Source organism: Aricia agestis, chromosome 17 (assembly GCF_905147365.1).
Source record: "Aricia agestis chromosome 17, ilAriAges1.1, whole genome shotgun sequence".
Classification (NCBI taxonomy): Eukaryota; Metazoa; Arthropoda; class Insecta; order Lepidoptera; family Lycaenidae; genus Aricia; species Aricia agestis.
This window is the reverse complement of record NC_056422.1, coordinates 3,030,586-3,146,490: the sequence shown is the minus strand read 5'-3', so window position 1 is coordinate 3,146,490 and position 115,905 is coordinate 3,030,586. Positions and strand designations below refer to the sequence as shown.

Below are 115,905 nucleotides of genomic sequence, written 5' to 3'. Positions count from 1 at the left end.
AACTTTTTAAACGTAAGAAAAAGTACCGTATTGATTTTATTTTACTTTTTTTGCGATATTTCTTAAAATAAATATTATTATCTAATCTTGGATTCGAATATGTTTCCTAGATTTTTTTTGTAAGCTATATTCCATTTATATACGATTCCAAGTACGTGCGATTTCACCAAAGAAATTGAACGCGTACACTAAACCGGTGTAAGCAATGCAATAATTGTGTGTTACAAACTTATAAACACTTTTTTACACCCAATTGCATTTCATCAACATAACCTAAACTCGTTCACAGCAAATCCGATTTTTATCTTCTGAACGCCCAATATTTGAGTTTTATTAAACACATTTAACTCCTGTCAGTGTAGTGTCATGACAGATAAAAAAACATAGACCAAAAACTTGTTAAGATGACAGTTTTCACAGATGCCTTTAAGGTAACTTGTTTATCTTGAACCAGCCCATGAATAATAATAATAATAAATAATAATTATATCAATACACCTGAGTCACTACTCAAGACATTTTCTTTATCGCTTCTTTATAGAATCGCCGATCAAAATGTACGGAATTGACAAAAGCGTTCGATAATATATCATAGAGAATTAATCATACATACATTATAATATTTGATATCTAAAATAAAGCAATATAATTAGGTTAAAAGATTAAATATATTAAGTACATATTAATTTACAAATAGAATAAGAAACTTAATAAAAAATAACTTAATAAATCATAAAAACTTTCTAATCTACATCAGTCTTCAGTCGTTTGGAATCATTCCTGTCTTGACCCTCTTCAGTCACATTGTTCCAAGGTTGTTGTTCTCCCGAACCGTATAGAGTATAAACCACTATCTCTATAATATACAGTCCAATTGTCACGAAGAAGATTACTCTCCATGCGCTTATTGTTTGCTGCAACAAAAAAGATATAGTGAAATAAAAGAAATGTGCTATCAACCTATTTTGATAACGTAATAGTGTAAGTTCACAATAACAATAATATTCTTTCTGATAAGTATTGTCACAAATTGGAGTGTGTCTCTTTTATCTTACTATCATCTAACACATAAGTATCAGGAGATAATATTATGAAACTAGTATTTAGTTAAAAAAAACTCTTATAGCGCCTGCTATTAAAATCAGAACTACGTTAAAATTAATATAGACCATAGAAACTGGCTAATAATGTCATCAATACAGTGCTGATCAAACAAAATGATCAAAAGAAATCGAAAAAAATACAACGCTTGGATCAAATAACAGGTTCCCACTTCAGTATCAATATAATTAAACATCGAAACATATCCTACATTTCCATCAGTGATGTGTCCAACGAAGATCGGCACAATGATGCCGGGGATTGTTGCCACAGTGTTCGTTATAGCCATGAGAGTACCTGTAACGAAAAATAACCTACAACTATCTTAGACGAAATGAGGTGCCGAAGGGCATGCTAAAGGTAAGCGTCCACTTATAAATAACGGACGCATCGGACGCACGCAACAGAGCCTCATACTAAAACCCGTTGCGTGCGGTGCTGTTTAGTGGACATTCCCACCAATGTTTGATACTATGATCTCAGAGATATCAGAGACACGCTAAAACTGTCTTGAAGTTGAGACCCACAACAAATTAATCAGCAAAAAGGTAGGAGAAGAGTTTTTTTTATTAAATAAGGGGTCAAACGAGCAAACGGGTCGCCTGATGGAAAGCAACTACCGTCGCCCATGGACACTCGCAACATCAGAAGAGCTGCAGGTACGTTTCCGGCCTTTTAAGAGGGAATACGCTCGTTTCTTGAAGGTTTGCAGGTCGTGTAGGTCCGGAAATACTGCTGGTGACAGTTTGTTCCAGAGTTTTACAGTGCGCGGCAGAATTTTTCGCATGGCAATTCAACAAACAACAAACAATTCCTCAGAGCACTCCCCGTGAGGTAAAACACGAAATCTATTCTGTCTAGACAATTAATTTTTAACCCCCGACAAAAAAGAGGGGTGTTATAAGTTTGACGTGTCTGCCTGTCTGTCTGTCTGTTTGTCTGTGTGTGTATCTGTCCGTGGCATCGTAGCATCCAAACTAGGGTAGACTGATAAGATAAAAGTAAAAAAGTAAGTAAATAACGTGAGCACTTTACTGTGAACGGAAACTTTACTGTGCAATCATTGGTCAATGCCTAGCGCGGCGAGCGTTTATTGGACGTCACGCAATGAAGTTTCCGAATCCGAGTGAAACTAAGCATCGTGAATCAGTGCCTAGATCTTCCTATTAAAGAACAGGAAGAAAATAAGAGAAGGATAATAAAGTACCACTTACCAGCGAAATTAGGTGCGATGTCGATATGGTTGGAGAGGAACCCGCAGAACATCCCGCCGATGCTGGTCACCGCGATCGCCATCAGCGCCACCGCCGCGGCACGCGAACATCCCACGAAGCACAGCGCCAGCATACACACCGCTGGCACCGCGGACGCTATTCACAGAAAGCTCTTGTTAGGCTCAAAGAGACGATTATAGAGAATTAGATGATGTTGTTTTTTTAACTAAAAAAAATAGAAGCGACGAAGACAAGAGAAAAATTCGACGCTCGGCGACTGCCATGGGCGCCGGATAAAAAGGGTCATATTTTTCAGTTTATCGATAATCGATAAACTGAAAAATATGACTCTTCCTGACATCTATTGGCAAATAATAATACTATTTTGTTAGCAACTAATTGTTTTAACGACCAGCAGATGGCGTTATCAAGTAACACGAAGTCAATGAGTGTTTATTATACCGAGCAAAGCTCGGTCATCCAGGTACTTTTAATAAGTTGATCAAGAATACGAATTTGTGAGAAACCTCAAATCTTACCAAACAATGTGCCGACTTTCCTGGCAACGGTGGTGCTGATTTTTCCCTTCTCCCGCAGGGTGTCCAGCGTCTTGCTGAGTATCATGCTGAACAGCCACAGTGACAAGAACGGCATGGCTGTCGTTACTGTGTTCTGTAAAAATATCCACAGCCGAACATAATATAACCTCCTCGTTTTTTGGAAGTCGGTTAAAAAAACACCATTACTGACTGCCTTAGTTTAAACAACTTCCAATAATTTTGACAGAAAAGATGAAAAACCAAAATGTATAGGATTTAGTTTAAGGCATCACAGTGGCAAAAAATAATTAAATGTTAACTTGTTACATTTTTGTTTTCGAACTTAAGAGGAGTCCACAACACCGATTTTCCATACAAACGCTGTCCCCTGTTTCCTCCCTGGATAATGCCGCTAGAACTATGATTTTTTCCTGAATATCTATGGCCACTATTAGCATGTCCTTATGTTTTCTTTTTTTTCATAATTTTATTATTAAAAAAGATAAGAACGTCCAAAAACCCAAAAAAATGGCCAGATATTCCTCTGTGTTCAAACACCCAGAAAACAAAACTGGCTAAAATATACAAAAAAAATAAAACATAGGAACACAGATCAAGCCTTGCTTTAATTCTTAATGAAAAAAGTACTTAAATCGGTTAAAAGGAATCAGCGGACAACGAATCGAAGATTTTCTGTTCTTTTATTAGAACTTTTGTCGTGTTGTCTCTATCGCGCTCTGAGGTGGGAGACTTGAGATAGTAGTGACTAGTGAGTGACCCCCCCCCCCCCCCCCCCAAAATTTCAGGCTGCGACCGCGCCTGTCTGTAATATGTTATGTACTATCAAGAAGTTGATTCCTAGGCAGATGGCGGACCTAAGTAATTTGGACGTGTTAAGTCAAACCCATCTGACCGATCACAGCTAACCATTGACTTTTATAAGTGGACGCGGCATAATGGTCTCTACCAAATCAAAATACTGTGGCCGGTCCGCCATTTTATGTTCGGTTCTCCGAGGTACATAAACTGTCAAAGTGTCGTATTATAGGGATGTCGAAATTGACTCCCCCAGCTCCCCCTGCCCCCCCCCCCCCCCCCCCTCGGTACGCCCATGCTCACTTATAACATCTTACTTATCGATATCCTCGACAAATATCAACCGAGTGTCCCATCACTATAGACCGCCATGTTTAGTTCTTGGCAATATGGCGCCGGCCACACTTTTTTGTAGTTATGTCGCTTTCATGTGTTTCCTTATTCATTGCAGCTAACATTGAATTGACATAAGCCGACCACATGACGTACGTCCGTCAACTGCCTATTCAGAATCAACTTCCTCGATATTACCTGTGCCATATTAAACTTGAGCACTTGCTTCATGTAGAAGGGCAGCTCTATGAGCAGCATGTACCAGCCCCAGTTGGAGCACGTGTGCGCCACCAGGATCGCCAGGAACGGCGCCGATGTGAACACCGACTTCCACGGCACTGGCTGCTTCTGTAACATTAACCTTATTATTTTAATCTTCTGCCTTACAGAATCAGAATCAAATCAGCTCGATCTTTTTTTTTATGAAATAAGGGGCAAACGAGCAAACGGGTCACCTGATGGAAAGCAACTTCCGTCGCCCATAGACACTCGCAGCATCAGAAGAGCTGCAGGTACGTTGCCGGCCTTTTAAGAGGGAATAGGATAATTGGGAAGGGTAGGGATGGGAAGGGAAGGGAATAGGGGAGGGGATTGGGCCTCCGGTAAACTCACTCACTCGGCGAAACACAGCGCAAGCGCTGTTTCACGCCGGTTTTCTGTGAGAACGTGGTATTTCTCCGGTCAAGCCGGCCCATTCGTGCCGAGGCATGGCTCTCCCACGTCAAAACTTTTGCTACTTCCGACATTTATACAGCATGTAACAATTTAACTAAGTGATAATACTTTAGGGTGTGTATGTGTTCCCCGTAGACTTCACTGTGAAAGTAGCAGCGCTGAAAGACCAGATTTTTCTTTTCACTTTTGTATGGGGAAACTCGTGATGGGGCACTTGCCCATGCAAAATTTAAAAAAAAATTGGTATTTCGGCGCTGCTACTTTCACAGTGAACTCTTTATAAGGGGCACATACACACCCTAAAGTATTATCACTTAATTCACCTTGTATACTAGCGCATCGTGCTGCGGCTCAATTTGAGAAAAAATCAGACTCGTAAAATATCAAAATCATATCAGTTTTAGGGGTAAGAGTTTCATTGACATTAGCATTTTTATCGTCCTATTTGTAATATCAGTTGTCAATTGTCACCCTCTGTTGTGCTGTAATACTATAATTTTTTCAAAAATAAAATATGGGATCAACCAGTTGGTTAGATTGGAATTATTCCTTTACCGAGTTCCATTCTGCACAACCAGTTGGTTAGTTTAGTTGGTCAAAGTGGAAAGACTGATTACAAAGTCATACATAATCAGAATTTTTAAAATCATTAATACGAATAACGATTATATTAACGTATGACGATTTACGATCGATTTTAATTTTCGTATACTCTTACCATTTTCTCTCCGTTTTATCTTCTTACACTTTTACGCTTATTTTATCGCCTTTTAGCACAAGCTTAGGCTAACAAACAACACTTTTCATAAGCACCAATGCAGTAACAAATTTCTTTTTTTAACTAAACCAGTCGTGAATACCAAAATTAGTCTAGGAGCTATGGCAACCTAAATAACCTTTTTCGAAGTTTCCTCAGTATTGCCGAGTGATTCAACGATCATATCCCTCTCCTCCTGCGTGATGATCCTCTGCTGCTGCGGCGAGTCCTGCACCAGAAACACCCACAGCACACACCAGATGCAAGATAAGCCTCCCATCACGTAGAACACACTCGCCCAACCTGCAAAAAGCAATAAAAATCTTAGAGGATACGCACTACGCAGAGAGGTTAACTACGACAAACCTTTTTATATGGACTCAGAGATGTTTCTCGAAAACTTTGACATTACAAAACGACGTGCAGGCCAGCTTACATAGCCGAATCATCTCATATTATTAAACAGTCTCAGGTGGGCTTGAAAGCGGGTTGTCAATTAAGGATAGACTGATAGTCTATTCTTATCATCTACGACTATGTATCTAGACTAATTGAATATAATTGAAGTCAAATTCAACAAAATTATGACAGTTGATAAATGCGCCACACCGAATGTTTTTACCAATAACCGTACGCAAGTTGCAACTTTGAATCATTCGCTATTGGTATCACTGACCTGCAGCAACAGTCAAACCACCAGCCATCAGCATAGATATGACGGTGCCGAGCGACGTGCCCGCGTACACCAACGCCGCCATCACACTTCGCTCGGCTGGCGGAGCCCACTTCGACAGCAGCACGTGCATCGCCGGGAACGTCACACCCTAGAGAAATAGAAGATCAGTATAAGATCAGTATAAGAGAATTCTGGCTTTTGAAGTATTATTGAAGGATATTTTAATGATTCTCTCTGTCCTGCTACTCGGATATGGACAATCACGTTATAGATCCGTATCTAAAGGTTGAAAACGGGAACCTTTCACAAAGACTTCACAGTCTGTCCGTCTATCCCCAGGCTGTATCCTGGTTCAGGTCTAACTGTGCTAGCTAGCTCGAAATGAAAGGAGAAAGTAAATGGACAATATTTAGAAAACAAGCTATTATAATTATTGAGGACGAGCTTTTGCCCGCGGTTTCGCTCGCGTTAAGAAGTATTATTATATAAAAACTTTGATCCCCTATTTTAACCCCTTGGAGGTAGAATTGATCAAAATCCTTTCTTAGCGGATGCCTACGTCATAACATCTACCTGCATGCCAAATTTCAGCCCGATCGGTCGAGTGGTTTGGACTGTGCGTTGATAGATCACCATGTCAGTCAGTCACCTTTGAGTTTTATATTAATGAGGATGTTGGTTGGCTTACTCAACACATCAGTCAATACTTACTCCTCCAATGCCCTCGCCAATCCTCATGACGATAACACCAGCGTAGTGTAACTCCGCCATGGGGGGAGTGAGCAGCGTGCAGACCACATTGATCGTCACGCTGAAGAACATCACCCATTTCGCCGAAAACAGTTCCGCGACACGACCTCCTGAAATTGACCATTGTAATGTCAATGGCAGTATGGGGTCCAGGCCCGTCCAGCAGAATTCTTATGGAGAAGGCTTGATATTTTAAATACCCCTTTTAATAAATGGTTAGCAACAACAGAAATTTGCGCAAGTGAGTTGGTTAAATTGAATGCCTAGAAAAATATAATATTTGATGAACAATGAACATTGTCTAGGCTCAGTCGAGTACACCTTTTGAAAACTACGGAATCCTAATAAAATTAGGAAGACAAAAGTCCCAAAAATTCATCACATAATATATTCCTATAGTATCTAGGCTTCTTGGTCTGAACCATGAACTCCTGCAACGTCTTCCAAAAATAATTTACCTGGTATTTGTGACACGAAATATCCCCAAAAGTAACAACTCAAGATAAGTCCTTGCACGTCACCACCCCAACCAAACGGCCCATCAGATTCCTGAAGAAAATAAGCATTTATAATTTAAAGTTATTACGCATTTCCGATTTTAATACACTTTCGAATTATTCTGCCTACTATTTTTTTTTAATGAAATAAGGGGGCAAACGAGCAAACGGGTCACCTGATGGAAAGCAATTACCGTCGCCCATGGCCACACGCAGCATTAGAAGAGCTGCAGGTGCGTTGTCGGCCTTTTAACAGAGAATAGGATAATAGGGGAGGGTTGGGATGGGAAGGGAAGGTAATAGGGGAGGGTACGGAAGAGAATAAAGTAGGGGATTGGGCCTCCGGTAAACTCACTCACTCGGCGAAACACAGCGCAAGCGCTATTTCACGCCGGTTTTCTGTGAGAACGTGGTATTTTTCCGGTCGAGCCGGCCCGTTCGAACCGAAGCATGACTCTCCCACATATAGAGACTACAAGTAAAATGGGATCAATTATGCTGCCATGAGGTACACCTTTCGACTTATTTACTCTCTCCAAAGCAAATATTTGCTTTGGAGCTTCCGATAACTTCGTGGGGTTATTGTAGGGCATGAGATATATCCATTGGTGCAAGAAATTTTCATGTAATCGCCAGTTTTTAAAATAGTCAAAATTTTCAACACGCAATGTATAATGCGTGCAGTTAATGCGCGATAATATCGCCCGCCGCCGATGAATGAAACCCCGGGCCGAGCCGGCCCCCCCGCGCCGAATACCGCGCGCGCGGCTCTGCGCTAGTCATGAGTTAAGACAAAACAGCTGATCGTGGTGTGCCCTATACCCTAGCCCGTAGGTAGTGAATAAACCACCAATATTGTAATGATTATTAAATTACAATAGTTTTCACGATTTAACAAAATGTTACAATTTATTAATTACCGTTTCTCAGGTTTTTACTCAAAAATACTCAGTTTTTACTTCCGGCCAAAAAGGAAAAGAAATCATAATTCACATCCGATCATCATCCGATTTACACATCTGTAAAAATACATACAAAGTTACCTACTGCACCTATCAATACCTATCAATGGAAAACATACGTGATAACATGTTCACTGACCTGTCATCAGCTGTCTGCTTTTATGAAATGCAGTTCTAACTGTGCTCCATGATCCATCTAACTCGATGTAGATTGCAGAGTTATTCAACACTTAACAAAAGTAATTACAGGAGACATTCCAATTCTTTAAACACTTTTTATTGCACTGTTTAAACCGCACTATCGTCTATCGACGACGATGTTCACCTGTTCCTTAAAGCATCGCACATTCATCGGACGTATCTTGTCACGGCCCGTTATTAATTACAAACATAAAAAAATAGTTAACAATACACAAAACAAGCAATATGACAACATCTAAACGTAAAATTACAAAACTTAAACAAAAACGTCACAGTACCTACACCAGCACGGCGCGTGTTAGGCAGCCGACTGAACAAAATTGAAGAAAAAACTTTGTAAAATAATAGGGATGTATCCCTGTGCAATGTGAATATTTTGAGTAATCGATAATTTTTTTATCGATAAATCGTATTAATTGTTTTACATACGAGTACGTATTGATTACTGTCAAACTAAAAATAAACAAATACCTACTCAATATTAAGAAAAGCGACAATAATTAAAAGTTATTTAATTAATTAGGTAAGTATTATTAAAGTATTTTCATTGGTACGTAGACGCTTATACGCGCATACGTAGACGCGCATAACGCGTACCACGGTATAACAATCACTTTATCACGGTAATGTAGGTATCGAATTTAAAAAATGAGATGAGATCTACTAAATAATTTTTATTTTTTAATGGTAATTTAAATATCGACAAAATAGTATTGAATTTATAGGGTACAACAATTAGATTGTCCTTGAAATGGATTAGCGACACGTGCGTCGTGCACAACTGCAGAGCGGCGCGCTTTGTCGGCGCCGCGATCAAAGCAAGCCGCCGCCGCCGTTCGGTGTCTTTTGACTACTTCCGAAAGTCGATACACGACGAACATTATTTCAAAAATTAAAATAGATTTTTTAATTTAGTAGCCATTTGAGCATTGAGGTAATAGGTTGTTATAGTTGTTAGGACATAAGTTTGATTTTTTAACAATTACTTCAAGTAAGTATTGTGTAAAGTGTTAATAATTGATTATTATTTCAGTTGTAATAAAATACTTTGTGGTGTGTGTTTTTGACGTTCTTGGTGGTGACTGGTCTTATTGCTTGGTGTTAAGGACTATTTTCAAAATGCATAAAGAAGTAAGAACACTTGAACTCAACATTTTTCACGTAAGTTAATTGCCAGTTTTATGTATGAGGTTTTTTCGTGTATCATCTGTTATTTCGATTGATAAGTGACGATTGCGGATAAACAGTTCATCCGCATAGGTTTCGTTACTTACGATGAACTTTTTAACTAGTCTAATAATCTTAGAAGTTTGCCATACTGTCGTAAGTTGTTACACATGCACAGACAGTTACTTACAGTTTTCTACATGAGCTACCATTAAACTCTTAACACTGCAAATAGCTTAGATGAGAGGTCAGAGGTCAGAGTTCTAAGTTCCACGTCATGGTGACCTTCATGGGTTTGAAATTGAAAAGACACCACATACATTAGGGTTTCTGTGTGTTGTCGTAACTCGTAGTGTATCGTCATTCGTCGCATACGACCTTTCGACTTAGCGTGCGTAGGCCGGAGCTAACAGCTGATTAACGCGGTCAACGTTCTCGGGTTTGTACTCGGGTCACGAGAACAATGACCGCGCGCTTGCAAATGCTTATTGGGGTAAAAATAATAAAATTAAAAAAAATATTTCAAAATATTTTTCTATGTGGTTTATTATCATGTTTAAAGGGTTTTAATTATAAAAAAATAAAGAATAAAAAATTAAAAAAATTAAAAAAAAAATTAAAAAAAAATACATATTCGTAATCAGAAAATGTAGTATAATCATACCCTAAAGTTATCGGAAGTGGTCTTATTACACCCTGTATATTAAGATGCGCCGACAATGTGACATTGAGATCATGATGATACAATAACAAACAGAGATAATGCGAATTTATATAGGCCAGCCGCGTCTGTAACCTAAATTCTTTGAATCGGAAATCAGTACTTCTTATTACAGATACGATTCATCTGATCCATAAAATATTTCGGCTTTTATTGTCAAGTTCCTCCGTAACGACTAGGCTGATTTAGATAAAATTTTGCTTGCTCAGACCGAGTAGGTAACTCGGTGAATCGCTCAATCAACCAACGTTTGCCATTAAATTATATTATATTCACTAGATTTTCCCACATAGAAGTGAGAGCTTAATTTTTTTTTAAACTCCTCATTCGGTCATTACCTAATATATTGACGCGTTACTGGCATCAAGCTAATGTAATATTGCGCAATTGAAAAAACTACAATATATCTAATTATTATAACATGGTACACATCTTTGATTGATGCAAGCAGTAAGGAAAATTGCGCTCCATCGTATTTCTGGAAATGCTCTCATCGTTAGTACGGTATTTTCATAAATAATATAAACCAAAATTCATAATTAATATTTAACAACTTTATTATGGCTTAAAGTTTTATGTCACTCATCTTCAAAATAATTTTCCTCAGAGCTCTTAACATTACCTTCATCTATTTTAATTAGAGCTTTCTCGGCGTACACTTTTAGCAATTTTGCTTTGATAAATGCAATGACCTATATTATATTGTTATTATCATGATTTATGTATTACTAGCTGTTTCACCGAGCTTTGCTCGGTATTCGATAAAATACGAATAAAATTATTCGTGTCTTATCAAATACCGAGCAAAGCTCGGTCAAACAGCTAGTATCTTATATGTTTAAACGAGCAATTCTTGTATATATATATACAGTGTTTAACAAAAATAAGTGATAATACTTTAGGGTGTGTACGTGTTCCTTGTAGAGAGTTCACTGTAAAAGTAGCAGCTCTGAAAGGCGAAACATTTTTTTCACTTATTAGGCGAAACATTTTTTTCACTTTTATATATATATACCAAGTTCTCACAGAAAACCGGCGTGAAACAGCGCTTGCGCTGTGTTTCGCCGAGGGAGTGAGTTTACCGGAGGCCCAATCCCCTACCCTATTGCCTTCCCTACCCTCTCCTATTCCCTTCCCTTCCCTTCCCTACCCTCCCCTATTACCCTATTCCCTCTTAAAAGGCCGGTAACGCACCGGCAGCTCTTCTGATGCTGCGAGTGTCCATGGGCGACGGAAGTTGCTTTCCATCAGGTGACCCGTTTGCTCGTTTGACCCCTTATTTCATAAAAAAAAAGTTTGTAAGTAAGTACTGTTTATTTACATTTTGCTGTCCTTCGGGCATTTATACTAAAAATTGCTTATGATTACGACTGTCTATACTTCACAGATGTGATAATAATTTATCTTGTGTTTGGACGCATCGGAATTAAGCTGCGCGTCCACTGGATCGGAATCGGAGCGTACGGAGCGTCGTCATTTACGAAATGCCGATGGGGTGCGTCCACTGCCTTCGCATTCAGCATCGACAATTTACGGCAATTTACGACTAGTCCGTCATAGTCTGTTAACGTGCATTTGCAATATGGAGGATGGCGACCAGGATATTGTTGTAATTAGGTGTATTTTATCAGAAGAGGAAAAGAGAAACAAGAGGAAACGAAATATATTATGGGTTCATAATATAAACTCAAAAAGATTAATTTTCGGAGAATTTCATACATTATAATATTCTGATTTATTAGAAGATGAAAATAGATGTTCATCATTATTTGCCCAATTTCATCCCAAATATTGTATCTCCTCAGTTGGTTATAATAATGTTTTAGATTGTAAAGTTCTTCAAATTTTTCCACTAAAGTAATTAAAATATCGTCATTCATCGTGAAGTCGTCGCAAACACATCAAAACTTGAAACCTTCGGAATCCGAATGACACGTTCACTGCGGATGACGTCATCGGCATAAATACCGGTCTCAGGCGCAGAAATGTCGATCCAGTGGACGCAGTACTATAGAAATCAATACAAAGCAATACAAAGAAACAAAAGTCACTTATACGTGGGAGAGCCATGCTTCGGCACGAATGGTCCGGTTCGACCGGATAAATACCACGTTCTCACAGAAAACCGGCGTGAAACAGCGCTTGCGCTGTGTTTCGCCGAGTGAGTGAGTTTACCGGAGGCCCAATCCCCTAACCCCTACCCTATTCCCTTCCCTACCCTCAACTATTCCCTTCCCTTCCCTTCCCTTCCCTACCCTCCCCTATTACCCTATTCCCTCTTAAAAGGCCGGCAACGCACTTGCAGCTCTTCTGATGCTGCGAGTGTCCATGGGCGACGCAAGTTGCTTTCCATCAGGTGCCCGTTTGCTCGTTTGCTCCCTTATTTCATAAAAAAAAAGATCGAGCTGATTTGATTCTGATTCTGTAAGGCAGCAGATTAAAATAATAAGGTTACGTTCCGTACGCTCCGATTCTGATCCAGTGGACGCGCAGATTTAGTGGGACATGACGCTCAGAATTTGCATTATACCTATGTGCACACTGCACATCTACAATATGTACAACTCTCCTAAAATATCACAGTAACATCTAGTCTGCACGCACATTTCTCAGTCTACTTCTTTATCATTCATACTTACTACTCCACTTTCTTGAGCATCGAAATCGGCACATTCTGGTTCTCCTGTTAATTTATCAGGGGTGGCCTTCTTGAGAGCTGTGTGGTTCAACATCCCCACCATTGCCACCGACAGATTAACCTTCAGGCCATAGACAATGGCCATCCCGATAGAACCCAGGATGGCCAGAATGTAGCGCGCTGGAATGACATCTGGAACAACAGATTTTACATTATTAACATCATCAATGTCTTCATCATTATTATGATTGCCATTTTCAATATCACCCTGATCTCTCTGTTCATTGTTACCATCGAAATTATCACATTTATTTTCTTTTCTACTTATATTTTTCTTAATTATTTATTTAGAGCCCTATTGCTCTATTTCTTAACTTAACTAATACGTAATAAGTAAATAATATTGTTTCTGGAGTTACAGTAATTCGAAATGACTAGTCATGAAACAAATTGTTTATATAATATCATAAAATAATGAATATTTTTTCTCACTTGATATTGAACATTTATTTTCTCTGTTCATGTTATCACCACAATCTCATCATGTGAAAGGCAGGATTATCCATATTCAAGAGGACAACATTTTTAAGGTTTTTATACTGTAGATTTATAGATTTAGGTTAGCTTTATTTAGGTCTTCTGTGAGTTGCGACCTCAGTTGTGACTCACACTGACATGTCTTGTCAATGTTCATAGATATCACTGACCTCCAATAAAATAGATAAGTATAGAAAAAAAATAGATACATTTTAAATTTTTTATTAATATCATAATAATACAAATAATACATTAAGGTGGCCATACACGGGACAATTATCGTAACGATTTATCTCCTCGATGTTAAAATCGAACGACAAATTGTACGTGTGTAGTAATATCGCAAACGATTTTACGTTCAAAAGATCGATTGGACGATTTTCTTGACGATCGATCGAAACGACAAATTGTCCCGTGTATGGGCACCTTTACTCCACTGTCGATTGCAATAGTGTCATCATTGCATCCATCCTTATTTTTTTTTACGGGCTTTGGCCCACCACACATTCCCACCACTGTATCTCCTGTGTCGCCAGGATCGACAGCGGTATCCAACCTCGAAAACCCTTTGATATGATCTCAGGGAGCCCGATGGACATGCTAAAGCTGTCTTGGGACCCGCAACGAAATTAATCAGAAGAAGATAGGAGGAGTAGGAAGTATACAGTTTTCCCTCCCCATAAAAAGCGGGAGACAGCACAAAATTGCAATGACCGAAAGTCAAAGAACTAAAGGGAAAGCACCACGGGAATAATTAATGTTGATTATGACTACTAAGCTAGATCTAAGTTAATGTTGGAATTTGTTGTGTTACACTGTTTCCAGTAATAATTGTGACAAAAACGCTTAAAGGCACGGAAGTTCCTTGCGCTGTCTACGAGACCATCGTAATATGGGACTCCAGATTTGCAAAGTATGTTATTAATAATAATAAGAATAATAATAATAATCATTTTATTTTCAGATTAACATCCATAGTATTTTTTTAAGTCATTACGTTACCAAACATTATCAGAACATTATACAAATCATCACTAAGCATTATAGATCTTTTACAAATCATCACTAAGCATTATAGATCTATTAAGCATTATAGATCTTTCGTTATGCCAGAGGTTACACTCCCAGAGAACATGATGGGCGGTTTGTTCAAACATGTTGCCTTCGGTCGAGCACTCGCACATGGGTGATTCTACTAATTTAAATCCATAGAGTTTCGCTTTAAAATTACCATGACCGGTCAGGAATTGAGATACGCAATGATCAATATCCATCCAGTGTTTGGATAGCCGTTGACTATCCTTATTCCAACCTTATAATATAAGGTTGGAATAATATTATTATTCTCGTGTCTCTACCATGGAATTATTATCTGAACCTCCTCTACTCACAACGACGCCTTAGTTCTGCTACTTAAACTAACCTGCGGCCCACCAGGGCTTCATCAGTTACCCGCGTGAATCGATAATTTCGAAAAACGGTATTTTTAACCCCAAAATAATTTTGGTTGCAGTCCGCGACACCTGCAGGACTGAAACAATAATATTATGTTTGTGGCCCGTATAAAAAAAGTTTGAGTACCACTGCTTTAGACATAGTAAACCGAACCGGTCGAACACAAAGAATTCTATTTAAACTGAGGGTCGGACATCATAGTCACTTGCAAATTGCAATGAATCACTGCTTACGTAGTAGCTATTTAGCGATCACTGTGTCATTACTACGTTACTACGTGACGTACCCGTCGTAGGCGCCGGCGCGGGCGGTAGAGTTCAATGACCCCATTAACTAAAGAATGTGGAAAACTTTGATAAGCTTCAAGTTCTGGTGCCGTGCTACTTAGATCAAAAAAATCGAGAGAGTCAATTAACAAATATATAATATTATCTACGAGTACTTTATGTGTTGGATAGCCAGAGGAAGGCTTCAGGCTATTTAATTTTATTCCCTGACTAAGGAGCTGTTTCACCACTGCCTGATAAGTGCCGGATAGGTTATCCACAACTTATTTGACAGAGTATGGAGTATCTGTTAGATAAGTTGTGGCATATCCGGCACCTATCAGGATTCAGGAAGTAGTGAAGCAGGCCCTTAAGGGGGCGACTAACCCTAAAGTGTCGATTTTATAATTCATTTTTATACTTGAAAATAAACCCCGAATTGTTTCATTTTCTAAACTTAGATACTACATTATATATCCGAGAATTCGATCTGAGCAAAACACGATATCTTAAAATTTTCTCGGTAGAAAAAAATCACAAAAATGCATCTAATTTTCACGAATTTTTCATATATTGTGTTAGCGGATGTCAATGGACAAGCTACATGATATTATATTTATTTATTTTAATCGGTATATTATGTTAGTCACTTTATATAATTTTAATAAGTGATTATTATATTTTAAATATTAATAAGTAAGGTACTTGATTTTGACAATTAGTTAATTATAAATGGGCGGGAGGATTATTTACTTCCGTTATAACTTCCTCTTCTCATATTATCTAAAATATGAGAAGTACATTAATTAATATTTAGAATTATGTACTTAACTTATTCTTAGCCATTCTTAATTTTAATGTATTTCTGATTTCGCTATATTTGAATTGTCAACGGAAGTTCGTTTCTTTTGTGTAAAATGGTATAAAAGCCAGCCATATTGCATTGATTGATTCATTCTCTAATTAACTTTGAGACATGGAAGGTGAAACTCTGCTCGAATAAATATCGCTCAATGTATTATGCAAGACTTTTATTATTCTCTAACAATTGCCTTATCCGTGCATTAAACTAAGTTAATATTTTTTCCCGTTTTTTTTTTCCACATTTTCCTCTATTTCTCCGCTCCTATTAGTGTTATCGTAATAAAATATAGGCTATAGCCTTCCTCGATAAATGGGCTATCTAACACTGAAAGAATCTTTCAAATTGGACCAGTAGTTCCTGAGATTAGCGTGTTCAAACAAACAAACAAACAAACAAACTCTTACCAATCATAATATTAGTATAGATAAAGTATAGATTATAGTATAGAATATGTGTCCCGACACCGGTGTCCGATCCTTTAATGTCGTGATCTATGGCATATTTTATCGACATATTGGCTCTCAAATTCTGGTCAGATTAGTGTGAAAGCCCGAGAAAAACTAAAATGGCTGCCATTTTACAACCGTGAGAGAGAGAAAAAATTTGAGAGCCAATTTGTCGATAAAATATGCCATAGATCATGACATTAAAGGATCGGACACCGGTGTCGGGACACATTGTATATATATAGAAGATATATAGAACACACTGAAGCTACTTTTCCTTATTTACGCGGACGAAGAAGCGTGAAACATCTATATACATACCTAATATAATATTAATACTTAAGTAGTTAACTATCTTGCACATTGTTATAACCTGAACCACAACCTCCTGTGACGTCAAACGCCTGTAACTTCGGATCCACTCAAGTGGTTTTCAGTTGCGTTGTTAGGATGTATTTTACTAACGTTACCTTTTGTCTGTGAAGATTCTTAGATATTATAATGACTTTTTTGGTCTTTGCGAAGTGTTTTTACTTGGAAACTGTACTACATTTTTCCTAAGTACTATGATATCTTCATACCAAATTTCATCAAAATCGGTTCAGCGGTTTATGCGTGAAGAGTTAACAGAAAGATAGACAGACACACTTTCGCATTTGTAATGTTACTTAGCTGTTGTTTGTGTAAGTTAAAATTTAAATGATTTTAATTAGTAGAAGAAATAAACGTCCAAAACTATTAACTATGAACAAACTTCATAGGACTTCCGTTGCGATAACAGCCTTCGGGTCTACTTGACCAAACAACAGTCACGTAGACCAGGCCATAGCGATGTTAAAAATATTATAAAAGTTTAGAAGGTTTCGTGCAAAACCTAAACAATCATAAAATGTAACGTACCTATTTAGTTTGTATCCTCTTTGGCATAAAAGATACGTACGATCCATAGACATAATATAATACGACAGTATATATTATTATGTCTATGCGTACGATCAAAGGTACGATACGAAAGATCATAGACATAATATAATGCTACGACAGTATATATTATGTCTATGCGAAAGATATCGTTGGCTACGGATGGTTCATATTTTTTTTTATTGTTAACCATCCCTTGTGCGCATCAACAAAAATATCGCACATTGGCTAATGACCATGAACCATGGCGAAGATAAAAAAAATATTTTTGTATTTAACGCAACTTAGTACACATTAATAAAATTATATAAAATAATTATGCGTTATCTCAGACTGGACAATGAGTGTGTTATTATGCGTTTAAAAGAAAATAAAAAGAATAAAATTTAAAATTGCGTACTTATACAGTGTGTAACAAAAATAAGTGATAATACTTTAGGGCAATGAGTTTCTAAAATACTAGAGTAGCAATGTCTTACAAAAGATTCTCAGAAATGCGTAACCACTTTTTTGTTCAAAAGACAATGTCAAGTCATATATTCGTTATGTCATTATGTATGTGAGATATGCCTGCAGGCATCTTCGAAGTGGCAACGCGTTGCTACCGTAAACTTCCAATCTAGTTACGTTAGTAACATAGAATATCATTGCTTTAGGGTGTATACGTATTCCTTGTAGAGAGTTCACTGTGAAAGTAGCAGCTCTGAAATACGAAAAAAAAAATTCACTTTTGTATGAGGAAACTCGTGACGCTCGGGCGCGCGGCGGCCGGCGGGCCCTTGCCCATACAAAAGTGAAAAAAAAATTTCGTATTTCAGAGCTGCTACTTTCACAGTGAACTCTCTACAAGGAACACGTACACACCTTAAAGTATTATCACTTATTTTTGTTACACCCTGTATAAGTAAGTACTTATACTTAATTTTAATTATCCTGATTCCTGATAATTCCAGGACAATAATTATTGTTATTTTATAATATATTTTCGCAACATTCAAAAGAGTAAAAAATATTTATTTTTCAATATAATATCAAATTTAAATAAAAGAAATTAAAAAAGTACTCACTCCACAAAATATTTCCCGTCGCACGGACAACTTTCATGTTTATAATTTCACGTAAAATTGACCAAAGGAACGAAAAGCCTCTTTGTATGAATAACAATATCACACTGGCCCACACTGGCCCACAGTCCACACTGGCCGCTGCAGACGTAATCGCGTTTAAATCACGTACGCAGTATATTTAAACAAATGAAAACTTGATGCAACATCCAGCAATACCACTGAGTGCACGAACGCGCAAGCTTTTTAAGAAAATCCGTCCTCAAGGTGACCTTCAAAAACTGGGACGAGCTTTCAGGACGAATTCTGATTCGAGGATTTCGAGGTCATGTAAGTCATGTATTCGAGGATTGCAAAATACATTTAACAATTTGCACACTTTTATTTATAATCAATTCATATTAATATCTATAATTTACAAAAGTATTGTAATTTTAAATTTGATAAAAGGTCATTAAAAGGATTTTTTTGTTTTAACTGTAAAAAGTGACATCTTTTGATTTCGGTAGGATTTAAATTGCTATGAAAAATCATTCTACGTCTAAAGTTTTATACAATTCAAACAAAGATGGCGTTAATACAATAATTTAGTGGCAAAATGTAAAAATGATTATCCAATTTCATTAGGACTTCATACTCTTGTATTCAAAATTAGATAGCTAAATATTACATTGTTATAATTTTGCTATTATTTGTTTAAATACTGCAACGTGAACTGAACGTATCTTTAAGCATTTTTTATTTGCTTTTAGAGATTCTGTAAAAAAATATACATGACACTGACATTTCAGTGACAGATGACGTTCCTCAGCTGATGTTGTCAAAACTCATACGTCAAATTTTATTTCGTTAACAGTAAATGTATCTTTCGGACGCGTATTCCGCGTAAATATTTAAAATTTTCTTATAATTACGAAGAGTTGTTCATGGCTATCAAACATTAACAGCAAAATTATTTATTGCCGTGTAAGAACCTACGTTGTTCGTAAACTTTTAAGTGGTACATCGTAGTGACATAATTTTGGTGTTGTGATGTAGAAAGTTTAAGCATTTGCATTAAATCAGCGGTGAAAGTTTGTTGCGTGCTCAATGAAGAAATGACCACGGATCATCCTCCTAACCTAAATAAATTCCACACCTTAATTTATTGATATTTCATTAAATACAGCGCATTTTACAAAACCTCAGCCATGGCTCTGAAGATGGAACAGAAAAATGATTTTGAGTTCATTATGAAAAGTCTGTTGGCCGGTGGTAAGTTTTTTTTTTCTAATATTTACTACATAATATTCTGCTTACTAGAGTAAATAAGATTTGTGATTAATAATCATACTATAATAATTATAATATTATATACTCTTTGGTATCATTCTAGTCACCATACTCAGTCACTCTGTATATTAGATTATATTAATATGACTTAATTCAACAAGCCCCATACGGTCACGGATGACCAAGACACAATAGAAATTCTATTGTCTCGTTTTTCCACGATCAATGGGTTAAACTTATGTCTAAACAAGCTTTTGCCCGCGCTTCGCTCGCGTTAGGAAGTATTATTATATACAAACTTAAATCCCCTATTTTAACCCCTTGGAGGTAGAATTGATCAAAATCCTTTCTTAGCAGATGCCTACGTCATATCATCTACCTGCATGCCAAATTTCAGCCCGATCGGTCCAGTGGTTTGGGCTGTGCGTTGATAGATCACCATGTCAGTCAGTCACCTTTGAGTTTTATATATAATATAGATTTACTATTTTGTCTTTTTTGTAAATCTCCCCTGTGAAAGATTTAATTTCATTAAAAATATAATAAAACTTAGTATTAAGTATAATAATATTATAATGTGAAAGAGCTAATATCAGATTTATTCATTGTTTTTCTTATTAAATGTGTGTTTTTTTTTATTCAATATTACAAACTGAGAACTCCTATTAAATAATAAGTTCTCAAACAAGTAATGGTTTATTTGACAAATAGTATTTACACAACAGAAATATGTTATCGGTATACCGTACTATAGTACTACTTACAAAGGAATTTTATTTTATACAAATGTTTCTCATACTTTTGTAATCATTACTAGGTGTTGCTGGCATGTGCGCTAAGACGGCTGTAGCACCTTTAGACCGTATAAAGATACTGCTGCAAGCCCAGTCGGTGCACTACAAGCATCATGGAGTGTTTGGGGGGCTCATGGCCATCGTCAAACAGGAGTCCCTCATCGCCCTATACAAGGGCAACGGGGCTCAGATGGTGCGGATATTCCCGTATGCTGCCACACAGTTTACCAGCTTTGAGATATACAAAAAGGTATGTGTGTTATATTATATTTTATTCCTCTTAATAATAAAATTTTCAATAGCAGTACGGATCATTTGATTAATAATATGTGGTTTTCCAAAATATGTCAAAATATATTAGGTATGTCCAATTTAGTGGTTTTCCTTATTTCATACCCATGAAAATGGCCGCCCGTCCCCTGGATCATGTTGACGACACTACTATGTATATTATCGAGTACTTTTATCTATAAAAATTTCAAATTAAGAAAACTAATTTTTACCATTTCTTTGCAATACAATATTTTTACAATTAAAAATTAATAATTTTCATGGCTTATTATTATGACTTTTGAATTTTATTGTATTATTTTAAAAACCACAAATGCTTATGTGTGTATAATATTATCATAAAGTATTATTTTATTGGTTTTTTAATTTAAGTTTTATAAGCACTTTGGTTAAGATCATTGGCAGTTGTTTCATCTTTGCACACGTTATTTCGTCCATTAAAATGATATTTGGGGGACACTCCAAAGTCAATATAGGTGTGTGTTTGCTTATTCCATAATTGTAGAACAGCTCGCATTGTGCGAAATATCGACAACTAAATATTTGACCAACTAATATACTTACTTACTTTCCGACAATGAACTCATCCTACGCTCCACTCAAACGCTTCTTAAGTTAAGGGGTAGAAATTTGGAAGAGACATGCTTTGATACGAAATAACATGGCCTGTGCTGTGTTCGCCAGAAGTAACCATAAGAGTAGAATGGAACACACCTTAGGTGTTGCGACTGTCCAATGTCCATAGCGGCATTCGCTTGCTTTTAAGTGACTGTATTGCTGTAGTTTCTTCATTAAAAAAAAACTGTGTTTCTTTTAATAAGTCTGATCCTAGCTACATATGACAATATTATAACGACAAGAAAATCATGTCACATGTGATAAGCCCCTTTTAAAATAACCGTTTGCGAATTAAGCCGTTACTTTGAATACTTTGGCCTACCTTTCTCAATTGGCACAAGTCACAACCGACTTGCTAAAGTACCGGAAACTATAAATTTATAGCCCTTTTTAAATAGAAGTAGGTCAATGTGCAAATACTTATTGTATGGTACTGGTCCCAATAGCGTTCTGATGGGTCCCCAACAAGTCATTAGAAGTTTCTTTGACCTTATGCTGGATTTATAGTATACTAGATAACGCCCGCAACTCCGCTGCGCCAAAATTCGTTTATCGGGCAGGAACCGTACATTTTCCTGCGACAAAAAGTATCCTATGTCCTTTCCCGAGACTCAAAGTATCTCCATGCCAAATTTCAGCATAATCGGTTCAGCGGTTTGGGCGTGAAGAGGTAACAAACAGACAGACACACTTTCGCATTTATAATATTAGTATAGATGCGTTCGCCCGAACGACACCACGCCATTCACCACACAACTACATGACTTTTAGTCAAGAACTCAAGACGTTAAACGTCACACTCAAAGTCTTGACGAGTGTCCTTTAGTCAATCAATTGAATGGTATCATTCAATGAATGCGCTAGCCATTCAATCGAATCGCAGATTTAACCAGATGACTGCGATGATACATTTGCTTGTAATCTCGCATTGTAGCCGCCAAACCGCGCGAAGGTGGTACTCGCTTCGGCAGTGCATACTCGTATACTAAAATTGGATCGCCGAACGTAGAATAGGTACTTTATTGCTGTTCAATAGAATCTAGACTGAATTGAAGCTATGATAACATCGGATTAAAATAGCTGAATGCAGCGTTATACCTCCAGGGCAGTCCAGGGTCCAGGCGTTATATTATACAGTGTGTTAGTGTAAGCACCGTTGTTAGTGTGTTAGTGAAACCATCAAATGAGCCCGTCAAAATGAACAACTTTTTCTATGAGAACAATGCTGGGAACTAAAAAAAAAACCGTCTTCATACCCATACGGATGCCCGGATCGGCAATTTGTATGGGTATGAAGACGGATTTTTTTGAGTTCCCAGCATTGGTCTCGAAAAAGTTGTTCATTTCAGCAATGATATTCTATGAAACTCATTGGTTTCTAGGATAACGGTGTTTAGACTAACATCTTGTATATGTTATTCATATACCTAACCATTTAAGCAATATATTATTTCGGAATACGATCTTTACGCTAGTAAGCTTGTGTGTCATACGTTCTAAATGCCACAGAGTTGAGTAAAACCGCCTCCGGCAGAGTCCACGTTGCGACATATACTATCCTACTTAAATATACTTAGACACATAATCACTATGTTTAATAGTTTACCTATGAGCGTGTCTTCAGTTGTTCACAAGCGCACACTAAAGCATTTAATCTTAAATAACCAAAAATCGGCCAAGTGCGAGTCGGACTCGCGCACGAAGGGTTCCGTACCATTATAGACCAAAATTAGGCAAAAAATTGTGTTTTTTGTATGGGAGCCCCCCTTAAATATTAATTTTGTTTTGTTTTTGACCCCCGACAAAAAAGAGGGGTGTTATTAGTACTTGTTGTTATAGCGGCAACAGATATACATAATCTGTGAACATTTCAACTCTCTAGCTATTACCGTTCTTGAGTTACAGCCTGGAGACAGACAGACGGACAGACATCGAAGTCTCAGTAATAGGGTCCCGTTTTTACCCTTTGGTAGGGAACCCTAAAAACGGGATGTTTTGGTCTATATTGTTTTCTACTACATAATGTGAAAGTATCTAGGTAATTGTCTGTTTGTATTTTTGTAACCTCATTACGCTAAACCGATTTTGATAAAAATTGGCATGAAGATACTTTGAATCTCAAGAAAAATACCTATATAGAATAATCTTAAAAGAGATAAATGAACGGTTTCCAGGTAAAATACAAATTACAAATATTGGCGCAACGAAGTTACGATTTGCGGGTAGTATCTTTATCATAGACTAGCCATTTAACGCCTACGTGGTCTAGTGGTATAGAGCGCGGCTCTTGACTCGGAGGTCGTGGGTTCGATTCCCGCGTTGAAAACATGTTAATTCCAAGTTTGGTTAGGACAATGCAGGCTGATCACCTGATTGTCTGACAAGTAAGATGATCCATGCGTCGGATGGGCATATAAAAAGTCGGTCCTGCGCCTGATCTCTCGCCGGTCGTGTCGGTCTTCTGTCCCACTGGGTTATGAGAGTAAAGGAATAGAGAGTGCTCTTGTGTACTGCGCACACACTTGGGCACTATAAAATTACTCCTGCGTAGCTGGCCTGGTTTCAATGAAGCCGGCCACCGTCAACGAAACCGGTGTGGGAGCTAGAGTAGCCAGTAGGTATGTCTAAGTAAAGTCTATGTTACGTACTTGTTATAATGCAGAATCAACGGAGCATAAGGCCTAAGCTATTTACAACATTGTAACAATTTAAAACATGGAGGACGAATCATGAAATATTCAAAAGCCTGACGCATGTTGAATGATAAACGATACAAAAGAATTCAGATAAGAAATCGGCATTCATAAGTTTAACCTTGTAGTTATTTCTAAGTTCTAACCCCTCTTTACCTACTACGACGCGAAAAGGAAGGGTTAGTGGCGTAGCTACCGCCGTATCTGCCGTATCAATAATGCGGGGCCCCGCCCCGGGCCAAATTTTCATACGGGCCCCCACCAAGGCACGCTATACTTCCGGGAAGGATAATAACCATTTAACGCTCTATGTTAGTAACTTTGAAAGAAAGAAAGAACTTTATTTGGTAAAAATAATTGTACATTAAAAGAGGAAATTCTATAAAGGCCATGTTTCCTAGGGCTTACAGATAAAGCCGGAGCCCGGACATGCTATTTTTTGTTTCGTGTCTGGCCAGTCCTTTTTGTAGGCTTTCGGAACATAAGACTTCCCGACGAAATTAAACACAAAGGAAGAAATGACGCATCGTATATGCAAGTTGGAGATTATCATTCTAAGAGTTACCAAGAGGTTTTCCGATGAATCTGTAATAATCTGTGTTTATAAGAGGTCATTTTTTTTTTCTTAAGTTAACTGAATACAGTGCGAGTATTTTTCATTTACATAGCTCCTAGACTTAGAAAGGTCAATGATCGCTAGCGCCTCGATTCGCCGGGTACGCTATAGCTGCCGTGTACCCTTTGGTACAAATTCGCATCTCTTATCCCATCTCAAATACTCTTTTTCTCTTCCAGTACCTAAACGGCCTCAGCATACCCATGATCCAACATGGTGACAAGTTCGTCGCCGGCGCGGGGGCAGGTGTCACCGCGGTGACACTAACTTACCCGCTTGACACTATCAGGGCGCGGTTGGCGTTCCAAGTGACGGGGGAACATAGATACACCGGGATCTCGCATGCAGCTGTCACTATATTTAAGACTGTGAGTATCTACTTAGATATATGTATCTATCTGTTTACGGCCGTTCCCAATATTTGATCTATCTCTGGTTTTGCCCTACTAGAGATAGGAATAGCTCACATTAGACATTAGAGACATTCTAATGTCAATTGTGAGCTATTCCTATCTCTAGTAGGGCAAAACCAGAGATGATCAAATATTGGGAACAGCCGTTAATGTAATATTGTTTATATGTATCCACAGAGTGTAACAAAACTAATGCCTGCCATACATGCTACGGTTTATCGGAGAGGTCCACCTATGCAGGTATGCCTGCGCAGGTGTGTGGAAATAGACCTGTTCAGTTTCTTGGACCTGCGGAGGCGACTGGCGCAAAATCTATGCGTCAGTGATTTTCCCATACAAGAGTTTAAAAATAGTTGTACTTTCAGCGCTGCTACTTTCACAGTGAACGCTATACAACGCTATACGTACCTACCCTTATATCACTTAGTTTTTGTTACAACCTGTAAAAAAGTACTCATTTGAACCTATATTATGGAAGTGTAGGACCTGTAGGTATTCGTATTTTATTGAAATTGTTTAGTTCTGTCTACTTCGATGTAAGAAGAAGTGATCAACAACGCTATCGAAAAGATAAACTCTTGTCAAAAAAACACAGTAACTTGGCATTATTTCCTCAGAACTCTCCCTGTGATAAGGCACATCCGTTATTGGTTGTTTAATTACTACATATTTAATACCAGGATCAGAATCATTTAGTTCAGGAAATTGGTACATTGCACCAGGATATTTCCCAACTCGACCTGAGAGTTTTGCTATGCAAAAATTTGACAGTGAAGAAAATACAGCGTTCGGTTGTTGGGCCAAATATGTCCATTTAAAAATTTATCGCGAAGCCGCGCTTTAAATTATTTAATCAAGCGGTAAAAAATGTGTTTTTGGTTATTAACGGTTAATAGAGAATATTATGCAAAGGTCGGAGCAGAGGGCGCTACTAGCACTTACGGTAAATAGCCCGACATGTTGTCATGTTGCACACATCTATATATTAACACGTGAGCCAAAACCTTTGTATCCCTTTTGACGAAAATTGGGGAAACGTAGGTGAATGAAATTTTGCACAGTTATCTACATCTACACTACTATTATAAAGAGGAAAGATTTGATTGTTTGTTTGTCTTGAATAGGCTCCGAAACTACTGGACCGATTTGAAAGATTCTTTTACCATTGGAATCCTACATTAATTCTGCTGAACATAGGCTAAATTTTATTTTGGAAAAAAATAGGGTTCCGTAAGATATTTGGGATTTTCGGACGCAAGGTGTAAAAAATCAACGAGAAATGTTACTTTTTTCGCGTACGCTGCCTAAACTATAAAAGATAGATTCATAAAATGTTCTAAGTAATTGTAGATCTTTTAAATATCTACAAAAAAGTCTGTGACACACTATACCTATCTATGTTGAGTGAGGCACAGTAACCGTTTTTTTATTAAAAAATCTTGAAATGTTTTTGGACTACATTTAAATGCCTTTATTTTACTCATGGCATTAATTCTTATCAAAATAAATTATTTCATTACTAAGTACAGTTAATGTAGATAATATTTGGTCTTTGAATGATTAAAATTGGACGTTTGGTTTTAATGTTATGGCGAAAATAAAATATTACGATTTCTGCTGCACGTTGCGAATTGGGCGTCGTCAAGGCGCGCCGCGCGGGTGTGCTCGCCCGGAGAGTCCACGTAAATATTAATTATTATTACCTCGATCATGGGAATCGCAGACACAATAGATTTATAATATAATAGTTATGCGACAGCCGGGTGCCGCTTCATTGATGGGATAATATTATAGTGCTTCATTAATTAATTTCGTTTAGTGTAAACCATTTTTATGTTCTGCTTAACATAAAGATTGAGTAAGAAATAAAGATTGAAAAAATATAATTTAAAAATCAATGTCCACCCGTGCGAAGCCGGGGCGGGCCGCTAGTACATTATGTGGTGAAGGAATGCATCGAGCTAATATTATTTTGAAATTATGCTTTTATCATTAAAAAAATTTAACAAATAAAACATTACACACACTACAACACACACACTAGGAAAAATGTCAGATTTTGAGTGACAAGCCTATACATACGAATTATACTCTTCTATTTATGGTTGAAGTCTGTTGACAACAAGGTGACAAATAATTTAAAATGGATTATAGTTTTTTTTATTGGATCTTAGATACTATTAGACAATGCTTACACGGCCAGTTTGAGATCAGCTGAGTACCAGAGACATGAGTTGAAAAAAATATGATAGTCAATATTTTTTTACAAAATATAGGTAGTAGTCCTATAATGTCGTTAAAACTAAGGTCGAATTTCAACCATTGGGCGATCTCTAGTCATAATAGAATATTGACAGAAATGTCAGACATCAACCAAAACTTTTTGTTTACTGTACTTATATGCTGGTGCTGCCTCTAAAAAACATTGCAGTAGTATCTTATTTTAATTGCTCGTTTAATAATGCATCGCGTCACGGGTTAAGTTTTTAACCGAGCAGTTAAATGCATTCATTGTTTTTAACGCTTAAGACGACGCCTTGCTAATTTGTAGCGATATCGATTTTTCTCACCAATGACTCAAGCCAAGAAATTAAAGTTAATTGTCAGTATTAATCATGTCTTTGTCTTTGAATTACCCATAGCATAACACGATTGGTCAACTTTTATAACACAGAATAATCAATCAAAAAGACCTCTGTAAAAAAAGGGATTCCTATTTTGCCAACAGAGGAGAGTGATTTAAGCTTCCAAAATTTGTACATAAATTGGTTCAAGCATACACTTTAATTTGCCCATAGCTTATATGAAATGTATTTATGGTTTTTAAATTACGCGACAAAAACCATTTTGTCGCTTACGCCCTTTCCATTTTTACTGTTCCATTGCTTGTTTTCTATGATAGAAAACAAGCAATCTAAAACGTATCCAACACGGTTTTTTACTTAACGCGGTTTTTTCTGTGAGAACGTGGTATTTCTCCGGTCGAGCCGGCCCATTCGTGCCGAATCATGGCTCTCCCACGTAAAAAAAAAAAAAAAAAGACTGCGGACGAATGTGCGAGGTTTCACATTTCATACAATGACTTCTAAAATGTGGCCCGTTCGGCGCGCGTGCGTGCTGACAAAATTACCTTGTACAGAGACTAAGATCGAAAGGTTATAATAATTATACTGATTTTCCCTTGCTCATTCCCAGGAGGGTGGTATGCGGGCACTGTACCGGGGGTTCGTGCCGACTCTGGTGGGGATGGTGCCGTACGCCGGGTTCAGCTTCTACTGTTTCGAGTCGCTAAAGTATTTCTGTATGAAGTACATGCCGACCACGCTGTGTAGGAAGTGCGAGAGGAACACAGGTATTCTTAGACATGATCCATATCAGTTGGAATTGATTTGTTTCTGGATATTACCAACTACTTTGTAATTTGCTATTTTATATTGTAACTAGATGACGCCCGCAACTCCGTTGCACCAAAACTCGTTTATCGCGCGGGAACCGTACATTTTGTTGGAACAAAAAGTATCCCATGCCCTTTCCCAGGACTCAAAGTATCTCCATACCAAATTTCAGCAAAATCGGTTCAGCGGTTTGCGCGTGAAGAGGTAACAGACAGACAGACACACTTTCGCATTTATAATATTAGTATGTATTGCGCGAAAATTGTACAACTTGCCAAGCTTTGCGTTTTGCCGATTATTAAAAAGTCCGCCCGTATCCCTTGTATAGAGTTCACTGTGAAAGTAGCAGCGCAGAGCGCTGAAATACCATTTTTAGGGTTCCGTACCCAAAGGGTAAAAACGGGACCCTATTACTAAGACTTCGATGTTTGTCCGTCTGTCTGTCTATTTACCGTTAATATAGCGGCCCGCTATATTAACAAATACTAAAAACAAAATAAATTAAATATTTAAGGGGGGCTCCCATACAACAAACGTGATTTTTCAAACATTTTTTGCTCAATGGTGACAACAGATTGACAGCTGTAATGTTCACAAAATACCCAGCCGTATTTATACTTTTATTATTAACAATAAAATTTTAATAAAATTAATAATCAAGGGGGGCTCTAATACAATTATTTTTTTACTATTTTTGTTCTATAATGGTACGGAACCCTTCGTGCGCTAGTCCAACTCGCACTTGGCCGATTTTTTTTTTTTTATTTGTACGGGCAAGCGCCCCAGCGTTACTAGTTTTCCGATACAATACACACTCTGAACTCTAAAGTATTATCACTTAGTTTTGTTACACCCTGTATATCACGTGTTATGACCCCTACCCAAACACTCGCCTCATCAATTCCAGGCGGCCTCGTCCTGACCGTCCCGGGTAAGCTGTTGTGCGGCGGCCTGGCGGGCGCGGTGGCGCAGTCGGTGTCCTACCCGCTCGACGTGACGCGTCGCCGCATGCAGCTCGCCACCATGGACCCCGCCACGGCTAAGTTTGGGTGAGTAAAGTATAATTCGGATCTTTGCCGCGAGCGACCGCGACAAAAATTCAAATAAAATGCCACTTTATGACATAGGCTATAGGTTTCATTTCACTGTACGACACTAGCTTTTACGCCACAATTCTATAATTCTACTTGCCACCAGGTGCCGCTATGTAGTAGCGAATAGATGACCCCCCCCCCCCCCCCCCCAATTACTGCCATCTTACTTGTCGAATTTCGACAATAATATTATATGTACCTCGCCGATTAAAATCGGTGCGGTACATGTATAAAAAATATTTTTGATTTCCTAAACACGTTGCCTATTTGCTGCTGCGGAACCCTTGATGGGCGATTCCATCTCGCACTTGGCCGCTATCCTTATAGCCTTAGCACGGGCGTATATATAGCTTATCAAAGCTATATATACGCCCGTGCTAAGGTTATATCGCGGCACCATGGCAAATGGAATTTCAAACACTCGTTGTTTGAAAATCATTGAGTATGCTATATCCAGCCCCCTTATTAAGTAACTTTGATTAATCATGAACTTCAATATTCGTTTGAACTTTTTGAAACACAATTAAAATTGTAATGTCAATATTTAGACGTTTGTACTTTTTAAATTGATTTTTAAAAGCATTAAAGGTCAAAATTGAGACAATAAGCAATAAATTACATGTTTATCAAAATATTATTAAGGGGGCTGAGTGCTAGTTGAACTGAGCGCTAATTTTGACTTGCACTCTACACCCTAAGGTACGGTACACATTGGGCGTTTTGAAGCGCGCGCTTTCCTAACGCGCATTTTGAGAACCCGGATTCTATTGAAGCGTACACATGCACGCGTAATGTGTACGCCCAATGTGTACCGGCTATAAGTGCTTGTATAGACACAGCGGGAACCGCGCGGTTTGGACGCGCGCGTTTTAACCGCTCGCAGCTTATTACAAAGGCGTTGTATTACAGCGTTCACACTTAACCGCTCGGTTTCTGCACGGGAACCGCGTGGTTCCCGCTGTGTCTGAAGTCTGAACAAGCACTAATTCTATTTCTTCTTCTTTTCAATATTCATGTTCGCTGCACCTCTGATAGTAATAAGTTTAAAAATACTAAAAAGTATTCTATGTTACTTATTAATATAATCTAGCCCTTAGATGCAAACGTTTGGAAATTGCATTACTTGCAACTTGCAACCCACACTTGCACTTGACTTGCACCATATTCCTATTCCCTCACACAGATTTGCACACAAATAAAATTATATAATTATGATTGCAAATGTAAATTAAAATTTAATCAAATTTAGTATTTCATTAAATCTTGTGTAATAAAGGTGTAGTATGGGGATTAAATTCTAAATATTTCTAGTCAAAGATTCATTAATTGTAATGAAATTACTATAAAATATTTCACAAAATATTTTTATTGTCTAGTTTTGAAACTTAATATCTTTCAAAACTCGCATATTTATTCAAATTATAATATTATGCTGTACTTAATTACAACTTACTAAGTTGTAATTCATGCTCACAAGAATTTAATTGAGTAGGTATTATAATAACTTATTAAATTATAGTGATTAAAGTGTAATCAAGGAAATTACTTGAACTTTGTGTATTGTGTTGCATGATAATAATTATTCTTAGTTCTTATATGACGTAAATACATAACTTTTAAGTAGACTTCTGTGAGTAAATTTGAATAATTTTTCGATTTATCATCTTATCACTGACATCTGTTCTTGAGTAATATTTTTTTAAATGTTACAAGCCTTCTATTGCAGATAAGAATTAGGGTTTCTTTAACATTTATACATAACATATTTATTATTCCTCCATACCTTTCATCAAAATCTGTTTAGCGGCTTAAGTTTGAAGAGGGACAGACAGACAGATACAGAGTATAAATATTTTTTTAAGAACCTTCTCAATATGTTTACAGTTTTTATATAATTATAGATTATAAATTTTAGTAAAGTTTTTAGGTAAGTAAAAAACTTTAACTACTAAGTTTATAATAAAACTAACAACCAAATATTGTATTTAAGTATATTAAACTGTTTCTATCTGCACTATTAACAAATACTTTCTATTTGCATATTCTTTGCACCGGTGATGGCAACACTAACAGAAAGTAAGTATAATTCTATTTATCCTTCCTGTAAATTAAAAATTATAGTTGGAAGAGTGATTGTTTCTTTTTCTTTCACTGAAGCACGAATTTATTGCTATTGTAACCTTATTGCATGCTATAATAAGCATATCAATTTGAGATCGTGCGAAAGAGACGAGTAGTGAAATAGTCAATGTACCATCGAGGAAGTTGATTCCTATGCAATTGACAGACCAACGTTATTTGGTCGAATATGTCAATTCAATGTTAATTGTGCTCTGTCAGCTGGGTTTGACGTAACGCGACCAAACTACTTAGGACCCCGATTTGCATAGGAATCAACTTCTCTGATAGTACTATCAGAGAAATTAAATCGTAGCCAGATGATGGATTTACGCGTCTACGTCGGATCGGGGTGTCAATCCTAGCCGATTAACATTAACATGAAATTGCCCGATCAGTTAAAGTAAATAAGTTTCAAAGGTGAAACTATGTAAAACTATAAAAAAATATTTCATAGAAATTAAAACTAATGTGCCCCTATGGAAAAAGCTATCTCACATGCCAAAAAACTATACTGACACGTGCCCTAAGGCCTAAACTATAATATCTCAATCATAAAGTTAATATACCTAGCGGAATAGAGCAACAATCTCGAGCTGTCAAACGAAGCCGAAATTGGTTTCATCTGTGTGTAAAAATATGTGTACGTATACACTTACACAAGCATGATTGAACATGATTTGTATGAGATTAAATTGTCAACGTGCGGCACGTGCCGACTGGGCGTCAAAAGAAGAGTGCTGCTGTCATGTATCACACGTCACTTTTTACCACGCAGTGTTACTGATAGTGACATCTCTCTTGCTCAGGCCTTTGTTTCTCTATTCCACTAGGTATTTTAACTTTATGATCTCAATATACTTTCAGCGTCGGCATGGTCCAAACCCTAACCCACATATACCGTGACAACGGAGTCATGAAAGGCCTTTACCGCGGCATGACGGTCAACTACCTGCGAGCTATACCCATGGTGGCCACCTCCTTCTCCACATACGAGCTCATGAAGCAGCTGCTCAACCTGGACACCGGCATGAAGGTTTCATAGTGATAGACAGAGATGGCAAGAGAGGGAAAGAGATAGAATAGTGAAATCTTAAGCATTCGTTTTGGAAACAAAAGAGAATATTTTTGACGTTTGGCGTTTTATATAAAGTTGTCCAAGTTTTGGAGTCCAAAATTGATATTTTTAACAATCCAAAAAGGATCTTATTTATGTGCAGTAAAGTAGTAAGTAATGCCAACGTCGTAAATTTGGACTCCAGCTATATATATGAGGACACAACAGCATTTTCGCGCTCTCTCTTTGCAATAAGTCCTTAATATCTAAACACACTAAGCTGAAAATACGCGGCCGAAGTTCGGCATGATTACGCCAGCAATGTATTTTAAATTACTGATAAGTGTTAACACACCATGCCGAAATTACGTCGCGTTATATTGTATGCGTAGCACATTGCTGGCGTAATCATGCCGAACTACAGCCGCGTATTTTCGGCCTAGTGTGTTTAAACACTATCTCTGACGTCTTTTCATTCCGCACAAAATGTGTAATTTGACATTATATTTTTTTATCGTATTTGTAAGGAGTTCGACTTTATAATGAAATGTATATTTAGTATTTACTTATCTTGTGAATGATATTGTAAACGTAAGCTAATAGGAAGTCAATTTTCTTACGGTACAGTATTAATTTAATAAATTACATTTAATCTTAATTTCGAACAACACCATTTAAGTCCGAGACCTCTTTAATCCTGCTTTTATTAAATAGTTATAAAATATATCACTTATTTTGAGTGTTATGATTTGGTAGATTAATTTAGTTAATTTATAATAAACAAATTTTATCTATGAAAGGTTACGATAACGAGGGGAACCCCCGTGATAATATTTTTTATCTGGGATTGTGTACGGTCGTTTTTTTAAGTCGTTAACAAAATATCATAAAGCGGTCATAGGGTGTAAATGTATTTTTTATAAGTATATTGTGTTGCTTTAATACAAATTTACAGTCTAAGTTCAAACCGTTTTAAAAATAACAGAAACGACCACGACAATCTATGAGCAATACCCAGAAACGTTTAGAGACATACTGTTAGTAACTTTTCACATTTGTAGTACAGTAATAAAAGAGTTTATACACCAATTATTATCATTATTAGGTATCTAGTTGTAAAGTAAATTAATTAGACTTCATGTACTAGTAGTTAGTACTTGGAATTACTAAAACTTTTATTTTGTTTAATGGACTTGACATTATAATATTATTATTTATTCTTTCTGTAAACGCTCTCAAGCTTTACCATTACTTATTTTAGATATTTAATAATGTTTTTATCATATTGTTACTCACAGAAGAAACCAGTTTGCTTTTTAAAAGTCATAAGATGCTTCTTAGGTTTTGTCAGCAAAAAACTAAATATGTACAGGCAACAACGGTTTTAAGAATGTTAAAATTTCTTATGGTGTACAGTGTGTAGTATTTTTTAAAACAGTGTGTATGTAAGTTGACTAATATTGTCTAAGGGTCAATTAAGTATCAAAACCGAACATAGCAAATCCAACCTTAACTCCAAAGCGTTAACGCACACATTGTCTGAGAATTCTAAAAGGCGCGCGCGCGTCTGGTGCATCCACGAGAATTCGCGCGCATGCGCCCGACCAACGCTGATTGGCCTCGCAGAAGTAATGTGTGCGTTACGTTCTGGAATTAAGGTTGAATTTTCTGTGTTCAGTTTATGGGAATTCGCTTCGCTGCGCTTCGACGCTGCTTTATTATAAGTTGACCCTAAGTAAAGTTGGGGCATTGTATTTTGCAGCAAGATGCTAGTTTTAGTTAATAACAAAAGTCTAATTTATTCAATAGATATTAAAAGGCTGGTTTTAATGTTTTGCTGACCGTAAGTGCCGACACCTAAATGTATGAAAAGTCCGCTGATTCTAGAATTGCGTGTTTTATTGCGATGCTTAGCATGGCCATACCAACTAAAGTTTCTTTCTATTAAGTAATAGACAAAATAACATACAAAAGATATCTGTCAGTTTATCCCTCAAATCTGTCACAATTTCTTTGCATGTATACCCGTCGATATGACAAACCTGCTGCTGTGGGCGCTTACAGTCACTGAAACTAGAATCCACCTCAACCAAAGTTTATGAAGCTATAAAGAAAATAATTAACAGTAACGACTAACGACCAGTGTTAAACTAAAAATAGAATATGTCAATTGATATTATATTCGTCCTTGTAATTAAATGTGAAGTATCCATTTATTATATTTTTGTATGAAAGTGGATGTAATCTTATTACATTGCTAAAAAAATAAGTTTCTTTATTTACCTGTTCTTAGCATTCAATATTTAAAAAATATATAAACTTTCTACTGCTAAAAATAATTTAGTATGACTTAGCATTAATGCCCAGGTGAGTCGGTGGCACTGAACGTGTTAATGTGTATTCTACGCAAAATGCGGATACGTACGCAAGAACGTACGCATTCTGCGTAGACATGAAGATATTTTTATTAGTTATTAAGAAGTTTGGAAGGTAGATTATGAATTCAGGGAATCGGTGTGCAATAAAACATTATTGTATAATTAATTTTATTTATTAATATCTAGTACCTATCAACGGGCATAGTACAGAGACGAAAGAATAAATTGTTTTGTTTCTTCAACTTAATTTTATACTGTCGTTAAATCAATTTGGATATAATATTAAATTATATATTAATATTTGCCGCAAACCAAATTTTAGGGTCAGCTCACACGGAGACTGCGAAGCGGCGCAGCATTTTCAAGATAACGTTTCAAAATTGAGCTCTATTTACTACGCAATAATCATATCCTGTGTAGTGAAAATAGCTTGATTCTGAAGATATATATGTCACCCCGCGACGCGTCTACGTGTGAACTGGCCTTAGTCTCAACATCATTCGTTCATAGAAAAGGTTCCTTCCTTTAACATATTATTACACCTACGCGTTTTGCCAAAGCCTTATCAAATAAGAGTTTCTTTGGGTGAAACACGATCCCGTTGATTCACCCAAAGAATGCTCGTACATTTTTTTTTTTGTATTTTTGTGTTTATTTTTACCTAACTTATATAATACTTAGAACAATGAAACGTCTGGCATCAGATGTTATTGGTGGGATGTATTTTATAATACACACTTTACGCGACTCAAGCCCAGGCTTGGATAATCTAATGCCGAATTAAATTATTATTTTTTATCTGTACACATGAATGATGCGCGTACGCACAAATTTAGTGTAAGCAGTTTACTCCAACATATTTCATATCGAGTGACATATATAAAATGTATATTTAGTTATCTAATTCATTTTATTGTTTACAATGATACAACTTAAAATATAACGCCTTGTTCTGAAGGTATATACAACTACTTAATTCAAAGAGAAAAAACAAATTTCGGGGTTCACTAAATGTGAATTATAGAGTTACTGCGGCCCCGGGGTTCGGAAATGCTCGAGGGCCCAATTCCCAATTACCTCGAATACCGCGTCGATCGCGGCTGTCTCTCTCGCGGACACGGCATGTATGCACGAGTGAGGCAGCCTGTCGTAGCGCCCGCGCCATTCGAGGCGTGAATCGAACTCCAGATACGGCAGAGTCGCTAAAATCAGCGACTTATTCCACCGCAAGTAAATGCACACTATTGTATATGGCGTTACAACGGTGTTAGAGTCAAGGAAAATAAAATGGGACGAATAAAAATTGTTCAGTTGGCCGCCCCACAGATGGTGGTATGTCCACGAGGGAACGAAATAAAACTGCGGATTAACGAACGCCATTTTAATGTCTAAGCGTCTTCGATACATCAATTAAATATTAAACCTAACCGACGCACCATCTTTGAACATACCAACATATACCCTACGTAAAACCTTCGTACCAAAAGCAATGTTATAGCAAATTTAAAATTAGGTTTCACGCGTCATGTACTAGGCAAGATATTGATGGGCTTCGCTCAAGAAAACGTGTTCCAATGTGCGTCAAGCTTTGACCGCGAGGTTTTTTACCTCTTGTATACGCCCGTTACATGTTCAGAATAAAACACTGGTATAATTAAAATTCCCAATACATAAAGGAAACAAATGTTATAATAATAGTTTCGATTTGCAAATGATGATGTAATTGACTCTAATCGAAAATAAAACATTTATTGCGTTTCGGTCCGAGTTTTACGATCGCGACCGTGCTGTTTTACCAACGTAACTGTCTGTGTTCACTAGATGGCGTTGTTTATATAACAGCGCCATCTAGTGACAATCACCGGTCGTTATCGTAAAACTCTATTATAATCCTAAACATTGCCACCATCTTCTCCTGTATTTCTCGATGAGACATACAGGAGAAGACACCTCTACGCGTCCGATGAATAAAAAATAATTTAAAAAACAAAAAAAACACTTCCAATTTTATTTTAGTAAATACAAAGAGGTGTAAAATATAGTTACCGTACAGTTTTTAAACCGAATACAATCTGCATAGTAATACCGGTCGCTGCTAGAGTTATAAATGCGAAAGTGGAAGACCATTTCACTCAACTTGGAACGACACAGACTTTGCATCGAACAAAAAATAGCGACACAGCACAACAATCATAAGCATATCTTGGGCAAGTTTCCGCGATCGCCTTTATAACGCTAGCACGATGATTTACGGGGCCTGAAAGCTCCATCCAACAGTGCGACTGTTTTACCGTACGGCTTTAGTAAAATTTCACTAGATGGCGCTTTTCCGTGATGGGTAAAACAGTCTCAATAAGGTTGAACTTCGCAGCGCCACCAAATCGAGCGAGCGTACAAAATTGTGCCTAGTTACATCGCGTCATACTGATCGATGAGGGGGCGCTGAAGGTTGCCACTAGAATACCTCGCCGAGTTATTACCTTGTCCAGAAAGAGCTAATTCATACGCGTCTACACCCAGCAAGGGCCGTAGTATATTGAAAATTTAATTCTGCGCAACACGTGATTTCTCCTTTCTGGGCAACGTTGTGGCAACCCAGGACGCTTAGCACAGAACCATAGGCCAAACGGAAGAATAGTCAAAGTGACTTGACAGAGATCAGCGGGGCTAAAATGGTCGCTTTGAAGAATCATGATATGAATCACAATATGATTCATTTTTCTAAAATCGCAAAATGCAACTCTGCTTGCAATTAATTTCGGTATTTTTGTACTAATTTGACATTTGTCAGTTTGACAGTTTTGACAATTCATTTGCTGAATTGATTGAGAGGAATTGCTAAATGTGACCATTTTAGCCCCGCAGGGCCCTAATACACAATACACAATGAGCAATTCGACTCGGATTCGGAAACTTCGTCGCGCGACATCTAATAAACGCTCGCAATGTCAATGTACACAGTAAAGTTTACGAATCCAAGTCGAACGGAAATTGTGAACGGCCCTGGGGCTGTACCACGAAACCGTTTTGAGACTCAAACAATCGAACGAGAATGCCGCATCTTACGTTAACAAAGGTGAAATGACGTTGTTACAGCAGGACAGGGCATTCTCGTTCGATCGTTTGAGTCACAAAACGGTTTCGTAGTAGGCCTCCTGTTTTCGTCCCTGCCTCTCAGTCTATTCTTTCGCATACCTATAGCTGAGTAATCAGCAGTGTAGCATCTATCAGATACGGTATCAAATGAGTTGCACCCACTCCCACGTTGACTCAGTACCTGATACATGCAACACTGCTGAGTACCCAGCTCTAAGGCCCTAGTAGAGCAGTGAGACAGTGCCCTGGGACGTAACATACATAAGCTTTGTCCACACTGTACCTTTTTTTGTTCATCAAGGGTATGCGTTATAGCGCAGTCAACATCGCACGTGAGGCATGCCCGTGACGCTATGACACTTTTCTTTCCAACGCGGGTGAATTTTGACGCATTCAATTATTCAATATGCCAAACGAAAGTTGAATAAAAAGATGATGGCGAAAATTCAAGATGAAATTGCATAGTGTGGACATAGCTATACTCGGGCACTGCCTTGCCACTCTAATCGGGTGTAATCTGAAGGCCTACTACGAAACCGTTTTGAGACTCAATCGAACGAGATTGCCGCGTCCTGCTCTAACAACGTCGTTAGAGTAGGACGCAGCATTATCGTTCGATTGTTTGAATCTCAAAACGGTTTCGTGGTAGGGACCCAGGCATCTAGGTCGTGCTAAGCAGGTTATCTCAAGCTGTAGCCCACGTGTATGGCGATCCAGACGGCGGCGGGGTTGCCGTCAACCGGTATGCGGGTGAATGTGGCGTGCGCGCGCAGGGTGAGTGTCGGCGGTCGGCCGGCCTCGGGCGGGTTGCGGGCGGCCCGGCGCGCCGATGGGCGTCGGCTGGAACAAACATTTACACAATTATAGTTTGTGCGTTTTATGATGATATGCGTGACACATTATAATTGACAATAGTAGGGAAGTTACCTAACAAAAATTAATCGATAGTTTAAAAATATCGAATCACTTCGTAACGGAATTGCAATCGAAATTATCGATTTCATACTGACATTTCAGTGGTGCCGGCGATTTAAGATGGCCGCCCTTTTTTATCGATTTCATTTCGATTCAACAGAGTCAATCTCTATTGACATAAGTTCCGTTTCATGCATCTGATATTTTTCAAATGTTTTCGTAACAATAATTTTATACTCCTATTTCACAGTTAATATTTATAATTTTATATTAATAAGTTAGCATTTAGCAACTTTTCATATTTATTCATTTACAATTATAGGAAACATTTGTTTTTGTAGATGGAATATAATTTATTACATTTTGATTTTTTTGTTGTCTTGTAAAAAAAACCCGTAGCAAAGAATATGAAAACTGTCACCCATATCATCTTAAAACGCACAAACTATAATATTATAACTATCGCATACTAAAGCGAATAGGTTCATTTGAATAAGGAATGTAATGGAAGGTTTGTATAAAACGAAAAAAATATATTACATTTCAGGTAAATTAGGGTTCCCTTATTCCGCAGCAATTGGGTTTAAAGTACTCACATTATTTTAATGAGCTGTTACTTGTAAGTTGTATCATGTTGCATTATTATTAATTACAATGTGCCCTTGTTGCATGTGTTCTCTCTTAGTGCATAGAATTATTATTATTGACAAACACTGATCTCCATTATACAAGTACGCTGGATCTATGATACCCACTTTTTTTTTGCCATTTGAAGCGGAATCAGCGCCCCCATTATTAGGACCGAGAACTAAATTTGACGTAAACATTGGTAACCATGTATTTATTTTAATTCTCTATGGCTTAATCTGTCGAATTGTTTTCGTGTTTTAAAAGGTTTTACGCGATTATATAATATACATATATTATATAAGTGGTGGTAGTTCATAAATCATAGTTAAACTATGAAAGGGTGTATGTTATGTAAAACACGGTACAAAAAGGGATGTGGGGTTACATTTCGCAAGTAAGTGATTTTAACAGCTCATTTCTACGATATTAAGCTTTTATTGATAATATAGGCACTTAAAAATGTGGCACTAATCTTATTATACCGTATTCACCACATATTTACCTTTGTTTTACCGATTTTTGATAAACAATAAAATTCAATAGTGCTGGAGTTTTCTGTCGATAAAACTTATCGATATCTATAATAATTGTATTAAAATCTCCGATAACCGATTTTTATTATCAAATACATATTATGCTCTTAAAATAATTGACAGGTTTCCGTCTGACGAAGGAAGACTGGAATTATGGTTGAAAAAAATTAAAAAGCCTGGTTGGCGTCCGAAAATTGCTACTACCGCTTGCCGTTACTATTTGAAGTGTACAAACGTTCTCTGAAAATACAAGGCGCAAAACTACCATTTGATCGTGATTATGTTTGGAAAATTTATTTCAGCGTCTACTCTTTCTTAGACTGTAACTGTGTAACGGTAACTAATAAAATATAATGTTAAAGTATCGCACATATATTTTTATTATTTATAAATACCTTACCTACTCCACCCCAATAAAAAAATGTATTCAAACGTTACATATTTATTTGTGGATCGCATTATCCAATTAGTTAATTTCCCTCGCACTTCTGCAATCAGCGCCAAAATGGCGAAAATCAAATCAGATAAAGTAACAACACACACAAAAAATAGCCTATATAATCCTTCACGTTATACATTCCCCCGCTTTTTCCACATTTTCCTCTATTTTTTAGCTCCTATTAGTCTCAGCGTGATAAAATATATAAAATGGGCTGTCTAACTATTGTTCTGAAACAAACTGAAATAATTGTTCAAATTGGACCAGCAGTTCCTGAGAATAGAGCGTTCAAACAAACAAACTCTTCCGCTTTATAATATTAAAATATGATGAGACTAGTTAGGGTCTAATCACACTGAACACTTATTCAGCTTTGTTCAGCTTTAATACGACACACTGTAGCACTACTTTGATAATATTAGAAATGAAATTAGAAAATACAATACAATAAAGTTTTCGTTAGAAGCTTATCTTCAGTTTTGTTTTTAGTTTTTCGTAGTGCTAACTGGTAAAAATAAATGGATTATAAATAGGTACTGCTACTTCACGTTATCTACGTATGAAATCGTTGTTAATTTATTACGCCTATCTAAATTACGAAGAAGTCTGTAATCTTTAATACAAATATGTAGCGTTTGTATTATTCAATTTAATATTTTTGTCCTAATGGTCGACATAATCTGAATCTGGAAACATTTCATCGATAATAGAAAAGACAATTGTACATCACTAGTATTAGTTCCAAATACTCCCACTACTGCTATCAGCGCCAATATGGCGACATGATGGCGACTTTCAAACGTCATTTTTACGTCAAATTTAGTTCCTAGCCCTAATAATGGGGGAGCCGATTCCGCTTCAAATAGGCACAAAAAATAGCTGTCATTTCAAAGGGTATCATCAGTCCAGCGTACTTGTATAATGGAGGTCAGTGTTGGCAAAGGAGAACAAAACATCATACAATAATATCGTAACTATGTTTTCATTCTTTTTTAACCCTCGATCGCGGATTCTTCTATTGTTATTGTGGTCGAATTAGACCGCTTGGGAGTTGATGGGGTAATACCGCACGAATCGGTGCACGTTTACACAATCATCTTTTTATTTACATTTATGTATATCGGTTCTATCAGTCCTGTGACTATGCGCAAGTATGATTCACACAACATATACTAATATTATAAAGCGGAAGAGTTTGTTTATTTGTTTAAACGCGCTTATCTCAGGCACTACTGGCCCGATTTGAAAAATTATTTCAGTGTTAGATAGCCCATTTATCTAGGAAGGCTATAGGCTATATTTTATCACGCTAAGACTAATAAGAGCGAAGAAATAGATTAAAATTTGGAAAAAAAACTGGGAAATTATATGAAATTGCTTATTATCTTAAGAACTACTGGAGCAATTTTTATGTTATTTGGCAAACATGAAGTATAGACGTGAAGGGACATAGGCTATTTTTTGCGGAAAAATGTATGAACATCTAGTATATAATATAACAGTTCTTTGCCATTTATTTATTTAAAGAAATTGTAAATTGGAAATTACACTACAATTGTTATTTCCAATTTCAAACAATTAGTAAACAAAAACTTGTACTTACGAGGCATCCTACATGAAGTAATCGGGCGTCCGCCGCGTGACGTGCGGCTCGCCGCGCCGCGGGGCCGGGTCGAACTGCAGGCTACACACAGACAAACACATTATTCACTATACATACCTACACATTAAGCTAGAAATATAATAGCAAAGTCATAAACTTCATAATCCACGTAGGCCGACTGTTTTAATTAAAACGTTATGTCGCCTTTGCAATTTGATACGGTTGCATCAAATGTCATCACTTTGCGCTGATAATCATTCTGAAATTAATAATTTATATTGTCATCTATTTGAAATTATGTAGATCAGTGGTATACTTACAATGAGTACTTAAGCGCATCATCCAATTCCATTATGGCGGCTTGGTTACCACATCTGAAAAATAGAAATTACGAATTAATATTTCTATCTTACTTTACAGTTTACACCATCATCTTTTTTGATGAAATTTTGTATAATATTAGCTGTCCCGGCCAACGTTGTTTTGCCTCTTTTCCTGCTTTTTCTTGTTTTTTCTGATTTTTTTTTCTATAAACCGCACGTGTACAAAGGCCAGAAAATAGGATTTATCTACTTTTTATATTGATATAATTTATATGGCAAAACAACATTTTCCGGGTCAGCTAGTAATAAAAAAATAATCTCAAAATCAATCCTCACCTGTAGCAGTAATTGGGCGCTGAGAAGATGGTGACGACGTTCCTATCGTGGCACCAGTTGTAGCCTTCCATCACGAGCTGGTGGGCGCGCGACACCAGCGTCAGCCCGTTGCTGTGGTTGAACGTCTCCGATATGTCCTGGCCGAACGTGTAGCCGGCGCCGCGGGGCGATATGCCCCATCCGCCTCTGTAACAAAAAAAAAACAAAATTTAAAAATGGAACGAGATTTATAAAGAGAACGAAGAGTGGGTTAATTAAAAAATGGAACGACATTTCAACCTTTACGCCTCTAGTACACCGACGATGCGAAACGTGAAATATCTGCGAAACAGGAGTAGAGCGAGATGCCATATATCGCATTGTCGTGTGGCGGATGAGATAGTAAATCGGTTCGCCGCTGTTTCGCAGTTCGGAGCGTCGGTGTAATAGAGGCGTTTTATATAACGAAAAAAAAAATAAAAAAATGGAACGATATTTCAACTTTTATTTGAACGACGGATCATGGATGAATAATAAGAACGTAAAAACCCCGAGTAATCATTTTAACAGGTTATCGTAACGTAAAAACCCCAAGAAATACATTTTAACAAGCTATCGCTTATTATGTATAACAGGGGTTCCCAAACTTAGTTTGTCCACTGCCCACTCTGGAGAACAAATTATGTTTTAGCGCCCCCCATTGTTTCATTTAAAAATGAAAGAGATGAAATAACTCAACCCCCAAGCCTCTACACAATGCACCCATTTTTTTCTGGGTCCCACACTTTAGACCTTCAGCGCCCACAGGGGGGCGTTATCACCCACTTTGGGAAAGACTGACGTATACTGTATAGTTTATTCACTCCAAGAAATCACAAGGAATGGTGTTAGGCATTGTCAATCGACGACTCGACAGCGCCCCACTCGTCAACTCCGACTCCCCTGAGTTCAATGAGCAAGATGTATACTCGTACCCCAATTTAAAATTATTTTGCTCTAGAGTTTCTAAAATACCTTTGTCACGTATATCAGTATATAAATATAAGAAAACTATTTTAATAAATAAACAAATATGCGTGTTATCTAAAATTACAATTCCCGCAACTATAAAAACTAAAATGTACAGAAACATGCCTATGTTGAGAAATTCGAGACAAGCGAACATTTGAAATACAACATTACTCAATATATCGAAATCATATTTCTTTGTATAGACGGTAGTCGGTAGTCGATAGTGTCTGAGACATTTTATTTTTAGCATCACAATCAATTTATTTGAAACGATTGACCTACATTTAAAATTTAAGATCGGCCAGACGTATTACCGTAATGGCGTTTTATCTGTCTGTAGATAACGTCCGTGGACTGTCCTCGGCACAACTATGTTGTGTGTGACTCATCTTTATATTAGCATAGCATATCCCAAAGGCCAGCTTGAGCTCATGACTTTTGGAGGTAGATGGTAGTAAATTAAAACACAAAAGTTAAGGTACGCGCCGTACGCGTCGAACGCACCGCATAGTACACGAAATGCGGCGCGTACGGTGCGTGTGCGGTTGTGCGGACGAATGTGCGAGGTTTCACATCATTTTATACAACGAATTCTAAAATGCGGCGTATTATATTTATGGCGTTGTTGCTGTTTTACATTTACTGATAAAAAATATTTATACAAACGAATATTATTCTATAAGTACAATGTTTTGTTCTTGTCTTGTAGTATAAACGAGCTCGAAAGAAAAGGACACAACATTGTATAGTATAGCATATTCATTGTGTGACTTTTTAATCCTTTGAACACACAATTATTTTAATTCAGAAGGCTCACTCAAATCGACACAAATTAAATTTTAGTAACTTAATCTACTAACAAATAAAATACACCCTTAAAGTTCTTTCAAAACAAATTAAATTATGTAAATGGGAACAAAAACTTGTAAAATCTAATTTTAATCTTCTCGCAAGAAGGCTTACCCCATTATACAAATAAAAATATTGAAACCTTTGATTAGTAAGTATCCATTATCATACATATCTAATTATCTACACCAAGTCTATCTGTCTGCCTGTTTGTTTATCTGTCCTTTTGTGCGCCTATGAAGACACAAGCAACAGCTGGTTTACAGACACATCTAATAGGGATGACGACAAGGTAAAAGATTAGCTGATTTTTTAAATAAAATAAAGGCGATAAAATATAAGTATTTCCAAAATTTCAGCTTCATAACTTATGTATTTTTTATTTGTTATGAGCCTTCAAAGTTGGATAGTCAAGTCGATTTTTTTTATAAAATGCTTTAATTTTTGTATACCACTCGATAAGTTATGCAATTTATAAAAAAATCTTATGAATCCACTTTCATAAACGCAATATTTAACATAGAGAGGATATAGCGAACCAATGGCACGCGACAAAATTTAGAGCATGCTACTGATCACAAAATTATTATAGTTTATTTTTTACTTATCTAAGGTAGGCTAAGGTAGGCTCAGGGCATTATATTTTTAGAGATAAGCGTCAGAATTACAAAGCAAAATATGTGATGGCACGTCTATTGACATCACTAAAGGATTCTTCAGAAAAATAGCAGGTTGTTATGGTAAAGTTCGCCATTCCTGAGCTAGAGTAGTATGCTGTATGACAGATCGTTGCACACTCACCTGTCATCGGGGTCGCTCCACAGCAGATCGCACATGGGTCCCTCGTGCGGGACCTCCTGCACGCGGTCCAGCGCGCGTATATGGTCCAGGGTGTCGATGGACGGGCTGAGCCCACCGTGCAGGCAGAAGATCTGGCCGTCCACGAGCGCGGTCAGCGGCAGGAAATCGAAGAGGTCCGTGAAGTGCTTCCACACGGACGCGTTGCCGTACTTGCGGAGACATTCGTCGTAGAAGCCGTACACCTGGGTGATCTGACGGGACTCGTGGTTGCCGCGCAGGATGGTTATTCTCTCGCGGTATCTAACCTGCAATGAGAAGGAGACAGAGTCAGTGAAGAGAAAGAGACAGGTGACCAAAATGATAACATTGCACTTTATCAATAAAAAAAGAACATATACGGTCGAATTGAGAAAGCTCTTCATTTTTGGAAGTCGATTAAAAAGTGACCAAATTAATAATCTACATTCCATATAACCTTTGCTTTGATAGTGTCCAAATATTTTCCAACCATTCATGAACATATTGTATAATGTATTGCATATCACATTATTATTTTTATTACAATGTTAGTTTTTGACAAAAATAACTATACTTAGGGCCTGTTTCACCACTTCCTGATAAAGTGCCGGATAGGCTATCCACAACTTTTTTGACAGATTCTCCATACTCTATTTGTCAAGTTAAGTGGTGGATGATAGCCTATCCAACACTTATCAGGTAGTGGTGAAACGGGCCCCTAGCCCATTCTATTATCTGGGACATTATTAAGAATCTAAGAACACACAAGAACAATATTGGCTCAGTAATTTCCTAAAAACTAGAGCTTAGTTGAGATTACATACAACAATATTGTTCTTTCAAAAATAACATTTACCAAATTGTTTACACGTTTAGCTTAAAATTAGCATCGTTATTAATATAAATCCAGCAACTTTCAATGATATATAATATTTATAAAGTTTTATATTACGAATGGGCATTGTCCAAAAAAAATCACATGTACTTTTTATATTTTTTTTCGTTAAAATAGGGTATTTTAAGAATATAAATTAAATAATTTTGAAATTCATTGGCTAGTTTTTTCTCAATAAATTTTTAAAGTTTCGCTCTGACGTCATCATCGGCGGACAATTGACCTCTGAGTATGTTTTAAATTTCCTTTCAATCTTATTTATAATGGCTGGTTCGTCAAATGCAAGTTCTCATTATGTGAAGGCTCATACGAGAAGCGTACCAAAAGTTCGAAACGTGATGTTGGTCGAATTTATTGCTAATATAACGCCATTGAAGGTCAACCAAAGGTTAAACATATTTGATCAAAAATATAAGTAACTAATGGGTATTTTTTTCGTTTAAATACAGAAAAACGATCGCTGACCTTATTCCTCGAAATGTTTTTGTAATGAGCAAAATTAAAAAAAAATGGACAATCCCCATTGCATATTTAATAGATTTTAAATATCATTTATACTGGCATAACGGCTCTCAAATACCTTATTAGCTAGTGCAAACTCTAGATAAGCAACATTAAAATATGCATAGAATATTAAGCAGCGTGGCCAAATTCAGTAATTGTTCGCTTTATATTGTACGCGCGACCTTCATTCTCGTTCTGCTCAATCAATTTAAAAATTAGTTCATTTATTGTAGTGTTCTTGAACATTTTATATCTCACTTTTCGACTTTGACCGCAATTTACAAAGTCTCCAGTACCCAAATTCTACTTAATGTTAACGCAGTTCAGTCCCTGTTCGATCTAGTTTGTTTGCTACCAAACAGCAAAATTATTTCCATAGATGTAAATCAAACACTCATGTGAAATACCATTTTGAAGTTTGTATTGTTAGGTCCTGTTTTAGTCACGTAAGTTACACGATCAATCTATCATCAATCTGGCGTCAATCCGAGATTAACGCCAGAATCCCGATTGATATGATAAAGCCTCGTTTCCACTAAGCAACAATTCACGCGCAACATGCTGGACAACAAGTTGCCCAACATGTTGAAAGTCAGCGCGGGACTTTTGATGAACAACGTTGTCTGTCTACGCATCTACTTTACGTCAGTCGTCGCCAACATGTCGCCAGAGGAACTTGTGTTGATTTTAGTGGCAGTGGTTATAATTTTTTTTATAGTATCTGTGAGCAGTATCCCATAGACGTTCATAGTTTTGGTACAGTTCGCTTAATTTAAGCACTTGTTCGTTAGACCACACTACGGACATTGTTGCGCGCGTCTCCACTTGACGACAATTGATGCAATTCTCTTTAAACAAACAACAAGCCGCGCGTCAGCTGGCAACATCGCGCACTGTTGTGCAACGTTGCCGTACATGTTGAGCCTCACGTGTCGCGCGCTAAATGTTGCCTAGTGGAGACGCGGCTTAAAAATTGATCGAGTAATCATTTTTAATATGATAAAAAGTACATATTAAAAATGATTACTCGATCAATCCCTGGGTTAGGGGGGTATTACATTATCATTTATATTGGATCATTGCTATGATCAATTGATCATATCTGCTTATTACATTATCATATTTCATTGATCCTATTTTACGTTATATGTGGTTTCAATAGCCAATGGAGAGCGCTAGCGCTGACAAGTATTGACGTCAGGGTTACTAGATCTCAGAGAATTCGATGTGTCAAAAGACATCGTCATTTTTAATATGGCTTGTTTTTTGTTATTTCAGCAAGATTATCCAAGTATATAATTAGAAAAATAATTACATTACATTATTTGAAACATATTAACGAACAAGAAATTAAAAACTCTTTTTTATATTAAATAACTGGCAACACCTATATCTATGACCGTATTGGATCCAATCTCTCAGCAAATGTCAAAAATCTATGATCAAGGAAGAAATGAATCATATGTCTATATTACATTATCCAATATCATTGACTCAATGATCTCGGATCCAATATATATGATAATCTAATATCCCCCTTAGACGGTCAGTTTCACGTCAATCTTTTTATTACCAGATTGATGGATCAGATTGATGAAAAAACTGATCGTGTAACCTAAGTCAATAGTTCTAACTTAAAACTTTTTTATACATAGGCATTTCAAATTAAATTGAAATGGTCAAACAGACCATACTACATGGTAAACATAATCAATGATGAAAAGAGCATGGCATTTGTTATAAGAAAATCCACATTGTAATATCATAAATATTTTTACTCACAAATATACTTATTATTCATACTCAATGTACCTCACACAGTTCGACATTGAAGGCCTTCACAAAAACAATAAGTATGCGACTCGTTAAATTTTACTACAAAATGTGCGAAAACTCATGTTTATGATATTTCCCCGACTATGTTATCGAGTGCATGTGATATAATATGTGTGAATTATTATTTATATTTTGATGCGCTATAGAGCCTATTTAAGATGAATTTAAGCTTATTCGGACGGCGGACCAATAGGGATGTTGCCAGGATCAGAGATTAGCAGATTTTTTTAATGATGATGTGACGGTAAAAAATACGCATTTCCAAAATTTCAGTTTCATAATTTATGTATTTTTTGTTACGAGCCCTCAAATTTGGATATATTTTTTAAACAGTTTTTAATATTGAATACCATTCGATAAGTTTAAAGATACGCAATTTATAAAAATGTTTCTTATGAAACTACTTTCATAAACGCAATATTTAACGTAGCTATCGAATAAAGTCTTCCCGCTATGCGTACAAACTTTCAAGGCGTCACGTCATAATGTGCTGACATTTTGTATGGAGCGTTTTGGGATGTGATTTTCGAATTGAGATATCTTGGAGAGTTTTTAAGATATCAGAGTCATTGTTTCACCGATGGTTCAATTTTTGAGAGTTCCTTTAATTACATTTAAGAAAAAAACATAGGAAACTAGCCATTAGTGCCAAAAACCTGAATCGCGCTATCGAAGATTGGCGCTCACAATTTTATGAATTGTAAATTTAATAGCAGATAACTGAGATATCAGGCTAAAGCCTGACCAAGCATATTATGTACTATAATATGCTTATAATATATTTCCATTCAATCCAGAGGAGTCTAAGGGCCTGTTTCACCACTTCCTGATAAGGTTATCCACCATTTAACTTTACAGATCAAGTATGGAGAATATGTAAAAAAAGTTGTGAATAGCCTATTAAGCACTTTATTAGAAAGTGGTGAAACAGGCCCTAAGTCCTAACTCCTAACTCATTAATATAAATTTTTTAACTCCAAGATTATTTTCCTTTTATTTCATAATTCTATAATTTCTCTTGAGTAAATTCCTTTACGTTATGCAGCCCTTATCATTCATTGACAAGTGAGACAACATGACATAACATCGTGATCGTGAAGCCATTGATCGTGTTTATAAATAGACTAATCTAAATATACCTTTACTATACATGGCTCGCTCCCTTTCGACCTTATAACCCGGTAATAAGTGCTGTGTACCGGGTGTATGTACTATGTAATTCCCAAGGAGGTACTGTTGGACGATCGCCGAATTTATTTATGATAATTAAAAAGCGAGAGTTTACACACCTTCGCCGGCTGATACGAGCACGCGTCGGCCACGTGCGGGCCGAATTAGAATTTCGTGTTCATTTAAGGAGTGAGCACACTGAGACGGGCCGTGCCGGGGCTCAGCGTGCCGGGGCTCATCGCAAAAATCCGCCTCCATACAATTTGTATGGAAGCGGAAATCTGCTGCGCCCCGACACAGTGTGCGATTACGCGCATCCGCTTCCATACAAATTGTATGGAGGCGGATTTTTGCGATGAGCCCCGGCACGCTGAGCCCCGGCACGGCCCGTCTCAGTGTGCTCACTCCTTTACATCAACCTTTCCCAAAGTGGGCGATAACGCCCCCTTGTGGGCGCCGAAGGCCTAAAGGCGGTGTGGGATCCATAAAAAATGAAAAAATGGAGGCGCTGTATAGAGGCTTGAGGGGTGATTTGTAATTTAATTTCATCTGGATATAATTTAAATTAAATCCAATAATTCTACTATAGTGTAAAAATTAATGCAACGTTAATGCCGCGTCTTTTAAAAACGATTTGTCTCTTGTTTTATCCAGTCCGTTTCTTAGCAAACTACAAAATGGTATTGTGATGCTATGTCAATGTGGTGTGACATTTTCATAAAAATAGCAATAAGGCAGGCCAATAAGGTAGGCCATTAGGAAGCCAGAACAACAAAAGCGCGAAAATCCTAATTTGATCATTGATCGTCAATTTTTTTTATGTAATAAAGGGGCAAACGAGCATACGGGTCACCTGATGGAAAGCAACTTCCGTCGCCCATGGACACTCGCAGCATCAGAAGAGCTGCAGGTCCGTTGTCGGCTTTTTAACAGGGAATAGGGTAATAGGGGAGGGTAGGGATGGGAAGGGAAGGGAATAGGGGAGGGTAGGGAAGGGAATAGGGTAGAGGATTGGGCCTCCGGTAAACTCACTCACTCGGCGAAACACAGCGCAAGCGCTGTTTCACGCCGGTTTTCTGTGAGCCCATGGTATTTCTCCAGTTGAGCCGGCCCATTCGTGACGAAGCATGGCTCTCCCACGTCTAAATTGTAACAGAGATATGAAACCAATAATTACTTTTATTCCGCTTCATATCTAGAGTGGTAGCTTAATACAATTTTATTTGACTCAATATTTCTTGGAACCTACCGTCACCCAAGGGCCAAGAACTCCCTTTTTCCTTTAAAGCGCCATCTACTGCAAATGCATGACTCATACACATTGTACTAGCGAAAATGAGTAAACGAAGGCCATCTAATCTACAATCTTATTTACCTCTGATGTTCAGAAATTGAACCTTAAGGCGGGGATTAATCTAAATCCAAAACGATAACCTTGCACACAACCAAAGACCAAGCGTATAAGCATAGCAATAAGATTCATTTTAGCTTAGCATAAAACTGTAGTTACTCGGGCGGATCTTCTCTATTTTTCATGTTTTTTTTTAATATATTTGGAAATAAACATTAAGAAACAAAATTGTTCGGTTAAGGACATTTTAATATAGATTTACTAACAATTTATTCAAATAAAATGTATAATTATCCTAGTTTATACTTATATTTCGATGAAATAGATTTATATCGGAGGTGAGTTCGTAAATTAATTATTACGTTTTATTAAAATGTTTATGGTTTAAGGTATTTTAAATATTGTGCTTTATATGTCATATTTTTTAACACTTCGTTATTATATTGGAACTAGGTAAACCGGGAGTCACGGAATAACAAATTGGGGTTTATCCTCGCCTTAAGAAGCGGACATACAGGTTTTAAATCTGAACGAATTGTAAGGCTGGAACTATACGGCTCGGATTCCGGAATTACGGAAAATTCGCAATCCTGAAATAAGAACTCTGCACTAATACTACAGAACTGAACAAGGATGATGATGATTTTCAACCATATCCAGTCGTGAATGAAAAAAAATCATAGTATGAAAATATCATAGTATGGAAATCATACTATGGAAATATGCAAGCAGACCATGAATTTCCACGAAGAACCTACAGCACAATCAAAAGCATTCATCAGAAATTGATGAAAATGCTGTTGAATTATCGTCAATTTAGAACTTAGAGTTGAGATATAAGATCTCGCGTCCCGATTATCGAGTCACATGTTAATGTCAAGTGTAGAGTCCTAATTTCAGTGTAATTTTCCCGCAACTCCGGAATTCTTGTGAGTCTATCTCCAGCTTAACATTAAAAAATGATCGCTGACGCTGTAGAAATAAACAAACCGCTAAATACCGCGTATTACCGCCACGGACAAATAAACATTCGCTAATACTGGTTCGGACCGAATTTGTTTAATAGCTTGAAGCTTCACGTTTAGCACTGAAATTTATTGAGCTGTGAAATGAACAATAGCAATCTATCTGCCTTATTAAAAAAAAAGCCAACCGTTGTGGAAACCAACGACATTGTAAAATGTCACTAATTGTTGTTTTCTTAATTAAACCTAACTTAGCTTACAATTTTGCATTTAAAACTTTAGAATACAACTGTACTTGCCACATCCATCAAGCAAATTAAGCCAATGTTAGGCGTCTGTCTGTTACTTCTTCATCTAGGCAACATTCAGTAAATAATAATATTCATAGGTCAGTCTAGCGATAAAAAAAAATCAATTATCCTAGCTGGTTTATGTAGTAGATTAGAGGACAAGCGCTGACCTCATCTTATCACTGATAGCGACTGATAATAATATGAGATCTAATAACTATTTGTGTTATGATTATCATAGAACTTCTATGCAGTGTAATTTTTCTATTAGGAGTTAGATTATAGATACTAGTCCTTTGCTCTACGGTGCTCTATGGTAACATACATTCTAGACTCTAGAGTCTAGAGCAGCATTTCCCAAAGTGTGGGTCGCGACCCACTGCACTGGTGGGTCGTGGGCAGATTTTAGGTGGGCCCTGAAACTATGGGACGATTGTCGTACTTACGTACGGTACGTTTTTTAATTGAAATGGGTGTGGTGAGGAGCTTTAGAAAAGGCCCAAGTCCAGCAGTGAACGTCAGTAGACTGACGATGATGATATAGTCAGCGGCAGCAACATATCACTTTTTGTCTTCATGACACAAGGTGGGCCGCGAACTTTAATCTTTCTTGTAGATGGGTCGCGGTCCCGACAAGTTTGGGAAACACTGGTCTAGAGTCTATGGTGTACACTGTACATGTTCTAAAATCTAAAGTGTGGTCACTGGATAAAGAGAAATTCGGCTATTGAACTCCCTGCATCTTTTTCACGAAAGAAAATACTAAGAAACGAGATACTAAATTATTCATGTGGAAGTGAAAAAAAACACGTCGATGAACCAATTTCTATTTGTCCTGTGACTGTACTATAAAAAGAGTGCTTGGTGTGCACAGTGTATCTGCATTTTAAGGGTCAAATCAATACGTCAAACTTGGCAGCGTTTCCCTATTTGGGAAATTTCAGTGGATACCTAAATATGTAGTTGCTGCAGAAACATTTATTGCAAACTGCATGCTTAAAATATGAAAAAGTGCCTCTTCACAATGGCCCATGATGGTGGCCCACTACAACAAGCCACCGCCATTGTGTAGACGGGGAATGTGTGATGGCGCACGATTTCCAGGCGTGGCGCGCAATGGCGTGGCCTGCAGTGGGCCATTAGGTACTAGCTACTTAACGTGTCGATTATTATTTATCCTACCTAACCAGTAACCACCTAATCTGTGCAATAATAACTTAAGCCGCTGGTTTCTTACTTCCTTTCTTTCCTACATAAACAAACGGGCAAAAACCTGGCAACACTAGGGTTGCCATCCGTCCGGATTTCCCCGGATTTGTCCTAGTTCGAAGGGCGTCCGGGGTGCGTCCGGCCGGGTTTTTGAAAAGTGTCCGGTTGACATCCAGACACCTTTGATGAGAGAAATCCAACTTTTTAACCAGGCAGAAATTAACGAAAGATAAAAACTCGCTAAAAATACACACGGTTTCTAGCACGGACTTGAGTTAATCAGATTTTTACAAATTCTTGTTGGAAAAGCAAAAATTGGCAAGACATTATCGTAAATACTGTTTAAGAGGTGTCCAGGGAAATAACCACATTTCGGCCAAATGTCCGGGAATTTTGTCGTGCCTGACCGGCGAAGGGAATTTGGGTGATGGCAACACTCACCTTTAACGCGACGAGCAATGTGACGGTCTCGACGCTGTAGTATCCGCGGTCCACGTAGTCACCCATGAACAGGTAGTTGGTGTCTGGAGACCGGCCGCCGATGCGGAACAGCTCCATCAGGTCGTGGAACTGGCCGTGCACGTCGCCGCATACCGTGACCGGGCATTTTACCTCTTGCACGTTCGACTCTGTGGTCAGTATCTCCTTCGCCTGAAAAAAATAAACATCAATGTGACATAAAAAAGTAAACGTCAAATTTCCGGTTCGGGATTTTCGCGCCCAAATTTTTGGTACAATTCAGTTCGACAAGGCTTTATTTGAACGTGGTTGACATTGACGGGAGCGCTGCTGGTAAAGGAGAACTGTCAAACACAAGTCAAAAATGACGTTTTTCTATGATAGAAGCGTTTAGTTCCTTTTCTCGCCACGTTCAAATAAAGCCTTATCGAATTATACCTCTGGCACATAATATATATTAGTAGTACCAACCTCTGGCTGGTAAAATTATACAATGGAATGTTGACAATGTGAATAAAGAAGTCAAATGTTTGTTTTGAGATTTTCCCGCCAAAATACACAAGTTTTTTGTAAAGATTTAAACATACTATTGCCGAAAATGTATACCGATATAATGATAGATGTGTGATCTAAATGCATGGAATTTTACTAATATCCTTGAAATACTGAGACAAACGCTTATTGGTCAATTAGCATCAACTTGGAGAGTTAGGTAACACATTATTATGTACATACGCTTTTACATAAACATGCTGCATACAGCTAACAGCTTCGTTTGATTGATTATCATTTACAGGAGTTTAAAGGCGTAATGCAATGCATTTTTTTAAGTCCAAGCAAGTACCCACAATAGGACTCAAATTCAGAACTATGAAAGTTACATGTATAAAATATATATTATTTTGCTGCAACTCTAATATCAATCACGTAATGTTGGAAAAGTGATGAGCCCGGAGTCCGGACTACTCGCACTTGGCCAGTTAAAAACTGTTAGCAGCACCTACATGCTTGTACTTTTCATTTCGACGTTCTTAAAACTTTTTTACTAATATTTTTTCATGACTCCAATACAATACACAGTAATCACGCGTTGATAATGTGTTGGCCCATTTCTCCGAGCCGAGTTACGCGCGCCAGATGGGTAGGAAACGCCGCTTTATTTCACACAAAAACGGATACATCTATAAACATGCCCGCAACAATTACATTTGCTGCGGCAGCTGTAGTTGTGGCGCGGGCGTAGAATTGTACCATTTTAATATACTATACGATAGAGTATAGACTATAGACTAAGGGCTAGCCTTGGAGACAATTATATAATATAAAAAATATTTCATTTAAATCAAATTTGTTTATATATAAGTACAAACAACACTTAAATACTCAAAAGTTTAAAAAAAAAAGAACAAGAACTAAATGAAAAGCCTACACAACAAAAACAATATTTGTATATGAATTTCCACAAAAGAAAAACTTAACCGTACGAGTACACTCTATCAACCCTACCCTACCCAGAAGCCCTCTCCCTAGGTCGAGAGATTATTGAAACAAGTTTCTAGACTGCATTTAAGACCTAGCCGGCAGGCACGTCCGTTGTTATTGCATAACCATAACGTTTTAGGTCTTCCGCATTGAGAGACGATTAAGAGGATTCCACACCGCCATTTTTTCCATACAAACGTTGTCCCCTGTTTCCTCCCTGGATAATGCTAGTAGAGTTATAATTTTTTTCCTGAATATCTATGGCCACTAATACAATGTCCCTATGTTTTCTTTTTTTTCATAATTTGATTATTAAATAAGATATGAACGTTCAAAAACCCAAAAAAATGGCCAGATTTTCCACTGTGTTCAAACGTCCAGAAAACAGATTTGGATAGATTATACAAAAAAAGCAAAACATAGGAACACAGCTCAAGCCTTTTTTTAATCTTTAATGAAAAAAGTACTTAAATCGGTTAAGTTTTGGAGAAGGAATCAGGGGACAACGAATCGTTGATTTTCTGGATTTTCTGCAGTTGTCTCTATCGCGTTCTGCGGTATAGGCTTGAGGTAAGGGAGACAGCTATAGATATTACACGTACTTTTTTTTCATTTCTCTAGCCGCTGTGGTATCCTCTTAAGAGCTACTCTCTCTAGTCTATAAATCTTTCTTAAATCTAAATAATGCCAAAGATAATGCTAAGTTTCGACGTCAAAACATAAACATCAACAATAACACTACTGGTAATAAACAATAAATAAGAACTCTCTTGTCCAAAAAAAAACGGACACTCCATTTTCAAACGTTTAAATGGGAATTTAAAATCCGTTAAAAAATAAACTGTTATAATTTTTTTGCGTAAATAATAAGCCGGACAACAGCTTTCGTTTGCGTGTCCGTTAATATGGTCAATGGTGTAATTTCCATTAACGAACTTTTCATATAACTAGCACATACAAGTCTACTCCTATACAAGTACATAACACAATATCAAAGAAAGTACGTATCATCAATGCAATAGACTGTAGAAATACTGACAGACTTTCTTTATCTGTCACTTTGTCTACTCTACCGTAGAAAGAAAGCATGCAGAAAAAGAGGTAAGTATAAATTTTCTGACAATCTCACGTGATTAATGGACGACCCCTACGATTTTCGGCATAAGGCCTTTAGAATATTATGTAAAATCGTCGAGGTGAAAAACCGCAACCTTGTTTTACGCGTGTAAAGTTACTAGTTAGCAGATATACATCCTCTCGCACTTATGGTCATTGCAAAACATTAAGGTGACTTTCCGATCTCTACCGCAATGACCGCGACCGGCAAATACACATTGGTCTAGTGACCCATGCGGCCGCTGCTTTGTAGTGGGCAGCGGCGTAGAGCAAGATGAAACCTATTATAGCCTACCTATGTCTTATGCTAAGTACTCACATACGGTTTTGCTCGATCGAGCAATCACGTCGAGCAAAAGCCGCGGCTCGGGCTTTCGTTCACACATTCAGCATTGCTCGATAGTCGATAGTTTTACTTTAAAGTCGAAATTAATATATTTAATTGCATCGAGCCGGCTCGATGCGAGCCTTCAAGCTGGCTCGATGCGAGCCTTCAAGCTGGCTCGATGCGAGCCTTCGAGCTGTGAGTTTTGCGGTCCACACAGTAATTATGACACGATTTGGAATAAACTATCGAGCAAAACCGTATGTTACTCACACTTAGCAGCAATAAAGTGACATTTCATTTTAATTTTTATAAGTCGCAGTCGCTTGCCACATTGATCGAAACGGCACCTTTAGGAAGACAAGGTCCTTGAAAGGCTAAAACGGAACCAAACCAACTAAAGTCAGTAAACTAAGGCTGCGTTCAAACCAAACCGACAAAACGTGAGCTAGCGTAACTCATTTCTTTGTATTTTCCGTACGTAATAAATAAGGGTCCTTCCCGTTTCACACCACAAATTTTTCATACCGCGGTATGAAACAGCGAAGTACTGTTTTTGAATTGCCTGTTTCATACCGGCGTCCGAAACAGCGAAGACCTTTTTTGAATTAGTCGATTCGTACCGCAGCGCAGATTTTAGTACAGTCAAGCTCAAAATATCTATACATATTATATAAATTATAAAATAATAAATTATTTAATTTAATTTTATTATTATTTATTATGATTTATTACATATTATTATTTTATTTGATTATTTAAATTAAATAAATTCATCACAGAGAAACCAAATACATATTGGGCAATTTATTGATGGTATATGAAAAGACTAAGTATTATTGTGCTTTATTAAAAAAACCTGATCATGTAAAAAATTCAAAAAGATCAACACATTCAATTGAAATAAATCAAAGAATATGAAACGAGCAAACGGGTCACCAGATGGCAACTTCAAGCAACTTCCGTCGCCCATGGACACTCGCAACATCAGAAGAGCTGCAGTTGCGTTGCCATCCTTTTAAGAGGGAATAGGGTAATAGGGCAGGGGAGAGTAGGGAAGAGAATAGGGTACGGTACGGGTATATGGGCGGTGGGCCTCCGGTAAACTCACTCACTCGGCGAAACACAGCGCAAGCGCTGTTTCACGCCGATTTTCTGTGACCCCGTGGTATTTCTCCGATCGAGCCCGCCCATTCGTGCCGAAGCATGGCTCTCCCGTCGAGGCGAAGCGTCACAACCATACAAAAATTTAAAAAAACTAGCGGTACTACGGAACTCTACCTATATTGCGCGTGGCCCGACACGCACTTGGCCGGTTTTTTATTTTTATTTTCTATACTATCTATTTTCATTTAAAAAATAAATTCACACTATGAGGGCACTTTTGAGATTGACAGCTCCCAGACCATAAGTACATTTAAGTATATTCTTTTTGATAATTTAAAATTAATTATATAGTGTTAGGTTAATTTTAAAGTTCTATGTGTAACCAAGCTGTGATTCTATTGTTAGAAGTCTGATAGCATAATATATAATATATTTTTTGATTTTGAAAGAAATGACATTTCTTTATACAAAATATTTTTTTTATTTCTTCTTGTTACCACTTTTCTATACGCCAGTATTAATAAGTGATTAGACTAAAAATATTTAATAAAATTCATGGTACGAATCCACCCATACCAAAAAAGAATTCGTCGTTTCATACCACTCCAAGCACCGCGGTACGAAACAGGCAATTCAAAAACAGTACTTCGCTGTTTCGTACCTATTTCTATTATTCTATTATCAGCCTACAGTGTCCCACTGCTGGGCAAAGGCCTCCCCTCTCTCTTTCCAAAGTTCACGATCCTGTGAAGTTGTTGGCCACTCTTTATCAAACGCATCTAGTTCGTCGCGCCACCTTTTCTTGGGTCGGCCTCTGTTACGCCGACCATTCGGTAGCCACTCCGAAACTAGACGCGCCCACCTGTCCGGGTGCATACGGGAAACGTGCCCTGCCCAGCTCCACTTAAGGCTAGCTGCCTTTCTGCCTACGTCAACGAGCTTCGTTTGGGAACGCAGGGTGGTATTCCGGACGCGGTCAATCCTTTTTATACCTAGAATGCTGCGTTCCATAGCTCGTTGGCAAACTCCGAGTCGGGACTTCTGTGAAGCTGTCAAAGACCAGGACTGGGCACCGTAGGTCAGAATAGGCAAGATACACATGTCCACGAGTTTACGTTTTAGGCATATTGGTAGGTCCCCTTTCATCAGATGTTTCATTGACCAAAAGCTTCTCCATGCCTTCTCAACACGTTGGTCTATTTCTTTGTCTTGCCTGTTATAAAAAGATATTAGTTGGCCTAGATAAACGTACTCGTCGACATAGTGTATCTCCTCCCCATCCACTTTGACTCTACGTTTCGTGCTATTAGACATGAGCTTGGTCTTTGTTCGATTCATTTGAAGTCCCGCCTCGAGGCTCGCCATGCTGAGGTCGTCTAGCATTGACTGTAGGGTTTGAGCTGAAGTGGCAAACAGAACTATGTCATCGGCGAAGCGAAGGTTTGTTAACCTTTTCTTGCCGATAACAACACCTTTGTCTCCCCAGCCAATCGAGACTTTCTGAAAAACCTCCTCTAAGGCGCTCGTAAAAAGGCGTGGAGAAATTGGGTCACCCTGTTTAACACCCCTCTCGATAGAAAATCTTGGGCCTGCAGATTGTAATTTAATGGCGGCTGTACTTCTTCGGTAAATTGTTTTAAGCAAGTTTACGTAAATAGGTTCAATACCCTGTTTGTTGAGAGCTGAAAAGATGCTTTTATGATATATGCTGTCAAAAGCTTTATTAAAGTCGATAAAGGCTAAATATAATGGGAGGTTAAATTCTTGACACTTTTCTATAATTTGATTTAAAGTATGGATGTGATCCGTAGTTGAGAAACCAGGCCGAAAGCCGGCTTGTTCAGGAGGCTGGTGATAATCTAACTGACAGTCTATGCGATTCTGTATTATTTTTATGAAAATTTTATATATATGTGATACTAAACTAATAGGTCTATAATTTGATATGTCGGATTTATCTCCTTTTTTATGTAGAAGTATTATGTTGGAACTACAAAACTGGTCGGGAAGAGTGCCTTTTTTTAAGATTCTATTAAAAAGGTTGCATAAATGTGGAAGAATAATTGGTTCACAAATTTTCAGAGTTTCTGAGGTAATACCATCTTCTCCTGGGCTTCTATTATACTTTAAGCTGAGAATGACTTTGTGTATTTCTTGTTCTGATATTAATGGAACTGTATCAGGGCAGGTGTAATTAATATTTTCAAATATTTTTGTGCTGTCGCTGTATAGATTTTTATAAAATTTAGTACTAATTTCCATTACTTTTTCTCTACTTCTTTGTTTTTTTCCTTGTTCGTCTTTTAAATAGCTTATCCAAAATTTTCTGTGGTTTACTCCATTTTTTGCAACTCTTAATGAAGTATTTTGCTCTAAAGCGTTTTTAACTATTAAAGTATTTAGTTTTCTTAGGTCTTGTCTGATTTTTCGCTTAACTATTTTATCAACATTATTATATTCTATTGTACCTTTCTGCAAATTGGATCTTTCATTGATTAATTTTAAAGTCTCTTCAGTTAACTTCTTGTGTTTGGTGTGGGAATATTTTATTTTATTATTAGCTATTGCGATACTGTCTTTAATGTTTTTATATATTACTTCTGTGTCATTTTCTTCTATATTTAGGCCATTAAATGAATTTTGAAGATGAAGGTTAAATTTTTCTTTATTAGCGATAAGGTTATCTTTTGTGTGTCTTTTATGACTGCGAAATAAAATGGAGCGTTGGAATTTGAAGTTAAATCTGAGTTTAGCTCTTATGGGTCTATGGTCGGAACTGAATTTGAATGTGTTTATTGTGCTTACGTCAGAAACAATATGTCTTTGAGAGGATAATATGAAATCTATTTCGTTTTTTGTATTGTTATTTGGCGACACCCATGTCCAGCGTCTCTGTGGTTTTTTGGGAAAGTGACTATTCATGATTTTCATGTTTTGGCCAAATGCAAATTGGATAAGCCGACTTCCCCTTTCGTTTCGGGTACCAATACCATAAGGACCGTGTTTCGTACCGCGGTATGAAAAATAAGTGGTATGAAACGGGAAGGACCCATAAATAACTCGCTGTTTGACCGAGCTTTGCTCGGTATCCGATGCAAATGACATTTTCTAGAAATGATTCCTAGCTATCACGAGGAAATCCGCACGTGGTTTGTCCCAGAACTCCCAGACGCATTGATCAGCGGGGCTAAAATGGTCGCTTTGAAGAATCATGATATGAATCATAAGATGATTCATTTTTCTAAAATCGCAAAATGCAACTCTGCTTGCAATTGATTTCTGTATTTTTGTACTGATTTGACATTTTTCAGTTTGACAGTTTTGACAATTCATTTGCTGAATTGATTGAAAGGAATTGCTAAATGTGACCATTTTAGCCTAGCAGTTTCCTCTGAAATAGGCAGACTATCCATACTAATATTATATAAATACGATAGTGTATCTGTCTGTCTCTTCAAGTCCAAACCGCTGAACTGATTTGAGATTTGGTATGGAGATACTTTGAGCCCCGGAAAGAACATAGGATACTTTTTATCCTGGAAAAATGTTCGGTTCCTGCGCAATAAATTATATGAGAATTTTGGCGCAACGGAGTTGCGGGCGTCATCTAATCGACATGTATCACCGGTGAGCGAGACACAATAGAATAACAATAGATTTCCAAGAATCCACGATCGAAGGATTAATCATTATCTATATTCTATGCTACTGAGCTAGTAACTTATGTTCCACGGCCAACTTTTTAGTGTGAACTGTGAATGCAGCATCAGTGTTAAAACTAAAATAACCAATTTGAATTATTACTACCTACATAGTTTAATTTCTTCTAATCTTAGTCACGCGCTGTAATTGTCGAGAAAGTGCATCCCTCCTCGCATACAGAAAAATACTCAACTGGTCCGATTTGAAAAATTCTTTCAGTGTTAGATAGCCCATTTATCAAGGAAGGCTATATGCTATATTTTATCACCCTAAGACTTATAAAAGCGAGGAAATAGAGGAAAATGTGGAAAAAACGGGGGAAATATTTTTTTTGAAAGGGCTTATCTCACGAACTACTGGAGCAATTTTTCTGTTATTTGGCACAGATAAGAATCAAGAAGTAGACCACGTGAAGGATCATAGGCTATTTTTTGTGGACTAATTATTATATTTGTCTGTGAAATATCTAATTTAAGCGGGCGAAGCCGCGCGAAACGTCTAGTATTTCTATACTAATATTATAAAGCGGAAGAGTTTGTTTGTTTGTTTGTTTGAACCCACTGGTCCGATTTAAAGAATTCTTTTAAATATAGCCCATTTATCGAGGAAGGCTATAGGCTATATTATGTTATCACGCTAAGACTAATAGAAGCGAAGAAATAGAGGAAAATGAGAAAAAAGGGGAAAATTATTTGAAAGGGCTTAATCTCACGAACTACTCGAGCAATTTTTATGTTATTTGGCACAGATATAGAGAGGACCACGTGAAGGGGCATAGGCTATTTTTTGCGGGAAAATGTACGGTTTTCGTGAAATTCCTAATTTACGCGGGCGAAACCGCGCGGAACGTCTAGTTATAAATAAATTGCGGATGTTTTTATTAATAAAAGACGGATGCCGCAAATGTTACTCAATCATCATCATCATTGAAGATGAATACGGCAAAAACATTCAGTTTTTCTAAAAATCCTCCGAAAAAAAAGATTTCTCAAACTCTCCCATCGCACAATAAAAATTGTGCTGCCAATTGAAAAACTCCAGACATCTTTTTGTACTAAACGACCTTTGGTACGCGGCACGACAAACAAAACATGAAAGAGCTGCGTACTTATAATTAAAATACCCTCACATCCATCACGAATACAGTTTGACAGACTGTGACAGACTATGGCAAATAGGTAGTATAGTCAGCACAATAATAATTTAAGGTGGCACCAGCGGTCATTGTCCTTTCTAGTCTAGGAGCTATGTAAAAAAATGCTCGCACTGCATTCTGTTAACTTAAGAATAAAATTGAATTTTTGTAAAGAAGCAGATTATTATATTTTCATCGGAAAGCGTCTTGGTTACCTCTTCGTATGATAATCTTCAATTATTTATGAGTTCGATGTGATATAATTCATACTGCGTTCACATCGTGTATGCAAAATACAAAATAACTCCCACACCGGTTTCAGTGACGGTGGCCGGTTTCATTGAAACCAGGCCAGCTACGCGGGAGTAATTTTATAGTGCCCAAGTGTGTGCGCAGTACACAAGAGCACTCTCTATTCCTTTACTCTCATAACCCAGTGGGACGGAAGACCGACACGACCGGCGAGAGATCAGGCGCAGGACCGACTTTTTACATGCCCTTCCGACGCATGGATCATCTTACTTGTCAGACAATCAGGTGATCAGCCTGCATTGTCCTAACCAAACTTGGAAATAATATGTTTCCAACGCGGGAATCGAACCCACGACCTCCGAGTCAAGAGCCGCGCTCTATACCACTAGACCACGGAGGCGATAACTACGCGCGCGTCAGTTGCGAGTGGACGTATTTCATGAAAAATTGAAAATGATGGAGCGTGATTACTTCGATACGGAACTTTTTATTGACGAAATTGAAAAAAGTGAGGCCATATGGAATATGGAATCTTCAGATTATTCCAATAAAGTCATAAAACACAGGAACTAAGAAGAAATCATTGAGATTTTTTGTGATGCAGGTGATTCCGAAGAAAAAAAAAACTTTAGGTAGGTAGTAAAAATTTGTGTGTAGTATAGCCACAACACAAATGCTCTTTCCGACTTCCGAGTCCATGTTTGTAACTGGCTGCTGAGCGTTCAGAGAGAGACTCCTGCCAGCGTTTTACGCGCGTAAACCGCCTCATCTGGACAAGCTCGAAATTGAAACGCGCGTATGGACTACGCCTCATCTGGACAGGCGTACACACTCAAGCGCGCGTTAACCGCGCGATAAACGCGCGCTTGTGTGTGTACGCTTCAATAGAATCCGGGGTTGAGAACCCCGCGTTAGCAAAGCGCGCCTAACGCGCGCTTCAAAACATCCAATGTGTACCAGCTCTTAGACTAGAAACATCTGTCACTTCATTGTCATTTGTTAATCGCTGTTTGTACAGATCAAGTTTTTGACAGGGAGTCAATGACCGCTACAGACGGAATTTCGCCATTTGAGAATAGTCAAATACAGTTCAATTCTGTCAAATGGTCTATTAGTCCATCCTCCATACTAATATTGTAAACGCAAGTAGGTATGGCTGTTACCTCTTCACGCCAAAGCCAAGCGATTTTCATGGGAACACAATTATTATAACGATATTGATGGGAACACAATATTTTATTACCGTGGGGAGAGGGAGAAATGTACGGTTCCGATAAACGAATTTCAGCGCAACGAAGTTTGCAAGCGACATCTATACTGTACTCGGCGAAATATGGCGGTAGCGGTCATTTTCTGTACAAACCGCGATTGACAATGAAGTGTCAGATGTTGTCAATCGCGGCTTTGTATAGAAAATGACAAGTTTTTGACAGGGAGTCAATGACCGCTACCGCCATGTTTCGCCGAGTACAGTATAGTGCTACAGTTTGTAACTTCAACCTTCGATAATATTATAGTCTCAACTTAAGCAAGCATGAGCCATAGTCCAATACTAGACACAAAATTTATTTTCATAAGGGGACTCAAGGAACAATCCATATAGGGATATTATTGTTCCCGGAATAAAAAGTGCGGCCTGCCGACCTGTTCAACTAGTTTGCACCAACTACCGATATGTCCACAAAAAGTTGAATAGTGGCAGTTCTATGTTATTCATTGCGCGAAAAAAAAACGCAATTCGACGCGAAATAATGAAAATTCAAATTATTCTCGAAATTTTAAAAAAAATTGTAGTGTTTAAAAATTCTATGACTAATTAAAAAGAATTTTAATACTCTTTGTTTTAGAAGTTATTAAACATACATTTAATAAAGAATAATTATTAATAATTATTAAGTTACTTGTACTAACTGATTATGCTATGTGTTTGAGATATTATGTTCAACTTTGTTGAAATAATAATTTCACCATATCTGACATGGCCTTGTGCATTTTGTGTTTAAAAATAAATTGAACTAAAAATAAACTAAGAATTAAATTTTTTTCAAATATGATTATGTTTTGTCTCCAAATGTAATTTCAGTACAGTAATAACAATTAACAGCACATAACTTTGGTAAAAATCATATTGTGATAGCATGTACATCATAATTAATGGAATGGAGTATACAAATCATAAATTCCAGTAAAGAAACACTTATGTAGAAACCCTAAAAGTGGAATACTTTTGTCTAAATTATAAAATTAATTATTCATTTTTATGTTTATTTGATATGGTCCAGAAAGTCAGGTCAATTATTATCATTAATCTATATCTTATATATTCTTTAAACGAGCAATTCTTGTAATATATAATTGGAATCTCAGAATTGGCTGCAAAGATTTTCATGAAATTTAGTATATAGGGGGTTTCGGGGTCGATAAATCAATCTAGCTAGGAATCATTTTTAGAAAATGTCATTTTATTCTTGTTTTATCGAATACCGAGCAAAGCACGGTCAAATAGCTAGTTATATATTATGCTACTACTTATGGCTACCTATTTAGGTGTTGGTGCATACTGCGGACCCCCTAAGCACCCCATTATATTTTAAATATGCGCGTCATGATTACAAATAAAAATATTATAGTATGAGATGGCATGTCTATGATATATTAGAGATTATTCAGAAAAGTGACATACAATAATTGTGGACCCCCATTTTTTGCCAGGGCCAACATAGACCCCCGTCTAGTCTCGCGTGGACCCCTGGGGGTCCACCTGGACCACTTTGGGAATCACTACTCTTAAGTGATCAAGAGTACATAAGCATCATCATCATCAACTACCTTAGCAGCATAATCATTATCATTCATTCAATATTATTGCTTGTAATCACTAATCACCAAAACACAACTGTCAAACCACACTGTTTGTTTACAAAATTTCATTTTGTAAACACCATCAGCAAAATAAAAGATACTATCAACAAAAGAATATATTATTTCAATTATTTCAGGGAACAAATGTTAAATGTCTATGAATGTAACATATGAACAGTTACAAAATATATTGGGAAAAATTATGCAAGAAATAAGCTAGATAGTAGTAATTCTGGGCATAGTAAGCATTTTGTTTTTGATGAAAGTATTATTATTGAATTTAGGAACTGAAGATTATAAAATCTGCAAAATATTAAGAGCTGATAAGAAACCTGTAGAATCTACATTCCACAGTCTACACTAAACATAACAAAAATTACAAAAATAACCGACTTAAATAAATGCACTTAAAATCAGCATTTTAGGTATATTTACTATATCTACTAAAAGAGGTTTTTGACACAAAATATTATTACCTAACTAAGTAATATTGAGTATCACATAATATGTAAGATATATTCTTTGATAATTTTTTGTTAAGAAATTGAATACCTATCAGAATGACCTAACATTTGTTTGAAATACACAAGTTTTTCATGCAAAATGAATTTCTAGTTTGCTAGGTACATCAATAATAATTAATAAATAGCTGTCCCGGTGAACTTCGTTTCACTTTAAAACCTTCCCTGGACTTCCATGAATATTTAAATACTAAAATTAGCCCAATCCGTTCAGCCGTTTTTGAGTTTTAGCGTTACTAACACAATTGAAAATCCATTTTTATATATATGGATATAGAAGGTAGATTACAAATTATGATGTTGCAAGGAAAAATAAGGTTATGAATAAGCCAAGATAAACAAAAGACATCACGAAATACTGATAAGATTAAAATAACAAAATAAGAAAGAGGAAAAAGTAGTTTACTTAACAACTAAGTAAGAGAATGATAGGTAAAAAGTTATCATGTCATGTTTTCATACTTTTCTATAAATATCTGTAATTTGCCCACTAACGATGTTTTCAGAAGAGCGATCGGCGAATGGGAGAAAAATCCATAACATCAGCAAGATATTGTTTATTTCGGTTGGGGGTGGAAATCGATAATGTTATTACGGGGAATCGCACCAAGATGTAAGTAAGCGGTCAAAACTAGACCCACACACTATGCATACCCTAAACTTCGTCTATGATTATGATTCACACAACTAGGTATACATTATGGGCAAATAGTATCACACGTAAGACTTATAGAACCCATTAAAACCAGTTATATCAACAAATAACTAAAGAATTACCTTATCGCATAACGTTTTTACTTGATTTTCTGTCAATTGCTTGCATTCGTTTAGTTGTTCAATCCATTGATCCAGTTCCTTTAGTGAAGCCTTGTCCTCCATGCTTTGTGTCTGTATTATTAACGTACGAGACGTTAATGTTGTTTTAATGTATTTTATCTATTAGATTTACACAAAACCATGCGAAATTTGTATTTTACTATTTCACCAGAAATACTGACTTTAGCAGACACTTACAAAATGGCGATGGTGATACTTGCGTGACGTCAATTTAATTCGAAAAAGCGACAAAATAACTCTAGCGGAATTTTAATGTACTAATGCATCAATGTTGCTCAAAAATAATTATATTATATCAAATCGAAAGTCGAAACGACGCAAAATTTAGTTAATATTTTACTTACAACATGGAAAATATTACTTTTTATCGCTTTTATATTGTCTGTTTTAACAAAGTTTTGTAAAATTAGAGAAAAATTACTAAGGTAAATGACTAGTGATTGGACAGTACTAGTCATTGGACAAATCACAAAAACACAATATTTATTAAGGTTGCCTTAACAAATACATGCGTTTAAAGTAACAGAACGCCTAATTTTAAAGACAAACAGGTAGTTTTTAAAGCAAATTTAATAAATATTGTGTTTCGTGCTCTGTCCAATGATCTGCGGGGCTAAAATGGTCACATTTAGCAATTCCTCTCAATCAATTCAGCAAATGAATTGTCAAAACTGTCAAACTGACAAATGTTAAATCAGTACAAAAATACAGAAATGAATTGCAAGCAGAGTTGCATTTTGCGATGCATCATATTATGATTCATATCATGATTCTTCAAAGCGACCATTATTGATTTTAGCCCCGCAGTACTGTCCAATCACTGGTCGTTTTAGTTTCACGGTTCACCCTAATAATGTTTAGGGCGTTTCCACATTATCCGATCCGATATCGGTGTCAGACGCCGATCCCTTAGGCCTTATCGCAGTAAGTTCAAAATCGATGAACTTGCTTCAAACTGGTACCGCACTATCTAACTGGAGTCCCTCAAGGTGGTGTACTCTCCCCGTTGTTGTTCTCAATCTATATTAATTCTATATGTAATAACCATAGAGTAAACATTATAGCAAGTGCTAATGTATACTCTAAGGTAATAACATTTACCACATGTATGCCGATGACCTCCAAATATATTCGCATGCTATTTTAGATAATCTAAGTTCAGCTATTTCTAAGTTAAATCAAGACCTATCGAATATATTTGACTGATCAACAAAGCATGGTTTGCAACTCAATCCTGCAAAAACACAAGCTATTGTTATTGGTAGCCAAGGCAGTTTAAAAAGAATAAGTTTTTCTGTTTTAGTAAAATTTTACTTGAGTATAACTGTTTCCTGATCTAAGAGTAAGCTGGTTTTGCGTTTTTCCAACTTCTAATCCAAGAATGAGGTAATTACACGGGAGTAAATCGCCCATGACTATTAACAATGACGGATCTGCAAAATCGTCATTTTTGTTTTATTTCATAAAATATGTCCTTATAACCAAGGCTATCGTGAGCTGAAAAGAAAAAATCTATATTATGCATAGTTTCTGAAATAGCCACATTAAAAATGTCGTATATTACTAAGATAACCCGCTAACAATGTCGGATAGTCACTACCTACGTTATTAACGGAACGCGGAAGCGAGTTAGAACGCACGATGTGCAACATCCGACTATGTTAACGGAGGGAATGGACTTCGCGCTGTCACTTGATTTTTTGCTACCGTAGTTATATTTTTTTTACTTTTCGACGTCTACAAGATCAGCACGGCCAATAATTAAAACTTGGTACTCAACCAAATTAAGAAAAATATAGTAAAAGGCAAAAAATGCTGATGGTAATATTATGACCAAAGCTAACGCTAGTGCTGAAAATGGTATGTGGCGGTACCCACAATTCGCCTAACATTCCTGCATCGCGCTATCGAAGTTTCGGAGAACGGCAAGATATATACAACGTCTGAAATGACGTCAGTGGGCTTCGGCCTGACCGAGCATGACCATCGACAAGAACACGCATCCTTCTGGACATTAATCATCATTAACACTCCCCGCCCCTCCGCACCACGTCAGCAGACATCAAGCATAACCGGGTCGCCTCGACCATAAGCCGCGTTGGAGGTCCGCACCGGTCGAACCCGCGTCTGGCTTGAATGGGGCAGCCATAGGCTACAACGACCGGTCAGCAAGCAGAGCACGGGGTCCTCCCTCTGCTGGTCATTGCACGCGTAGCTTCGGCCCACACCTGACAACACAAGCGCATCGAAGAATACCACAGGTCTTCGGGGGGGAATGATGTGGCGGTACCCACAATTCGCCTAATATTCCTGCATCGCGCTATCGAAGTTTCGGAGAACGGCAAGATATATACAACGTCTGAAATGACGTCAGTGGGCTTCGGCCTGACCGAGCATGCTATCTCGCTCGGTCGGAAGATCTTCCTTTTCGGCCGCCACTAACAACGTTAAAGGTATTTTCTATTCTTTATAATCTTTTTAAATACTTTTAACAGTATAGCTTATGTTTTATTGCTTTAGATTTGATTATGAGATGAATTCTTAACTTTTTAACATTAATTTATCGTAGGTAACTAAAAATTGTAGGATGTACCACATCCAACGTTCTTAACCGGTTTTTCAAATGTGTAAAAAAAAAAATGATTAAATTGTCGGTAGTGCCACTTCTGACATTATTACTTAAGTGGATTTATAAATTGGTAAAATGTCGGTGGTACTAAATCATAATCATTTTATTTACTTTTCTTATTGATTAAATGGCGCTTGTAGTTTGTACCATATCTGTCGTTGCCCACCGACTTTTAATAAATTGCAGAAGGCTTTAAAATGGGTAATTTTTGTGCGATAATTAGGTTTTTATTGGCACATGTCATACATAATGAATTAATATATTTTTTTTATTTATTTATCGTATTTTTCATGGTTTTGCGATTTGGTGACTAGTAGCCGCAATAAAGCCAGACTTTCTTGGCATTTTGCTATTAGGCAGGTATTTTCATACGTACATTGTTTTTACGTTTTATTTGACAGAAGTCCATAAAACTATTTTTTTTTCTTTAAATTCTTGTCGTTTTTGTTGGTAATTTCTACATGCGACATATTTTTAAATTAACAGTTATCACTTAACAATGACGTAAATGCCACTTCCAACAAGCAATCGTCGATTTTCTACAAGCAACAATGTCGGTTCCGACAAATCAGCATTACTCGTACCCCGTTAAAAAGGTCAGAAGTGACTTTACTCATATTTAAGCATAAAATACGAGATACTCATAATAACATATCAAACGTAAATAACTTTTATAGTATTACCCTGAAATTTCATGATCCTACTTGAAATAAGTAAAAAGTTATGCACAATTTACTTTAAATCGCTTTCCGGTAAAGTTGTCGTTTTTCATATCCGACATCGTTAATAGTCATGGCCCATGGGCGAAATATTTACACGGGCTATTTTGGTGGAGTAAATATTAAACTGAGAATAATTGCACAACAGGGTGTCAACTGTCACGGTCGGTGTCATTGTGAACTATAATTGACATTATATTTCATAATCTTTGAGTAACTTGGTAAAATGCAAACGATAATATGCTAGAGTAAATTTAAAAGGAGTAAAATTATTCTCATGATAGTTATCCTGTAACTTCAAGTTTGGTCGAATCGGGCCTAAGACAGTTAAAAATTTAGGTGTTATTTTTGACACAATATTGTCTTGGTCGTGGTCGAGCCAGATAAATTATGTCTGCAAAAGAGTTTTTGCAGCATCCGCTTCATTAAAACGCCTCAAAAACTTTTTGCCCATTCCGACTAAAGTACCTAATGCTTGCACAGACTTTGCTCCTTTCCATTGTTGACTATGCTGACGTCAGTTATATCAATTGGACAGAAGAACAATTAAATAAATTAAAACGCATGCAAAACCTATGCATTCGACTTATTTTTGGGCTGCGTAAGTTCGACCATGTCTCGGAACATAGATCGATTTTGAAGTGGCTACCTATTAGTGATGTAACGGATATTCGCATTCGCATTCGCGAATATCCGCGTATTTTTCAATATTCGCATTCGCATTCGCAAAAATTATGCGAATATTTAGCGAATGTTTTAATAATCAAAAAGGAAATTATTATATGCATGCATTTGAAATAATATAATAATACAGTAGATAACACTTAGATATTTTTATTAAATCATACTTCTACATTGTAAATTAAAGCCTCATTAGTCATTTATGAAAAAAGAACTTCAGAGATCTTATCAAATCTAACATTAATCAGCCTTGTTACAACTATGTAAGGTTTGCATTCATTTAGTAGTATAATATTATTACTTTACTATCATTCTTAAATAAAGTTTACAATTTCTATTTACTTAAAAAACTAAACAATTACTTACTTGAAACATAAAACATAAAACTAACCTCAAAACAAAACAAAACTTTTAGAATGAACTTTCTGTGACTAAATTCATTCAATTATAGTCTGTCAAGAAAGTGAAGAAATTAAAAAGTGGCAACATCTTAGTGTCTTTCCCTTTCAAATCAATCTAAGAAAAATGGGATGACACTACGATGTTGCCACTTTTAAATTTCTTCACTTTCTTGACAGACTATAAGCAATATCGATTCGGTTATGTTCAATTTAAACATAGCCGACACGAAACGTCAAACCTGTCGAACATTTTACGCGCGCTTTTTTTGAAATTTTAAAATATTCGCATTCGCATTCGCGAATGTTGAAGATAAATATTCGCAATCGCATTTGCGAATCTGAAAAATCCAACATTCGTTACATCACTACTACCTATTCGTTTACGCAGGAATTCCCATGTGCTACACCTACCATAAAATATACTTTTTGACCCCATGGCTACCCCTTATCTCAAGCAAATGTTTACTTTTTCTGACAGTGACAGCGCGCGTTTTGTTTTCAAATTAAATGTCCCTGTTCAAAAGACAAAATTTTTTGGTAACTCCTTACCTTACTCTTTACCTAATCATGTAAGACAGTCAGAAAACTTAAATTCATTTAAAAGACAACTTAAAAATTATTATCTGACTAAATCATTGAACAATAATGACACGGATGAAACATTGTTTAGCCTTGTTAGTCATTAGATTTTTTAACATTAGTAGTAGGTAATTAATAGTTTTTCATTGTGTACTTTCGCTTTAATGAGGGATTTTCATTTATATTTTTTAATTTTAATTTTAACAATCTTAACTAGATGGCGTAAGGATAGACACTTCTAGATTTTCAATTGGTTCCTCACCGATCTGAAATTATCTGCAGGTTGGCATCACTGACTACATATAGGCTGTGTTTCAAAAAAATATCAGTGTACTGTCAAGTGTGACATAAATCAAAACATCTTAAACCTAAGCGATCATTGGCCTAAGCGATTAGACTAGTACACTGGTAATAGTTTAGGAACACGCTGACATAAAAACTTGTCAAACTGAAACTTGACAACTGAAAGAGTTTTGGCGGGCATGTCACTTTCAAACTTCTTCTACTTTTTATTGTTGGTGTGGTTTTTATTAATTTTTCCCAAATGGTGGTTTTTGGGTTTTTGATATTCATTATTGGTAAAATATTAGCCATTAAATATCCGTTATCTTGCACAAGTGCAGGTAAGATGTGTTGTCAAAACCAAAATGTAAAATTCCTGTGACATTTGGTGTGAATATCGGTAAATATGGCTATTTCTTCCGTGAATTTTAGCTAAAACATCGTTATAATAACTTTATTATCCTATTCATTGGAATATTATTGCGTCTTTGTCAAGTTGAAATGTATCAAGTTTTACATTCTTTTGCCCAGTTTTGTAGCAATTATTGATGGTATTCCCTGGTATTACCGATAGTTGTCTACCCATACGCCATCTAGTTACTAAAATGGAAACTGTTTGAAAATCAAATTAAAAATATAGGAAAATCCCTCATTGTTTTGTGTGTGTGTTTATTCGTTTTAGTTTGTTATGCACATTGTGCATCCACTCGTTTATAAGTTATCTTTATATCAATGTTCTAGTAAGATGTTTTTTTTTTTATAAAAGAAGGGGGCAAACGAGCAAACGGGTCACCTGATGGAAAGCAACTTCTGTCACCCATGGACACTCGCAGCATCAGAAGAGCTGGAGGTGCGTTGCCGGCCTTTTAAGAGGGAATAGGGTAAAAGGGGAGGGTAGAGATGGGAAGGATAGGGAATAGAGGAGGATAGGGAAGGGAATTGGGCCTCCAGTAAACTCACTCACTCGGCGAAACACAGCGCAAGCGCTGTTTCACGCCGCTTTTCTGTGAGAACGTGGTATTTCTCCGGTCGAGCCGGCCCATTCGTGCCGAAGCATGGCTCTCCCACGTAATGATTGCCTGGAAGATATCGCTACTTAGCGATTTGAGAAGCCAGAATTGTGTTGTCTTTTTCAGATTTTAGTGTTTTTCTTGTATTATTTTGTGGAATGCAATAAAGTATATTATTATAATTAAGTAAAATGTATGAACCGATATCCGATATCGGGCCGGACAATATGAAAGACAGACCTACATATTTCATACATTTTACTTACCCCCAATATCGGATCGGCATCCAACACCGAGTCACCGACATCGGATCGGATAATGTGAAACATATTTGGGGCATATTACGCGCACGGAAGCGCCCTTTGGCCGGTATTAGTGAATTACACGCATCAATATTATCATGATTCTAGTATCATGCGATTCACAAGTGTACTGTGAATTGTGATACTGTACCATCAATATTATCAGTCAGCTGCACTGCACAGATTAAGGCATAGACTTAATATATAGGTTTATGGATTAAGACGCTGACAACTGCCAATGACCTTGAGGATTCGCATTTCTAAGCCACGCCCCCTAATTGTCCGATAAGACAGCGCCAGCTTTGCTAGCGGCTAAACCGGGAACTTCTAAAAGATAGGTTTGATTAATATTGAGCTGTCGCATAGAGATTTCAATAGATGGCGCGTAATAAATAAATACTATGTACTATACTTCCGTGAGCGAACTATAAGAGTGCGGAAGATTAGTGCAGAATGCAGATAGAACGGAGCACAGCGGAGAGATAATATTAACGCACTTGAAAATAAACTTCATAATCATTAAACTAAAGTGCATAAATGCTTGAACCTTACAAAAAATGCACGTTTGTCCTCGAGGATACGCGGGAATCTTTAAAAGTTTGAAGTCGATATTATACTGATTCGTTATGTCTATTGTGGTAGTAATGTAAGCCATACACGTTACGCAGGTAGACCGGAATGTGTGAGGGAATATACGGTCTGTGCAGTTTTTTGGACCTGCGCAGGCGACCAGGTCCCACACACATACCGGTATACCTGTGCAGGCATACCTGCGTGCTGTACAGGTGGATCTCTCCCGTCTCCGGTAGACCGTAGCGTGTAAGGCTTACTTATGGTAAATAAAACACAGTTATTCTTTTATAATATACCTAATAAATTATAAAATAATGACAAAACCCAACTGCGTAAAAACATTCAATTTTTTTCATAAACGTTTTTTCTGTTACATTACAATTTACATTAAAATTACAATTACATAAGTACAGCAAGAAATAAAACAAAATTCAGGAATCGTTTTTTACTGTCCCGGCAAACGTTGCTTTGCCATAATATTATATTTACGATAATATTATTATTTTAATTAAGTGACTAACGGCCGTTCCCAATATATGATCTATCTCTGGTTTTGCCCTACTAGAGATATGAATAGCTCACATTAGACATTAGAGACATATATTTTATGTCAATTGTGAGCTATTCCTATCTCTAGTAGGGCAAAACCAAAGATAGATCAAATATTGGGAACGGCCGTAAATAGGTAAGTATGTCACCATGGCAACGTTGATCGCCATCCCGTCGCACAAACTTAATGGTCGCCGTCAGTCTCAGGTTATAATAATTTACTATTATTTATTCAACAAATGCACTTATCAATATATAAAGTACCCAGTAGCCGATTCTCAAACCTACTGAATATGCATAATATTATATATATATATATATATATATATATATATATATATATATACATAGCTGGGCACCGTTAATCAAATAGTTAACTTCGTTAATCGTTAATCCGTTAAAAAAAATGTTAGCTTCGTTAAACGTTAAAGCGTTACACTGCGGACGAATTAGCGCAAGTTAACGTTAATCGTTAATCCGTTAATATGTGTAATATGGCCTTGTTATAACTTATATCATTGCGTTAGTGCACATACAAAACCTGTTGGTTTAAGGTTTTGGAAGTTAACAGGTTAGGGACAAAACAAAATACTTCTATAATTATTGCAGTATAATTTAGTTAGGTAACTAAATTATACTGCACTCTTCTTTATCAACATGCAAAATATGATTTATAATAACAATAAACAAATCACTCTTTCTATAAGCATCGGCGCTGAGTAATGAAATGATAAAACGAAACAAATATCTTCTCACTCGCATGCGCCTGAAAATGTATATCTAGTATTATTTTTGTTTCGTCTGAACCTGTTTTCGCGCGGCGCCGCGGTGCCGTGCGGTAAATAGTAGGTATTGGATTAACGATTAACGGACTTCTGCATATTAACGGAAGTTAACCAGTCCGTTAATATTTTAATATTTTTAAAAGTTAACTTAAAATTATATATATATATATATATATATATATATATATATATATATATATATATATATATATATATATATATATATATATATATATATATATATATATATATATATATATATATATATATATATATATATATATATATATATATATATATATATATATATATATATATATATATATATATATATATTATATATATTATATAGTGATAATACTTTAGGGTGTGTACGTGTTCCTTGTAGAGAGTTCACTGTGAAAGTAGCAGCTCTGAAAGACGTTTTTTTTTCTTTTGTATGAGCAAGGGCAAGTGTCACGAGTTTCCCCATACAAAAGAAAAAAAAATTAGGTCTTTCAGCGCTGCTACTTTTACAGTGAACTCTCAACAAGGAACACGTACAAACCCTGTGTCGAGAAAATTGAATGCCGAAATCACCTACTTCGGAACTTCTGTAATAGGCTAAAAATTTACAAACTGATACGAAATATCCCATCAAAGACACAAATTTGACCCAAAGCGTGATCATGATGAAGTTATTAGAAAATTATTAGAAAACTTTGGCCGGGTGATAAAAAGAAGACCCAACACTGCAAGTGCTAACCTAGTAAAAGACATTTTATATAAAAAAAAATAAGCTTCGTTTCTTCTATCAAACATGGCCAAGAAAATTAAAAACAAGCAATAAGAGATTTAGAATTACAAGAAGGAATTAAAGTAAAGCCTTGCGGGCTATTTATAGATACAGACTTCCCATTTTTAGGAGCAACGCCCGATGGAATTTGCGATGAAAAAACTATTTTAGAAATTAAATGTCCCATCACAGCATATAACATTGGAGTAGACGCTGCTATAACACAGCAAAAAGTTACATTTTGGAAAATAGATAAACAGGGCAAATTAAATATAGACAAAAATCACTCCTGGTTTTATAAGGTGCGAGGGCAGCTCCATATTTCAGGTTACGAATATTGCCTTATTATTATTGATAGGCATGTAATGGTCTTCATTTGAGTCACTATCAATTATCAATATTAGATTGCAAAGTATGCATAGAAATGTGAATTTTGAATTGAGGCCATCTTGCTTTTCACCTACTAGTTCTATGTCAGTTAAAGCACATCCAAGAGGACCATGATGAGAAATTTCTTGCAACCTCTTATAAAAATATGAAACACTTATAATTCTTCTTCCGACATCAGGTTTCTTCTGAGGAAGTGCAGTTTCAACAATAAGCTTTTCAGCATCACATTCAGCCTCAAAACTACATAGTCCAGTGTCATGGGTACTTTTTTCTTCCAGCCTGCAAGTAAGTTTATTCTTTGAGACATCGACATTTAACAACAGTTTAAAAACTGGATCACCACAAAATTTCATAAATTAAAATGATTAACTTTTCGATTATTGGGAAATAGGAATTAGGATAAAATTATACAGAACTCAATATTTAAAAAAGCCTTTTGCTCGTTTGCCTTCTAATTTCATTAAAAAGGTATACTAAAAATTTTATTAGGCTAATACGCTGCACTCCGCAGTAGGGGTGGGTCGTTATGTGATTTTTAACCGACGAAACAAGTTGTAACTGTACGACGCGGGCGCCCGGTAACGGTGTGACGTCATATCACAATTTCGCCGCGCGGGCCCCATACAATAAACGTGATTTTTTTCTCTATCTCAATAACTGCAACAGGTAGGCACTTGAAATTTTCATCAAGGCCTTAATTATATATGTACTTTAATAATCAATAATAATATTATAATAAAATAAAAAATTAAGGGGGGCTCCTATACAAAAATCACAAATTTTGGCCTATTTTGCACTATAACGGTATGTGTATTCATAAGTGAGTCCGATTAGTAACATAATATAATATTATTATTAATTATTAAAGTACACATATAATTAAGGCCTCGGTGAAAATTTCAAGTGCCTACCTGTTGCCGTTATTGAGATAGAGCAAAAAATCACATTTATTGTATAGGACCCGCGCGGAAAAATTGTGATATGACGTCACAAGCGGTCGCGGGACTGTTAGCGGGAATCGATATTTTTCGAAACTTTGAATGCCTATAAAATCAAAACTACAAGGTATTTTTGACTGCAACAAAAACTAGTGTATTTGTATACATACAGGCTTTACTGTGACAAAATTTCAAGCAATTTGGCATACCTAGTAACATTCTCAATTAAACCTTCCTGCCCAATTATTCCAGCGGGGCTAAAATGGTCGCTTTGTTGAATCATGAGACGAATCATAATATGATTCATTTCTCTAATATCGCAAAATGCAACTCTGCTTGCAATTCATTTTTGTATTTTTGCACTGATTTGACATTTGTCAGTTTTGACAATTCATTTGCTGAATTGATTGAGAGGAATTGCTAATTATTACCATTTTAGCCCCGCAGGGCTTAGGTATCATTAGGAGAGCCCATTTAACCAAAAAAATGGGTATTATTTTTTTTTAAATGACAATATTTTATCCCATTTAAAATCGTTGCAGAAAGGTCACTCGCGGCGCGGGGGAATGAAAGGGGGTGACGCCGGGATGAGGCGCGCGCGGGCCTATAGCCTATAGCCTTATTTCAAATCGGACCAGTAGTTCCTGAGATAACGCGTTCAAACAAACAAACAAACTCTTCCCAATTATAATATTAGTATTGATATAAACTAATTAATATTTTTGCTAGGTAATCTGCGCGGAACTAGTTGGCCGCACATACCGGCGGCGCGGCCAACTAGTTCCGCGCGGACTATAGCAAACTCGCTGTCGCTCGCTAGGTCGACCGGTGCAGTGGGCGGCGGGCGCTAGCTGCGACTCCAAACGAAACAACGCGACGATCGCTCGACGGTACTTCATACCACCCAATGCAATAAAAACGTTACAAAAATCACTAAATACTAGTAGAGTTACTATATAAATACGACTCGAAACTAGTTATTCGGTTACTGTATGTAGCTAGTTATTGTAACTATAGTGACGTGAAATAACGCTCACCCCTACTCCGCAGTGAAGCCGCACCCTATTAGGGCCGGGACACAAAAACACGGTCCGGCGCCGTACGACGTCGCGTCGTCGTGCCGTGATTTTGTGTCCCGGCCCTTACGGAGCATGTCCTTGAATAGAGCTGAAAGAATCGCGCAATCGCATCGCGCTCAAATAGTACTAAACTTATTATATCTATATTTACCTAGCCGATCGTAATTGTAAAAATATACTTGCCTTTTTAAAATACTACCCGTTGCTATATTGCGATCGGCATTTGCTACATTTTCCACTGTGTTATTATCTAATTCCATCGTTTTCGGTCGACTGGAAAAAAATTAAATCATAATAATATCATAAAAAGGCTAAAATAGCTTGTAATAGATAAACTGGATCATAAAAAATACAATGAATGAGCCATGCTTTGGCACGAATGGGCCGACTCGACCAGAGAAATACCACGGACTCACAGGAAAACCGGCGTGAAACAGCCCTTGCGCTGTGTTTCGTAGTCGTGAAGGACGTTTGGTTACAACTTATAATAAGTAGATAAATAAACTTATATTACCTTTCCAACATACTACCTGCCGCTGGATCTGAATTGGCATTTGGTGATTCGTTTGGGTTATCAATAATTGCACTATCCATGGTTTTCCGCCGCCTGAAATAAAAATTTAAATAATAAAGGCCTAAATAAAACTTCAGATTCAAAGGAAAATGAACTTATAGTACCTAATTATAGTACTTGTACTATTATTTATTCTGTGCTAATACCTAGTGATAAAAAAAACCATAAAAAGTATTACGAAAATTCTCTGAAACTCGATCCATAGACCGATTGAATATTGATTTATCAGAACGATCCCCGACGCGCGACGCTAAAACTTATTTAGGCTAACGAAATAATCAACTTTATGAGTGGTGATTTTTTAACTTTTTGAACATTTATTTTGGAGTGCAAAACTCCAACATAAATGTTCAGATACAAAGCAAAATTATTATCAGTGATAAAATAAAACATAAAAAACTGTATTACGATTTACGAAAATCCTCTAAGATTCGAACCATAGGCCGATTGGAAATTGATATAATGTTATCACAACGATTGTGATAACATTATTATGTCAATTTCCAAGGTCTATGGTTCGAATCTTAGAGGATTTTCGTAAATCGTAATCAATCGTAATACAGTTTTTTTATGTTTTATTTGACACAACGATCCTGGCTATCCTAAAACACATTGAGAGTGACGAAATATTTTGATTCGGGGTCGTAATTGTTCGTTGTTTTTTTAATAAAGACGTACGCAACTAGAAAGTAGATAAAATTGAACTTACTTTTACTTCCATCATGTGTTTGTGGCTTTCACGAAGCTGTCGCTTTTTTGCTGGACGTCTTTTCTTTTTCTTGTCACCCATTTTTACAGACGCGCAATATAATTGCAAATATTTTCAGAAAAATATTTACAGAATGAACTTAATATACTATAAAACAATGAGAAATACCTATATACAAATTTTAAGAACTAAACGCTTCAATTACACTAAAATCACAATATCGGCAGAGCGAAATCCGTCACACGTCCACATAGCACCGCGCCTCAGCGAACACTGTCGGTTTTCATGCGAGAGAGAGAGATGTGAAATGTTCACTCAGAAGCGTGGATACATTTTTCGTTTGTTAGAGGAAAAATAAATATTGTGGGAAATCTAGATGTCAGAGCCGAAAATTAAATCGGGCAATCTTTGGACTTTTGTAAAAGGTATCAAATAAACAAATTTTTAAAGCATAGATTGTATTATTACTTTAGTTAGAACTGTTTAAAGTTCCCGAAAGATGTGACTTTGGTATTTTTTTTCATCCAGTAGGAGTACATTATTTTATTATTTAAATCGGACAAGCTTTTCCAAATATAATCAAAAATCACATATATTTTTTTTGTGCCAATCAATAAAATACATACGTCTAGAAAACTGCACAAAGATGTCAAATTGGCAGCTGTCTGCGCCTTAAGGATATATTACGTGTCAGCTGCCATTTGCCAACTGCGAAAAAAGATCAAATACGCAAATTCGCCAAGTGTGGCACTGACATTTGCCTATAATGTGCAAAGTTAATTGCTGGCATTTTCCTATTTGTACAAAGTTTGCTCAAACTTTGAAGCCCATGTCTGGCGCCGGCTTTATAGCTTGCGTTGGAGAATGTTTTGATAAAAAATTTAAAGTCATTCGTCTATGGTAACTGTCACTTGCACGCCATTCTGTCAACTGTCGATATTTATATAAATCTCTTTTGCCTGAAATTTGGAGGCGGGTGCTCTGGCCCTGTGGGTTTGGAGCAGTTTGGAGGTTGTAGGTCGTTGTAAAAATGACTGAAACTTTAAAAGTTAGAGGAGTGCTTATTGGACACAATGGGTGGGTTACGCAAATTGCGACAAACCCAAAATACCCTGATATGATTTTGTCTTCTTCCAGAGGTATAATTTTTACGTTTTTATTTATCCATATTCATCGCCTTAAATCTCTAATTAATATTAAAAATATGAATAGAAATAGCATCAGTAATGTTCGTAGCAAAAGAATGAATCTATATTTATATTATACTGAATGATGAAAATATCTTTGCCTCGCGAATTCTGAGCGGCAAGCGGATATGGGGCTGACGGTTACATGTTCTTCATGACCAGTAACCTAAACCAGCCGACAACAAAAAATAAGTACATAGTAAAACTACTAACTCAATGAAACATTTCAGACAAGACCCTCATCGTTTGGAAACTCACTAGGGACGAAACCGGCTACGGTGTCCCACAAAAGCGTCTGTATGGTCACTCCCACTTCATCTCGGACGTGGTGCTGTCCAGCGACGGCAACTACGCCCTGTCCGGCTCGTGGGACAAGACCCTGCGACTCTGGGATCTCGCCGCGGGCAAGACCACTAGGCGTTTCGAAGACCATACTAAGGTGTGACAGAACAGGTTATGTGTTAGTGCATAGTGCCGATGCGCGGCAGAAGATAGTTAATTTGTGCCTTTGCGAGGCAGAAGATAGTTTGTGCCTTTGCGAGGCAGAAGATAGTTAATTTGTGCCTTAGCGAGGCAGAAGATTAAAGTTTGTGACGGGATAGTGCTATGCATTTACTACCGTAAGTAGTCAACGACTACACTTTACTAACTTTGTATCAGTAATCAGTGTTTGTGTTGTCAAAACATTATCTAGCCTTGAGTTGTTTGGAGTAAACAATTTTAAAATCTAATTGTAAACAAAAAATGTTTGTCAATTAAATTAGTTACTACTGCAGAAAATTTTAAATGAATTATTATTATTATATTATTATGTCAATAAGCACACTAGCACCTTTTAAGCTGATGCATGTGTATCATACGAATATTTGCTAATTCATTTATTTTTAGGATGTACTGTCTGTGGCATTCTCCGTGGACAACCGTCAGATTGTGTCTGGCTCCCGGGACAAGACCATCAAGCTGTGGAACACTCTTGCAGAGTGCAAGTACACCATTCAGGATGATGGCCATTCTGACTGGGTGTCCTGCGTGCGCTTCTCGCCAAACCAGGCTAACCCCATCATCGTCTCTGCTGGCTGGGACCGTGCTGTCAAGGTAACTATTATAAATATTCACTTTTTTCTGAAAGCTGTATTATTAAATTGTCAGCATGACTAGATGATTAGCTGTTGTATAAAATGGGTATAAAGATAGTGAAGAAACCAGCAAAGACGTTAATTTATTGTTTCTGCTTTTCAGGTATGGCACTTGACCAACTGCAAGCTAAAGACCAACCACCTGGGTCATTCTGGCTACCTTAACACGGTGACGGTCTCCCCTGATGGCTCCTTGTGCGCGTCCGGTGGCAAGGACATGAAGGCCATGCTCTGGGACCTGAACGATGGCAAGCACCTCCATACCCTCGACCACAACGACATCATCACCGCTCTCTGCTTCTCGCCCAACAGATATTGGCTCTGCGCTGCATTCGGACCTAACATCAGAATTTGGGTATGTTTATGTTACTAGAGTAGCACATATAGAGATGGATCAGAAAAGAAAGTTGAAAAATAGAAACTGCATACTTTGCACATCAAAGTAAAATAAAGGAACTTTATCTTTTTACAATACTTACTCTGCAACTGCAACATGTAATTTTCATGAAACAAACTTCCTTTTTTATCTTATAACTGCTAATATTTTGTATGCAAACAATTGAAAATTACAACTTAATTTTTAATTTTCTTCTTTCCCCAGGATCTTGAAAGCAAGGAAATGGTTGAGGAACTCAAGCCCGAAATCATCACAAAACAGAACCAATCAGAGAATCCCGAGCCGCCTAACTGTCTGTCCCTGGCCTGGTCTACGGACGGACAGACGCTGTTCGCTGGTTACTCCGACAACATAATCCGAGTCTGGCAGGTCTCAGTGTCAGCCCGATAAAACAGTAATTTATTTATTTCCTTTTGTACACATAATATGCATTTAAATAAATAAGTTACAAAAATGATTCATTTTATTGAACTTTACCTACATAATTAATGAATTTATAACAGAAATTAGGCTTTAAAACATATCATGCTTTATAATATTTTGAAAGTTTTATTGAAGTAAAATTTATGAATAATAAAAACTAAGTAAAATATAAAAATAATTTTACTCGTGAAGATACATCATTATAATACAAATAGTTATTACATCTATAACAAGGCGGATATTATAACGTAACGAGTAACGACTAACGACCTATTATGACATCGCCGCCAAATTATAAATGGCTGAAAATAAACATGAATCTCATTATGGCTTTATCAGCCAAACGTTTTAACAATATGTTGCTCATAACAAATAATGTTTGGTTTTCCTTCATGATACTAGTGGTTTTATGTGACGGAAGTCAAAAGGTAAAAGGAATAAACATTATATAGTATAATAAATCTTCTGTTTCGATTATTTTCATTAAGGTGGCAAATTTGAGGATCAGGAGGACTTTTGAGCTATAGCCGCCGCACAAAAGCCCACAGAACACAAAGGCTCAATTCACACCTGGAATGGCAGAGGCGAGGCGAGCAGTTTCAGTGTCATATGATTTTATAAAATTTATCTTGATTATTGTAATACATAGTATCGCTTGAGAAATCGCCGCCGCTGGCGGCCGCAAGAGGCCACGAGTGTCCACGGGCGACCGTAGATTTCTCAAGCGATACTAGTTACTACGCGTATTACAATAATGAAGATAAAGTTTAAAATCATATGACACTGAAACTGCTCGCCTCGCCTCTGCCATTCCGGTGTGAATTGAGCCTAATACTCCTGAAAAGCCTAATGTAAGCTAGATAAAAATACCTATTCATATTCTCGTGCGTGAGTAAAAGAGACAAGTAGTTGTCGCCCTAGCATGGCCACAGTAGAAATACGAAAGTATAGATAAACTGTGGAGTCTGCCGTACTCTGAGTGCGCTGTGCGGCAGACTCTTTTTCCCACGATCCCCAGATCGCGGATTCTTGGTTATCTATTCTTATTCTATTGTTATCGCGGTCGAATTCGACCACTTGGGAGTTGATAGGTTAAATAATTGTAGTTTTATCTCATTATTCATTAATAACTTAAATGTAATTAATTCAAGATTTTAACATAAGCCCCATACAATAACTGTCAAACTCTTCATTAAATTGAAGCTTAAGATATTAACTGCCGCACTCAGAGTGGAACATTAATTACCTACTTAATTGTTATATAACACGGCCGAAACGTCGAGAAAAAGTATGTACTTGTAGTAGTATTACTACTTAAATAAGTCGCGTTAAGTCCCGATTAAAAAGTTTAATTAATTGTTATTAATTCAAAATTTTGACATAAGCCCCATACATTATCTGTCAAACTCTTCATTAAATTGAAGGTTAATCGTAATTAAATCATAAATGTCTCTGAGTACGGCGGTAAGTAGTGTGATATCTTCTTCAGTCAAATAACTAAAAATTATTGTCTCCATGACTATATGAATGCGGCAGCAACTTTCACCTAATAATAAAGCAATAAAGATGTACCATCAGAGAAGTTGATTCCTAGGCAGATGGCGGACCTAAATAATTTGGTCGCGTTAAGTTAAACCCATCCGACCGATCACCGACATAAGCGGACCAAATGACGTTGCTTAGGTCCGTCAACTGCCTAGGAATCAATTTCCTCGATTGTACAAAGTATTTCTTGAATCCAGGTACTTTACATGGAATGCCAGCATGCTACTGTGGTTTATTATGATCGAAATTACCTGTCCGATGTTGTTTTCACCTCAAAAAGGTATAAACGCGAGAACCCAATATACTTTCAGACCGTTAGCGGCAAATTGCTTAAATACGCGGATAACTCCTACACCGTAAGTTATAATGACTCTTCTTTTGTGTTCCTTCTCTATTGGAGTAGCAAAATCTGGTTAAATTAGCTATTTTAAATTTGAGTGACTAGCAAATTCATTGAATGAAAACATTTAATTGAATGACGCCAACACTTCAGTCGTTACTCGTTGATTGAACCACAGATTAGGAGCTTAATACTCGTGTAAAAACCAAGAAAACAAAAAAACAATAAACCTTTTTGAACATGGCGGGTGCGGGGTGACACGGTAGCCGTGTCATCTACTTCTATGGCGTCTAATGTGTCACGAGAAAATTGTATGCCGCCACTACTGAAAGCAGGCTGAAAGCTTGAAAAAATCTTTGGAAAAAATGTGCGCCGCATTGAATCGATGAGTTCTCTAGTCATTTAATCAAAAAGAAAATTCAACCACATGACTGCGACATTAGACATAGGTAAGTAATAAATAGGTAATAATTATATTTTATAGATGCATCTTCCAAAAAAGTCTCACAAGTAATTTTTTTGTTGAAGAATAATTATAATATAATATTATGTATATTGTATACTAATACTATCTAATACTATGCTAATACATAAGTAATATAATGATGGCATAATATATTAAGAATCTACCTTTTTAAATTTAAATAATTATGCTGTATTTATTAATGATTTCAGTACATATTCGCTATTGACATGGTACATTATTATGACGTTACACAAGTAAAATACAGGATGTTTCAAAATTTCGACTTTGCCTATGGCACTTGAGGCTCAGACAGATTACATAATATTTATCTTAGCCATATTATTGTTTCTCAAGCAGTCAACACATATTTAAAAAGAAATAAAATAAAATTCCTTTTTTTCAGTTAATAACCCATAGAAAAAATCTTAAACTAGCAGGAAATACTTAATTATTGTTATTAATTATGCTGTATTTATTAATGACTTCAGTACATATTCGCTATTGACATGGTACATTATTATGACGTTACACAAGTAAAATACAGGATGTTTCAAAATTTCGACTTTGCCTATGGCACTTGAGGCTCAGACAGATTACATAATATTTATCTTAGCCATATTATTGTTTCTCAAGCAGTCAACACATATTTAAAAAGAAATAAAATAAAATTCCTTTTTTTCAGTTAATAACCCATAGAAAAAATCTTAAACTAGCAGGAAATACTTAATTATTGTTATTAATTTAAATATTTGCCTTCTTCTGGTGCACCGGATACATGCACGTGTGCCAGTGCTTCAGGAGGGGGCTGTCCAGCTTATCACTGAGTATCTTCAGGATGATGTTGGGGCTGCCGCGCGTTCGGAACATCAGCGATGCAATGCGACCACGACGTCGTCGCTACACGGTGTGCGCAAACAACGCCGATGCACTATATTTATGCCATCGCGGAAGCCCCACCAACACCCTGAACGCGGGAGAGCCATGCTTCGGCACGAATGGGCCGGCTCGACCGGAGAAATATCACGTTCTCACAGAAAACCGTCGTGAAACAGCGCTTGCGCTGTGTTTCACCGAGTGAGTGAGTTTACCGGAGGCCCAATCCCCTACCCTATTCCCTTCCCTACCCTCCCCTATTCCCTTCCCATCCCTACCCTCCCCTATTACCCTATTCCCTCTTAAAAGGACGGCAACGCACCTGCAGCTCTTCTGATGCTGCGAGTGTCCATGGGCGACGGAAGTTGCTTTCCATCAGGTGACCCGTTTGCTCGTTTGCCCCCTTATTTCATAAAAAAAAAGATTGCAGGTGTAGAGTGTTTGACGGAATGCTTTAATTTTTTATTACATCTGTACTACACTTTGCAAATCTGCGCGCAAGCATATTATTACAGCGGACTGCCATCGCTCTCCTCTCCCTTTCGATGTTTCTTTTCAATCTTCGGTAATTATGTGACCTAGGTATTTAAATTCTTTTACGAGCGCAACACCATTGAGCAGCACCGGTGCTACATCTCCGATTTTACGAGCCCTTGAATTAAATACCCTGAACTCGCTTTTCTTTACATTGTATAAAAGACCGTGCGACCTGGCGTAACTTTCACACACACTTATCATTTTTCTGAGGGCGGCTATTGATGGGCTGAGCAACACCATATCATGGGCGTAACTGATACTGTTAATACAGAGATCATCAATAAAACAGCCTACTCTGGTGTCGCTCAGCTCAGCAATCAGCCTGTCTGTGTACAAGTTGAAGAGAGAAGGAGACGTTATCCCCCCTTGTCTCACTCCACACCTCCAACCTCCACCTGTATTCGTCGGAGAGTTCTCGGAGCCATTCAAGTATTGGATCTAAACTAAGGCAAATAGGAAATAAGGGGTTTTAACAATTTTTTTTTTATTTCAGCTTCATTTTTACATATATGAGCTGTTGTCTAACACGTATAAGCGTAGTTTCATAGAAGTGAATGCAAATTTCTGCGATTTTATGAGTAAAGATAACATTTTTTCGCGATCTCTCAAATCAGCCAACTTCAAGTTGTTCACGCAATGTCCTATACCACCGGTGAGTTGTTTTTTAATGCGTTACATAATAGCCTGTCAAGAAAGTGAAGAATTAAAAAAGTGGCAACATCGTAGTGTCATCCCTTTCAAATCAATCTAAGAAAAAAGGGATGACACTACGATGTTGCCACTTTTTAATTTCTTCACTTTCTTGACGGACTATAGTCAGGGGCGGATCTTGAATTTGTGGGGCCCTGGCTGATACTACTTAGGGGCCCTACCTAATTACTCAACTAATTGCCATTTTGACAAGAAACTGTTTTCTGTAGTGATGTAGGCATAATATCTTTATTAATATTATAAAGCGGAAGAGTTTGTTAGTTTGTTTGCTTGTTTGTTTGAACGCGCTAATCTCAGGAACTACTGGTCCGATTTGAAAAATTCTTTCAGTGTTAGATAGTCCATTTATCGGAAAAGGCTATAGGCTATATTTTATCACGCTACGACTAATAGGAGCGAAGAAATAGAGGAAAATGTTGAAAAAACGGGAGGAAATTATTTGAAAGGGCTTATTTGAACGCACTAATCTCATGAATTACTGGTCCGATTTGAAAAATTCTTTCAATGTTAGATAGTCCATTTATTGACAAAGGCTATAAGCTATATTTTATCACGCTACGACTAATAGGAGCGAAGAAATAGAGGAAGATACTTCTTATCTGTGCCAAATAACAGGAAAATTCCTCCAGTAGTTCGTGAGATAAGCCCTTTCAAATAATTTCCCCCGTTTTTTCCACATTTCCCTCTATTTCTTCGCTCATATTAGTCGTAGCGTGGCCTAGCGTACGTGGTCTACTGACCACGTAAAGGATCATAGGCTATTTAATGGGAACTATATTTTCTATCACCAAAATTTATATTTGTCATCAAGTTGTATCACCTAATAAATAGATCTATCGCCACGAAATATTTTCGTTCTCAGATAAACAAAAGTTGTTCCCAGGTATGAATTATCAAATTAATGTTAATATATGTGTAAAATAAGAGATCGATAACCAATAAAATTATATTGCATTACATAAATATAAACTTCGTTCTTATAATAACAGTTTTGTTACTTAAATAATAGCTCTGTGCTCAGAATGGTAGATCTGTCACCAAATAAATCGATTATCGATCCCTGACTGCGACTCCTTTTTATTTGATATTTTGTCACCAATACAGTAGTAACATTTTATTTCGTTCAGATATTAAATTAATAGTATTCGTTACCAATTTAATACATCAATTTATAATTTTAATGAAAAAATGATCAAAGGGGCGGAGACAAATTGGCGCGCTTTAAAAATTGACCAATCCGGCCTCAACGATGGGTAGTAGGTAACTAGGTTCGATTTTTTTTTTATTATTTTAACTTTAATTAAGTGTTTTATCTACTATTCTGCTAGCCATAAGCCAGCTATTTTAAACCAGCGCTGATTGTTCAGTGGTAATTATTTTAAACAATAAATATTGATTATTTTGACTTTAATTGTTTTATTTACTACTCTGCTAAAAATTTTATTTACTTAAATATAATTTATACTACCAGTGGAAATTTAGAACCTTGGGAGTCTAGTTAAGTAGCAGAATATTTTGGTTGAAACGATGATGACAACCCTAATTTTTTATTTGAACTTAATGCAATTTTCTAGTAACATAATATGATTTATTGGTGATCTCTTTAAATTGGTTTGCTTAAATACTTATTAGGACACACCTATTATAATACATACAAAAACATTTATTTGGTACTAGACCTTATATCTCAGGATTTTAGGTGATTTATTGTGGAACTGATTTTGCATTGTTTGGTGACTACATTTTGGTGACAGATCTACTATTTTGAGGACAAACCCTATTATTTAAGAAACACAAAACTAATTAAATTGGTGATAGCTTAAATGATACCCCTATTTAATGTGGACTAATTTTTCTGTGAAATATCTAATTTACGCGGGCGAAGCCGCGCGGAACGTCTAGTGTAATATATTATGTTAAGTACGGGAAGAAAATGGGAAAACAAAATATTTAATTTATTTATATGGGTTATAAATGGTTATGTTATACTAGACGTTCCGTGCGGCTTCGCCCACGTAAATTAGATATTTCACAGTCTACAAAAAATAGCCTATGATCCTTCAAGTGGTCTACTTCTCATCTGTGCCAAATAACAGAAAAATTGCTGCTCCAGTAGTTCGTGAGATAAGCCCTTTCAAATAGTTTCCCCCGTTTTTCCATAATTTCCTCTATTTCTTAGCTCCTGAGATTAGCGCATTCAAACTAACAAACAAACTGCAAATTCTTTTATTTCGTCATCGCACTGTAGGTCCTTTGTTAAATAGAAATTTATCGAAAGAACTGATAATTAATGATGACATTGTTGTCTTGTATTTGTTTTCTATATACGACATCCTGGAGAAAGAACGCTCTGCTCCCCGTGGGCCGTGTATTATATTTCTCTATGGCTCTGCTTCACAGCTAGTGATCGGCATCGTTAAAAAATCTTTAAGATGGTAAGTATAGCAGTTTGGGAAAACGTCAAAAGTTTATTTTCATAAATTAGCCAAAAAATTTCACTGCAAGAGACTCTGTCTTTGACTGCAGTAAGTAAGATTTTAACTGAATGCACTCATTCACTAAATGTTCGTCTTCGGCATTTGGATAATACACCAACCTTATGATCGGATTTTTTCAAATTCTAGATAATTTTTATTATTGGCAATATTATCGTCTATTGGTTTCAGTTCGGTTGGGGGCCCTCTGTATTCGCGGGGCCCTGGGCTGCAGCCCAAAAAGCCTTATAGTAGATCCGCCCCTGACTATAGTTATATCTGCATGTTATGCACACTAATGTTATAAATGTGAAAGTGTTTGTCTGTCTTCATACCCTTCGGATGCCCGGATCGGCAATTTGTATGTATATGAAGACGGATTTTTTTGAGTTCCCAGCATTGTTCTCATAGAAAAAGTTATTCATTTTGGCGGGCTCATTTGATGGTTTCAAGGGTAACGGACAACGGTGTTTACACTAATATCTTGTATATTATATAAATATAAACTTGGGTATAGAGATAAAATTGGGTATAGAGATTCTTTGAGTCCCGGTCAATGATATTATATGAAAAACTCAAAGAGAATGTCGTTGGTCCCGGTCAACTAATAAAAAATTATTCGACGAAGTATAGGTAAAGGAACTTTTCGTTCAAATTCCTTTGAACGGAACTGAGATGATGTTGTTAGTTGTATAAAACACGTTATAAATATACATTCATTGACCATACAAAAATTTTCAAGAACTAGCGGTAATACGCATTACGGATTACGGACACGCACTTCCGGTTTTATTGTTAATTGTTATGAGTTTATGACTTATGGCTAACAGGGAGAATACCACTTGGACAACATGACGACCCCGTTCGGACCGTTCTTGAAAGGATTTCCATTCAAACAGGGACGAATATATTTCAACGTTACTAGAAACGACAAAGTCCTTGCAAGTGCATACGCAGACATGCGTATTAAAGAAATGGCGGCAAAAGAGTTCTACAAATACATAGCTGTTCGAACAACAACATAGAGAAATATTTTAATAAAATGTTAATAAAATGTTCATTTTTTCCTAATTCCATTTCCATGTAACCCTGTGTAGCTCCTAGACAAACATTATTGATCATAATTGCCTCTAAGTGCAGGTAACAATGCAGCGGAAATGAAGCCTAAATACAATACTTAATATAATATTATCTAATAGCCCTATATAAATTGTATGAATAGCAAATTCTACAAAGTATTTTCATTTCGATACAATGCCATGTTAGAAAAAAAAATTCACGTATTTTTAGTTTTATTCTTTCTTTCGCAGAAACTATGTCTTGGAGATCAAAAGGTAAAAAGTTGATATATCTCGGTCAAAATATCTTGAGACTCGGCTGGAATGCGAATTACCAAAGACATTTCAAATCGAGTCTCAAGATATTCGAACCGCCACAAGGCGGTTATAAGGCGTTAACTATAAAAACTTACAAGGCGTTGACAACAACGCCTTGTAAGTTTTTATATTTTTAAATGTTTTATTTCCAAATTGATTAGCACGTAACTAATCTTTAAGAATGTCCCACTTCACACTTGGTGTTTACCACCGATTCGGGAACTAGCCTGGCGAGAAGAACTGGCGTAAGGAATTCATATCTCTTAGCAAAAAGATGGGATTTTTATTCTTTTAAAATTTTTTAATTACCTACTTACTATTTTTTAAATATAAATCTATGTATATAACGTTTTTATTTTGATACGTCATGAATACAGGTACTCTTATTGGAGTGTCAGCATGCAAAGGTGTTGGACTTTGATCGAAGATATTTTCGTGATCCTTATTTCTTTTCTAAACGCTATAAACGCGATAATAAGGTTTATTTTCTGACTTTGTCTTCAAAAATTTTGAAAAATATTGACAACTCTTTTCAGGTAAGCGTATTCACTATTCTGCTATTTTACAATAACAGCTCAACATTGGGCCATGAATCATGATTCATGATAGATGACCATTGTTGCCACTTAGATTTTTTTATATAGATTTAGGGGGCAAACGAGCGAAGTGGTCACATGATGGAAAGCAAGTATCGTTGTCCATGAACACTCGCAAGTCGCAACATCAGAAGAGGGAATACGCTCTATTCTTAAAGGTTTGCATGTTGTAAGCTTGTAATACACTAATGACGTGGATCATGCATGGCCCATGGGTCATAAAATTACAATATATACCTCCCCACGTTGGCAGCCATGATTGGCATTTAAATCTTTAAGTAGGTATTTAAATTTTCAGATACATTTTTACGTTTATGAACTACTGTCTAACGTGTATAAACGCAGTTTTGTCGAAATACATGCCAATTTCTGTGATTTTATGAACCAAGATACCCTTTTCTCACGAGCTGTCAAATCCACTGACTACAAAGCTTTGAGCCAATGTCCAGTACCACCGGTAAGACGTAATTATAATTTTAACGTAATTTTTACTGATATTATCACTGTGCTGATATTATAAATGCAAAAGTGTGTGTGTGTGTGTGTGTGTGTGAAAACAGCCTAAAGCGGGGAATTCACTACCGGGCTGCCCGCGGGCCGCCCGGTCTGGCACAAGTCTGCCGCTTGCCCCTATTGAACACACACAGAACAGGCAAGTCAGTCGAATAGATAGAGGGCTGCAGCTCGTTCGTAGACTCATGGACTCGATCTTCTTTGTAACAAATGATAGATCAGCATCGGCATTGATTTCTTTGGATTTTTCAATAAGTTCGCTGTATTAGCAGCATTATGTAGAGCGGTGTTCATGTAATCCTTGCTTTTAACTTTCCACAAACAAGGATACGACCAGTAAATGGAAATAAACGAATGTCAAAATTGTTTTTGTTCCTTCATTCCTAAGTTTAGTGTTTGTATTGTTTACATTAATATGTTTTAAAATAATATTTTAAGTGCACTCCAGTCGCTCTCCAAGGCGCGAATGACGACGGGCCGCCCCACAGTGTACGGAGGAGACGAAAAATTGGAAATTTTCTATTTTCTTAAATTTTGAATAGGCATTAATATTATGAATGCAGGAGTAGAACACCCGCGTGTCAATTCAAAATAGTTTTGATGCTACGAGCTACCAAAGTTTAGCGTTTTTTTGCGGCCCGGAAGGGAAAATCCATATTTATCCAAAACTTTTACGCAATAAATAAAATTATGTATACCACCTGAAAGCCTATTAAATAAGGCATATTTTAAGCTTTTTTCCTGATTCGCCGTATCAATATTTTACAAACAATAAAATAATTTTCATTTTTAGCTTTTTATTTTTTTTATCCAAAACTAAACAAAAGATGCAATCAAAAATTTCGACAAATTAAAGGTATACAAGCATTCTATACGCACAAAAAAAAATCACCCGTAAGATCCGTTTACTACCACTGCTAAGTCAATTTATTTAATTTACAAACTTAATTGTCAACAGGGTTATCAAACGACGCAACGCTGTATTATTTGTATTTCGTTTTCGAGTGACCATCACTTATCTTGATTTTTTTAAAATAAATACTAGAAATAATATTAATTGTTTGAAGTATTACGAACTGACATCCGATTTTTTACCGACTTCCAAAAAAAGAGGAGGTTTTATATTTTTTCTAACACTTATTTTTGATAATTTTAAATATACTCATTAAAAGCGTATATAACTTTCATATTATAAATGTTAATATATTATGTGACTATTTCTATTGCATTATTGACAGCCATCCATTGAAAGACGTATGGTGGCAGCCCTAGCGTAGGATTTCACGATCAAATATCTCCAGTTGTAAACGGATCTTACAGGTGTTTTTTTTTGTGCGTATAGAATGCTTGTATACCTTTAATTTGTCGATATTTTCGATTGCATCTTTTGTTTGGTTTTGGATTAAAAAAATAAAAACCTAAAAATTAAAACTATTTTATTGTAGGTAAAATATCGACACGGTGGATCAGGAAAAAAGCTTGACATATACCTTATTTAATAGGCTTTCAGGTGGAATACAACATTTTATTTATTACGTAAAAATTTTGGAGATAATATATGGATTTTTCGCTTCCGGGCCGCAAAAAATCGCTAAACTTTGGTAGCTCGTAGAAAAAAAACTATTGCGAATTGACACGCGGGTGTTCTACTCTCGCATTCATAATACTAATGCCCATTAAAAATTGAAGAAAAAAGAAAATTTCCGATTTTTCGTCTCCTCCGTATACTGTGCGCCCGTCGCGACCATTCCTGTTCAGACTTGCCCGTGCCCGCGCGGGAAAAATGCGATCTCGCGGGCAGGCTGCGGGCACGGGCCAGCGGGCATGTCTGTGCCCGTACCTAGGAATTGACGAGCAGACATGCGACAGACCTGCCCGTGACGGGCGGCCCGTAGCGGGCGGCCCGTAGCGGGCGGCCCGGTAGTCAATTCCCCGCTTAAGGGGAGGTTATTCCTAAATTAGCAGGTCAATGTCTGTCAGTGCGAATATCGACGTAAATGACATTAGAATAACATTCATATCAGCGCGCCTTGTACAGTGGCGGTTACGACGCTCGCCGCGTCCATGATAGGGCGAAATAGGAGAAAAAACCTTTTTACTTAGATAAAAAATAGTATAACTAAACATGTATCCGTACATTTCCCTGTAAAATTTTAATAGTAATCGAACTATCCAAATTATTTTTTGATTGAGTCCCTGTAAGTCCTATAAAACTCAAAATGTTTTTAAAATCGAGGTTGTTTCGGATTTTTTTTTATCGAGTAAAATTATCTGTATTGTGTTTCTAACCATAAAAGTCACTAGTTAAAAGATGTATCTATACATGTATATATTTTTCAGTTTTTTTTAATGACGATTTCTTTAAAAATTACTCATTCTAGAAACGTGAATTTGGAATAACCTAGCCTTAAGCGGGAAATGCCACTGTGCCTGTCGGTAGTCGGTACTTGGTAGCGGTAATCAGAGTTAGCGCTAGGCGATTCACCAAAGTTCATGACGTGCAAAATTTCCTAAGGACTTCAGCTGATTTTATCTTTAGATTTTGTAAAATAATTCTATTTCCCTTAAACGAACTAATATTATGTGGTAAATGGAACATCGAACAGAAAATCGCGTACCTATCTCCAAAATCCAAATTAGCGTAAAACTCGATAGCGTTAGTCGGGTTAGAAATTATTACAATAAGTAAGAAATTATTTACATTTTTCAGGGAGACTACATTTTGGCCAATATGACGGCTCCCTACGGTCCCTTTTTGAAAACATTTCCATTCAAACAAGGAAGACTTTATTTAAACTTAACAACCAAAAGCAACAAAGTAATTGGATGTTTGTACACAGATATTAAAATCACAGAATTGAATGCCAAGGAATTCTACAAATATATCAAACTTTGAAAATATTAATAAATTAACTACTTAATAAAGTATTTTAATTAATTACTTTTTTTATTTCACTTCTATTTTAACTATATTCGTAAAGCTGCCTAAAATCTAAATGAAGAGCTTAACCATAGGGTCTGTCTTCCTTCCCATTTAGTATAAGTAATAAAAATATTTTCCATGTCAGTGTTTTCCACAATGTGTGATTCATTTAATTTGATGCCGTGGACTCTGACTTCTGAGACTGGGTGACAACGACGTTTTTGTTTTGAAACACCCTTTATAGTTGGGGAGGGGAAGAGGGGATTTCGGGATAACCTCGAGCGTGTCAGATTAAGCTTGTATAATGTATAGGCTTCCGACATAATTATTGTGTCTAGTTATCATGGTATAGAAATCAGATTTCTCACATGGTGGGTTATTTTTTTTTTTTAGTATTGAAATGTCATCGGATCTGTCAGATTGAGATAGATAGCCTGGAGACAGACAGACGGACAGACACACATCGAAGTCTCATGAATAGGGTCCCGTTTTTACCCTTTGGGTACGGCACACTAAAATGTAAGGGGGGCTCCGACAAAAAAACACAATTTTTGGCCTATTTTTCGTCTATTTTTGCGACCCCCCAGAGGGTCACGACACACAGGTTTGAAAGACACTGGTAATGTTTACTATTTATTGGGAAATAATAAAACGAGCGAATAAAAATTTACTTTGCGACTGATGATGAACATACTGTTTTAATAACATGAGCGGCATTAATTTCACTAAGCGAAAAATAAACTAAACTAACGAGTTAACGACTAATATTGATTTATAATAAAATCCAGAATGAGCTTACAAAAAGTGGATTGCGATTAATCTATTTAAGATATTAAAATTCTATCCGAGCTACTATATTACTAACGGCCGTTCCCAATATTTGATCTATCTCTGGTTTTGTCCTACTAGAGATAGGAATAGCTCACAATAGGCTTCTGGACTATTTTTTTTTCTTATTGGTAATTGAAAGACCCTTAAAAAATAGAAACATCGCTGAAAGAATGATTCTGATAGCTTAAAAATTCACCAAGATATGACAATTCAAACATCTCATAAAATAGACCTGCCCGAAACGCTCCATACAAAGTGCTACGAAAGACTGACGTCACTCTTTCGTAGTTTGTACGCATCGGGAGAGAACTTTGTTCGGTAGGTATATTAAATATTGCGTTTATGAAAGTGGTTTCATAACAAAAGTTGCTTTTAATTGCATAAGTTATCGATTGGTATACAAATATTAAGAAATTTAATTGAAAAAAAATCGACTTGATTATCTAACTTTGAAGGCGCATAACAAAAAAAATTAAAATGCTATCGAGCTGTAATTTTGGCAACACTTATTTTTCACCGTGATTTCTTTATTTTATTTAAAAAATTCACTAATCTTTGACCTTGTCATCATCCCTATTGACATAAAATATATGTCTCTAACGTCTAATTTGAGCTATTCCTATCTCTAGTAGGGCAAAACCAGAGATAGATCAAATATTGGGAACGGCTGTAAGTGAGCGACTGCAAATACATAGCGGGCAACTTCAATATTAAATATAGATAAAATTTTTCTAAGTGAGCTTATTTATTACGAGCTACTAAAAAGTTCACTTTGAGCAAACTTTTGTGAGCTGCTTTATTAATGACTAGATGTCCCGCGCGGCTTCGCCCGCGTAAATTAGGAATTTTACGGAAACCGTACATTTTCCCATAAAAAATAGCTCTTATGTCCCTACTCCCTTCACTTGGTCTACTCTATATCTGTGCCAAATATTGCTATAAAAATTGCTCCAGTAGTTCGTAATTTCTAATATTTCCCCCGTTTTTCCCACATTTTCCTGAGTTTCTTCGTTCATATTAGTCTTAGCCTATAGTCTTATTCGATGAATGAGCTATCTAACACTGAAATAAGTTTTTAAATCGGACCTGCAGTTCCTCCGATTCCGTTCAAGCAAACATACTCTTCAGGTTTATAATATTAGGACTGCGTTCCAGATGACGTTAATTTTGACCAAAACGCTCAAAACGTCCCCTTCTGCCGTTCCCTTTGGCGACCGGGGTCGTTTTGATCGCGGCTATGACGTCACTCATGACGTCATCATTTTCGCTCAAAACGACCCTTGACGAAGATGGGTCAAAGTGGGCGTTCTAGTTTTTTTTTTAATTTTAACGTAACTATATCGCGAAAGCCATGTTCGGAAAGTTTTCAGGAGACAGTAGAGACAAAAAAACTTTATAATATTATTTCATTACAAATAAATATTTTAATTAAATAAATTAAATAACAATTAATGAAATATTTTGATTGGCAAATAAATTGTTTTAAATGAAAGGTCAAATGATTTCTTATAAAATATAATAATTAATATTAATTTTCATCTCTCCTATACCTGTTGACTTACTCGTACTTGACTAAGCATTAAGCGGTACTGTTACCTAACGTTTATATGTATACTAGCTGTTGCCCGCGACTTCGTCCACGTGGACCTCAGTTTATAGCGCGCGATGTTCAAACAACAAAATTGGTGTCAAAAGCTTTTTTAAAAAAACCCTGGTACCCCTTAAATCAAAACACCCAAAAACAGCTGTGCAGTGTGCACATAACTTATTTCTTTTTTTTTTATTAAGTAAACTTTATTTATGCCAAATTTTAAAGTATATTTAGCCCCCCAATTACACAACTTTACCCATAAACTATTTATCATTGATAGGTACTTTAAGGTTACGTCACTCATCACTGCATAGATAAAGTACAAAGTTATTTAATAAAGTAAAATAGAAATGAAAATCAAAACAACCGAAAACCGGATGTATGATGATACCACCTCTTATATAATTAATACTTTTGAGCAAGCGTCAGCGCGATGTAGGAGACGGCACGGCGCCATCTATTATGTATTTTTGGAACTAACTTAATTTGAACAAATTTACGGATTTTTACCCCCTTACAACCCTTTTTTCCAGTTAAAAAGTAGCCTATGTCCTTTCTCAGGCTTTAGACTATCTGTGTACCAAATTTCATTACAATCGGTTCGGTAGTTTTGGCGTGAAAGCGAGACAGACAGAGATACTTTCGCATTTATAATATTAGTATAGATTGTGACAATAGTCAATATTCAAAGTATGTGGTTTTGTTATTAAAATATGATTCAATGTGAAAACTCAAATATAATAAAAGTTTAACTAAGTACTTATATTAAAATATGATTACTTAAGTAAAAAAAATGTAATACTAAAAACGAAACAAATATAATATTATATTATGTATTTTATTTGTAAAATAAATGTAACTATAAACAATAAAATTAATTTTATTTACGACTTGAAGAAAAGGATCGTAATATCCAAGTTCGGTTCAATGTACCTATGTACTTATAAAAAAAATAGTTATTTTTTTTAACTTTTCTCAAAACGCTCAAAACGATCCATAATCCGTTCCACATGGGTTTGTATCACTGACGCTCACATGCTAGTGGAACGGGAAAAACTACGGTCTTGAGCGTGAGCGTTTCTAACGTCATCTGGAACGCGGGGCTAGTAGTTATAGATTTTTTTAAATTATCGCTTGACAAACTCGAGTCTCGATCTAATAGACTATGAAAAGTACCAATAACATGGTTATAATATGGTAGTGATGATGATGATGATGTTGATGATGAATGTAATTTATTTATTTATTTATTTATTTATTTATAAATGATATAAAACTCATAAAAGTAATTTTATGTAAACAAAAATGGAAGAAACTTTGTGACCACAGAGCAGATAGTTAATACGTACTGTTTTAATAATAAAGTACCTGGATGACCTGATGGTATAGCAAACACTCATTGACTTCGTGTTATTTATTAACGCCTTCCGAACCACGGTATACCAGGTATACCTCGGTGCAAAATCTTACTTGTTGGTAGCATAATATGCTTAGAATACTTCTCACGAAACCGAAGTCACCACGTTTCCCTATAAATTTTGAGGAGTTCCCTCGATTACTTATGGATCCTTCATCAGATCACTTTTTTTGAAAATCGGTTAACAAACGGCGGAGTAATCGTTGAACATAAAGAAACGAACATAACACCTCCCCCATTTTGAAAGTCGGTTAAAATTGTAGCCTATGTGTTATTCTGATGTATAAGCTATATTATTGTAAAGTTTCATAAAAATCCGTTCAGTAGTTTTTGCGTGAAAGAGTAACAAACATCCATACATCCACACATCCATACATCTATACATCCAAACAAACTTTCGCCTTTATAATATTATATAAGTAGGATAGTTACCCCCCCCCCCCTCCCCTCCCCCCCTATATCGTTGGGCATGATCCTAAACTTTTGAGTTCCTACAAATAGAACAATACATATTTTGGGATCATCAAATCAAAGTATGAAATCCTTTCTATCTCTGTTAGCTACCGCTTTTTTCACATATAAAATTGTTGTTCCTCTTATCCAAATGAAGCTACACACAAAAATTTTGCTTGATAGTAATAAAAAAATGTTCTAGGGATCCCTGATTAAAAAAAAGTGTTTCATCAATTATTATAGATATTTCATATTCATTTTTTTTGTTTTAATGTGAGCTCATTATACTCTGCTCATTAAAGTATTTTTCAAAGTGGTTTTTGTATTCGAAACACTTCATTTAAGATAAAATGCCGCTCAGTATAAAAAATACATTTGCCAAATATTGAAAAAAATGCAGGACGTAATGTTCACACTCAAACAGATATTACGTCGCTCAAATATTACGGAGCTGCTCATTTTGAATTTAATTTACTCAAATAAAGAATTTGTAAGTTGCTGTTCTGTTAATTTCTCGTCACTCACAGTCAGTCGCTCAAATAGTAATTCTATAACCCAAATTTAGTAATTTTGACACTTAAAACTGTAATTTACAGTCACTCGATTAAATACTACCCTTTATTATTTAAGGATTGATGTGATATAATATTAGTTCGACGGGAAAAGCAATAACAAGACATAGAGACATAGTTAATAAGTATTTTAAAAAAATTTAATCGTCGGCATATTTATGGAACTTATCGGCAGGCATTTCTTTGACTTGTAAGTCCATACGTGCGCTGGATATCAGCTCATTGTTGAGTGTTACATTAGTATACACCCTTCCTTGCTGGAACGGAAACTTCTTGAGATACCGACCGTAAGGCGCCGTCATATTCTCGAAGTGATACGAACCCTGTAAACGTTAGTAATTATATTATTTAAAGACACATTTAAAATCATAAATTTAATTCCATTGTAATTTGTATAAATTACTATATCGAACATGTACTTAATTCAGAAAAAGAAAGAAATAAATATTGTTGGAACGAAGTTCCTTATCGCGCGTTGCGAAAGGAAAAAATTAAGATTTTGTTTCTGGACACCTAAAGGTTGACTGGTAGAGAATGCCATCTGGCATTAAGTCCGCCTATGTACCAACATTGTGCAAAAAGCATAAATAAATAAATAAATAAATAAATAAATTTACGACGAAAAGTTGTAACAACATATTTTTGCTATTATAGTTAGTTGACTTGTAAGCGGTGCGACGTTACTCTGTCTTTTTCTCTCTCATGGAAAGCAATGTTATTATTTGTCGGTTACCTATATGCCGGTTATTTTCGTTTCGTCTTTCTAATTCGCATTGAACAGTGTGGTGTCGCGACGAATTTTTTCGTTGAATGTTTACAGGTTTTTTGTAATGTACATAATAAAAAAAATACAATTCCTTCACTAATAAATCAAAAGAAACTTCGTTCCATCCGGGTGTCCCTTGACACCTCTCAAGTTTTATTTCTTAAATTTCGGTAACGCGAAAGTTCTTCTTCAATTATTGACAATTAATATTGATGGTCAATTCTACCACCGCCGGTTAAAGCTAAATGTTAACTCATAACTGTGTTAGGGTGAACATGACTAGTAATTGGACAGTACTAGTCATAGGACAGAGCACAAAAACACTATTTAATATATTTATTAAGGTTGCTGTAAAAACTACCTAAAATCATTTCTTTAAAATCAGGCGTTCTATTACTTTAAAAACAGGCAGTTTTTAAAGCAACGTAAATAAATATTGTGTTTTGTCCAATTACTGGTACTGTCCAATAACTAGTCGTTTTACCCTATTTATTTTTTATTTTATTTATTTATTTATATCAGGCTACATAGGCCCATACAATATATACCTTAATGACTAACATACATATAAATTATATACACTTATAACTACACTTTATCACGATGTTATCGGCGACGTGACGCGCGCTTTATTCCGGAGTCTCCCCCGGAACCTTCGGTAGACCACATCAGTCGGCCAGAATTCCTCCGCTTCAAAGGTCGACAGAAGATGCATCGGCACTCTCACCACAAAGAAACTGAAGTTGACCTTGTGGCGAGACTGCAAACGTTCGACCCTCAAGTAGAGGGATGTCTTCTTACTGATGTAGTTCACGACGTCCTCGACTTCCATGGACCAGTGCAGGCGAGATATGTACAGGGGCGTCGCGGGGACCTCGCTCCGCAGACGCAGCTCAGGTACATAGGGCGCGGTGCCGCGATGGTTGCGGGCGGCGGGCTTCTTCTTCCTCCTCTCCACCAGTATGAAGCCCTCCTCATCGCATCCCCTGCTCTCGTCCTTGCCAGGTCGAGAAGACTTGGCCTTGTGGCTCTTCATAGCCTTGCGGCTATTCGTAGACTTACGGCTCTCCGTGGACTTACGGCTCTCCGAAGCCTTACGGCTCTCATTCTCCTCATTTTTGTTCGCCCGCGGGGGAGGTGCGGGGCGACCAGCAACAGTCGCGTAGTTTTGCTGAGTCGCCTGTGGACTCGGCGTCGGCGCAACCGGGAGGGGAACGCGGGCGGGGGCGGCAGTGGCGGTGTTCGTTGACCCGTCCGATAACGCTGACGGGCTAAACGTGATTGCCTGTGCGCCTCGGCGTTGAGTGACGAATGCAGCGTCAGGTGACCCACATAATGAATTATTACTTTTCAATTGTGATAATTCACTACGTAGGTCACTGATGATAGATTCCGACGCCTGCAATCTACCCCGAACTCCGGCCAGCTCTTCCTTCAGGAACCTGATGTCCTTCAGTAGGCTGACGACGTCGACGTGGTCCAGCGTGACGGGCGGCAGCTTATGCAGCTGTTTAGCCACAAAAGCCGGTACTTCATCCGGATCTGTCTGCTTCAGCAGCGAGATGATGTCCTGCACGCTCCTTTCGGTTCCGTCTCTTCGTCGCGTGAGCATGTTCGCGCTCTGGCCGAGCGTCTCATACAGCAGCTGCTTCCCTTGGCAAATCTCCTCACTGGTGAAGGAAGACTTGCAGATCTGCATGATGCTGACCTCGTACATGGTGTCGATGGCGTGCTGGATAAACGCCAGCAACTCGTTGGCTTCGAGCGCCATGGTCACGTGCAGCGGCAATGTGCCGCGCGATTCGCGAAAATATAAATTAATTAATATTTGCAGCGTATGTAACGTGGAGCACGACCGTTCGCTAGCTCGAAAAAAATATTTCTTAAGAAAGATAATATTATTTTTTAAAGGCATCATTTATCAATGGTGTAATCATTGATAAATGATGCCTTTAAAAAATAATATTATCTTTCTTAAGAAATATTTTTTTAAAAGGCTTTGGCGAAATTAAGAAACTTTAGGTACTTTACGAATGCGACATTTCTGGAACGAAGTTCCTTATTGCGCGTTGCGAAAGGGGGCTAGATCACGGAGCTAATACAAAAATTGCTCCGTTGGGCTAGACGAAAAGTGTAACAAGTAGTGGTAGGCACCGTAGCTAATATTAACATTCTGAAAGTATTTTCTTAAAATCTACTCAGAAATAAAACATTTTTTTTTTATTTATAACGACACAAAAGTGTCGTGTGTCACGTCACACACGAAAGTGTGCGTCGCCTGTTTCTCTCTCTCTCGCATTGAACAGTGTGGTGTAGCGACGATTTTTTTTTTGTTCAGTATGAACAGATTTTTTGTACATAAAAAAATAACTTCGTCCATGGGCGTACCCAGGTAGGGGCAGGGGCAATCTCTCAGTCAGATTAATAAAGTCAATTTTCATGATTTTTTGTTTCAATATACCAGACCATCTTCTCGATAGTATGCTGCCTCCTCCCCCCCCCCAGCTAAAATCCTGGGTACGCCATGACTTCGTTCCATCCGGGTGTCAAGGGATACCCTATCAAGTTTTTTTAAATACTTACGGGTGGAGCAGGGCAAATGGCAGCTTCTTTAATATACTTTTTTTTCAAAACGGTCATAAAAACACTTTGGTCGTAAATAAAATCGCACCAGTTCAAATGAATCTCTATACTTTTCATATAAGTATTTGTTGAAGCTATATACGCGTAGGTATAAAAATCTACCTGAAACAGTAATAAAAATCTAATATGGTATTTCACTTTTATATATTTAGAACAGAGGTTCCTAAACTCTTTTGTTTCATAGACCACATTCAAGATAATGCTGGATCAATGGATTCAAGATAATGCATGAATGTAATGATACATTACGACCAATTTCCAAATCTCGAAAAAAACCGGCCAAGTGCAAGTTGGACTCGCCCATGAAGGGTTCCGCAGCAGCAATAAGGTTTATTTTTATGAAATTAAAAGGTTTTTGATTTATTTTTATATTTCAGTTGATTTAATGAAAGTTAAATTAAGGTTTACCATTTATGACGTATAAAAAAAACTACTTGCTAGATCTCGTTCAAACCAATTTTCGTTGGTAGCTTTTATAGTAATGTACAATCATATATTTTTTTAGAATTATCATTATTACTTTAGAAGTTAGAGAGGGGGATACACACATTTTACCACTTTGGAAGAGTCTCTCTCGCAAACAGGTTAGAAAAAAATGATGTTAGAAACCTGGTGGATAGGTCTTTAAAAATATGATTTTTAAAGACCTATCCATAGGTACCCCACACGCATAGGTTTAATGAAAAAAATTTTTTTGTTTCAGTTGTACCTATGGGGATTGGGGATCCCTAAAATTTTAAATATTTTTTTTCCATTTTTGTATCAAAATCTTAATGCGGTTTACAGACTACATTTACTTACCAAGTTTCAATAGTATAGCTCTTATAGTTTCGGAGAAAAGAGGCTGTGACATACGGACGGACAGACCGACAGACAGACAGACAAACAGACAGACATGACGAATCTATAGGTAGGGGTTCCGTTTTTGCCATTTGGCTACGGAGCCCTAAAAAGGGGACGATTAGATCTATCTATCGAAACTTGCGTTGTGATCATCGCAAAAAAGGGTAGAATTGATTGCTCCATACGGTTAATTTTCAATAATAATTGAATTGCTATGAGTGGATGTCAAAAAGCTAAGTTAGTGCGGTCTCGCTTTTATACCGATAGGAAAAGTGAACTTTAATTCTTCACTATAGAAACCAAATAAATTTTCATGGATATCCACTTACGATTTCGGATTGTGTATGTGTACCCCACACATATTTTTGGTCACACTCAAGCTAGACCCCAGTCGAGTCTCCCGTGGAACCCTGGAGGCCCACTTGGACCACTTTAGGAATTACTGATTCAGAAGGAGAAGATATAATAATTATTATAATCGTAAACTAACCTTAGTCGAATAATCGACTGCCTTTAGCGACGTAAAAGCTATTGTTACGAAGTATAACGGATTGCTACCGTAGGTCCTTGATGTAAACGTAATATTATAAAAAAAACTTGGGTTAGCGTAAATTACGACTGTGTCCTTCATTTCCAGATAAGTTACCTGAAGAAAATATATTATAAATTGAGATGTAGAACTCAAATATTAATTACTAATGTTGCTCGCATCCTTTTTGCCGAAATTCGTTTATTTAACCAAATGTGCGTAAACCACATATTTTTCTGCAACAAAAACTGTGATAGTATAATTAGAAAATTAGTCATATAATTAGACAATAGACAATTAGTCATATAACTATATAATAGAATGACTAATTGACTACTGAAATAGTTAACATTTTCCTTACCCGCCCTTTTGCTTCTACCCAGTTTCTATCTTGTACAACGTGAAATAAAATAAACATAAATATTAAACATTGATTTAATGTTAATTTGAGTGCTAACATTTTAACGTAAGCGACCGTTGGGCTCTTGAACGCACAATAGGTCGATATGCGGTATGTCCAAGTATGTTATTGTCAGAAATAATTCTATAATAATTACTTAGGTATACCTACTAAGTTATTTAGTAACTAGATGACGCCCGCAACTCTGCTGCGCCAAAATTAGTTTATCTTGAGGAAACCGTACATTTTTCGGGGATAAAAAGTATCCTATGTCCTTTCTCGTGACTCAAAATATCTCCGTACTAAACAGCAAGATCGGTTCAGCGGTTTAGGCGTGAAGAAGTGACAGACAGACACACTTTCCCATTTATAATATTAGTATATCTAAGATGATCTAAGGTTTTTAGAGATAGGATTTAGGATTAGTTGTTAGAGTTATTCAATAATTTATTTTAATGCCTATGTTAGCGTAATCGTTGATTCATTGAATAGAAAATTATTATCTACTGTAATTTGGACATCACAGGTTTATTTGCGATTTTTATCTTTATTAGGTATGTTAATTTTTTACTATGTCTATTGTAGATTAAATTTGATTCTAGATAATTTATATTAGTGTAATGACAAATTATTATGCGTATATTTATACTAAAATGAGTTTTATTGTATGTTCGTAATTATTTCAAACCGTCATTATAAAAGCAATTTTATATGACTTTATATGTATATTATTATAATATTATGTGCTGTATTGCACTTACTTATAAATTATGTTTTGATTTCTGTACCTAAGTACGGTCACTGGGCTCTTGCATAGAAATGTTTTCCAAAATTTATTTTATTTTATATTTTATTGTTTATGTTTCTGTGATATATCGATGTAATCCACAAAAGGTAAATATTCGAGAATATAATAATCGGTGTTATAATCGATTTAACCGAGTTACCACGTTTTATGGGGATGATTTCGTTCCACATGAAGAAAATGCTTTAACCAGGATTAACTTAACCGGGGTTAACCTATTTGTGCTTGTGGAGTTGAATGTAAGAAAAAACGTCGGTATAATGTACTTATAATTTGGGCAGCATTGGGGCAGCATAGTTTGGTATGTTGTGACTTATGCGACAGCAATATAACAGAGGATTGACAGGCTAACAGCAGAAAGAGGCGAAAATTGTGCAATAGACTTTTTTATTTTATTTTATTGTGCAATAGACATTAAATCATGTTTGTTAGCCTACGGAACAGAAACAAAAGTTATTTAAAGTAAAATAGCCTGATTTAGCTTGTCTATATTGCTACCATATTAATTTTGTTAGTAACAATAAAATTCTGTCCCTATATGTTATTTATTGTAGGTAACCTATTTAGAGATCCAACAACCAGTGGTTACTTTCGTCAACGAAAACCACGTTAAGAATTTAACAGTCGTGTCAAAACGCTTTGGCAGAAATCCTTTATATTTTATGACAGTTAGTGGAACTACGGTCGTAACCTTTGATGAAACAACTGAGGTAAGACAAGACAGTAAAATCAAAATATGTGTTTATTATGGAGTTGAGCGTCCGTAGCGTAGTGGGCAGACTTTTGCTTTGCACTCGAGTCACGAGAGGGAGCAGTTAAGATGTCGGGTGGAGGCGTGTATCAATAAAAGAGTTTTAATTCTCAAGGACATAATACGGATGCATGCACGGTAAAGCCCGGAAATGGATGGTCCCAGTCCAGACGTATTGAACTATTCCAGTGTTGTTCAAACTTTTTTGTGATGAGAAAAATATTTCGTGACCCCCAAGTCCCAATCCTTTGTTTTTAGGGTTCCGTACCCAAAGGGTAAAAACGGGACCCTATTACTGAGGCTTCGATGTCTGTCCATCTGTCCGTCTGTCTCCTGGCTGTATCTCAAAAACCGCTATATCTAGACTTCTGAAATTTTCACAAATTGTGTATTTATGTTGCCGCTATAACAACAAATACTAAAAATAAAATAAAGTTAATATTTAAGGGGGGCTCCCATACAACTAACGTAATTTTTTGACCTTTTTTGCTCCTAGCCAATAAAGGCACCAGAATGTAGGCACTTGAAATTTTCACTAAATCCTTAATTTTATTTGTACTTTAATAATCAATTTTTGTTTGATCTCAATAATGGCAACAGCACTTGAAATATTCGCAAAATACTTAGTTGTAATAAATACAACTAAGTATTTTGCTGTAATAAATACAACTAAATATTATTATAAATTATACAACATATAAATTATAACTTAAATCATAAAGATTTAAGTAATAATTTATTGTGAAATTAAAATAAACTTAATAATAATTAAGGGGGGCTCCCATACAAAAAACACAATTCTTGCCTATTTTTGCTCTAATATGGCATGGAACCCTTCGTACGCGAGTCCAACTCGCACTTGTCCGCTCATTTATCATGTATGTATGTTTATCGATAATATACCTCTTATTTAAATTCTCCTACCTAATATTATATAATACCAACCTTTTTAATGTTTATTTTTGTTTTAACTGAAATAGTATTCTCCACTATGGAAACTTTGTTTCAAAAATTACTTTAATTATATTTTCAGCTCCACTTTTATGCATATGAGAAGTTTCCTGATGGTTTTAAACGCAGCTTCGTAGAAAATCACGTCAACTTGTGCGATTTTATAAATGAAAAAAACTTATTTTCTAAAGTTTTCCTGCCTGGACGTGTTTCAGATATTTTGGAATGCCCAGTTCTACCGGTAAGTCGCAAACCGCCATAGGTACGGTACTACATTTAATTATGATTAACTTTCAATGAAGAGTTTGACAGATAACGTATGGGGCTTATGTCAAATTTTTTTATTAATTACATTTAAGTAATTAATGTCCCAATATGAGTGCGGCAGAAAGAAAATATTAAATATATTAATTTGATATAAGTATTTACCTACTTATTTATCACCCAATAAAATTATGACGTGAAATGTTTATAAAAAAAATTAATAGCTGTAATGCACTGACCTCCATTATACGGCGTACTTGTACAATGGAGGTCAGTGCTGTAATTTGGCTGTAATGGCTCTTTTCTATGGACGAAACTCTTTCAACCATCCATACTCTTTCTATAACTGTGGATAGCCCACCACCCATAGCATAGAAAAGAGCACTATAGTCATTACAGTTCGACAAGGCTTTAATTGAATGTGTCATTGTCAGTGAATGTGCGCTGCTGCGGGGCTTAAATGGTAACATTTAGCAATTCCTCTCTTCTTCTTCTTCTTCTTTTGGCGTAAGCCTCCCCATTTAGGAGTTGCCAGCGTCAGAGATGAGGAGCCATTCCTCTCAATCAATTCAGCAAATGAATTGTCAAAACTGTCAAACTGACAAATGTCAAATCAGTACAAAAATACAGAAATGAATTGCAAGCAGAGTTGCATTTTGCGATTTTAGAAAAATGAATCATATTATGATTCATATCATGATTCTTCAAAGCGACCAGTTTAGCCCCGCAGGTAAAGGAGAATACTTAAAAATGACGTTTTTGTATGATAGTAGCGTTAGTTCCTTTTCTCGCCACGTTCATAAATAGCCTTGTCGAACTCTAGCTGGCTACAAGGCTGTGGTCTAGTCCAGTCTAGTCTAGAATCCAGGTCATTCGACTAAATAATATAACAATGATTTTGCAGAATGATTACTTCGTACCAAACGTGACGGCGCCGTATGGTTTCTATCTAAATGCTTTGCCATTCACAGAAGGACGTTTATACTTAAATGTAACATATAGAATAACCAACATGATGTTCAGTGCATGGGCAAATATAAATATAAAGAAAATGAAAAAAAGTCTCTTTCTCAAATATATTAAGGAAATACAACCGTAAAAATGTTTCTTATTTATGAACCAGTAATTAAACATTAAATAGTTTTGCTTACTATTTACAAATCATAAGTGTTTGGACAGTACCAGTCATTGGACATAGCGCAAAAATAATATTTAATAAGGTTGCTTTAAAAACTGCCTGTTTTTAAAGTTAAAGAACGCTTGATCTTAAAGAAAAAAACAGGAAGTTTTTAGAACAATCTTAATAAATATAGTGTTTTTGTACTCTGTCCAATGACTAGTACTGTCCAATCACTAGTCATGTTCACCCTATCTATATACTATATAAAACTCAAAGGTGACTGACTGATTGACATAGTGATCTATCAACGCACAGCTCAAACCACTGGACGGATCGGGCTGAAATTTGGCATGCAGGTAGATGTTATAACGTAGGCATCCGCTAAGAAAGGATTTTAATCAATTCCAACCCCAAGGGGTTCAAATAGGGGATGAAAGTTTGTATATAATAATACTTCTTAACGCGAGCGAAGCCGCGGGCAAGAGCTCGTATTATATAATCATAAAGTTAATACCATGAAGCTAATATATCTATAATTAGCTTCATGGTTATTACCTATACCTAGCGGAATAGAGAAACAAAGGCCTGAGCAACAGAGATGTCACTATCAGTAACACTGCGTGGTAAAAAGAGACTGTGATACAGCAGCACTCTTTTTTGACGTCCAGTCGGCACGTGCCGCACGTTGACAATTTAATCTCATAGAAATCATGTTCAATCATGCTTGTGTAAGTGACAAGTGTATACGCATTACGTACACATATTTTTACACACAGATGAAACCAATTTCGGTTTCGTTTGACAGCTCGAGATTGTTTCTCTATTCCGCTAGGTATATTAACTCATAAAGTTAATATACTTACCTCTAGCCTGTATATTAACTTTATGTATTATATACCTACCTAATTTTTTTTATTATTTAAACCATTGGGGTACTAACTGGAGAGAGCCTTATATCGGTGTATTATAAGCGTCAAACGCGTAAGCATGTAATGTTATGTCCTACTTACTAGGACATAACAAAGGAGTCGGTCTGCATATTTCATGTAATAAAAGCTTAATAAAAGTGATAATAAAGGTTTTTAGTGAACATCTAATGCTAGATATTGTTGAGTTTTGTGGTTCCGCCAAAACCATATTGGCTATAAAAATTGCATAGCTTTTTACGTGTGTTTACGGATTCTCATCACTTGAACTATAGTTAATCGATATCATGAACTAATTGACTTTCTTTCCTGTATCATAATGTGCTTCGAAATAATCGACACAAAGAAATATTCAAGAAAATAAACGCACACTACTTGTATGAAAATAAGCACAAAATGGCCACGCGATGACGGGCTAAGACTACATCTATACTTTATTACTTTATTTATGCACTGAACAGTGAAAAGCCGTGTTCCATTGAGGTACTATAGACTGGAGAGAGCATTGAGGTACTATATACTGGAGAGAGCCTTATATCGGTGTTTAAGCGTCAAAAGCGTGTAATGTTATGTCCTACTTACTAGGACATAACAAAGGAGTCGGACGGCATATTTCATGTAATAAAAGTGTTAATAAAGGTTTTTAGTGAACATTTAATGCTAGATATTATTGAGTTTTGTGGTTGCGCTAAATAATAAACCATAAGAATGGTCAAAGAATGCCTCAAACACGTGGATTTGACAATAAATACGTAAGTTTTGAACAACGTTTTTTGGGCTTTTTAATCGGTATTGTTGTAAGCTAAAAAGATATGTCACATCAATCAATAATTTGGCTATAAAAATTGCATAGCTTTTAACGTGTGTTCACACTTCACGGATTCTCATCACTTGAACTATAGTTAATCGATATCATAAACTAATTGACTTTTTTTCCTGTATCATAAAGTGCTTCGAAATAATCGACAAATAGAAATATTCAAGAAAATAAACGCACACTACTTGTATGAAAATAAGCACAAAATGGCCACGCGATAACGGGCTAAGACTACATCTATACTATAATACTTTATCTATGCCGTGTTCAGTAATATAGGTATGTACACATGTATTATTTGCCATCCGACAACTGACAACTGTTCTTTTTTTTCTAATGCCGGCGCCAGACATGTGTTCAAATACGCAAATACCCAAGTGTGGCACTGACATTTGCCTATTTGTGCAAAGTTTGAACACACATTTGTAGTTTGCCATCATGAGTCGGTTTTTCTGCGCACATCAAAGTAAACAAACTTCAAAGTTTGTGCGGCCTGCCACACTTGTCGCACAAACTTTGGACTTTGGAGCTATTGTAGATTTGAACATCAATAATGAAGTGGAGTAATGACTTAGTTATCGAATTTCTTGAGCTACTTCAAGCAGAAGCCTTTATTATATTATAAAAAATGTAATGCACTCAAATAAAATAGATTGATAGCGTCCGCAAAATAGTCGTCCAATCTGTCAGCCATCTTTGCAATAACTGTGCCTTAAAACATTTGAAAACAAGTCTGGCAGGCATATTTGTGATCCTCAAACTTTGAAGCACATGTCTGGCGCCGGCTTTAAGCTTTTTTTTGAATTTCTATTTTCTCAAATGTCAATTGTCATAATTGACATTTGAGAAAATAGAAATTCAAAAAAATTACATTATTTATTATTTAGTTACCTATTTACCTAATATAGTACCTACCGATAAATATAAATAAAGTAATGTAAATTAAACAAATTATAATTCAAATGCGGTGGTCCGAAGCTGTAACTCTTGAATTCGTTAAAATTTATTTAGATAACGATGTTTTATGGAATCCTAGTCATGTTTACTATCGATCAAGAAAACATAGAGAGAAGGCCTACACGAATATTCAAGCTAGATTTAAAGAAGCGGCATCAAAATCGCTCACAATTCCCGAAGTGAAAAACAAAATTAAAAACTTGAGGACAACGTATCAACAGCAGATCCAAAAGATATTGCAAAAATCGAACCCAGATTCCATCTTTGAGCCTTCCTTGGTTTGGTTTAATGAAATGGATAGGTGCTTGAAAAACGTATCGAACAGACATTCAACACATTCTATGGTTAGTAATTTGTTAAATTTGTTTTAAGTTTAATGGTAAAATTTTGGTAAAAAACTACTTTACATAATATACTTACTTCAGTACTACTATTACATGAAATAAGAAATTTAAAAGTAATCCCCCAATTCAAAACCCTCACGTAAGTCAGGTCAGTGCTTGAAAAATATTGAATTGATTTAATTACTGGAACTTGCTTACATGAAGTCTATAAACCTAAATTTTTCAGCAATGAACTACTGCTAAAAAGCATCTCTATCATGTCAGCTTCCAATCAGAAAATCTAGATAAAATTGGTCCACCTATTTGGATGCTATGTAACTATGGATGGACACACATACACCTACAGAAAGACAGACAGACATGTCAAACTTATTAATACCACACCTTTTATTTTGTTGACGATTCAAAATCAGTAGGTTTCATGCAAATTTTGACATTGTATGGAGCTTTGTATCTTCATGCACCATTTGGACATTATAGTTAAATAATTTAGTTACTATGAAATACTCAGGGCCTGTTTCACCACTTCCCGATAAGGCTATCCACCACTTAACTTGACAGATGAAGTGGAGAATCTGTCAAAAAAGTTGTATATTTACAAGGCTATTGCCTATTTGGCACTTTATCAGAAAGTGGTGAATCTGATGCCCTTTTCAAATATTAAACTTAGTCACAACTTGCTTATATTGTGCAATTTTTTAAATATTTATTTCTATTAAATTATGTCAGCAGGTACCAGAAACATTTGAGATTGATCCACCTTCTGAAATGTGGATGGACAGGAACCCCGACAATTCACATGATGACCCACTTTCGGCTCAGTCTGATGATGGTTATGTCGAATCTAACACTGACCTCAATCATGTTATGGAATACAGTTCACATAGAAAAATTAAAAAGAAAAAAACGAAAAAACAGAGCACTGAGTACAACAGTTGCAACATTTCTTTAGAGGATGAATTTGATATTTATGGGAAATACATTGCAGAACAACTCAGAAAAATGAATATAAAAAGAGCTTTAGGGATTCAACTCGAAATACAAAGAATACTGAGTGAAGCTCGGATCTCAAACTTTGGCTAATTATTACTATTGTATCATAGTTATTAAGTTAATTAAACCTATTTATTGAAATATAATATAATTGGACTCGTAATATTAAAAGTTATGACACTTCCCTTTTTTTCTTTAATTCATCAAGCCCCATACGGTCACCGGTAACCGAGACACAATTCTATTGTGTCTCGTTTTTCCATGATTGACGGGATCTACTTTACATTTTGTGCTAAAAGAGATACCGTAGCTATGAAAATATGTTAATTTGTTTTTGGCTTATTAGTTATTAGTGTGAATTAAATTTTGAAAATCAATCAAGCTATTATGTATTAAGTAAAACCTGGTAGTGCTGAAAAATTTGGCGCCTCTTTTTGTTTGCCTTCAGTTGTAGTATAAATATCAAACTAGCTGCTATCAACCATACTCATTGCTACTGTTAAAGTATCAAATATCAATACTTGAAGGTAATAATTACATTAGAATTTAGATAGTAAGTAAGTACTTAATTTTCTAGGTATATTTATTACTAGATGACGTACGCAAGGATAAGCCCTTTCAAATAATTGCCCCTGTTTTTTTCACATTTTTCTCTATTTCTTATTCTCTCTCTATTTCTCTATTCCTATTAGTTTTAGCGTGATAACATATAGCCTTCCTCGATAAATGGGTTATCTAACACTGAAATTTTTCAAATCGGACCAGTAGTTCCTGAGATTAGCGCGTTCAAACAAACTCTACCGCTTTATAATATTAGTATAGATTTAAGATTGCCGCTGCTTCTGGCTCTGCGCGCTGCCGGCAATGTTGCCCTGAAAACACTCAGCATGACGAGTGGCAGGCGGCAGCGCGTATACATTTTTTAAAGTTCTGAGTACGTCCCATAATATTCAAGAATTTTGACATCTAGTGTAAGATAGCTGAACTACGTAGTAACATCAACATCGACCTAAGCTAGTAGTTTTGCTTTTAGCCGATAGATGAAATATTGAAAAGTGGGCGCAGCTTGACACCCCTTCAGTTACGTTAGCATAGAATATCATTGCCCCTTCACCCCGCAAATTGTCACGCGTCGTTTCATAAGAAAATTCGATTACAACTGCACCTCTTTGTTTTAGCTTCGCGGGTAGTACCTGGTAGTACCTACTATAGAGTATGGAGTGTAGATGGAGGAGAACTATCTCAGTCTGTAGTCTGAAATGCGTTAATTAAATTAGGGTGGCGCTACAGTAGCAACAGGGTATAAATTTTAAATCATTTAAGTAGCAGCTTTTATTTCAGCTATTTTAGGTTATATTTTTCAAAATAATATATTGGTATTTACTATAATTAACCCAGTAATGCGGTGACAGTCGGACGTGTTTAATGCATTGATTACTTAAAATATGCATTGAAAGCGTAAAATGAGTGAAAGAGAAAGTAGTATATGCTATTGATGTAAGATAAAAAGGACGACAATATTTTCTCGATACATATTTAGCATGCAAAAACATTGCTACAGTTTTGATG

General features: G+C 36.5%; 6 protein-coding genes across 10 annotated transcripts; 4 read left to right on the top strand and 2 right to left on the bottom strand.

The window, feature by feature from the left end:
- Positions 1–719: 719 nt before the first annotated feature.
- On the bottom strand, positions 720–18,982 carry LOC121735421 (sialin). Of its 3 annotated transcripts, none has more exons than XM_042126249.1 (11): positions 18,605–18,981; positions 13,049–13,239; positions 7,320–7,410; positions 6,823–6,971; positions 6,112–6,259; positions 5,575–5,738; positions 4,202–4,351; positions 2,855–2,987; positions 2,316–2,471; positions 1,313–1,398; positions 720–914 (listed from the first exon to the last, which is right to left on the bottom strand). In XM_042126249.1, the coding sequence occupies exons 1-11, from the start codon at positions 18,639–18,641 to the stop codon at positions 744–746; spliced, it is 1,476 nt and encodes a 491-aa protein (XP_041982183.1). In that variant the 5' UTR covers positions 18,642–18,981; the 3' UTR covers positions 720–743. The 3 variants fall into 3 exon arrangements, with proteins under 3 accessions (XP_041982183.1, XP_041982184.1, XP_041982185.1); XM_042126250.1 differs by lacking the exon at positions 18,605–18,981 and adding an exon at positions 13,540–13,676; XM_042126251.1 differs by lacking the exon at positions 1,313–1,398 and having other exon boundaries at positions 745–914; positions 18,605–18,982.
- Positions 18,983–19,396: 414 nt separating this feature from the next.
- Positions 19,397–33,290, top strand: LOC121735422 (graves disease carrier protein-like). Of its 2 annotated transcripts, none has more exons than XM_042126254.1 (6): positions 19,397–19,855; positions 20,691–20,917; positions 25,065–25,253; positions 28,494–28,650; positions 29,601–29,751; positions 32,773–32,843. In XM_042126254.1, the coding sequence occupies exons 1-5, from the start codon at positions 19,792–19,794 to the stop codon at positions 29,744–29,746; spliced, it is 783 nt and encodes a 260-aa protein (XP_041982188.1). In that variant the 5' UTR covers positions 19,397–19,791; the 3' UTR covers positions 29,747–29,751; positions 32,773–32,843. The 2 variants fall into 2 exon arrangements, with proteins under 2 accessions (XP_041982188.1, XP_041982186.1); XM_042126252.1 differs by having other exon boundaries at positions 19,406–19,855; positions 29,601–29,742; positions 32,773–33,290.
- Positions 33,291–39,020: 5,730 nt separating this feature from the next.
- On the bottom strand, positions 39,021–68,100 carry LOC121735170 (serine/threonine-protein phosphatase 2A catalytic subunit beta isoform). The gene is made up of 7 exons (XM_042125854.1): positions 67,832–68,100; positions 54,535–54,744; positions 45,856–46,160; positions 43,216–43,401; positions 42,877–42,930; positions 42,557–42,637; positions 39,021–39,276 (listed from the first exon to the last, which is right to left on the bottom strand). The coding sequence occupies exons 1-6, from the start codon at positions 67,931–67,933 to the stop codon at positions 42,565–42,567; spliced, it is 930 nt and encodes a 309-aa protein (XP_041981788.1). The 5' UTR covers positions 67,934–68,100; the 3' UTR covers positions 39,021–39,276; positions 42,557–42,564.
- A 13,721-nt stretch (positions 68,101–81,821) lies between these two features.
- Positions 81,822–84,040, top strand: LOC121735373 (guanine nucleotide-binding protein subunit beta-like protein). Its single transcript, XM_042126182.1, has 5 exons — positions 81,822–82,005; positions 82,284–82,492; positions 82,942–83,148; positions 83,293–83,544; positions 83,791–84,040. The coding sequence occupies exons 1-5, from the start codon at positions 81,897–81,899 to the stop codon at positions 83,974–83,976; spliced, it is 963 nt and encodes a 320-aa protein (XP_041982116.1). The 5' UTR covers positions 81,822–81,896; the 3' UTR covers positions 83,977–84,040.
- Positions 84,041–85,455: 1,415 nt separating this feature from the next.
- LOC121735635 lies at positions 85,456–91,980 on the top strand. Its single transcript, XM_042126530.1, has 4 exons — positions 85,456–85,473; positions 85,752–85,910; positions 88,264–88,422; positions 91,786–91,980. The coding sequence occupies exons 1-4, from the start codon at positions 85,456–85,458 to the stop codon at positions 91,978–91,980; spliced, it is 531 nt and encodes a 176-aa protein (XP_041982464.1).
- Positions 91,981–112,952: 20,972 nt separating this feature from the next.
- Positions 112,953–114,501, top strand: LOC121735300. Of its 2 annotated transcripts, none has more exons than XM_042126080.1 (2): positions 112,953–113,343; positions 114,076–114,501. In XM_042126080.1, the coding sequence occupies exons 1-2, from the start codon at positions 113,005–113,007 to the stop codon at positions 114,424–114,426; spliced, it is 690 nt and encodes a 229-aa protein (XP_041982014.1). In that variant the 5' UTR covers positions 112,953–113,004; the 3' UTR covers positions 114,427–114,501. The 2 variants fall into 2 exon arrangements, with proteins under 2 accessions (XP_041982014.1, XP_041982012.1); XM_042126078.1 differs by having other exon boundaries at positions 114,073–114,501.
- The last annotated feature ends 1,404 nt before the right edge of the window (positions 114,502–115,905 follow it).

Coding starts and splice junctions, on each gene's coding strand:
- LOC121735300 (XM_042126078.1), top strand. CDS start 113,005: ATGCGGTGGTCCGAAGCTGTAACTCTTGAATTCGTTAAAATTTATTTA. Junction 113,344..114,072: donor GACATTCAACACATTCTATG/GTTAGTAATTTG, acceptor AAATTATGTCAG/CAGGTACCAGAAACATTTGA.
- LOC121735170 (XM_042125854.1), bottom strand. CDS start 67,933: ATGGAGGACAAGGCTTCACTAAAGGAACTGGATCAATGGATTGAACAA. Junction 46,161..54,534: donor CATTGCTCGTCGCGTTAAAG/GTGAGTGTTGCC, acceptor TTCTCATTGCAG/GTTAGATACCGCGAGAGAAT. Junction 43,402..45,855: donor TGGAGCGACCCCGATGACAG/GTGAGTGTGCAA, acceptor TTTTTGTTACAG/AGGCGGATGGGGCATATCGC.
- LOC121735635 (XM_042126530.1), top strand. Junction 85,911..88,263: donor ACGCGGATAACTCCTACACC/GTAAGTTATAAT, acceptor TTTTTATTTCAG/CTTCATTTTTACATATATGA. Junction 88,423..91,785: donor CGCAATGTCCTATACCACCG/GTGAGTTGTTTT, acceptor TATGGCTAACAG/GGAGAATACCACTTGGACAA.
- LOC121735422 (XM_042126252.1), top strand. CDS start 19,792: ATGGCTCTGAAGATGGAACAGAAAAATGATTTTGAGTTCATTATGAAA. Junction 20,918..25,064: donor GCTTTGAGATATACAAAAAG/GTATGTGTGTTA, acceptor TTTCTCTTCCAG/TACCTAAACGGCCTCAGCAT. Junction 28,651..29,600: donor GAAGTGCGAGAGGAACACAG/GTATTCTTAGAC, acceptor CATCAATTCCAG/GCGGCCTCGTCCTGACCGTC.
- LOC121735421 (XM_042126249.1), bottom strand. CDS start 18,641: ATGAAAGTTGTCCGTGCGACGGGAAATATTTTGTGGA. Junction 6,972..7,319: donor TTTCGTGTCACAAATACCAG/GTAAATTATTTT, acceptor GGTCAATTTCAG/GAGGTCGTGTCGCGGAACTG. Junction 5,739..6,111: donor TGGTTTGACTGTTGCTGCAG/GTCAGTGATACC, acceptor TGCTTTTTGCAG/GTTGGGCGAGTGTGTTCTAC.
- LOC121735373 (XM_042126182.1), top strand. CDS start 81,897: ATGACTGAAACTTTAAAAGTTAGAGGAGTGCTTATTGGACACAATGGG. Junction 83,149..83,292: donor GCTGGGACCGTGCTGTCAAG/GTAACTATTATA, acceptor TCTGCTTTTCAG/GTATGGCACTTGACCAACTG. Junction 83,545..83,790: donor GACCTAACATCAGAATTTGG/GTATGTTTATGT, acceptor TTCTTTCCCCAG/GATCTTGAAAGCAAGGAAAT.